Genomic DNA, 121,896 nt, shown 5'->3' on the forward strand with positions numbered 1-121,896 from the left:
ATGATATCAATTAAAAACATTGATGGATCTGTTTTCAAATAAATTAAATTTTAAAAATATAAATGTAAGATCACCATCTCTAAGATATAATATATCATACATAAAACTTCCTAGTGTTTTATTTGAAAGAGAACTAAGAGGAAAGGCAAATATATACTGTACTTTCAAATATTCATACAAGTTTTGAAATTTCTCAATGATGTCTGTAGTTATTGATGGTTGAAGAAAATTAGACGAACAAATAACTTTTTTTTTTAAATTGATAGGACAATTTCTTGAGAAATATTTATAAATAAATTTTAAAATTTTCTCTCCTTTCATTTAAAATAACCATAGATATATATGGGTTATTGGGATTTTTATAGTTCCACATTTCTGTTATACTTTTAAAATTATATGATAATATATATTTATAAAAATTAAGGGAAAATAGAAACGACAAATATAAGAAATCATAAAAAGAATATTTAAAATATTTAGAATTTAAAAGTTTAAAATACATCATAAAATTTTAACCCTTTCAACCGGGATAAAAATAATAATTCAAAGCTATCAATTTTTTAATAAAATAAACTCTAAAAATAAAAGACTCTAATTTTTTTTTTTTTTTTAAATTAGGGAAATATCGCTTTAAAAAAAAAAAAAAAAAACCCAACTAAAAGCAGAAAAACTTAACAACACTCATTTTTCAATCCCTTCCTCCAAAAAACAATAATAATATATATAAAAAAAAAAAAATTACGGGAGCGGAAAAAAAACCGAAAACAAAACGCTTTCTTTCCCCCCAAGGAGTGGAGGAGAGAGAGAAAAAGAATAATAAGTGGAGGGGGAAGAAGAAAAAAAAAACGTATCAAAAACAACAAAAAAAATCCTCAAGAAATTCATCACAAAAAAAAAAGGGCCTCCGACATATAAAAACAAATCAATAAAGACAAAAAAAAAACAAGAAAAGAAAAAACGCGGGAACCTTACCATCAGGACAGCAGCAGCCAGACGTTGGTGGTGGTGGTTCGACGGTCGTCTCCTTACCTCTCTCATCAGACATGATGGCTTTTTCGCATTGGCTGCCGCTGCGCTTCTTAATAAAATCGGGGAGGAGGCATCCTCTATTCAAAATTTCCACGATATCATCATCACCGACGGCATCAACGACGTCCGACAACTTCGTATCCATTTTCGGAAAATGTGTGTGTGTGTCAATCCATCCTCTATTCAAAAAAAATCAAATTTTTTTTCCAAATTTATTTTTACAATTGAATTTTTCCAGACACACACGCGCGAACACTCCTTAATTCACGTCGATGACTAATAATAATAATTTAAACAAAAATAAAAAGTTATAATAATTTTTATTTAACTTTTTTTTTTGTTGTTTTTATTTTTCAAAACGTGCCGAGCACTGGGGGTAACGATGGCCGCGCAGCAGTTTTCATCGTCATCGACGACATCTCTCTTCTCTTTGCTAAAGCAGAAAACGACGCGCGGCTTCGAACGAGAGAAAAGAGAGAGAGAGAGAGAGAGCGAGCGAGAGAGACGGAGGACGGAACCCGCACCGAACAGAGGCAGAGCCAGATGCGATGAAAAAAAAAACTCGCTCCAAAAGCCAGACGGGCAAAAAAACCGCCGTCTGTGCCTCTCCCTCCCTCTCTCTCTCTTCTTCCCCCCGTCCTCCAACTCTCCTCTCTCTCTCTTTGATTATGTAACCGGCGAACTCGATTGGTCGGCGGATGGTTCTACGTAAATATCAACACGTCTGTCGAGTGTCTGCCTGGCTGGGACCGTTGTTTTAGAAATTCGTTCGAAAAACCCTCACAGGTCGATTATCCGCTCGGTTTTTGTCGGGAACCCTATTAAATTCGAAAGGATGAAACTCCCCGGTGGAAATTTCGTAAAAAATTACCTTTATCCGATAATTTTATTAGTTCACCCCGGAAAAACAGAATTACGCATGCTACCATCTGGCGGCTTCCGAATAAACTATAATCTTGATATTGATGGATTTGAGAAAATGGAGATGAGAAAAGGGGACGGACGCACTTTCTCTTTTATAGAAAGGAAGTGGAAGTAAAAATTTGCGTCTGGATAATTCTCCACTCTCGAAACTTCGAGGTTCCGGATAACCGGAGGTGCTGGAATATTGGAAAATCCCTTTTTCGAAACCGCTCCGTTTTTCCCTCTAAGTGTGAGTTTTGTTTCATTTTGTCCCATTTTTCCCCACAAGTGAGTATTTTCAGTTGAAAGCAGTGCCGCAACTAGGAGGGAGCAGGCGGATCTGGTGCCCGGGCGCTGTACCAGAAGCGCTGAATTCACCCTTTAACTGCATCTTCTACATGGCAAAGGGGTGCCAAAATGCTGGTTTGCCCAAGGTGACAAAGTATCTAGTTGCAGCCCTGCCCATAATCATAAGCGGAGATAGACTTGAAAGTTTGGGGTGGGGGGGCACGGTCCTTTTTGCTAGGGAGCACGATGATGATGATGATGTCAGTTCACATATACAAATGTCAAATATACAATACATTAGATCAGTCGACTCCACTTTTGACGAGGGGTGAGCACTGATGTGGGGCCCACCAGAGGATCAAGACTAGGGGATCCGCTTCAGGAGGGGGGGGGGCCGTGAAGCCACCCTTAATGGGGTGTGCGACAGGTGAGGTCACACCTGGCCCCGTGGTCGGGGCATGGACGGACCGAAGTATTTTGCGGTCCGGTGCAAAAAAAGTGGTTTTGCGACCCTCTAAAACCGAATTTTCCCATTCTTCGATTGTCTGTGAGAGGGGCCGCAATTAGGAACGAAAAATTACTCTGTTGCCCGGGGCCAGTATATATTTTGTTGGTCCCCTCCCATTATTTTAAATGGAAAAAAAGCGAACTCAGTGCTCTTCCTGGTTCAGCTCCCGGAGCACCAGATTCTCCCTCCCCACTTTCCCTGGTAGCCTGTCATGGTGTCCCTCCAATTATCTAATTTATTTTCACCCGTGGTCTCCTTGGAGTATCTCAGGACCGCAAGGGGAGTCATATGGCCCTCCAGGTTAAGAAACACTGCAGTGTAGAGTCAATAACTACAATCTCGAACCTTCGAGATTCCGGGTAATCCAAAGTACAAAAACCTCTAGTTTTTCTCTAAGGCCGGGATTACACTATAAAAGTTTTGTAAAAGTGCTTTTATAAAACTTTAAAAAAAACCAATAAGCTGATCGGTTACATTCGAGCATATGCAACCGATCAGCTTACTAGCAGCATTTTTCAAATTTTATAAAAGAACTTTTATAGTGTAATCCCGGTTTTTAGGACAGCATAAAAGTTTAATAAAAGTTCGTTCATAGAACTTAAAAATTTAACCAATATGCGGATCAGCTAAGTTCGCTCGAATGCAAGATATGCTCTTATTGGTTAGATTTTTCAAGTTTTATAAAAGAATTTTTATCAAGCTTTTATAGTGTAACACCGGCCTACAGATCTACATCTACCGTAGAACCTCTCTTTTACAGGCCTGACCGAGACCGAACATAGTTTCGAGGAAAATCTAATAAAACGAGGAGGAATTGAAAAATAGATAATTTTACTAATTAAATAAAAACCGTATTGAAAAGTGGTATCAGAGACGTATATAGAAGGAACGGGCGAGGGCACCGAACGGGCTATAGCCCAGGGTGGGAAATTTATGGAATGAGTGGTCAACAAAATTAGAATAGAATGGGAAAAGGGTACAAACCATAAATCTGCCTCTACCTGGAGAGCGGGAGACAGGTTATTGAGCAACCATGAGAGTGACCCAAAGAGTGTGCAAACATGCGAGTAACCGCAACGGTGACCCACAGAATGTGCAAGCATGCGAGTGACCGCAACAGGGACTCAGAGAGTGCACTCTCTGCGTGGTCACTCGCAAGCATACGAGTGACCACGAGAGTGACATAAAGCATATGAGTGACCACGAGAGTGACATAAAGCATATGAGTGACCAAAACAGTGTGCAAGCATGTTGAGTGACCTACAGAGTGTGTAAGTGCTGGAGTAACCTAGATAGGGCAAAGAATTATGTCAGTGACTGACCCAGAGAGTGCGTGTAAGTGGGGCCCCAATCAAGAGGAAACCAGGTGGGTCTAGTGCCCCAGGCGCTGGACTAGAGAGGGCGCCGAATTCATATTTCAAGTGCTTCTCCCACATTACACGGAGTACCAAAATACGTGCTTGCTCCGGCTGAAGTATGTAGTTACGTCCATGTATGTATACATAGAATTGACCAAAGGAGCGGCATAGTGAGTGAGGGCCGAAAAGAGTGGCTTACAGAGTGTGAAAGCATGTGAGTGGCCTAAAGAGCCAGGTTCCAGGTCAAAGAATGATTGAAATAGTGACCTAGAGAGCGGGGGGGGGGGCAGGTCATCTTTGTGCAACCATTTGAGAAAACAGCTACTTTACGGTGAAATTTTATTTGGTTAAAATCCGAAATTTCATTAAAGCCCGCTGGCTACTGAGAGCTGTGCTGTGCTGTGTTCAGTGGCGTATTTGCAGGAGGGGGGTGGCGCTTAGCGGGCGGAATAGCGCAGGTCTTAAATTTTGAGGGATTAGTGGCCAAGAAATTTTGTAGAATTTGAGAAGGGCGGCAAAATTTGTTTCAATCTCATTAAATCCACCTCTGCCCAGACAGCAAGATTAGTGAGTGAGTGAGCAAAAGAGCGACATAGAGCGTGAACAAGCTTGTAAATGACCAAAAGAGGGATATACAGAGCAAGGGAGCAGGACCTAGAGAAGGGTGAAAGTATGTGAATGACCAAAAGAATGACCTAGAGCAATGATTCTCAACCTGGGGCCATATGGCCCCCTTGTGGTCCTGGGATATTCTACGGGGGCCACGTGTGAAAATTAGGTGGAAGAGGAGCCACGAAAGGTAGTTGGGGGCACAGAGAGCTGTGAAAGAAAAAAAATCGGCTGTGACGAAAAAAAGCACTCAAATGAGGTATGGTGGGGAAAAATGGTAACTCCGGTAAAACCTCTCTTTTGTGGACACCGACGGGACAAAAAAATTCTTCCGTAAAAGAGGGATGACCGTTGATCAGGGGGTTTGAAATGCATACTTGTATTATACTAGGGGAAATTATTATTTGGCCGTAAAAGAGAGGGTGACAGCATTTGAGGGATGCCCGTTAAGAGGGGGTTTTACTGTATATTAACTTGTACGCGTCCTGCTAAAGTATGGAGTCTCAGAACACCACTTTGCCCTGGGACTTCTGATGTTGAGACGGCCCTGTCTACCCCCCTTCCTCCAAGAAAGAAGCTTCTGAACTCTAGCCCAGGGTAGACACGAGAACAGGGTATGTCGGGAGAGGCGGTTTTTTGTGTAGGTTCGGTGGATCATTCCGTATCTTACGAAGAAGACCAATTTCACCATTTAAATTCTTGAGAAGGATGATCCACCCCCTTTCCCGAATCCGCTTCTGGCCAAGGGATCCCCAGATAAACCTTATCCATAAAATTTTTGTTCATTATTAAATTTTTTAGGTTTCACTAAATTGAATTCAATAAGTAAATGGAATTTCGCTCCTGGATGAAGGTAGGGAGCCCTGGACTCCTTACCCTAAAGGGGGGCACGAGAAGATATGGTCCAAATGGGAGGGGGGGGGGGGTCATGGGCTAAAAAATGTTGAGAAATACTGACCTAGAGCAGTGTTTCTCAACCGCCGTGCCGCGGCCCAATAGCGGGCCCTAACACTAGTCACACCGGGCCGTGAGTGTGTGATTTGCAGTTTCTTTTTTTCCATTCATTTCTCGTCAGTTGTATGTATGAACGGGCCTTTCACTTACGGTAAACCGATTTACCGGGCCGCGAGCGTCCAGAGCGTCCAAAGGTTGAGAACCACTGACCTAGGACATGTGTGTAAACATGCGAATGATCAAAATAGTGACCCATAAAGCAAGGAACCATTTCGGTGAGCGTCCAAAAGAGTGACCTATAAAGCAAAGGAACCATATCAGTGAGTGATAAAAAAAAGTAACTTAGAGGGTGCGTGTGAGCATGGGAGTTATCAACAGAGTGGATCATACAGGTGTACTTGCAGGAGTGGGGTAGGCCAAGCGGGTTATAGCACAGGTTGGCGAATTCGAGGAAAGAGTAGCCAAGCAAATTAGACTAGACTGGGAGAAGGGCGGCAAAACCATAAATGCACCTCTGGCTAAAAAAAAAATTAGATTAGAAAAATTAGTCCTCTCCCGTAAAATACGGAATGATCCAAAGAAACCACACAATAAATTGATTGCCCCCCCCCCCGTCCTCCCCTACACATTGCCTTGAATCTGCTTTTATTTGAGGGCTCGACTAAGATACCAGCCTTCCGGGGGGGGGGGCGACTGCTGCAGGATGTGGGCGCCATGCTTTCAATGCCTTGAGGAACCTTCAAGAGTCTCTCTCAACTCAAGGCATCCTATGTGGCCAGCGATGTAAATCCTGATTTAATTTTTAAAAAAATGAAGTGGCACATTCCCTTAAGTGACGCGCGAAGCAGTTCAACATCACTTGAGTGACCCGTGACGCATTTTTAGATTACTAATTTACATATCACTCAAGAGAGTCACGGTGAAGTTCCACACCACTTTAGTCCTCCGATACATTTCCTCATCACTCGAGAGACCCGTGGAATATTTCCAGAACATTTCAGTGATAGATCACTTGAGTGATCTAGAGTGGCGCAGTTCCAGAGCATTTGAACTGCCTGCGGTGCAGTTCGACATTACTTAGGTTACCCGTGGCACAGTTCTAGATCACTCAAGTAATCTGAAAATATGTCGGGGGTCACTTGAGTAATTTTTAAATGTGCCGTGGGCCACGCTTGAGCGATGTAGAACTGAGCCACGGGCCACTTAAGTGATCTGTAAATGTTCCGAGGATCACTAGAGTGATCTGGATATGTATCGGGGCCACTTAAATGCTATAGAACTTTGTCGTGATCATATTGCTACAGAACTTTGTCGTGATCACTCAAGTGATCTGAAAATATGTCGCTGGTCTCTTAGTGATGATATCCTGTGTCAAGGACCACACTCAAGTGCTCTGTATTTATAAGGGAGGAAAGCACTTGAGTGTGTGTGGTCTCCTCCTCCACACACACTCTGCATGTGCCACGGGTCGTTCAAGTGTGCCCTGGAACTGTGCGGCTGGTCACTTGAGTGATCTGTAAATGTTATGCTTAGTCTTTATTCTTACAAAATTAGATCTGAAGTCATGAGACACACCAGGTGCCTCCGAGGGACACATTTGGACCGCGGGCCATGAGTGGAGCATGTATGACCTACAGTATCAAGTAAGGAAAGTGATTTTTGTAGGGCAGGTTTAGGGACAGGTCCATTTGAAAAGAAGTGTTCTGTAGTAGTAGCATATAATACACAAATACATTCACACATAATACGGAACGAAAACTATGTAAAGTAATAAATAATCTTCTGTAAAAATGAAAATTAGCTCTTTTCTCTGTAAATCTCACCAAGTTGGCGGCAAACTTGGCTGGTTTGGCAACAATGCTGATGCTCTGCCAGCTCCAAAGAAATTTGTAGAAAGAGAAGGAAACAACGGGATCTCACGAGGAGTTAAGAGATGGTATTCTTTTTTAGCGCATTTGCCCGGTATGCAAGGGGATCCGGGTTCGATTCCCGAAGAAGACAAAACAATTTTCTTTCCAAATACTAGTTGCGGCATAACATCGAGAAAATTCAATTTCCCGAGAGTTCCCCCCCCCCCCTTCATAAAAGCAGCAGCAAAAGAGAAACGTTGTTGAAGAGAAGAGGAAGATTTTGTGTACGCTTGAGAAGTTGTCTTTCAGGGGCTCACTGTTTAGCGTGTTTAGTTAAGTCTCTGCTTGTGAATACGTGTAAATAGCTTTTTTAAATTAAGCTGTGACGTCCTGGATTTTGTTGCGTCCTTTACTCATTTCAAAGTCATGTGTGAGAGACATTATCCGGAACAATGCAAACAAGCACTTTTTAGCCTCAAGGGACTAGAAAGTTCTTCTTGCAGGCTTAAAGTAATTAGTTTATTGAATATTTTTAGCAACAGCGTTATTATATGTATTAGATATGTTTTCATGTTTTCGTTTGTACATTTTTGCATAAAAATTCAGAATTGAATTACTGATTTTGAAGCTCAGTATAATATATCATGTACATTTTCTCTTTTTTTTATTGTACTCTTTACTTGCACTCTGTTCAACATTGTATATTGTTCTTTGTTCAACATTGTTTTTATATACAGTATATTATCATATAGAAACAATGCGTTATGTTTTATGCATTTTATTAAATGTATTATTATCTCTTATAAGTACATTTACCAAAATGGTTTCGTAATCTATGCTTCTAACGAAGTCAAATATTATATGATTTATGTTTTTATTATCGGGCAAAATGTAGAAAAAGCTGTATAATATAATGTTTTATTAGGTTTTGTCACTTTATAAACTCGATTATATCTATTTGTAGTTGTATTTTGGTTTTTCGTTGAATATTTTTAAAAAGTTTCGATTGTGAAAATTTGATAACTCTGCACAAAAAGTTTTCTTAAGGATAAAGTATGGCACTGTATTTTGGAACTATTGAGATCTTATTCTGTTATACACGTTATCTAATTTCCGAATATTCTTGTAATATTCTCCCCCCCCCCCCCAGGCACTGATTGCATAATTAATAGTTGAATATTTACGTAAAATAAATCTTTTAAAAAATATTCATTGATCATGTTTTTCATTTTGCAAATAATTATTGCTTTTTTTCTAATATTTTTCATTGAAATATCACAGTGCGAGTTCCATTTGAGATCATATTGTATTGTGGTACCCAAATGATTGTACTCATGAACAATATCTATTTCTTGGCAAATAGCATTGACCATTCTCTTAACACTTACAACGATTATGTACGTTATTTTTAGATGTATGTTTGTGTTATAATCTATGTTTCTTATCTTCGTATAGATAAATTTTGTTTTTTGCGTGTTAAGTTTCAATTTATGTTTAATTAACCAGATACTAATATTTGTTAGATCATATTCTACTTTTTATACTAAACTTGCTGTATCAGTATCTTCTGCATAAAGCTCTGTGTCATCCGCAAAGGTTATCAGTTCTCCATTTAATCGCGTTACATAAATCATTTATATATATTTAAAATAAATAGGACCTAGAACAGAGCCCTGAGGTACACCTTTCTTCACTTCCTGAAAAGTACTAACTTCTTTCTGAATTACATTTTTATGTGTGTATTGCACTTTATAGAACGGAAATAGACTCTTAACTTCGATCTTGATTTCTGTCATAGGTACAAACAAAAACAATAATGATGAATAATGAAAAGAAACGGGTATAATTCAGAATAATGATTGATCTCCGATATACAAAAAAAATAAACCTATGTTCATCTTCTTCTAATTTTTATTATTCCTTTAATATTTCAGTGAACAACAAGACCCGATTATTCATTATTCCCGTTTCGATTTTAAAAAAAAATTAATTTCTGTCCATTATTTTTTGCTTGTTGTTTGCGGCAGAGCCCGTCTTTCCGATATTCTATCAGTTCTATCTCTACCTGGTCGTGGCTGGGACATGGTCACTACCAGTCGCTAGAGAGTGAATATCATATGCAACTGATCGTCAGGATGATTGATGTATTCATCAAATTGTCGCAATTGTACGGTCCGATGGATATTGAAACGGAAGGGGCAAAAAGAAAGTTAAAAAAACAAAAGCGCAGTCCGTACCCGGTAGCAGATCAATCTCTGATTTCCATTCGATACAGTAATGATCCCTCCCTCCCTTCCTTCAATCTTGTTCCCTAGTTCTTTTACAAGCCAACAATTACTATCCAATTAATAGTCTCCGCGTTTTCTTCGAAATCATATCATCAATAATATGACCTCCCGACTTGTTTTACGAGTTTGCGTGAGTGTGTGTCACATCATTGGAAGTCATGGAACGCCCTCGAATGAATTTTGTACGTATTCGTAACACTTTGAAAAACTTTTTCAAAATTTCTTACACATTTTCGGAGTATAACATTATTAATATGTATATATATTACGGTAAATGTGATAAATCGGTAGTTATGCATAATCGCCATGTTAATGTTGACTTTTACTACGCATAATCACCAATCGCCTCGGTAAGTGTGATAAATTTCATTGCATTTATCACTTTTGCCGGTGATTATGCATAATATCCAAATGAAGATGATACGTTTGATAAGTATGGAAGAAATCGCATGGAAATACCACTTTAACCCTTTAAGCGTCTTTTAAAATTTTCCTCATCTGCATTATAACTGTCGCAGTGGTAATCACTAAACCTGCTAGAAATTGCCACCTATTTTCTAGAAAAATTGATCCCCCCCCCGATTGCGCTAGCTGATAAATGCTCCCCCCCCCCCAATACCGAAAATAACAGTAATAATAAAAAAGGGGAAGGGAAAAAACTCTGTCGTTTTCTGTGATTTATGTTGTCCGCATAACCCTATATACAAGTTAGGTCCACAGAGAACAGGACACACATTATTCCCAGACATCTCTTCTTCTATGTTCCTAGACTTTCCGTCTCGAAGAGATATTATTTACCAACTCAGATATAATACTTATATTATTCAAGGAATTAGTTTTATCCAAGGAATTAGTTAGTCTTAGTAGACATCCATGCCTGAACTGGGATTCGAACCCAGAACTGCACAATCAGAAGCTAGCTTCCTAACCACCTAAGTTAGTGGTTAGGGAGAACCTCTCTCTCTAATATACATATAATACAGCGTTTCTCAACCTACAAGAGGTGGTCCACGATGATGGTGCAGGTGGTCCGCAGGCAGACTTCATAATACTAATTCTAACTAAATGAAAAATATTCTTAAAATGATTTTAGCAATATTCTATCAATAAATTTTATTGATTTTAGAAATATTCTTATGGGTAGAAATATTCTTATCGAATAGAAACTAGAGTAACCATATGTAATTGAGGAAAATACTGTTCATTGCAATACCAAATGTGTGGTAAATTGTAGCCAAAAAATGCAATTTATGACAAATTTCCCGACTATTGTTAAAATTACTGAAGAGTGGGGCAAATACAGGAGTGTAGCAAAAATCTCAGTTAAATAGAATGTATTCCATGAAAAAGCATTCATCATGGGGACCATTTCCATTGAGAAAAATACGGGAAACTGTGATCTGAAATACGGCAAAATTCAGGATATTGCCAATTGATTTTTTAAACATTGCCACAAATTAGCAAAATCGCCAATTGTTATTGAAATAGCTGAAAATTATGAATGAGTGGAAAATGAAGGACTACTGTAATTCATGGTAACTTGAAATGTTGCTTACAGAAAAAATGTTGATCATGACAGGTTTGCGAGATGAGTATTCATTTATAGTCATAATTATCATATAATATAATTTATAAGTTATTAAAGATATCTTTATTCAACATTTTAAGTAAAAATTACAAATTCGGATGAGCTTTATCGAAAAAACGGAACAATTGTATAAAGTCGGAATGGACAAAAATACGGAAATGTTCCGTAAAATACGGGACACATGGTCACGAAACTCATGTTGTAAGTTGGCGTTCCGTCGAATCATTTCAGACATTTTACTGGTCCTTCGATTCAGAAAGGTGGAGAAACGCTGATATAATATATTCGGTGTTCTGTTTCACTAATACAAAACGAACACGAATCATGGATAACAATTCTTTTATTATTGTTAAGTAATAATGAGTGGTAAAAATCATAATTGTAAACATTCAATTGTTCTTCTTAAAATTTTTGCCGCAAATTTATTTCGGAGTTAAAAGAACGCTTGTGAGAATATTTTCTTCTTAAGCTAATCACGTAAAACCATCTCATACGTACGCATGAGATTAAATATTAATCAACAAAATGTTCTGGAGCAACTGTGAAAATGAAGGAAGCGGGGATTGGGTGTATATATTAGTTAAATATTTACAGTTTTTCCAACTATAGAAATATTGCTCCACACCTTCCGAACGTTATTTTAAAATTTAGTTTCGACAATAGCATCGTAATAAGGATTAACGTTCGATTCCTGTATTTTCGCAATTTCTGATGCTCTAGAAAGATATTTTAGAAAAGCTTGGCCACACGCTATTTTATATTTAATAAGAAAAAATAATACGAGTTTTTACTTAACTTCTATCTTATTTCTTAAGGATTAATTCTGAGAGGTGCTGATCAATCTTTTACCGGGGTTTCACCTTTCTCGTCTACCAATAAAATCAACTCTTTAGTGACGGAAACTGATATGGACACAAATAACTTCATATGGATATTCATGTTTTGATATAATCTAGCAATTTTTACAGAAACTTTGAATTATTTTTATTTCCATGGTTTCTTTACGGCTTTAAATATCAGGTTTTTACTTTGCCTTCATTGTTTTTTGAGCTTTTTACTATAACCTTCTTAGTGGAAAATGAAGGTAAATAAGATTTAAATCTCACATGGGTAGAACAGATTCAGGTCAGAAAACTGAAATCACAGAAATAAAAGGGTGGAAAATTACCGTTTATAACAAAACAACGGTTACAGAGGGTGAGGTCTCACTACTTGGTGATGATGATGATGTGATTGTTGCACTCAATTCTTTTTTTAGCATAATCAGAGCATACAAGCCCCATTACGATAATTATTATACTATCATTCATGATTAAATTACTATATTCATCGTAAATGTGATTTTTTTTTATTCAAAAATTATATTAAATTTACCGTAATATCAAGGAAAATATTTTTTTTTAAACCATTATCCTAAGAAACCTGAAAACGTGATTGGATGGTGGTCAAATCGTTGATTTAAAAATGGCATGAGCACTGACGGAAGTTTATGGAATTAGAATGCACGACCATGAGAATATGTGCGTGACACAGACACAGAGCTAAGAAGTGTCGTTAATGAAGTTTCAAGATAAGGTGAGTGTCCTGTAGTAGAAAATTAATTAAAAAAATCTAAAGCAGGTTGGTCAGAAGAAAAAAAAATAAATATATATAATGAGAAATGGTAAATTTCCTTTGGCGTTCTATTGCTCATCAATTGCTGTCCATGGAGAAAAGGAGGACAGATTCGATTTTCTTCCGATCTTGGCTTCAAATACTGTATTACAGGGAAAAAAACAGTATATAGAAATGAAAAAAATTGATTTATAAATGTCCATTTTTGTGTCTCTTCTGGGGATTAAGACTTAAGTAGTATTCATTAAGTAATATCCGGATAAGCAGCTTCATTTCATATTCTGCAAAAATCATTTCTCAAGTCAGAGAGTGAATTGAACAACTTTTTTTTTCGTGATTATTTTATGGGCCAAATCCGAACGATTCGAGATCAATGCAGAGATTTTGTTGTAGAAATCACATATTTATATACTTGCTAGACTATTTTTATAATTAGTCTGAAAAACAGAGATGCAGCTTGCACTGTATAAGTAGATACTAAAAGGGAATGAGTGAGTGCACACACATCAATGACTCTCTGAGGGGGGACGGGGGGTGTGACAAGTGCGGCCACACCTTGATTTGGGACCTCAGCACTTACTGTAATAGAAGAGAAAAAATATTTATATATACAGAGAGTGTATCAAAGGTGTCTGAGCTTCAACTACGAAAACATTAAAATTAATAATCGGGAAACTTGTTCGTTTCAAAAGGGAAGGGACAATAAATGAGAGATGATGCCAAATGCGCCTTTTTTAACCCAAAATCAAGGATGGCGGGGGGGGATACAAAAAAATAGACGTTTGTCCCGCATGACTGAATGGTTTTTTTCTCTTCGTTTTTAATTGTGGGTCAAAAAGGATCGAGACCCTCGGTTCAAACAGAAAGAGGAGGTGAGTATTGAAGACGTTTACCAATTCTTATATTATTTTTTCATGAATTCTCAATTCCATTAATTCTGGAATTACGATACATCTTTCATTAATTACGACTTTGCATAAAGGTGCTGGAATCAAATCTTACAATTATTTCTCTTATTTTTAACTCATCAAGTTTAAATTTGGTTTTGAAATTATTTCTTCCGTGAATTTGAAATTTTCTTCAGCTCCGAATTATCATCACTTGGAAATGTTTCAATTATTTTTATGATAATTTACATTTTATTGCGTGTTTGTATTTTTCAGTACTCCTGTATATTCCGTAATAATGTGTGTGTGTGTGTTTTTTTTGGATGCCAATTTCCCTTCCTCCCCCCCCCCTCCTTTAAGATGTTCATGGCCCCGTGATTATTTTTACACCGGATCCCGTGTTTGGTAGGGCGACAATAATAATTGTAAAATAAAAGAAGTTACGTGCCACACACGATTTGTTAGAACGTAACGAGACGTTAGTCAGAAGTCTATTATGAATTTTGATAATTCCATAATTGATCTCTTTCATTCTATTAATAGTTTCCCAATGTGTGTGTGTGTGTGTGGATCACCTGTACATGGGCGTCCATAATTAAAAGACCCTATTTTAAAGTAGCCTGCAGGCGAAATCAGTCATCAGAAAATTGTGAAATTTTGCGGAGGACTTTATGAAGTGATGCGAATTAGTTTCGGGGAAAAAAATTAGTTGCACGTGTCGCCACCAGAGGGCGTTTTATTAAGTAATGACACATTTAGGCAAAGGTTTACAATTGTTACTGCATTAAAACATGTTCCACATTAAGGCCATCATTTTCAGGTACCATGTAAAATCGCAAGATGGCATGTTCCACAACTGGCCGAATTGTGTGCGAGAAAATGTTCATCACGTGGCGGGAAATGCTGCCTTTAAGGTCAGGTAAAGTTCTTGGATTGTCACAACTTAACCAGACGTTGCAAATGCCCTCAAGGAAAAAATTGCATGGATTAAGGTCCAGAGAGGACGTGCTTGCAGAGTCGGAACAATTTCATTCTGTAACAGCAATGCATATCGCGTCCCGGTGACATGTCACTGGACCTGTAGAACGTAACTCCTGGTAAAAGTAGGGACCGAGGATAAATGATTCAGTAAATCCACACCATACCGTCGCTTTTGGTGAATGCAATGGAACCTCCAAGATAGCGTACGGATTTTCTGGTTCCCTAATTCGGCAGTTGCAAGTATTGACTGGTCATCCAAGTGAAAATTCACTTCGTCTGTCCAGAGGATATTCCAAGGCCATTCTGAATCTACCTCAACGCGAGCTAGAAACTGCAGTGAGAACCGTAGTCGACCGTCATAATCATGTGGAAGCAACCGCTGCACAAGTGATAGTTTGTACGGATAATATCGGAGGATATTCCGCATCATCTTAGGGGCCGTTCAAGTATTACGTCATCATCGATGGGGGGGGGGGAGGGAGGGGGTTTCCGATTTGCTGACTTTTGATGAGAAGGGGGGAGGGGGGTTTGGATAATGCTTACGTCATCAACCACTCTTTATGAAAATATGAGTTTGGATTCAGACGGGCAGAGCTGATGACGAAATTTTGCTGACAAGGGGGGAGGGGGGGGGGGTCATCGTTTTGCTGACTTTTGCTGACAGGGTGGGGGGGAGGTCAAAAATGGCTAAAAATTTGCTTACGTAATACTTGAACGGCCCCTTATGGACAGTTGAACGTGGCCTATCCAACGCCTGTGCTACACGCCTGACCATGAGAATTAGAGGGTCTGTCCTCTTCCACCTGAAGCGAAACCTCCTGCACTTGCGACTATAGAAAAACGGGTTTGTTACTTCTTCCAGGACGAACAGCCAACGATCCTGCGGTTTCAAATTTCGTTATCATACTCCAAAGGTTTTTAACATTCCTTGAACCTTTTCGAATCCTCTTCCAAGTCCGATATTTCCGTAGAGCAGTTACAGCGGAATTGCTGTTTTGGTAAAGCAATTTAACCAAGCGATCGCGTAAAGTCATTGTGAGCAGCACAAACACATTGAGAAACAAGATCTGCCGAATGCGGGAAATTTTGCCGAGCTCTGCCCTCAGCGCTATTTCAACGGCTTACAAAAGGTCTGGCAGGCTGATGGAACGAGATCTGCGCGAATGTCTCGGTTTTATAACACCTGCTGCGTGATATCACATAAATTTACATGTTTACTACAGGTATTCATAGTCAAAAGTCTTCTGGTGGCAACATGTGCAACTAATTTTTTCACCCTGAAACACAAATTCCCATCATTTCATAAAATTTCACACTTTTCTGATGACTGGTTTCTCCTGTAGGCTACTTTAAAATAGGGTCTTTTAATTACGGACGCCCTGTATATTATTGAAAAGAAGAAAAAAAAGAAAAAACAGAAAAGTGTATGGAACGTTTTCGGAAATTTTTTGCTGGTAAGCTCATTAATACGCTAAAAAATTTTTCAAGGTTTTTCATACGTTTCACTTCATAAGATTGCTTCATGTTGATTGAAATGAAATAAATTTACACTTGAATTTTCTTAATATGAAGAAATAGAGACGATCAGCTGATATGATCAATATTTTTTGTAATTTTAAAATTTATTTAAAAACATCCATATTGACTGCTGTCGATTAAACAATTAAAAAAACGAAGTGCGTGCATTGATTTCTCTAAGGATTTTCGTGTACCAAAAATAAATGTGTATAAAATATTCTCATGTTATGTTTATAAAGACGCCGGTGAAATTCTCCTCTGCTATAAAATCGATACCTTGAACACGGCGACATTTAAAAATAGCAACAGACTTGATCATTCATTCGTCATTTTATACATGCGGGGAGTGATATTTAGACCGAGACGGTGCAGTTGAAAAAAAATACCTGTTTCAAACAGCTTCCCCCCCCCCCCAAAAAAAATGTCTCTCTTTGAAAGGTTGGTGTGCTAGCCGCTCTGAGTGACGAATCTTTTCGGAAGCCATAAGATTATGACAATCCTTGTAGGGATTTCCAACTCACGGAACATTTAAACGTCCTTTGGTCCATTATGTGGATGCAAATTGACAATTTTCATTGATTGATAGTAACTAATTCAATGAAAATCCCTGAAGAGAAGCAGATAAAATTTATATCAAGAACTATTCCCGATTTTGTGATTTATAACCGGTGATTTTTATAATTGTGATTATTTACCTCAATCACTATTTTTCGATCATAAATTTTACACTTGTTTACTGGCGATGTGCATAATGGCACCTGCTCGTGTAAGCATATCTGTTTCAAGCTCAATAAATGGTTAAGTTCCCCGGAGGTACCCGAGTCCCCAGGGACAACGTGCTTACATCACCGAGTGTGACAGAACCTGGGTGTCTCTCGGTTCCTATCACTGTTACCAATATATGGATAGCACATCGACCTGGGATGCTGCACACACAACAGCAACGCAATTCTCCTGCAGTATAATCTAAAGGCTAAAACACTCTACACTGGCGTGACGTGAATTCTCGTCATGCCAGAGACGTGGTAAATTCTGATTCGTGGAAATTCTGTGAAGTTGGAATTCCACGTCACTGAATTTCTACGAATAAGAGTTCACAAATTCGTCAACATGCCTTAATGCATCTCTTAAAAAATCAGATCAATGTGCACACCATATAATGTCTGATATGATCCCGTGCCATCTGACGGGGCGTAGTTACACGTCACGTCAGTGTAGTATGCTTCCACCTTAAGAATGTCATCATTTCTAGAAGTAGGTTTAACCTTACATAACAAATCTTGTTTTTTTTGGCATTTCTCAATACTAGCGTTAGTAATACAGAAGCAGGCGGGCGTCATAACTGACGGTTCCCCTTCGAGAATCTCCACCTTTCTCTGTTTGTGTGTCTCCGCTTTTTTTATATTATTTGCTCGTGCCCGAATCAGGCCAACCTCGCCAAACTGGGGTCTACTGAAAAAAAAACAAAAAAAAAAAACTGCGGACCACTTCAGAATAATTTTTACCAGTTCCTTACATTTTCTGGAATATTCATAAGCATTTAGCCATATAAGCATAAGCCATAGTTGAAGTGCGGCTATCTTGTTTTACCATTAAAAACATTAATACCAAACTTTGTTCGTTTCAAAGTGTGGGCATATACTACGTATTACTCCTCCTCCAAACCAGATCATGGTCCACCGCTCTGTCCCAACGTAAAGATATAAGCAGGTGGTACACTACGTACAGGGCCGGAACTACTGCCCCGGCGGCAAAATTTAGGGGGGGGGGCGATAGTTTTAGGTGGGAACAAAGAACACCGTTATAGAATTATTGAATTTTAAAGTTGTGGGGGTGGCAAAATAATGTTTGCCCCGGGTGGCTTGAGACCCGGTGCTTTGGATACGGAACTCCGGGTGGGGGCTAAGACTTTTTGAGCCTTCAAAAAAATTTGTGATGGGACTCAGCCCCCTCCAAATGCAGCGCACTCCCTCCCTTCTCCTGTGCACGTTCTTGAATATCGTTTTACAGGACGACTGGCCCGGTGTAGCCGCGCCTGTCAGACACCTATATGAACTGCTCAGGCTCGAATTTTCATAGAAGTGAAAGACTGCAAGACTGCATTGGTCATCGACTGAAGCGACTTTCAGTGAGATCGACTCTCCTCGATCTCCCCGTTAAAACGTCTTGCCGTAGAGAGCAACAGGCCTACAACAATACAATTATTCAATCATCACACTTCAGTCATAGTTTGAAAAATAAATGGCAGATGGCAGCGCTATACAAATAACAAGCATTACACGGGGGCAAACTTCACTTTAAGTTCACAACACGTACACGCACATTCCAACATGTACCAGTTCGTAAAAAATTCCGCAGAAGAATGTGAACGTGGTGCATGTGTGATTTAGTACAGTCGAATTGCGTTTTAACGAATACCGATATAGCGGAAATCTCGTTTTAACGAACACGTTTCTAATCCCCTAGGAAAGTTTACATAGGAACAATTCAGAAAAATGGAATTCCTTTATAACGAAATTTCGTTATAACGAAGTGATTTCTCCGGTCTCTTGGAGTTCGTTGTAACGGGATTCGACTGTAGTAGTAGTAGTAATGGGATCCACTGCATATTGTATTGGAATTTCTAGAAACTATTTGTATTGCTGCCAAAGTTAAAAAAAATGAAAATATGTAAAAAAACAAGATAATTAAATCATACTCTCACGTAGGCGTAAAGTGGACATTAACAAATGAACAAATTGGGAAGTTGGGAGACCCCCCTCAAACCCACTATTTCCATGGTTAATATGGAGATGGTAGCAAATAGTGGGAGGGGGGGGGGGGACTCAGGTTCATTGACCCAATACAAGTTTACATCCGTGGACACTCATTTGATCATTTTTGTCACACCACGGTGATTTTCTGCACACGAGGGTAATTAGGCCCCCCGGGACCTACAATTCATTGCCGATTCCTAGTTCGATCATTCGATATCATTCCCCCTTTTTTATACTCATCGAGGGGTTGGCGAGGTAACCCTTCGGTGTGAGACTCCCTGCTGTAGCAATCGCTCTCTGAGGTCATGTTGTCGTCGTATCTGCAGTACTTCAGCGGTAGGAAAGTTCCTGACAAGGACGAATCGGGTATCGAATTCGCGACACTTCTAAACATAATTTGGTAGTTTAGGCGAGTATATTCTATCGACCTGGGCTACCGCACCCTTGGACTCTCATGCTTTTCCGGTGGCAAAATATAGAAATTCGAAGAAACTAATAGACCTATGTAGAATAAAAAAACGTACATAATAAAGTGATTTAGATTCATGAAAAAGTATGTTTGAGATCATATCATTTGCATCAAAGATTGAACTTTTGTCGGACGGGGGGGGGGGGGGAACGTTTCTCCTTGAAAATTGCAAAAATCAGCATTTCAGCTCACGAAACCGATCTGTTTCTATCCAATATTAAAGACACGATCAGTTACCGTTGGCACGGATTTAATCTCTCCATCAAAAATTCGAGATAAATAATTGAAATTTGGTTTTCGGTATCCAAAATAAAGGAGCTGATCTGATCAGAGTTCGATTTTTTTACTTTCTAGAAAATCAAAAATATTATACATGAATATTTTATTACAGGTTGGCATGTAGATAGACTCCCCCAGACCTGAGGAGTGCCTGGATTTTAGGTAATTATTACAACTCCAATTAAAAAAAATTAGAAAATAACACAAAAAAAGTCATCGTTTTCTCTTCTTCCACAGAGGATCACCGGAAAAATAAACAACGGAAGTGAATGAAAAAAATAGTAGGGTGACCATACGTCCCGTATTTCCCGGGACAGTCCCGGTATTTTCTGTTTTTTTGGTCGTCCGGAGTCGTTCAGAATGAATTGAACTTATAAACTGAAGAGCCAAAAAACTGGTACAGGCATGCGTATGCAAATAAAGAGATATGGAACCAATCAGAGTATGGCGATGCGGTCGGCAACGCCTATATAACACAACAAGTGTCTGGCATAGTTGTTAGATCGGTTACTGCTGCTACAATGGCAGGTTATCGAGATTTAAGTGAGTTTGAACGTGGTGTTATAGTCGGCGCACGAGAGATGGGACATAGCATCTCCGAGGTAGCGATGAAATTTGGATTTTCACGTACGACTATTTCACGAGTGTACCGTGAATATCGGGAATCCGGTAAAAAATTAAATCTACGACATCGCTGCGGCCGGAAAAAGATCATGCAAGAACGGGACTGACGAGAATCATTAAACGTGACAGACGTGCAACCCTTCCGCAAATTGCTGCAGATTTCAATGCTGGGCCATCAACAAGTGTCAGCGTGCGAACCATTCAACGAAACATCATCGATATAGGCTTTCGGAGCCGAAGGCCCACTCGTGTACCCTTGATGACTGCACGACACAAAGCTTTACGCCTCACCTGGGCCCGGCAACACCGACATTGGACTGTTGAGGACTGGAAACACGTTGCCTGGTCTGACGAGTCTTGGTTCCAATTGCTTCGAGCTGATGGACGTGTACGGGTATTTAGACAACCTCATGAACCCATGGACCCTACATGTCAACAGGGGACTGTTCAAGGTGGTGAAGGCTCTGTGATGGTATGGGGTGGCAGTTGGCATGATATGGGACCCCTGATACGTCTAGATACGGCTCTGACAGGTGACAGGTACGTAAGCATCCTGTCTGATCACCTGCACCCATTCATGTCCATTGTGCATTCCGACGGACTTGGACAATTTCAGCAGGACAATGCGACACCACACACATCCAGAATTGCTACAAAGTGGCTCCAGGAACACTCTTGTGACTTTAGACACTTCCGCTGGCCACCTAAATCCCCAGACATGAACATTATTGAACATATCTGGGATGCCTTGCAACGTGCTGTTCAGAAGAGATCTCCACCCCCTCTTACTCCTACGGATTTATGGACAGCCCTGCAGGATTCATGGTGTCAGTTACCTCCAGCACTACTTCAGACATTAGTCGAGTCCATGCCACGTCGTGTTGCGGCACTTCTGCGGGCTCGCTGGGGTGGGCCCTACACGATATTAGGCAGGTGCACCAGTTTTTTTGGCTCTTCAGTGTATGTACCTGTGACGTTTGTTACGTGTTCAAAATTGCAATAACATATTTTTTTCAAAATATTTAAGATATTCAAAAAATTAGAATAATCAGAAGAGATGGTTCTCAAAATATCAGAATAATGGGGGGATTTCTGACTGGATAAGCGTCAGTGCCAAAATTTGCATAAATCACGCTATCGTGAAGCCGTTAGACACATAAAGGCTTGCTTCAAATCCGGTTTTATTCAGTTGTGTGTTGAAAATGGGTCGAAAGAAAGATTTATAACAGGTCTAAAAAATCTCTGGTAGTGAATCTCCGTAAAGAAGGATTTATACTCGGCAGATGATCGCCTAGAAAGCAAAGTTCTCTCAAGCAAGTGTGGTTAATCATCATTCAAATGATAGCAATTTTCAGAGAAAACGCGCAAATAGTGGCCATAAGCCAATTACTATTGCGAGGCAGGACAGACTCAAAAAACATCGTGAGATTTTACCGCTTTCGTAGCGTCAGGTTCATACTTAAAAAATGGAAAGGACGAGGGTGTCGATGCGTCGTCCTCCGCCACGCTGAGACGACTCGGTCATTATGGATGTAAATGCCGTGTGCCCAAGAGGAAGCCGCTCCTTACACGCAAACAAATGAATGCTTGACTACGATGGTGCAAACAAAGACAGGTATGGGGGTGAGTCCAGTTATGGGGCGACTGGAATATAGGGTTCTTTTCACTGATGAATCGTCATTTTGTGTGTCCCACGGTGATAAAGGTATCCGTGTTTGGCGTCTCAACCATTCACTAAGCAGTGCATGAAGCAGTCAGTGAAATTTTCTACTTCCGTTATGGTATGGGGTTGTATGAGCGCTCAGTGCGGCTTTGTATATCGAGAATTCCGATGTATATCGAGAATTTCTAGAATACTGCATGATACTATCTTCTGAAGATTTATTGGATGTTGATTTAGTCTTCCAACAAGACTACGCATCTTCTCACACTTCGAAATTGACCACTGCTTGGCTCGAAGAAAAGGCGAATTAAATTGCTCCCTTGGCCATCAAATTCACCAGATTTGAGTCCCATGGAGAATTTATAAGCTGTTGTGAAGAAACGTTCATAAGTTTGCTCCAAAAGACAAAAATGAACGTTTAATGAGTTTGAAGACCATGTGGGCAAGTATCAGTAAAAACGATTGCAAAAAACCACTAGATTTTTTGCAATCGTTTTTTTTTTTTTTTTTTTTTTTTGCAAAATCGTTTACGAAAGGTTATTAAAGCTACGAGAGGTACCACAAAATATCTAACATTTAATTGAATTAATTTAGTGATCTCTCATAAGTTTTGTAACATTATCGTAATTTTTTGAATCAAGTGAAAAATTCTTGTAATTTTGTGGTTCTTCTGAAATGCTGATTTTTTTCTAAATTTGTAAAAAGTTTGTTTTTATTTATGTTACATTTTTTTGCAAAATATGTAGAATCCATCGACGTAGTTTGCAAATTGTGGACATTTTCATTCCGGTGAACTAAAATCAATTTGTAAATCATGTAATGAATTTTTCACCTTATTCTACTTTTTTGAATTGGAGTTATATGCTGTATACAGTGTGTCCTGTAAGTATCTCATCAACCATCCGTCGTAGAGGTATGATTCTGATTTAGAAAATGCTCAAAAGGCGTTTAAAAATTACCCTGTACCCAGTTTTGAGAGTGAAAATACAGTGTGTAACAAAATCTGAATTTTTATATGGTCCTCTTGTCTTCTAAGTTCCAATTAGAAAGTTGTCCTGTATCTCCTTAGGCCAACAGAAAAAATTTCAAGTTTCTAAGTGCAATATTCGCAAAGATATTTGAATTGAAAAAGCTGAGAAAAGTTGGGAAATAACAGCAAAAAATTTACGGACAACGCTCCTTTCCCCCTCATTTATGCCGTCCTTCCCCAACTTTTTTCCGATTTTTGAATCCAAAAATTGCTCAGCGAATATTGCACTTAGAAACTTGGATTTTTTTTCCGCGGGAGAGATAGGGCAATAACTTTCAAATTGGAAATTAGAGGACAAGGGGACCATATAAAAATTTAGATTTTTCATTTTGTTACACACTGTATTTTCACTCTCAAAACTAATACAAATAAAACCCTTTTGAGCATTTTTAAAATTGAAAGTATACCTCTACGACGAACGGTTGATCAGATAAAGGCAACATTAGCACTTGCAGTACACCCTGTATATTGAACAGAAAATGACCACCTGAATAGTCCTTAAAAGAAAGAAAATGAAATGAAAACCAAATGAGATTTTGATGTTCACCAACTGAATAAAAGTCTGACACAATTTAAGTTCAACTAAATGAAATAGCTGTACAGAATTTCACGCGGTAAATTTGAAAATGCTCCCCGAAATCCATGCCGGAAAACTGATGAAACCGGATAATCGATGGCTGGATTTTTGAATACCAAAATCTGTAAACATAAAACTTTTGTGTACATGTTAGTGAATATGTGATGACTCGGTTATTATGCATAGTCACAAACTGTCTCGGTATGTTTGATAAATTTGTCACTTTGTTCCGGCGATTATGCATAATACCCAAGAATCATTAGCAAATTTGATAAACACTAAAAAATTTTACCAGTGATTATGTATAATACTATGCATTGAAGATTTCAACTGAGTAAAAAATTTATTGTAATTAATTAAATTGCTGTGCTGATGCATTGCTTCAATGAAAAATATGCTAACAGCACCAATTTACATCCGTTTTCGTAAAAAAAAAAATCAGTACGTATTTATGGAAGTAAATAATTGAGGGTTGAAATTTGAGCTCTACGCTCACACAAGGCTAGAGGGATAGGAGCGAAATGTAAGAATAACGGTTCTGTCCCGTAAAATATGAGAGATGATAAAGAGTATGACATCCTCCTACCTTCATCGCCAGGGCCGAACTTGAGCAGGTGCGATCGCACCAGGCCGCAAAATATTTGGGGCCCTGAAACTAGATTTTATTCCATTGACTACGTATAAAAAATGTGCATATTTTACGATAAGTGCTTCAAAAATCAAGATGAAAAATATGTCGATTTATTAACACACACACACGAGTGGTTCACAACCATAATAGACCAAGTCCATTTATCTTCATTATCAATAACAACGCTTTAAAGTTTTTGATAGATAATTAATTCAGGTCAAGTTATATAAAGAAATTAAATATGTCAAGTTAAGTTAAAACTATCATTTTTTAGTGTCCTGCTTTTAAAAATAATGAATCAGTATTTTTTTTTGTAAATTTATAGTTTTCTTTAATAACAAGGACTTGGTCCACTATGGTTGGGAATTGAAGTTGAAAAAATATGATGCTATGATGTATAAGTGAAGAACATTTGATTATGATTTATTTTATATTATGAAAAATTCTTGATTTTGAAATAGTTTCATTAGATATATTTAAACTTCAAATCAATTACAATTAATAAAAAATTTTACTATTTGTCGTAAATCAAACACTGTGCAAAATATTATCTTCATTAATTCTAGAGAAAGTAGCTTGGAGGATAGCATTTGCCTCCACTGGAAGATTCTGAAATATACATGATGTATAGGTGGAATGTATGGGAGAAGATCCATCATATCTTTCTTTTTGGCCAAAGTGGTCTTTCTATGGTCCGCGTACAATGCATTTTGACTAACATGTGGCAAAGAAAGCAACTTTCGTCCACGAACCTGCTTTTCTAAATTTATTTTTCGATAAGGTAGATCCTCTCATTGAGGGTTTTTTTTAACTCTATAACATGAATGGACAACCTCTCGCAGCCATCTGATATTCAACCAACTGAAACAAACTCCCTCAGTGTCCTCCTTTCTGTTAGTGACAGCTTCTTTTAATGCTGTGGTACAAACAAAATCTTGATTTTTAACTTCTGTAATAAAAATTTTTGAAATCTCCTCTTTGAAATATTTTCAAAGAGAAATTGAAAACGAATTTTCTTAATTATTCCCTTCCAATCACCAGGAACTTGAAATCAATTAATTGTGCTGCTCTATGGCTGTACTATTGACTAGTTTCAACATTCGATGTTCCGGTTTTGGCTACAACATGCATTGGAATATAGAATTAGATTCTTACCTGAGAGAGAGTAAGCTTCTAAATATGTCTCACAACAATGCTAGAAATGTCTTCAGAACCTCTTCCCCGCTTCTATTTCATCCCAACATTATCAATGAAGGAATGTACCTCAAAGTTATAAACATATAGATTGCGTTTGTAATAAGCTCCCGATGTTGAAAGCTTAGGAAAAGGAAAAGCTCTTTGGTAGAATATGTACAGCAGTAAGTATATCATTGGAGGGGCTTTATTTATCCCTATCCGTTTTCATTTTCCCTCTAGTCTGCTGTGCTTTCCGCAAGTGGAGCTCTCGTTTAGTTTCAAGACTTTTTCTACTGAATTTATCATTTTCTGTCATAAAAGCTTCATGGATATCTCATTGCATAATTTGCATGTATCTGTGCTAGTTGGTTTAAAATGTCAATTAAATTTTGTGTTGAAGATTTTGTAATATTTTTTCTCTTTCACGGAGAGATCTTATTCTTTGCCGCACATTCCTCTACGTAAATGTCACATCTTCCATAAGATCAGGGTGAAGGTGCTTTCTATTAGGATTATCTTTCCTGGAATAGTGACTTTTTGATAGGCTGGAAATGACTTTGTGATCAATAATGTCTGTAATGTTAATTTTGTTTCAAGCAGTATGTCTGCCTCCTAGAGTCTGAAGTGGCTGATGTGATGCAATCCTTATTCAAACATCTATAAACACGTCCCCAGCTAAGTTGAAATATTAGGTACTTACCGTGTCGACAATATTATCATCCGATGATTCATATGATGAATCAGAAACATATTCCTCTCCAGAAGACTCAAAATCACAACTCATTTTGACTTGAAAATGATTAATATAATGAAAAATAGCAACGAGGCAATCATGATTCTAATCAAGAATGGACTTGGTTCAGTATGGCTGTGAAAGTTTTATGTATTACTTCTTCAGCTGTGAAAACAAACGCCACCCATGAGAAAGTGGATGAACTATGAACTTAGCTCACTATGGCAGTGAACAGAACAGACCTTGCTGCACCTCCTGAGCTAACTATCACATTTTTTGTAAAAAATGAACTTGGTCTGTTATGGTTGAACCACTCATATGGCAGTGAATCCATCGCTCCCCACAACCTTGATTTTTTGAGTGGAACCCAGCTAACATTTATAGCTGGCTTCATATATTGATTTCAAGAAAATTTATATTTTGGAATATTTAAAATATATATATATACAGTCAAACCTCGTTAGTGCGTCACCCGGTTAACACGTCACTCCGCTTACCGGATCACTTTTTTGGAAGTCCCAATTGTCCTCAGACAGGAATTGGCAAGCTATGGCTTACTCCTTTTAACGAGTCACTCCGCTTACTAAGTCATATTTTTGCTCTCCCAAGAGTGACTCATTAACGAGGTTTGACTGTATATGTGGCCGATACACCTAAGGCCAACAGAGCCCTGTCAGCTTGTCCAAATAAAAAGAGGGGGGGCATGGTGTTAACAGCACCATGAGCCCCGTGGGGGAAAGATTCTCTTGGCCTGTCGCTCTATTAGACTTGAAGTTTCGGTTACTCCTATTAAAAATCTTATTTCATGTATTAGAACATTACATAAAAACATTACATTAGACATGTACTTTTTTTTTTCTTTTCAAACAGAGCACAACTCCGGTCTATCGACATGGGCAATTTACAACCGAGTGAGTTTAGCCGGAAGTGCGAGTGTGTGTGTATGTACCTAACAGTCTGGGTGCGTATATAGTGTTATCTGATTTTTCAGTGCTGTCATCTATATTTCAGAAGTGAAGTGTAATGATTTAATAATTGTACCGTTGTAGGCCTGTGGCTCACTATGGTGAGACTTTTTAACAGGAAGATCGGCCGCATTCGCACCTCGAAGTTCGGAACCACAAAAAACCAATTCCAGCCGACCACCGCTGTGGTGACGGTGGGATTCGAACCGGTGTCTTCGCGTTGCTATCTCTTGGCATCTGCTTGTTACATGCATAGTGCTTTTCTATATGTAATTTTTCTCTCGTTATATTTTGTATCACACTGCATTGGCATAGCATTTTTGTTCTGCATTTGTGTCTCTTTTGCAGTTATTGCATACAATATTGTACATATGGCTATAGTTTTTTGTGGGAACCCCTTCGAGGCCTTTTTCTTTCTTTCAACCCGAGCACAACTCAGATCTATCGTCATCTATGAGCAATTCACTACCTAGTGAGTTGTGCCGGAAGTGTAAGTGTGTGCGTACTTAACAGTCTGAGTGCGTATCTAGTGTTGTCTGATTTTTCAGTGCCGCCATCTATATTTCAGATGTGAAGTGAGTAAAGTGTAATGTTTTGAATTACAATTTGTAGGCCTGTTGCTCTCTGTAGGTCCGTTCACATGGGAAATAGAATAAGCAGGTTTGAAACCTTTAAAACCCACTTCAAGAATTTTCACCAATGACCGCGCCCCCTTTCTTTCCTTAGAGTGTGAACATAGTGCGCCCGTATTTCCGATTCTGGAAACCGGCGTCGTCTCCGAATTTCAAGCTAAAAAAAAAGTTAAAATTCGGGGTTTTAACCAATTGGGGTTAGAACCCCGTACAATTACGCCATGGGTTTCCAGAATCAGAAATACGGACGCACTTTGTTCACACATTTACGAAGGAAAAAGGTCGTCAAGTGGGTGCTAGAACTCCCAATGCTACCGTAATATTTGTACATGTGAACGGGGCTTCAGGCGCGACTTTTTTAAAGGGGAGATCGGCTCTCATTCGCGCATCGAAGTTGGGATCAATAGAAAACCAACTTCAGCCAACCACCACTGTGATGACGGTGGGGTTCGAACCCGCTTCGAGGCCTGTTGGCGACTTGCGTATCTTTGTAAGCCCCTCTCCAATTTAACCTCAATTTTGTATTTTTTTTCTTTTTTTTTTGTCCACTGGTGTTTCGAGCGCCGCATAGCTCTTCCACCATGACCCAAACCCTCTGGATAACCAGCTTATATCCTCCTATGGGGACAGAGCTGCGGTCATGGTCGGTTTCGGGTCTTCGCGATGCGAGCCCGTCACTGTGACCACTCAACCACCACAGCGGCAAATTATGCATGTATTGTTTTTACATTTGTTTTTTGTTTTTTTACATTTTGTTTTTCCATATGCCTCATTAAGTGAGGCCCTTATCGGTCTGAACGATTCAGCATGTTCATGCGTTAAGACCACCCTGCTTTCTGGAATCTCCTCGGAAAGGTGTTTTTGACTGATCCGAATTCCAAGACTTTTACCACCCCCCCCCCCCCCGCAAATGGAGCTAATCGCTAGGCCTTAGGCTGGGACCTGACTACGGCGCGGTTGCACGCGGTTGAGGTTGGGGGGGGGGGGAGGCATCATCTATAGTTTTATTCTGTCAACGCACAGATACAACTGCAACCGCTGAGCGCGGTTTTTTCAACCGAGAAAATCCACATTTTTTGGGACGGTTGGGATAACCGGAAAGCTGCCATCATGTATTGCAAAGGCTTGCGCTCCCTGATGACGGTTCGGCTGGACCTGCGGTTGCTCTCTTCCATTGTCTATTAAGTGGTTTGACAAGGAGGGTGATGCGATTTCGGATGCACTGGACAAAGGAATTGCTCTCCTTCTCAGGCTGCCATAAAAAAATGAGAGGAGAAGACAAATTCGAGGAACTGTATGGTGAAGTTCCATGCGACGGAAACTAATTCTTTGTTTGGCGCTTTTGCACTGATAACAATAAAAAAAACCAATGAAGAAAAAATTAAATTTTTCTAACGAGTGAAATTTTTTTGCTTTCCTACATGAGCATACATTGAAACTCGGTTATAATGACATTCATAAACTAACGTGATTACGCTAAAACCGAGATGTATATTTTAGAACACTTGAATGAAATGCATTGGATCCCGATTATAACGTTTTAGCAAAAAACCAATTAGTTACCTCATCCAAAAGAGTACAAATTACCACGGGGCCCAACCATTTATAATAATAATTATAATATATTTTGCTTTTACAAGGGGACACCAGTATCGATTGGTGAGGGACAATGCAAGGTTATGGTGTCGCAGGGAATTTTTCTCCAATAGGGTTGTTAATAAATGGAATGGCTCACCCCCGGAGGTAGTAAATTGTAACACAACTGACACGTTTAAAAAGAAATACGATAAACATGTTGGGGTAAATCGAGAAGCTATCCATTCTTAGAATAAGACAACCATAAGTATTCTTTATGGGCATTGTATAATATTTTATCATGTGTATATATTGTTTGTAATTTGTGTTAATTGCATTTTTAATTGGGTTGCTGTATTTTTGAAACATATGACAACCATATTTTTATGGGCATCTTTTTATCAGCCACCTCGTTGGGCATTTTGCCTGTTGTGGCGTTGTATTTGTATTTGTATAATAAATTCATAAAAAATTAGAAGTAAAAATAATCAGACATCTGAAGAAATATATTTTTATATTTGCAAATTCTCCATATCAAACTTTTGAAACATTTATTAAAAGCCTAAGTATGAACCGGGGATGAAGTATGTCCCTAAGAGCTGCATTGTGTGTGTGTGTTTTGCTTTCATTATTGTCTTTTTGTTATTTATTTTTGTATCGTATATGAATGTGGCTGTCTATCTGTTGTTTTTGCAATGAAAAAAAACCCATCTAGTCCAGCGGTTCTCAACCGGTGCTCCGTGTGAACTCCCAAGGGCTCCGCGGCCCTCGAGGAAAATAAAAAAAGAACCAGTAAATTTGAAAAAAATAATTATTAATATTTTTGAATAAAAATAAATCAGTAACTTTGATGAATAAATAAAAAATAGGCCTACGGGGCTCCGCCATAGAAATTACATACTGGAAAGGGCTCCGTGGGTCAAAAAAGATTGAGAACCGCTGATTTAGACAAAACGTTGTATGCGGGTAAGAGTGCACCAAGACAATTTTCACACCTACCGTTCTTTTCAAGCAGTTTTTAATTTACATACACACACAAAGCCACAACTAGGGAGAGCTGGTCCACTGTATCGAGTGCTGAACTAAAGGGGGCGCCGAATTGCCCCTTTAACACCACTCCTTCTAACCTTTCCTTACACGGGACGCCAAAAGCTTGCTAGCTCCAGTTAAAAAAGTATCCAGCTGCGGCCCTGTGTGTACCTTAAACCCTGCAACATACATACTGATGAACAGGGCCACAACGACATGCGTGGTCAGCCGGGGCAAGCACGCATTTTGGCGCCCCCTTTTAATATTGAAGGAGAGATGAAAGGTTAACATTTGCGCTCCTGTCTGGCTCGGAGTTCGGGGCATCAGTCAGTGACGTCTTAACGCATGGGCCCACCCGAGCACGGCCCGGGTGCCTCAAGAGAAGAGGGGCCTCCCAAAAATGAGATCCGATTGAAATTTTAAAGGATTTACCATGTAGGGACTCCTAAAAACCACTTGGTCCGGGGGGCCCCATAATACTCTTAAGACGACCCTTCATAATGTTGTATCATAATGTTTTTTAAAATTTGATTTTTTACAGTTTTTAAAACATTAAATTTTCAGAAATTTTATTTCGATTCCTATCTGAACTTTTTTTTCCTGACCATCAAAAGAAATATATATTTTTTTAAATAGGTGAAAATAATTTTTTCCTTGATTTTTTTTTTGGTCATATGGGGTTTCCCAAAATTACAATTATTGTGCTTAATTTCCATTAATTAGAAATTTAATTAATTGGAAATTCACTTTAATTACAAAGAAAAACGTGCTAAATTCATGGCCAATTTTTTTAAACTTCAAAAATATGTTATTTAAATAGTTTTTAATATACGTTATTTAGATTAATTATGATGATTCCAGTCATGATATATAAAAAAATTTGTGCGATTTGGTCACGAATCGTAAAAGCATCAAAAATGGGTCAACTTGTAGGTTGTCTTTCTTCAACTCTGAATTAATTTCAAATGGCAAATATTGTTACAGAAAATTAAATTCCATTACATGAATATTTTTATTAGTATATACAGTAAAACCCCTCCTTTTTGTGAACGCGGACAGGACAAAAAAATTAAATACATGTAAAATGGGTGACCGTTATGTTAAAAAGAGGTTTGAAATTCATACTTTTATATATTATACAACTAAATTATTATTTGTCCGTAAAAGAGGGAGTATCCGTTAAGAGGGGGAGCACGAATTTGCATGCTAGCTGGAGCCAACTTCAGTTTGGCGAAAATAATTTAGCCAATCCCGAGATGTCACGTGACATTAAAAAATAAAAAACCCCGGTTGCTAACAGCAGTGTGTGTTTCACGCGAAATTCCACGGTTGCTGATAAGATCAACCGCGCCAGCCGAACCGTAGTGTGCCGGCAGCCTTACCCTCATCACATTATCTTTCATAATATTGAAGTGATCCGAAAAACTGTTCTCGCATCGAGCTGCTAAGTGACTAACAAGGGAAGCGACAGAAGGTGTCATCCTTCGAAAAAATTACCACTAATTCTACTCATTTAAATATGCACAAAAATATACAAATATCCGGCGGAATTATTATGGGTCACTCAAAAAAAAATTGTAAATATTAATATTTTGAACGCCAATCCAGACCACACACAAGAATGAAATTTAAAAACCCGAAATCCCACATCCCTAGAGTCTTAGAGTGACGTCATTCAAACAACATGTGATTACGTACAGCACACATAGAGAAAGAAAGACAAAAGAAAAAAAAAAAATATATATATATATATATACAAGTGGAACCTCGTTTATACGTAACTCGGTATACGGTTATACGGCTTTCACGTTTATACGACGTTTGGCTTCCGTCGCAATATGTTCCTATACATTTTAATGTTAAAATAATTCATCTATTCGCAGCAAAACCTCAATTACTAGTCGTTTTCACTTCGGCTCGGCACCGAATCTTTTGAAAAAACGTCCGTCGAATGCGCACAATTTTTGTATCAATGAAAACGCGTTGCTGCAACAGTTCTTGCATATTGTCACCGCAATAGCCATAAATTTTGGGATGATTGCTGACATATACGAAAATAGCCAGTGAGCTAGCTGATGGCCATTTAGAGAGGACTCTTAAATGATTTGTTTATTGCTTGTTTCGGAGAATACGCAGACGCAGTGAGAGACGAAAAGAAACGGGTTTCAGTTGTTTTGACGGCCATATGTCCTTTCAGAATTTTTATTTTCCCAATGTTTTCAGCGTTGTCCTCAAATGGTAAGTCCACACATTGTAAGCATTTGGAGGGTACAGGTCTGCCGATAAGAGGCACATACGGTACACATACACAAAAAATTCTTTCGATTATTTCCTGTGGAATTTTCTTTCGTTGTGGTGCTTTGATTGCTGGCTGTGTCAAATCCGCCGTTCATAATGTCGACAAAACGAAATGTGCTTTCTTTAAAAAAAAACTGGAAATTTTGGAAGAATTCAACAAGAATTTTAAATTCAGGACGAAATTCTATCTTGCAAAACAGTTTAATATCCCTGTGGCAACTTTGAAAACGATTATAAAGCAGAGAAACAAAATCAAAGACAAAGCTCTGCTGTTTCCAAATCATCTACTGCCAAAAAAAAAAAAATGGGACTCGAAGATGGGAAATTTTCTCAAGTCGAGAAGATTTTTTGTTGCAATTATTTTACCCAATGTCGTACTTCGAAACGGCAATGTTCTACTAAATTTTATTTCTTTAAGGATTTGAAATGTACGATTTAATTATTTTCCATCAAGTTTCATTGAAATATTTTTTATAAGAGTTGGATGCAATTAAACACATTGAATTTTATAATATTTTGTAAGTGTGTGTTTAAAAGACTTACACATTCATAGGACGTTATGGCTCGGCCTCTTGAACGTCGCATAAACGAGGTTCCACTGTTACTAGAGAGAGAGTTTCTACGGGGGAAAAAGCTGGAAAAAGAGAGTTTTCTTCATAGATATCGCCAAGAAGCTCGAGAGGCGATAAGTACTGTTGTGATTTTTTTATAATTTTTTGCGGCTTTAATAATGGAATTCCGCCGCTAATTTTTTTGTTTTTATGTGTTTCTGGGTGAGATGAATGCACTTTAAATTGTTCATAATTTTATTAGGATGACACCGTCCAACACTTTCCTCGTAAGTCCGGTCCAGCACATCCACACCTACCTGTTGAGTTCTAACTTAAAATGCTTTTTGATTTTAAAAAAAATTACTTTTTTTGATCAATATCCAAATTATATCACATACTACAGGCTGATCAGAATGATGAAGATGCGGAAGTGCTTGTTGTTAAACGTCCTCGTCCAAAATGATAGATAGGCCGAGAGATAACGTAAATTGAGATGAATGAATAAAAACACGAAAAAAAGAAATCGGTACTGAACGTGATCATCATTTATCAACTTCTCTTCTTCAGTATCAATCATTTCAATCTGGGACTTTACTGATGACAAAATCTGGCCACTCCGCCTTTTTCCCTAACTTTCGATTTCTTTACATTAAAAAAAATTATGAGCATCGGTTGAATGACTCATCGAGCGGAATAATTTTTTGCGGATATCAGTCAACAAGTGCTTGCTTGAGTTCTGCTGATGTTCTACTCAGAATTTCCATCACGTGGAATGTGATACGATCGCATTGTTGGAAATACACAATTCAACTAACAGCAATCCCATGTATCTATTGAGATTTCTTAATTTCTTTTGAGTCATAGCTATTGTTACTACGAAGCCATAACGTATTTTTTCAACAAAAAAAAAATTATGATTATTTTCTTTTTACTTTTTTTTGACGTGAACACGTCTTTTAAATCGCTTGACGATACTGGGAGCATTCGCAAAAAGTTGCGTGACGAAATTCTTTAAACACCCATGTCTCAGGAAGTACCTAACCCAAGTCAAAAGCAATGATATCGTCAGATGCACATGGCAAAAGTGCTGCACCCAATGATATCACTCCGGTTTCGATATCTCTTCCCGTCTGGGAACTAAGCCCGCGGTCCTGATTCATAACAAATTGTTTTTCGCTATATCTCGAGCGGTTCACAGCCAAAATAGACAACATTGGTATCGTTTGTTAGCTATTCCAAAGACAAAGCTGATGATGACCTAACACGCTATTCAAGGGACAAAAACATATTCACGCCAGAACTTGTGACCGTGTCTATGACACAGTTTACCCCAATTTTTTCCCTTTTCAATTGAAATCGATGATCAACCTGAAATCGATGAATTTTAATAGGTTTGTTTTATATCGAATTTTGCAAGAGGGTGATGACCGAATTTCCAGAAATGTTTACCACTTCTGACTCTCTCTGATCGCACACATCCCTCAGTTTATTGTATCTAAAAAAAATAACCTCCAACCGCTCTCCGAAAAAAGACGAGACGAGTACCATGAATCTAATGGCTGCCCATGCCGTCTTAAGGCATGGGCCCACCCGGGCACGGAGGCCTTCGCATGGGGTTGCCAAGTTCATCTGTAACGTCGTTAAGACTACCTAGCAAGTTTGCCACATTTTGAACCACAGCATCCTGTTTCGTTTCTTCTTATTTTGGCGTAGAATCTTCCTGATTTACTCGCAAATACCGCATGGTGATTGGATGTGGGGCATAGAAATCGCCAATTCTATGAGCCCGATCATTTCTTTTCCGCACAACGATGATAACTACTTCACCAAACACCAACTTTGGCCATATCGCTATATTGCAATTTACTGCCATTAGTGAGATGGGCTGGAAGTGAAGGTGCTGTCTATCGGTGGTCGCCTCGAGTTCGTTTGGGAAAATATCTTATCTATATCCTCTCTTGGGTTCGAACCCGGGACCCTGACAACAACCTTCACGATGGTAGACGAGCATCTTACCACCATGCTACTCGGGCACCAACGATGATAACTGGCACTAAAAGGGAATTTTTCCCTGAATATTTTTAAGGGCAAATGGACTATTTGCTGACGTCACAAGCAGCATGCGGAGGCCTTCTATCTCTAGAGGCGCTGGCATGGGGACTCAAGAGAAGAAGGATCCTCACAAAAATGAGATCTGATAGAAGTTTTCAAGAATTTGCCTGGTAGGGCCTCCGAAAAATCACTTGGCTCGGTGGCCCATGATGCTCTTAAGACGGTCCTGTAACTACCACCAGCACCTCCTAGAGATAGAAGGCCTCCGCAGTCTGCTTGTGAAGTCAGTAAGTAGTCCATTTTCCCTCAGAATATTCAGGGGGAAAAAATTCCTTGCTCGTGCCAGTATCATCGTTGTGAGGAAAAGAATGATCGGGCTCAGAATTGGTGATTTCTATGTTCTACATCCAATCACTATGCGGTATTTGTGAGCCAAACAGAAAGATTCTACGCCAAAATAAGAAGAAACGAAATAGGATGCCATATGTTTCAAAATGTGGCAAACTTGCTAGGTAGTCTGAATGACGTTTATGGCAAACAATTGGAGAGGCCTTCTATCTCTAGGAAGTGCTGTTGCCAAACGATTCATGCACTAATCTTCAACAAGGGATTTTCTTAATTTTTTTTTTTTTTTTTTTGCGATCATGTCTCCCGAACATAAGGGTCCCCAAACATCCAGGAATCACACATACTCTTTCTACTAATTAACGCTAGAAAAACGGAATCTGTCATTTTGATCTCAAAAATACTATCACATGTGATTACAACCAAACTGTTCATCTCCGAATGTTGAAATTTCATGACTTTTCTCATTTTGTTACGCCATTTGAGTTCCTAAAATATAAATGTTCTGAGTTTCTTAGTTTAGGGGTAAAATGTTCTGTCTAGAACGACGGTAGCGATCATTTTGACCGCTGTAGACATGTTTAACTAATATTTCCTTGTGGGGCCGTGATCAATACTTACACTCACTCATCCCGTAAAAAAAGGAAGTATAAATGAGGTGACTTTTAATATTAAAAAAATTATTTCAAACTCGTTTCTGGTGATCCACAGCCAAACAAGTGAGAGGCCGAATTTTTCCCTTTGGTTTTATTTGTTCGTTCCAAAAAACTTATGGGGCACCAGAATGCACTCTTGTCCCGCCTTGTGATTATTGTTTCTGGTACTACTGTCCCAATCGCTGTGTTTCCCTCAATTTCTTCATCGTCAGGGCCGGTCCTAGACATTTTTGAACTGTAAGCGGATGATGTTTTGGTGATAAAAAAATCACTTCAGATGGTCCCCTAAAAAGTCGCCCCATTCAGTTGGCGCCTTGTACGGCCTTGTAGTTCGCAAGATTCAAGATCCGGCCCTGTTCATCGTCAAAGTATGGCTAAAAAGAGTTGTGCCATGTGTCAGTGAGTTTTTACTATTGTAAATTTTCAAAAATGTTGATATCTATCTAAAGCGTAAGCTGTCACCCCCCTTATAACCTGCCGTACGGGTGCAACGCAACCCTGGCACCCTCGCTTAAGCCACCCCTGGCGACCAGTTATAAACCATCAGGCGTCGCCACCCCACGGTGGCGTGGGCATCGTGCTTGACTCTCATCGTGAGGATCCAGGTTCGAACCCCGTTGACGCACAATGGTGGGTCGGCTGAAGTTGGTTTTAAACTTCGAGGCGTGAATTCGAGACGGTTTCCCATCTAAAAAGAAATCTCTCCACAGAGAACAGGCAGACCTACAACACGATTTTTCCATAACATAAGAATTCAAACATTTGCCATTTTTACTTCAACATATGAAATGCAGATGGCTGCACCAGCAGAACATGAAACACGCACAATTCTGACACCATAAATGCGTTAGGGCCATGCATACGCTCAGAACACACATTCCGGCATGTACCAGTTCGTTAGAGATTCCGTATAGAAATATGTACGAGGTGCATGTAGGGTTTAATAGTAATAAAAGGCATCGACTTTTTTTTTCGGGTAAGGAGACATAACACAAAATTTATTTGTTCATTCGCGTAATCATCCGATATGTGGTGGCACAGTAGAAGATATCGGTTATGAAAATCGCATTTTCATGTACTTTGTTTTTTCTGGCAATGTAATGGCCAAATTGAATCGCCTGTAGTTACGCTCTACGTGGTGTAGTTGTTTTTATGTTTCTCTTCCCTTTGAAAAAAAAACCCGATTTTTATCAATGCACAATTGCTTAATAACATCAAGAATGCCTATATCATTATACAAAATCTTTTCCGCTTTCCGAAGAGAAAAACCACCACCCGTACGCAGGTAGCATCAGAAACTATCAATTTTATTGATTTAGACGAATTTAAAATTGTTAATGAGCTTCTTTTTTTTGCATTCAACTCTTGTATTCATATCTTATCTTTATTTCATCATTTCTGGTTTCCATTACGTAGTCTATCTTTAGCAATGAGGAAGATATAAAATTAATCGAGGGGCGCCGAGCGAGTTTTTTAAAACGCGTTCGTTTTTATGAACTGCGTCAATGAACGCTAATTTTCTATTAGAACAGCTGAGCATCCAATTTTTCCCTAGAAGCTTATCATTTTCTGCTCTCGAAAGAACCAAAAGAAATTGAAATGAGAGCTGAAAATTCGAAGGAAATGAAGTAAGCTGCTGATGTAGAGGTACTGTAAAACTGAGGACACTGTCCACGGTTTTTGTCCTTCATCGCCTGTAACAGTGTTTCTCAATCGCCGGGCCGCGGTCCGGTACCGGGCCCTGATATCATTCATTCCGGGCCGCGAGTGATTAGCCTTCATTTTCCTTTGGTCGTGTGTTTGACCGGGCCTTCGACTCACAAAAATGAATAAAACCGGGCCGCGGGCTTGAAAAGGTTGAGAACCACTGGCCTGTAAGCAGGACAGCACTTTTAGGGAAGTATACGACAGGTGCGGTCGCACCGGGCCCCGCGTTTTTGGGGGGGGGGGCACACTTGCGTTAATAATTTATCCCATAAATTCTGAATATTATCGAAATTCTGCAAATACTTCTTTCATAAGACAACCATATGCCTTTTTATAAGACAAACATGTCTTTTTATGAGACAACCATAAGTATTCTTTATGGGCATTGTATAGTATTTTATCATGTGTATATACTGATTATAATTTTTGTTAATTGCATTTTTAATTGGGTTGCTGTATTTTCGAAATTCGTATATGACATCCATATTTTTATGGGCATCTTTTTCTCAGCCACCTCGTTGGGCATTTTGCCTGTTGTGGCGTTGTATTTGTATTTGTATAAATTCTGAATTTTCATCAATTCTGGAATTATTTCTTTCACAAATTCTGAATTTTCATCAATTCTGGAATTATTTCTTTCACAAATTCTGAATTTTCATCAATTCTGGAATTATTTCTTTCACAAATTCTGAATTTTCATCAATTCTGGAATTATTTCTTTCACAAATTCTGAATTTTCATCAATTCTGGAATTTTTTTTTTTTCGGCCTGAAATATACTGAGAAACTGAATTTTTTAGATGTTATACCGAAACTGATATTTGGCAAGAAAAGTAATTTGTCTCCTCCGGGAATCGAATCCGGTCCCCTTGCATACCGGGTTTGATTGACGGAGGAGACAAATCACTTTTCTTTCCAAATATATCAGTTTCGGCATTTAACATCCAGAAAATTCCATTTCTCAGTATATTTCACACCGAAAAAATACCATCTCTTCATAAAATATCTTCCATTAGGTTCTAATTTTAATTGGTTTTGGAATTATTTCTTTCATCATTTCAAATTCTCTTCATTTAGAAATTATTATTTTTTTGTTGTTGTTGATTTACATTTGTGTCCATATTTTTTTCTGTGGATATTTTTCAGCATTCTTGTATATCTTGTAATCATGAATGAATTTTTCAATGCCGATTCCCCTTCTCCCACAGTATGAAATCGGGGTTAAGACGCCTTGAAATTCGTCTATCTCAAGACACCTCTCGTTTCACTATTATTTTCGCATCGGGCCCCACGTCGGGTAAGGGTGGCCCTGACTATATGCATTTTTTGGAGTTGCATCCAGACTCCCGCTTAAGCACTTTGTTGACCAATGAGGAAAGCAATTTTTGCGGACATTTACAATATCCGTACTATACGAAGGTCGTTTGATAAGTTAGGTAGAAAATGGTATTTTAAATTTTTTTCTGCGCAAACTCTATTTAATTTTTCAGCATTGTTTCCTTCAAGCTTCAAACACTTTCTCCAATGGTTTTCAAATTTCTTTATCCCATCAGAAAACGTTACTTTTGCTTTATAACCCCTCAAATGTAGTCATTTACAACTACTGGGATGACCTATTCATTTGATGAAAAAATGTTTTCCACCAAGCCAAACTTTTACGTTACACGGGGCCAAATCTGGGAGGGGGGCAAATTTGTGTCCGGAAAATTCATCTCCGGCAATTCACCGACATCAGTTCGACATGAGTGAATAAACGAGTGAATAAATATGATCGTGTGAACAAGTGAACGAGTGAGTGAATGAAAAGAGTGAAATTGGCTTGTCACTAGAGCTTGCTCGCTCTCACTCACTCACTCAGTCAATCACTATAGGTAGCTCATTGCATCACTGAGTAAGTTTCTCATTATATCAGTGGCTCACTAGGTCATTCACTTACCAGGTCACTCACTCACAATGTCACTCACCATGTCACTTTCACAGTAGGCCGGTCACTCACTTGATCTCTAGGTCACTCATTTACTCCCTAGGTCATTCACTCACTAGGCCACTCATTTTATCATCAACTCAATAGATTGCTCACTCTGTTATGCACTCAATCATCTGGTCGCTCACTCTGTAACTAGTTCGCTCACTCTATCACACGCAATCTATCACCAGGTTACGCACTTACTCACTAGATTACTCATTCTGTTACTCGCTCACCACCAGATCTCTCAGTCTACCACTGGGTCGATCATCATGACACTCACTCACTAGGTCGCCCACTCACTCAATATGCCACTTACTCTATCTCTAGTTCACTCACTCATTAGTTTGCTCACTTATCAACATTAACTATTCTGTCACTCACTCAACAGCTATTGCATGATTTACTGATTCCCCTTACTCACTCTACTGTATCATTTACTGATTCACTCAGGGTCGTATTCACCGACATGGTTTAAACTGTAGTCACAATATTTGGATAAGAGATCAACATTGATTGGTTAAAAACCTGAATTTCACCAATCCGTGTGGATCTCATCAAAAAATTGTGACTAGTTTAAACCATGTCGGTGAATACCGCCCCCACTCGGTCATTCCTCGCACACTTACTGGCTCACTGACTCGTGTTGAACTGTTGTCGGTGAATATTCCGTCGATGAATTGTTCATCGGTTAATTTTCTGCTAAATAAAATATCGGGGTTTTTTCGTGCGCTAATCTTGGCCGTTTCACCTGCAGCTGTTCTTTCAAATTTTCCAGTATAATATAATAAGTATAGTATAATGTTCTCTTATTATACATTTCCAACTGCTACAACCCAAACTTGGAAAATGACGCCAAAAAATATACTATCTCATGCTCTTATCTATCTATTCGACTCTGAAATAATTTTTTTCATTGATTCTGAAATCATTTCTTTCATTGATTCTGAAATCATTTCTTTCATTGATTCTGAAATCATTTCTTTCATTGATTCTGAAATCACTTCTTTCATTGATTCTGAAAAATCATTTCTTTCATTGATTCTGAAATCATTTCTTTCATTGATTCTGAAATCATTTCTTTCATTGATTCTGAAATAATTTCTTTCATTGATTCCCATTAATTCGAAAATCATCTATTCTATTAAGTCTTGAATAACTTCTTTCATTAATTCTAAATTTGTATTAGTTCTGGAATCTTTTTTTTTTACCATCAGTTCTGAAATCTCTTTCTTTTCAGTATTAGTTTTGAATTTCTATTATTATTCTGAAATAATTTCCTTCACTAATTCTCAAATTATTTCTTTCATTCAATGTATTCGTACTTTTCCAACATTCTGTTATTTTGCATGACTCTTAGCATGCTCACTGCCCGGTCGCAATTTTTTATTTTATTTGAGCCCAGCGTATTTCGGAACTCGTTAAGACGCCTAGAGGTGCATTTATGGTTTTTTGCCGTCTGCAGGCTACACAAATTGTCCTTGCCCACTCTTTCCTCGAAATCGACACCCTGTGCAAGCATAATGCGCTTGGCATTTCTCTACTCCTGTAAGTACACCTGTGTTTCTAAATCACTCTTTTGATCACTCCCATGCTCACAATTTCTTTAAATCATTCACATGGCTTGCACACTGGTTTGGTCACATGCTTGCACACTTTTTTCGTCGCTCGCATGCTTGCACACTGTTTTGGTCACTCGCATGCTTGTACACTGACATGGTCACTGTCATGCTTGCACACTGACATCGTCACAGCCATGCTTGCACACTGACATGGTTCTTTGCTGGATCACTCTTTTGATCATTTACACGTTTACACATACTCTACGCAGGGCCGCAATTAGGCTGGTCCACTGGCCCGGGCGCTGAACCAGAAGGGGCGCAAATTTCAGGATTTTACCTCTCATTTAACATTACAAGGGGGGCACCAAAATGCATGCTTGCCCCTGCTGGCCAATCTTCTAGTTGCGACTCTGACTCTACGTCAGGGTTCTCAATCTTTTCGATTCGCGGAGCCCTTTCTGGTATATAATTTCTATAGCGGAGCTCCGTAGGCCTTTTTTTCAATTTGTTCATCAAAATTACTGATTTATTATTATTATTCAAAAATATTTTTAATAATTTTTTCGAATTTATTGTTTTTTTTTGTATTTTTCTCGAGTGGCCGCGGAGCCCCTGAGGTGGAGCCCCAAGTGCTCCGCAGAGCACCGGTTGAGAACCGTTGCTCTAGGTCATTCTTATGGTCTTTCACATACTTGAACACGCTATAGGCCACTCACTGACCTGGTCCCTCACTCTGCAGGTCATTCTTTTGGTCATTCACGTGGCTTGCACATTGTTTTGGTTACTCACATGCTTGCACACTGTTTTGGTCACCGTCATGCTTGCGCACTGTTTTGGTCACCGTCATGCTTGCGCACTGTTTTGGTCATCGTCGTGCTCGCACACTGTTTTGGTCATTGTCGTGCTCGCACACTGTTTTGGCCACCGTCACGCTTGCACACTTCACATTATTGCACATTGTTTTGGTCATTCACGTGCTTGCACAATCTCTAGGTCACTAATTTGGTCATTCACAAATTTGTACAAGCTCCAGATCACTCTTTTGGTCATTGATATGATTTCACACTCTCTAAGTCACTAATTTGGTCATTCACATGCTTGCACGCACTCTAGATAACTCTGTAACTTTTTTGCTCGCTCACGTGCTTGCAAACTCTCTAGGTCACATTTTGATCACTGACTGATCTAGGCTCTAGCTAACTAAGTAGGATTTATATTGAGGGATATATACAAATTGCCTCTCTTCTTCCATTCTACTAATTTTCTAGGCCAATCATTCCTGTAATTTGTCGCCCCTCTGAACATGCCACCTTGGGCTATAGCCTTCTACTGTAAATACGCCACTGGAGCTTTAACAATAGTCAATTCTATATTCTCAAAACCATTTCATCAACACGTTATTTAAGCACATTTTCATTTCCTACGTAAAAAAAACTTCGTTTCTCTCATCTGAACCATGAAAATAGAACCGTTCCTCTTGAAATAATACTGAGAAATTTTGATCGATAAACTTTGTGTTCACGCATCACCAACAACCTTTTGCCAACATGATGTTTGGAAAAAAAAATGAATGGAAATTTATACTTTGAGATGATATTAAGGATCCATTCATAATAGCGTATGCAGTGGGACTTCGGTTAACGACTATTATTCGTTCCGTGAACGTGCTCGCTATCCAAATCGCTCGTATATGGAATCAAACTTCCCCATAGGAAATAATTGAAACTCGGATAATTCGTTCCACAATTATTCATTCACATAAAAATGACCAATAAAAACGGCGTTTAATCAGCAATACAACACAATAATAATATAAACTGAAGAGCCAAAAAACTGGTACAGGCATGCATATGCAAATAAAGAGATATGGAACCAATCAGAGTACGGCGCTGCGGTCGGCAACGCCTATACAGTATAACACAACAAGGCATAGTTCTTAGATCGGTTACTGCTGCTACAATGGCAGGTTATCGAGATTTAAGTGAGTTTGAACGTGGTGTTATAGTCGGCGCACGAGAGATGGGACATAGCATCTCCGAGCTAGCGATGAAATTTGGATTTTCACGTACGACCATTTCACGAGTGTACCGTGAATATCGGGAGTCCGGTAAAAAATTAAATCTACGACATCGCTGCGGCCGGAAAAAGATCATACAAGAACGGGACTGACGAGAATCATTAAACGTGACAGACGTGCAACCCTTCCGCAAATTGCTGCAGATTTCAATGCGTTTTTTCTGTCTTCAAGCCCATGTCGCATTGCTGATGCTACATTTTTTGAAGGATCGGTGGAAACAGAATTCCACGCCTCATGTAGCCATTAGCACACTAGGCCAATATCAGGTTTCTTCAAGGCACCACTTTTTGTAGTTTCTTTATCATCGGAACTCATCCATTCGATCCACAAATTCCTCAAATAGTCTTTGAGAGGCATGTTGATGCTCACATCTAAAGGCTTTTTTTTTTTTTTTTCAAACCGAGCGCAACTACATCTAAAGGCTGTACAATCGACGTTAGCCCACCTGGTATCAAAGCCAATGACGTTTTCGATTTCTTTGCCTCGGCTTTGATATTATCGGTTCTGTGGCGTTTGAACATATCCCATACCAATATTGCCGGTTTCTCGAACTCTGCTACAAAAATGACTACTGATTTCGGGGGGTCAATACTTCTTCATCAAAAACTGACCCGAGTATAATTTTTCCACAAAAAAACTCGGCTCATACACGAGTATATACGGTAAGTTAAGAGATGAGGACTATCGTGTTTATAGGACGATTTATGGACTTCGTTGTTTGCAAACTTATTATTTTTGTGTGACGTTGAAAGAACCCATCCAATAACACTTGCTTTTGCCTCTTTTTTACAATTTCTCGGAAGTGGGAAATTGCATTCTCGTTGAACAGATTCATTTGCTTTATTTGACTTGTTCTTTTCCACAATATTTTGCACAAATTCCCACATTCTATAAATCTTTTCATTCCCCCCCCCCCCAAGGACACAATCTCTGTTACAAATGTTTACTCTTGTTCATGAGCTAGCCCCTCGAAGTCACGTTTCATAATGCAATCAGCCTACAGTTTTTTAAAAAACAGAATTAAAGTATATAACGCGTGATTGCAATGCTAGTTTCGTATCGCAAACAGCCACATATCTCAGTTGTGTTTATTTTTCGAGTGAGGCACGCTTACCGGAAACCGTAGGGAAGAACATTACCCACAATTCCACAGTACGTGAGTGGACGAAAGCGAAAAACCATTAACTTATGTCAGTTGTGATAACGTGAAAATAAATAAACAAAGGGCGGAAAATTTGTTCAAAATTTTTGCTCACTATGCGAATTGTTCGTTAACCGAAGTTCCACTGCATTTTGAGAGTCTTGAAGCGTCCCAAAATAATAATAAAACAGCCAGAGCTTCCGATACGGTTTCTAAACTTTCGAAATTCAACTGATATTATCACCTGATAGTTGAATACGGCCATTAATCAATTGGTATTTAAAGATTTGAATAAACCCCATCGGTGTTTTGATGGAGTGTTTGCTTTTATTAGATCAGGAACAATTGGAAAAGATCGCTCTCGTGTGGTGCCAAGCACGCATCGTCTGCGGACCACATAAACTTGGGCTGTCATTTTTAATGGTCGCACGGTGATGTTTGATCATGTATATCGAAGTGTGACTGAAAAGTTATATAATATCAAGTGATGCGGAGAAATGAATCTAAAAGAGAAAACAGAAATGACATAAAATGACAATATTTTTGTTATTAATTGACTTTTTCATCACCTATTACATCTCCTTTAAGGCTTGAAAAATGTATTTTTCTAATGGGAAATGATAGCGACATGGGTTAGAAGTCAAAAGTTTTGACTGATTCATGATCAGGTTGCTTTATTCCATGTGGGTGAAAAATCACTCATAGATGTCCGAAAATAAAAAACGAAGAACCCACTTTTTCTTTTTCTTTTTTTTTTGCAGCCAAGTCGACCATAGAAGATTGAAGAAACCATTTCGCAATTTCTACAAAGAAATAAATATTCTGGAAAATTGATGAGCATATTGTTAATATTTGTTGTTGAAAAGCATTTTTATGCTGATAAAGATGAATTTTTCTCCCTAGGTGACTTGTGAAGGGAAAAGAAGCGTGACCATAATGTTTAAAAAATATATTTATAGGTTTATTATTTTTTTCCAACATTTCACCATCCAATTTTTTATATGTTATGTAATGTTCTTCTTGAAAATATTTATATCTTAACCCCCCCTTAACGGTCATGGACGAGATATCTCGTTCAAACTGCAAATGGAAAAAATTCATTCCAACTCTCCCTGCTTTTTTTTTAAAATCTATTTCTCATCTTCGCGAAGCTTCATTTTAAGCCTATGAACGGAAGTTGTTGTTTTATTTCCTCCGATCTTCCTACAATATTGTTTATTGACTTCCCATCAGCGTTTCTCAACCATTTCTATCGACCACTACGAATAGTTTGAATTTATAACCCGTATTTTACGGGACATTCGTGAGTTTCTTGTTGGACCGACTTTTGCATATAATTGTTTCTTTTTTTCTACGAAGTTCATTTAATCTGTTATCTTCACTAAGTTTATGAATTTTTATAACTTTTTAAACTATATTATGATAATTATGACTATAAATATGAATACTCATCACGAATATTTGTCTTTTTTTCCAACTCATTTACTGGGAACTGCATTTCAACTGCAATTTCCAGTATCCCTTCAGTTACCTACCATTGGCGATTTTTCAGCAGTTTCAACAATAACTGGCAATTTTGCCGGCTTATAGAAGCGTATTTTGCAGTATTCGAGATCCTAATTTTTTGTATTTTTTTCTTAATGAAGTGTGATCACTGGATTTCAATTTCTTTGTATGAAATGCATTTTTTTCTTGCGATTTCCAACAATCCTTAATTTCAGTAACTTCAATAGTAATTGGCAATTTTATTAAGAATTGCATGTTTTGGTGATAATTAAAAATATTCCGTGTTTTCTATCCCAATTACCCGTATTTTACTTGATGACATGTCGTCACCCCAAATTATATGAAAATCCAGTTTTTTATTTCAACCCATGAAGATATTACTAGTATCAGTTTCACAATTGATATTTTTTCATTGAATAAGAATAAAATTGCCAAGTCTGCCTGCGGACCTCCTGTATCACCATCACGGACCACCTCTGGTCCGCGGACTACAAGTTGAGAAACGCTGATATATCTTTATATCACATGTCTGTGACTGAAAAGTTATATAATATCAAGTGATGATTAAGTCCGATAACTTTGAAAAAGTCCGATAACTTTGATAAAAGAACCGCACAGACACCGTAAGGGTTTAACAGGGTTCAAAAATATTAGGCTGGGAATCGATTAAAATTTTTAACTGGTTAATCAGAAAACTTTAATCGATTAATCGAATACTTTCACAAATGTGCTATTACTATCAAACTTTATAGGCAACTTTTTTTTCTATTTATTGATACTTATGTTGTTTGAAGTACTGTATGTTTAAAGTAGTACTGTATGTTTGAAGTAATACTGAACATTTTTATCACACAAAACACACACAGATCCTGAAATTTCTTCACTAGAATCTTGTCGTTTTTTTTTTCTCAGAAAATCAGTCATTTTAGGTTAGTTACCGATTTCAAAACTACTTTCGATCTTTAATCGGATTGATCGAGTCAGTTAACTCAACTAAAATTTACTGTGATTAACAAGTGATCGATTAGGGGTAGGTTAATCGATCACTTGTTAATCACAGTAAATTTTAGTATATTAAGTATATAGGGATTAATCGGGTATATATATATACGGACTATTTGCACACTAAATACGGATGTCTGGTCGCCCGAGTTACATATTGATTTTTTCCCCAGACCTCATAAGTTGATCTTGCGATCCAATTCTGTACTCTATAAGTGCTAATTTTGTGCATTTTTTTTATAAGCGTCAGAAATTTTTTTACCGCTGTCATCGTTGTTTATCTTTGCTTAAGTAAATTACGATGTATTTACATTCCAGTTGATGGCTTTTTTTTTTCATACGTGTTATTTTCTTACTCAAACCAACGTTCAAATTAAAAGGTATTTTGCGTCGTATAACCTTACTCTCTATCGATTAAATCTCTCTATCGATCTATAATCGATTAAAGTTTTCTGATTAACCAGTTAAAAATTTTAATCGATTCCCAGCCTAATATTTTTGAACCCTGTTAAACCCTTACGGTGTCTGTGCGGTTCTTTTATCAAAGTTATCGGACTTTTTCAAAGTTATCGGACTTAATCATCACTTGATATTATATAACTTTTCAGTCACAGACATGTGATATAAAGATATATCAGCGTTTCTCAACTTGTAGTCCGCGGACCAGAGGTGGTCCGTGATGGTGATACAGGAGGTCCGCAGGCAGACTTGGCAATTTTATTCTTATTCAATGAAAAAATATCAACTTGAAAGTTGAGTTTTCAAATTCTATTTCCCCATTTTCAAAGCGAAAATTTAAAAAAAAAGTTTTATTTTCATAAAATTTCTTCCCCCCAAGCATAGTCTTATTTTTTTTAATTGACTCGTACGATTCAATGTGATCAAATTCAATTTACATAATTAACCTCCCATTTTATGTGCCCCAAATTAACAAATGATTAATACGAAATTTCATCATTGCAATGGATTGGTTTTGTTTTTTTTCTTAAATAAGGAAATCGTCACACGTCATTCAATTAAATGAACTAGAAAATTCGATTGATTTGAATAGTATGATGTTCGATATAACTGAATAATCAATCGCATATGATTAACAATAATGAAAATAAGTGAAGAAAAATATTGCGTTTGTTTAAATGTTATGGTAGTTGTTTTTTTTCTTGTATTTACAAGTAAAAAAAGGGCCTTAAATTGGACGTTATTGTGACAGCGAATTATATACTCATAGCTAAATTTGGTTTTTTTTTTCCTGTTCATTAATGTAAATGTGATGGAAAAAGCCTTGGTTATTTCAAGTTCATTAAATAATTTCATTATAGAGTGGTCGCCACTTATGGAGAAAAGTCACGCATATGAGTAGTGAAATTTAAAATATAGACGATTTTTGATATTGCATACTTTAATTATGAATGGATATTATGAATGTGAATATGATATTTTTTCTTCATCACTCATTGGGATGATTTTACCGAAGGGAAAAATTACGGTCGAGGTCAAATATGTCAATAGATTAAAAACCGATTAAATATCGAAATTGTATTGTATAATGGTTTATGAGTCAATTTTCCAAATAATAAGTAGTGACGTCTCGTGTTTGGGAGTTTAATTTTTCATTTTATTTATTTATTATTATTTTATTTATTTATTATTATTTTATTTATTTATTATTATTTTATTTATTTATTATTATTTTATTTATTTATTATTATTTTATTTATTTATTATTATTTTATTTATTTATTATTATTTTATTTATTTATTATTATTTTATTTATTTATTATTATTTTATTTATTTATTATTTTATTTATTTGCATTAATTAAAGAATCTGTTGTTTAGAATAGAATATTATGGAATATTCTTTGAAGAATAAGTTTCGTACAGTTTTTCTTATTTTTAGTTTTTCACATTGTTTTCTATAAATGCCATTTAGTTGTCGAGTGAATTAGCTGGTATTCAATAGCCATGGCCCTCTCGCTAAATTATTATCTTATATTCTGAGGAAGGGCTTTTATCTAGTTCTTCTTATTAGGATAATTATAACTGCAAATTTATTCACACAGACACACATTTCTCGTTATCTTTTTTTTCTAATTTATATTATTCTTTTCTATAATTACTCCTCTTTACATCCCCATGCGTATTTCTTTCTATTTTGCTCGTATTCTTTGTTGTTTTGCATGCATTTTTTCTTCATTTTCTCAGTTCATCTTCAATTTTCTTATTTTACTTTTTATTTAATTTTTATTTTTATTTTATTTTTTTAGCATCGTTCTATGTGTGTGTGTTTATTCCTCCATTTAAATATTTTTCTTTTTCTGCTTTCATCTTTCTTTTCCTGGCGGCCAAGAGAATAGCTTTTCTCTAAACCAGGGATTCTTAACGTTTTCAGCCCCGACCCGTCCATGATTCGACTCTTTTTCGACCAGTCCAGGATTTATTAACAAAAGGGGCAACAGGGCCGGTGCCGAGAGCCTCAAATCAAAAAAAAGTCTCAAATTATTAAATTTTTCATCAATCTTAAAATTATTTCTTTTCCAATAAATTCTGAATTTTCGGAAATTATAGATTTTCATTGATTCTGGAATTATTTCTGTCCTTGATTTTGGACTTACTTCTTTCATTAATTTTCAATTTTTTAGAAATTTCCAATTATTTTTCATTAACTTTCAACCATTTTTAATAGTTTTTCATCAATTTTCAATAATTTTTCATCAACTTTCGACCATTTTTAATAGTTTTTCATCAATTTTCAATAATTTTTCATTAACTTTCAATAATTTATAATAAATTTTCAACAATTTTTAATAAATTTTTAATCATTTTTCATAAATCTTCAATCATTTTTCATAAATCTTCAATCATTTTTCATTAATCTTTGAATTATATATTTATTTCATTAATTCTTGAATTATGCATTTCGTTAATCAATTTCGAATTATAAATCAATTTTAAAAATTTCCATGAATTTTTAGTGCATGTTCATATTTTTTATATTAAGCGAAACCTCGCGACAACGATACTGAATGTAACGATAAATACCTCTATAACGATATTTTTAGTCTTGCTTGGAAATGTCTGTACTATAGTGGTAAACTGCTGCCTCTCGATATAAAATAATCCCTCTACAACGATATTTTTTCTTGTCCAGCAGCGTATCGTTATATCGAAGTTTTACTTTATATTTCAGCATTTCTGTTCATTCTGAAATATTATTACGCCATTTGTGATGCCAATTTCTCGCTGAAAAATATTGTATATCATGGCTCGCAAAAGAGGTCCAAAAACGTCTGTGTCCCACCGTGAGTGAGAGAGAAAGAAAGGGATGTGTGAAAATCGAAAGAGATTACGGAAGAAAAAATTCCAAAATGTTATATATTATTGGTGAAATTGACAAAAATGCAGAATTAACGAAAGAAATAACTCCAGACGTGCGCGTGTGTGTGTGTTGGTCACCCCCCATTCCTGATGACTTGATGCATTAATCTCTGGTTTGTAATGTTCGGATTCAGATCCAGCAGTTATGAAAAACAGTTCGGAACTAAGTTTAAGACAGGGCCGTTCCCGTCTTAAGAGCATCAGAGGCCCTTTCACCAAAGTAATTTTTCCTAGGCCTCCTAACTGGCTAGAAACACCTGCCACTAAGTTCATAATCACCGGAACCTGGAAGTTGAGGCTGTTTGAGCCACCCCCCAATAGTTAATGAACATACAATGCAACCTGGTCTCTTACTGATTTAAGGGCCTCCTCACACGGGCATATTCAAATCTAACTGGAGTAGCTTCAACTTGAGAGTTGACATTAAGAGTTGAGAGGTGACATTTTGCATGCTAGTCGAACGCAACAAAAGTAACGCGGCTCTTGAAATATTCTTTCATATCTTCGTCGGGCGAGATTGTACGATGGGTGGCCGACGCTGAATCTTGTAACAAGATAAACGCTTATATTACATGTACTTTTATTTTCTACGGAAATATTTTCTGATGCAACCCTAAACTCAAATCCTTTAGAGTTTGTTTCAGGTCATTCTATAAGAAATTTTAACTGGTGGGCCACACAAAGGGCAGGGGGAAGGAAGGGGTACAAACTTCTTATCCCCTCCTCAAGCCGACAATTTTAATTTTTTTTAATATCTTTGTAAAAAAAATTAAAATATCGAAAGAAAATGCCTTTTTGTATATTATTTCAATCAGTTTCTGTGGATATGATGGGGCCAAGTGATATAATATACATTTGACGTTCGATTTTGAGAACATGCCATTTACGGACTGCCTGTTTTTACGAACAAATCTTCTGGTCCCGAAAAAAATATACTATTCCTTTAAACGTCTTTTCCATTTACGAACTTTCGAGTTCACGAAATATTTCTTCAAAAATGCTTTTTTTAAGGTTGGTAACAAGAAATTTTTTTTTTCTCTTGATAAAGTTCCTTGTACCCCTCCCCCAAAGGCGGTACCTGCATACACGCCCCTTGCGGGCTGATCTTCCCGTTAAGCCTCGCCACAGAGAGCAACAGGCCTACAACGGTACAATTATTCAATCATTACACTTCACTCATAGTTATTAAAACTGATGGCGGCACCATCGGTTTTAATAACTGATTGACAATAATTGACACACACACACACACACACACCGCGTGGTTTTCTATGGTTCCCAACTTCGAGGTACAAATGCGAGCCGATCTCCCCTTCAAAAAGTCTCGCCACATAGGGCAATAGTCCTACTAACAGTACAAGTATTCAGACATTACACTTTACTTCTGAAATATAGATGGCAGCACTGAAAAATCATACACAACACTAGATACACAATCAGACTGTTAGGTACACACACTTACATTTCCGGCACAACTCACTATAGGTAGTAAATGCCCATGGCGATAGACCCGAGTTGTGCTCGGTTTGAGGAAAAAAAATATATCAGTCCGGCTGGCAACTACAGCACGATTCAAGGAATCACATGCTCTCGCAACAGATCGATTGTCCCTCATTCTGTATTCTGATTTTCATCATTGTAGGTGATGGTGGAGGAAAGGCTTTTGAAATTTCTCAGACAAAATATCATTTGAGTAACTAGTAATCATACATGAAAATCATGTGCAATTTGGTTGAAAACCGAGAGCGATTAAAAACATATGCTGATGCGCATAGATAGAAAAAAAAGATTTTACTAGCGTCATCTGCTGTTGATTTATAACACTGATTTATGAATTGATGCACATTTTAGCAATACGTTTAGCTCGTTTTTTAGAAAAATTTGCATTGCAAGTTATTGTTTTGATGAAATTTATTATACAATTGAGTAGGTCCAGAGTGAAATTTGATAGAGTTTGAAACGTGTTTGTTTTTCAGCATCATCTATATCTTTGACGTGAAATGACTTTTTTTTCAATATCACACGTATGAATTTTGGCGATATCTTTTCATTTTCTATCGTTTCTTTTCTCCGAAAAATAATTTCTCAAAAGTTTACAGAATGCTATTTTGATAAGTTACGCCCACTTATAAAATAATCGAATACAATGAAATATCGGTTAAAACGATGTTTCCATGATTAATTTCGGATGAATCTAGTTCAGATCACTGCCTTTTACGATACTGTCGCATAATAAACTGTAATAGGAAAAGAGAATGAAAACGATTTCACTTGCCGTCGGAGTAATGATAATCTGGCTAAAATAATTTAGATATAGGGTTTACCTGCCATGTTAAGAAATTAGGGTGGGGTGAAGGCAAACGATCTGTTTTTTTATTAAATCGGAGTGAGGGCAATCGCATGCGCCATGACTAATTTTTATCTTAAATGATTCATTGTGAGGGCAATTGACCTACACCCGTCCACCTCCTTTATTTTGGGGGGATTTAACGTACTCACAAATAAAACCTCACTTTGGGAAACACAATGGAACTTACCAAGGGAGTCGTGGAAGATACGAATACAACAAAGCAGGGTTTCTCAACCTAGGGTCAAATAGCCCCTTGCAGTCCTGGGGACCAAGAGTGAAAACCAAATGGAAGGGGAGCCATGATGAACTTTGCCCGAAAATAGGATGTTTTGCTCCCCATGCCCCTTTTCTGACGAACCATTCACTTTGTTTCCTCAAACGAGGTCTAAAAAAATAGGACAAAAACACTTTTTGCTTTAAGCTTCATCTTAACTTTCCGTCACTTTATTTGGGTCAGAAACCGAAGCCTATTGAGAAAAACTATAGAAAAAAAAAAAGCAGCGGCAAAAGCCTGTGGCCATTTTCTCTCTTCTCTAGTGGGCCGAATAGGGTGGTCATGGGTGAAGATATGCCCCCCCCCCCAGAGTCAAAGGAAAACCGACTGACATATGAATTGATATCATCATCATCATGCCCCCAAACTTTCAGGTTTATTTCCACCTATGAGGGTGGTGGGCCAATAAAGGCTGTTGGGTGGTGGGGCGGAATCCCCACCAGTTAACATATAATAGAAAGGCTTAGTTTGTTCTTTCTTTACGTTCTCATCTTGTTGAATCTTGAATGTAAATTAAAGAATCAAAGCAAGCAAATGCCATAGCGTAACTTCAGAATACTATATGAATAACCAAGAACATTATGTATGAGACGGGGGGGGGGGGCAAAAATTCATCTCTGCCGAGGGCACGAACTTATGAGGAACGAGACCTGGATATGACAAAACAATCAAATGCCATTATTTATTTTTTCTTCCCTCAAATAATTTTTCATTGCATTTTCTACACATATTTTAACTTTAATTTCTCGTGATAAACGTGAAGTTTTTTTTTATCTGACTTTCCCTGTATTTTATATAGGCCTGTATATTTTTCCACTATTCTTTTCTTTCTACCAAAAAAAAAAAAAAAACCGCTTTCGAACATTCTTGTGACGTCACGGATGTCAAGTTATCATCTGCTTTGAGCGACATTTTCATTATGTAAAGACCACGATATCTGCAGTGGTCCAAAACAAACATTATAACTTAAATGTCAATATTTGTTTTGATCCGAGTGTCACCAGAGCGTAAATCAGCGTCTTGGAGCTAAGATAAAAAGAAAAGTAATTTGTTGCTCTCTAATTGTGTTTATATACTCGTGCTTAGCGAAGCAGCTGCAGCATCGGATTCCCTCGTAAGATTTTATTTCTAGATAATCCATATGTTGCACTATTTTCATATTGCGAGTAAATTTATAATTATACGTATATTTCCGTGTTGTCTCGGACGCTCTTGCTGTATAAAGGAAAGAATAAGATCTCGTTTCCAGTTTGAAATAGTTCGATTGAAATGTGGGAGGGAACAGGGTCAAGGCCCGGCTGTCACTCTTAAGAGGCCCTGCGCAAAGAAGGTATTATTGCTCCCCCCCCCCCCGATTAGGGTCAAGGTAGATATAATAGCACACATATGTTGTTTAAATTTGAGCCCTTCAAAAAATAATCTTGTCACATGTGCACTCTACCTGGTGATGTCAGGGGTGGGTTTATAGTTTTCCCACTGGTAGGCTGCACAAGTTTTGCTGCTCTTATCCCATTCTAATCCAATTTTCCTTACCACTCATTCCTTCAATTCGCTGCTCTGTGCTATAACCCGCTTGACTCTCTACCCCTATAAATATGCCTGTGTCTCTAAGTCACTCCCATGTCCAGGCTATCTGTATGCCACTCTTTTGGTCACTCATATTCTTGCACAAACTCTAGTTTACTCTTTTTTTGTTGCTCACTGACCTGGTTTCTTTACTTTGTAGGTCATTCTTTTGGTCATTTACATACTTACACACATCACCATATGGCAGTAATTCTCAAAGTATGCATTGCCAACCTTTTTGTTGAGGGAAGCGGCAAGGACTTATTGGAGCATATTGATCTGCACTCATTCATTGCTTTGAAGTGGTTCTTTTCTAGCCTATGTTGGGAACCTACGGATAAACGATGGCAAGAGCGAAGGAGTGGCAAAAGTTTGAGAATTACCATATGGCAATATCGGGACTCATTATCCTTGCAGAGTAAAAATATGTACAAACATAACAGCTAATTATTATAAGCATAACACATATAAAATAATAATCTCATTAATTGTGATGCTGGGAATTAGGATGTCAATCAGAAGAATGTGTTTTCTGAAACAAATATTCATTATAATTTCAAATGTAGATTACAGCACTAAAAATTCACTCATGGCACTAGATGTGCTTTCCAACTGTTAGGTACACACGTACATGGCACAACTCACTCAGTAGTTGATTGCCCATGGCAATGTGATTTGAAGGAAGAGGCACTCATATTTGTGAAAAGGCATTCGTATTTGATATAGCATAAGAGAAAGATGTCCTCTATGTTGTTGATACAACATATACCGAAAACTGGCTGTATGAAGAAATATTGATGTTTCAGGAAAGTAAAATTAATCTCTGCCCTCACAGAAACTTCAACTCTGGTGTCTCATATGCTGATTGAGTTCTCTGCCACTAAACTATGAAAACAGATAGAATATTTCCCTCCTTAGAGCATATATATCGGCATACATTTGAGAGACCAAGGTTCGAGTCCCCATGAGGGTAGAGATGAATTTTCCTTTCCTAAAATATCGATATGTCTTCGTATAGCCAGTTTTCCCATATACATTGTATGACAGTGCACTTTGCAATTGGCTGGATTCCTAGCCACGACCAGTATCATAAACACTTGCTGCCCCCGAAGCCGAATATGCCAAAATCTGCAACGTACGTCGCAGAACAATTAACGCTATTGCAGAACAATCTGGAAGTATTTTAAGAAAAAGTGCAAGAAAACACTATTGTGCGGATTTTCACCACAGAACATTTCCAGTCAGCCGAGGGTTTGTTGCAGAACAATGCAAAACATTCTGGTGTAGCAAGGATGAAAGGCCACAAGGTAAAGGATTGTGATCAAAGATTGTTTTGCTAAAGTATGCAATAAAACCTTTCTGCCTAGATACAATCTTCAATCAATATCTTCACTTTCCAAATGTACAATATATTATGATGCTTTTGATACATTGGCATTTTTTATTTATGCATTGCTATTTTGTTTCAGGTTTGAAGATAATGGAAAGAAAAATTCTATGTTTGACTCTTATTTCGTTATGTTTTGGATTGTCACGCTCAAGGTATTTTTCATTTATTTGTTTTCTTGCTTTACACTTTTCAGATTTTAAACTAGTATAGCAGGAGCCTGGGTGCCAGATCACCTTAAAAATTAGTATTGGTGCCTAAAATTTTCTTAATGTGGTTACTAAATTGCAGGCTGAGAGCAGGATTTCTGTCAACGTGAAAGAGAATATAATTAACTATAAACATCCCAATAAAATATACAGCCGTAGCCAGAAATATAACAGGGGATAAATAATAGGATGATGAGGGCTGATTACTCCTTCTATAGCAGTCATTTACATCTTACATTTTGGTGAAAGAGGATCGATCCTTTTCTCGGTCTTGTTTGAGGCTGTATTCAAAATTTCTACTCTCAGTATAAATCTCAACATGCAGACTTTTTTCTATGCAAACTATGACTGCAAGGTATCAGTAGCCTTTAAAATAAAAATATTATTCTTGAAATAAAAATACTCCAATTTAAAACATTGTGGATTGAAAGTGGTAGAATATTGATTTTCAACTTTATTCATCTTGTGAGACATGTTGATTGATGAAATTTAATGTTGATTCACAGGTAAATTTTTAAGGCATTCAGGATTTCAATGTGTAATCTGTGTTTGAATTTTCAATCTCTTGTAGGGATCATAGGGTTTTAGATGAGCTGTTGCCAAGAATTTCATCAGGTGCACATACTGAAAATCAGATTTTACCAACGGAACTGAAAGATCCAGTACATGGAGTCAAAATGGGTGTATCTTCCAATGCTTGTGACAACGCTGTTGTAAGTACATTTAACCATTATGTTGTTTTAACAACTTTTATCGATCCTGTGTTAACTTTCTCATACGTGTGATGTATTTTATCATTTTGTTATAATGTTTGAAAACTTATTGAGACTGCTGTAAAAAATATTCATTTAAAAATAAATAATTTTTTCATTCTGTCTTTTATAGGATAATTTAGATGTAGATTGGGATGGATCGCTAGTGAATCACTCATGTTTTCATCCAAAGAATCCCTTTCCTATCATGAAGGTATTACATTTTCTGAATTATTAAAAAAAAGCTTACAAAAAAGTAATATTAAATATGAATCAATAAAATTTATGGTATGTGTGACTTCAGTGAAGGTTTTTTCACCTGATTTATTTGTAATCCTGATTAATTAGAATGTTTATAGTGACTCCACTAGTCTTCAACTATGATTTAGTCATGTCTTAATACATGGGCCCCACCCGGGACCTCAAGTGCAGAAGGGACCTTGTGAAAATGATATCTGGTTAAAATTTTCCACAGTAAATGCATGCAAATTAGTAAACAAGCATTTCTAGCAGGGGGGGGGGGGAGGGTCCTGAGAAAAATCACTTTTCTTGGGACCTGTGATACTCATTAGACAGCCCTGCTATGATTATGATTGAAACTATAGTATGTTTTGAAAAAACACAAGGTTTTTTTCTAATAAAAATTAAGACAGTTTTTTCTGGCAATAGTTTTTTAGTCATAATTTTTACTGCATTCAATGGTCCATTTTTCACCATTCCTTGTGATGACTTTTATGTGTCTTCATCTTTGAATGGCATCTTGGGTAGTCAAAGCATCCCAGTGAAAACATTTGATACCCTCAGGCAACACAGTGGTGGTTATCTGAAGTTGATCTTTTGTGGTTTGCCATTAAAGGAGTGAATAAATGCTAGCTGGCACACCCTTTGGAAGGCTCTCCAAAGAGAGAAACAGATTCGGGAACTCAAATATTACACATATTTAATTGGAAACAAAAATTTTATCATTGTGTAGTACTCAATGCATATAACATCCATTTTAGTTGGAGACAAAATGAGAGTTATGTCCACTTTTGTTGCTGGTTTTCCACTCAAGAGCGACATTTTCATACTTTTATTTATTAAATTGAATGGCCAAAAAGATACCTACACAGTGAAATGCCTCTTTTGCAGACACTGACAGAACAAAAAAAATCTGTCTGTAAAAGGGGGATCATTAAACAGGGGTTAGAAATACATACTTTAAATAGATCCAGGAAATTGTTATTTGGCAGTAAAAGAGGGATGACTGCATCTACAAGGTGATCGTTAAGAGGGTTTTTACTGTATTAACATGCCTGATTCCTGTTACATTAGTTGTAAGACAATTCTGATTTTACAAAAATAAATTTGATTTTAAAAAAAATGAAATTCTCATTATGTATTAAAAAATCCTTGTATGTTAAGAAAGAAATGGTATTAATAAAAATTTATACCATTTGATATTTGTTAAAATTCTTTTTTAGAGTGTAAAGGCTGTTAAAGAATGTGACATTCCAGAGAGTTATTTTGTAAGTATATATTTACTCATTAAACTTGCACAACACAAGATATGGGATAATAAAAAAATTTCAGTTGTAACTTCATGAAAAATTCTCATTATCATTAAAATATTATCATAGATTTGCATGTGCATTAATTTCTCTGCTTTATTCAGTAATTTAATACAATAAATATTCAACTGTATTAAGAAAATTAGAAATGTTCATGTCAAAATTAATTAGGCACCAAACAAATTTTAATTAGCATCTGACATAAGACAGTACTTTCATCATTTAATGCTAGTGATATTAACTTAATGCATTGTTAAAAAGAGATATTTTTATATTGCTAAATAAAAATTCATAAATTTATTCAATTATCATATTTTAACGTGTATAAGCAACCCCCTGATTTTTTGGGCTTAAAATTTTGGAAAAGTTTTCAAAGATTTTTTTTAATTTTAAGGAAGTGCTAAAAGAAGAAAATTTTTATTCATTATAGAAATCAGTAAATTACTCTTCACTCTCATCTTATACAACACAATCAGCTAGGTGATTATCATCATCAGAGTTGCTCTCATCATAAATTGCCAGGAATTGAATTAATATCTATAACACTATTCATGTATAAGAAACCCCCCTATTTTTGGGACAAAATTTTTTATGCAAAAAGGGGTTCCATATACACGTTAAAATATGGCGCAGTTTGAATCATTAAATAATGGCTTGGGCATATTTTTCATGTTAATAATTTTTGTGTATAAAACTGCTATTTTCACATTTGGTAGCTATGCTTCATTGCACACACGCACAATCTGAATTGATTTTTTTTTCTTTTATAGCCAAAACATATCTGTATGAAAGATAAAATTCATTATGATGCTCTTATTCCAACTTAGTAAGTGACAGTTTATAGGCAGAAATCAACAAAAATAATTCCTTCCGTTTTGTGAAGAATTTAAACTGTCAATTACCAAATGTTGATGAAAACTACATGCATATGTCTTCTTTTTTTACAGTGGTAATCATAGACCACTTTGGCCGATTTATGGCGAGTATCAGTTCGTTCCAGTTCAACGTTGGCTCCATAACTTGGAGGTAATTTTATTAGGTTTTTTTTTCTCCTCATTAGGTCAGGGTATAGAATTGTGATGAAAAAATAAAGATCAGGCAAAATAAAATGTGTTACTTTGTTTTCATTCCCATTCTTGAAATATATTTTTTTAAAGGAAATTAGTATTACAATTTATATACAATACAACACGAGTATTATTATACAATGCCCTAACAAAAATTGTTACATAAAATTCATGAGTAAGGATATGTAGAGAATGTTGCTTTTTTTATTTGCAAAAATTTCTTATAGATGTAATTTCAGTTTTTTTTTTTTTTTACATAACTCCAACGAATTGGAGAAATGATTGAATGTGTAAAAATCTTATCGTATTTAGGTATATTTAAATTTCTTACTATTGTTTTATATATTCCATAAATTTTTAGTAAAATAACCAAAATACATGATGTTCTATCATCCAAAGATTTTCACACAACACAAAATATAAATTCAATTTATGCCCAACGATTGATGAATTCTAACTCTAAATACCATTCAGCTGAAATTTAATTAATTTAATTGCTTTTAATTTAATTATTTGTAACGTAAATTCTTTTTTATAAACAGCATGGTGCTATTGTTATGCTGTATCATCCATGCGCCGAGCCTCTAGAAGTTAAAAGACTGAAGATCTTAGTGAAGAGCTGCATCAGGAAACATATAATTACGCCATATAAATCACTCCCTGTTGATCGAGTAAGATTTTGGCTTGATAAAGTTAACTGACATTGATGAATGTAAATTTTTTATTGGGATTATAATGTAATTTATTAGTTTATAAAATGTAACCAAATATTCCAGTAAGTGTGGTGGAATCATTGGTTGTGGAATCTACTGTCACTGAAAATATTTATTTCTTTGGTTGGACAAAATGCTTTAGCTTTTTTTTTTCTCCCTCATAACACACAATACAAAATGCCAAATTGTGTTTAGTCTGAGACCTTTATTATTGTAATGTTTGTAGATCTCTGTACCCTCACAAATAATTGAAGTTCTTTTTGCACATTTTTTTGTGATTCAATTGACTTAATTGAGTAAAGTTATAGGAGATTGGGCGGAGTTATGAGAGGATCTTTTTTAAAATTATCTGGACGTGCGTGCCTGAAGTTATTATTACCGCAAAATCTATCAAGTCATTGGCTTTTTTTTGTCTGTAAAGTATCATCAGGGCTTGACAAATCTCAGGCACCAGATCATCACTGTGACTATAAAATCTGTATTGGCGCCTAGGATTTTCTAAGTATGACTGCTAAATTTGAAGGGCTAAGAGTAACACAAAATTTTCAACCCATTGCAATGAGACTTGACATGGAGAAAGAGTTATAAAGTCCTAGAAAAAATTTAAAAAAAAATCACTTAGAATAGTTTTTTCTTAAGCAAGAAAGCATGCTTGGCTCTTAAGAAAATTGGCTGGTGCCTAAATATTTTTTAATTGTCAAATCCTGTTAATTATGATAAAATGTGTATTACTTTGTTCTGCAAATAATAAATGAATGAGATTTTTGGTACCGTTGGTTTTTTAAATTGAAACTTAGTTAATTATTTCAGCCTTTATCACTGGTGTCTTGGGGTTGCAAACTTTTGATGAATCATGTTGATAGAGACTCAGTTACAAAGTTTATAAAGGTTTGTATTTCTAATTGATTAGTAATATAATTTCTAGAAGAAATCTAACATTAGGCATTATTGTAAGTATCTCACTCGCGAAAAATTCTCTAAATAATATCTGAAATCTGTCAGATGGCTTGCCGATTCACAGATAAGCATACAATTGGAAATTAAAGATATCCAATCGGTTAGTTTGATGACAAATGTCTCTTTTCTATCATAGAAAAATATTTTATTTCACCTTGTAGTTTTGTGGATAGTAGGGAAAGAATCATACACTAGCATCAAAGTATTGTTTTTGTTGCTTAAAATTTTTGAAAAATAAATTTAGAAAAGAACGTGCATTAAAAAAAATGTCCCTTATTGGCAGAAGCACAGCATACCTTAATATAAAATTCTTAAACACTTAAATATATGTATGGTGTGGCACTTTAAAAAATATGATTATTAAAGTTATTCAATTAAAAAAATGTATAGGAATTGAAGTGAAGAGAAATATTGGTTCACTTTTTCATTTGCTATTTTTATAACTCATTGTAAGCCATGAAAAGAGATGAGCTTCACATGAAGGTACACCAAAATAATGACAAGATGACAGTAGAATGCATTGCTACTACAGGAATTCCCTCTCACCAAGGGGTTAGCTCACGAAACCTCTCAACAGATATTCTACTCCTTCAAGAAGGTCTCCTTGTAAATTAACTGTATTTTGAACAGTTTGATGGCGTTTGAATAAAAAAGCATTGCACTTCTATGTGAAACGGTAAGACTGAAGGAGATAAGATGGATATATGTTGTTTCTGAACCTAACTTTTTTTGCTCTCATGCTCAAACAAAGAAAGCCAATTACAGTAGACTCTGTAACTCAACACTCCAAAAGTATCAACAAACATGTCACCTTAAGCGGATATCTCGTTAGCAGGATTTCACTCTAAATTTTTGTGCGGTCGTTTTTATGTACGTAATTATATACATTCTAACAATTGTATTAAATAAAATGCTACTTCTCATTAATTTTAATTCGGGGTTGTTTCAAAATAGAATCAAAACGTATAAAAAAAATTTACCTCATGAAAAATAATCAAGTAAACTTGCTTGTTTTTCTTTCCGAAGAGAAAACAAAATTTTTCTACACTATTCAATTTATACCGCGATTGTTCTGCTTTTTCCTGACTGCGTAGGAAGTGACATATCACACATCTAGAGTTTTTAGTGCATCATGGAGAGATGGTGCAGATACTTCTTTATCTGAACTTTCTGATTCTATTTCTTTGAAACATGAAGCACTTGCTTTAGGTGATTGATTCTAGAATATCATCGTCTGCTAAAAGTCCTAAGTTACAAGATCAGAGTCAATACAGTCACCCATAGTGCTATTTATGCTTTCTCCATACTTAAATCTACGAGGAATTTTCGGGGAAATAATCGTTTTCCAAAGATTCAGAACAAAAACTAACATGATGGAAGCAGTTCGGAATCGTGGCACTGTGCCTGAGTTCCATGCAGAATCAATCATTTCAACTGCATCTAAAACAGAAATTTTTGTGTCCATTCTAACATCCACAAATTCACAAATTTTTTGTCTGTAATTTTCTGTAAAAAGTTTTCATACTTAGGATAATTCCTAATTTCCTTGATTGAGACTTTTTGCGAAATCTTTTGCTTTCTCTTGAATTATATTGATCCTGATAATTGGATTGAGTGAGATTGAGGGATTTGAACCACAAAAGAGTTGCTTCCTCTACATCACTGAATTCTGATTTCTGATGCGTTTTTTGCTTGGTTCATAAGATTCAAATGCTGAAAAAAATTTCCCTCATTTTTAGCAAATGTTGAAATGGGTTCTGTGCAACTCCATATTCTTCTGCGAGTTCACTCTGAGGTTTTCCCGATTCTAGTTTTTCGAAAATTTCAACATTTGATTTTAAAGTTGAAGTTCGCGTGGAGTCATTGCCTTCATGGCCGTCGATACAATGATAACCAAATGACATATTCAGTATCTAACCAGGATTTAGCTCTTTTTCTTTTATTCCTTTTCCAAGAAATCGTAAAACCGAGTTCCTCCAAAAACATTCTCAGCAACAGACAATATCAAAACTCACAATAGATAAGATTTTTATTCCTATTGGATGTTGACAATTTCAACATCAATAGGGATCACACCTAACTTCTTTTGGCCATGAAAAGAATGAAAGACCTGTCCTGGAAACGCCACTAAAATGATGGGCTGGCCTAGAGGCTTCAAACATTCATTCTTCACATGCATGATCCCCCCCCCCACCCATAGCGCAAAAAAGGGACCCATCATATAGAACAAAGAATTATCAAAGTACCCATGGACAACATAAAAAAATTCTTAGAATGGTAACATACAGGCAATTGTAAAAACCAGTCCGTAGTAAAGGGACAAAAATCGTAGTCGACTTAGCCAAACACATGTCGACTTAGAGAGTTTCCCCCGTCATTGAAATTAGTATTGGGCCAACCAAGGGAATAATGCATGTTGAGTTACCGAGCGTCTACTGTATTGGCACTTGAGCATCAAGGGGTTAACAAGCAATTTATAATTACAAGGATGCTTTTCTTTTATCCGGTATGAAATTATTTTGTCATGGTAGACTTAAACCTAATTTCTCAGTTCAGAACCAATTAGCAGTGTTATTTTTTAATCACATATATCAAGCAAAATTGTGTTGCTTATTTTTTTTATTCCTGGTATTTTAGGATCATGCTTTGCGCGCTCCAGAAGGGAATCTTCCAAAACAAGGCCAATATCGTTACAAGCTGATTCATAAAGCTTTCACTGTACCTGGTTCTGATTATAAAGATTCCAAGCTTTGCCCAAATGAATAATGAGCATGTTATCAAGCCAGTCAAAAGAAAAAAAAGCATATCGCTGAAGTTAATGTTTCGTGAACATTTTTTCTTATGATACAATGTTTCTATTTTATGTTATTGTTTTAACTCTTATTTTTTTTATGATTTATTGTTTTTCAAATTTTATTTTCATTGCATTGAATACAGTTAATTCAAATTTTGTCATAGAATCAAAAAAGCAGCTGTTCTGTTCTTCCAAATCATATGCACAAATAGAAATATCAACTTCCTTTTTTCCCCTCTAGACACAACCCATCTATTAACATTGGAAAATTATACATGTATTATCCACTGCAGAGGCAAGTCTGAATAATATTTTTCATATTATGAATGGTTCTTGTGATCTTTATAAGCTGCGAGTGAAATCGGATGGTAATCTCACAATACTGGTGGCTATTCAGATTTTTATTTCCTAATCATAGATTGTGTGATTTTTAGTGTCGCTGAACTTTTAAAAGGAATGATGGTTACATTCATTAGATCTTTCTACAAGATTTTTTTTGTGTGTGTGTGTGTGTGTGTGTATATATATATATATATATAAGTTGGAAGTATCAATACATTTTTAACTCTTATGTAGTTCCTATTACCTTTTTTACATATTTTATTTTGTTCTTGCTATTAATATAGAATAATTACACTCGTATGACCTTGTATATTATATAAGCAAAAATTGGTCTTTGGTCACAGTTCTTATTAAAACTTATGAACTAATTTTTTAGAGCTTAAAAAAATTTATTCATTCCCAGCATGCATAAGTTTTAAATACTTTTTATTGTTTTTGAACATTAATTGTTGGCATTTAATTTTTTACCTTTTTTATATTGTATGGTTTTTCTAAAACATGATTAGTAGTTTGTATATCAAAAAATGCTGACCATTCCAAAACATCTTTCATTAAAAATGTTTTATTTGCATATTATAAAGTGTACAACTACATTATTCATTTACAGTATATGTAGAAGATCATGCAACAGATGGCAGTATGAACACGAAACAAGCGCTACTCAACAACATAAATACGTTAGGGCCCCACACACTCAGAAAACACATCCCGGCATGTGCCGATTCGTTAGAAATTCTGTAGAGGAATGTATGCGAGGTGCATGTACGGTTAAGTAGTAGTAGTTCATACAACAAATTATCATGCTTCTATGCATTTATAAGATACATATTTTTCAAAACAGATTTAAAAATTCAAATAATAAAGATATTTAAGTATTTTACTCCTGATTATTTCTCAAAGAATGAAAAAATTAAATCATTATCATTAATTTATTTATGTTATTATATTCATTTTTTGTGCCATAATATAAAGTACCCAGAAGACCAGTGTAAATGTTCCTTATGGCATTAAGAATATGTGTCATATAATTTTGAAATTGATTTTTTTAAGTGATGATATGGAAGCAGTAATCTTAAAGATTGTCATTTGTGATTGTTAAAAAACTATCTGTGGTGTCTAGTCATAAAAATGAAATGTTTCTTTTTTTAAGCATTTATGCTTATTTTTGTATCAAGTAGGAACTTTTTTTTTTGTATCACATTTATTATTTGATGAAAATGATTTACATTAAAAATTTTCTTTCAATATTATGATGTTTATTGGATCCTTTGTTTTTAAACCTTAAGATATGCTTGTGTCTTGTTTTATCACTTGATAATCGGTATGGATTATATGCCGAAAATCTAAATTAAAGAAAGTTAAGTTAAACTCAAAATTATTTTACTTGCAAAAGTACTCATCGTGAGCCCTTACCTTGGTAGGTAATCGAATCACTGATCTGAATTACCCCAAAAGCACAGACAAAATCACTCCTTCAAAAGGTGACACATTTTTTTCCAAGAAGGCTTTCTTCCAATTCTGAGCACAAGTGAAGGACTTCTTCCCCCCCCCCCCCAAGAGTATAAAAAAGGATAAAGGGAAAGAAAATATTTTTTCAATCACTGTCTTTTCACCTCATGATGTTTATTACCTGTGAATAAGAGGATTACCACATTCATTATTTATTGTGAATATTGTGGCGTGACATTTTCCGATGCATGTGGTTTTTCCATGTAATTAACATATGTGCGCATAAAGAATAAATATAAGTTATGCCACACAAGTAAATATAACATATTTACAGAAAGACATGAAATTACGCTTTTACACTGAAATTCACTTTGTTCATGAAGAGAAATGTTATGTCTTCACAGTCGGCTAAATACGATTCAATCTGTGAGAAACAAAATAAAAACACAAAATGGTTATTTTGATTGCATAAATATATATATACACTGAAGAGCCAAAAAAACTGGTGCACCTGCCTAATATCGTGTAGGGCCCCCGCGAGCACGCAGAAGTGCCGCAACACGACGTGGCATGGACTCGACTAATGTCTGAAGTAGTGCTGGAGGTAATTGACACCATGAATCCTGCAGGGCTGTCCATAAATCCGTAGGAGTAAGAGGGGGTGGAGATCTCTTCTGAACAGCACGTTGCAAGGCATCCCAGATATGTTCAATAATGTTGATGTCTGGGGATTTAAGTGGTCAGTGGAAGTGTCTAAAGTCAGAAGGGTGTTCCTGGAGCCATTTGTAGCAATTCTGGACGTGTGGGGTGTCGCATTGTCCTGCTGAAATTGTCCAAGTCCGTCGGAATGGACATGAATGGGTGCAGGTGATCAGACAGGATGCTTACGTACCTGTCACCTGTCAGAGCCATATCTAGACGTATCAGGGGTCCCATATCATCCCAACTGCACACGCCCCATACCATCACAGAGCCTCCACCAGCTTGAACAGTCCCCTGTTGACATGTAGGGTCCATGGATTCATGAGGTTGTCTCCATACCCGTACACGTCCATCAGCTCAAAGCAATTGGAACCCAGACTCGTCAGACCAGGCAACGTGTTTCCAGTCCTCAACAGTCCAATGTCGTGTTGCTGGGCCCAGGCGAGGCGTAAAGCTTTGTGTCGTGCAGTCATCAAGGGTACATGAATGGGCCTTCGGCTCCGAAAGCCCATATAGATGATGTTTCGTTGAATGGTTCGCACGCTGACACTTGTTGATGGCCCAGCATTGAAATCTGCAGCCTATTTGCGGAAGGGTTGCACGTCTGTCACATTTAATGATTCTCGTCAGTAGTCGTTGGTCCCATTCTTGCATGATCTTTTTCCGGCTGCAGCAATGTCGTAGATTTAATTTTTTACCGGATTCCCGATATTCACGGTACACTCGTGAAATGGTCGTACATGAAAATCCAAATTTCATCGCTAGCTCGGAGATGCTATGTCCCATCTCTCGTGCGCCGACTATAACACCACGTTCAAACTCACTTAAATCTCGATAACCTGCCATTGTAGCAGCAGTAACCGATCTAAGAACTACGCCAGACACTTGTTGTGTTATATAGGCGTTGCCGACCGCACCGCCATACTCTGATTGGTTCCATATCTCTTTATTTGCATACGCATGCCTGTACCAGTTTTTTTTGGCCCTTCAGTTTATATATATATATTCACAGTTATATACTAATTGAACATATAAACAATTCCATGATTCTCGGCCTAAAATTGGTTAAAAATAATTTTGATTCATCTCACTTCTAAATCATCATTAAATTTTTAACTCTAAATTCAATAATTAAACAAAAAACACAATGTTGTATGGGTGCAGTGACTATCCATCTGCTTCGGCGCATAATACACAGCAGGGTTGCTATACTGATACTTTGGCTAAGTCGGGTAATTCTTAGTTCATTTGGACAGAAAACTGTGCAACTGTAGCAGATTGGTTCACCCTCACATGCCTTTACAGATATCATTCATCTCTCTTATCAATGGCTCTTGACACTCTGCTGTCTTTACCTCAGTTGCTATCAGAAGTGCTATCATGTCTACAGTATTCTTAAATGACACTAGCACACAAATATTTCACAAGCCACCCAGCTTCAGACATTCTGTGGTGCTTAGCTGGAAAAAAAATACTTTTTTTTAAACTTTTTTTAGACCATTTTTAACCTATGGTGGTAACTATGATGTATTTTCAGAATGTTTACATTTCACCTTATATTTGCAGCAAGCAAGCAAGCTTGATTTTCTTTCCTTATTTCACACTCAATTGGTGTCAAAAATAAAGTAATGAAAATAGTGTGAATTGAATGTGTATGAAATATTTAGAGTTTGAATTTGTTCAGTAACATGAGTTATAGAATCTTATACATTCATTTACATGATTTGATTAGATCAAAAAAGGTGAACTTACTGGGATTAAATCTTTTGAAACAGGACCTGCAATATGTTTCCATTTGAAGAGTTCAGCCATGTTGGTATTCTGAATGATGTGAAACAAAAAGTAAGAGATTCAAAATAACAGCAAGAACTAAAACCTCCAAACAAATTTAACTAAATTTGCAAACGTATCTAACTTCCATGCTTGAGAAAACAAACGTGTTTCTTGAGTACTTTATTCATTAGCCTATACCATATTTCTTGGCCTCTCTGCTGCAGCACTTACACTCATGTAGTGTCTACATTAATTTTTGTTTTGAAAAGCCCAATCTTCGAGAAATTTACCATGATAATTATGATATATCTGTCAACTATTTAACAGCATTTCAACTGTAAAGATTGATTTCAAACATTAGCTAACATCTTCTAACAAACATTTATTAATAGAATATGAGGAAACAGTGATTATGCAGATGTGGAGTTTATGTTGAGAAATTTTTTGAATTGATGTTTTTATTCGGACTGTGCCACCTACTTTCATGTGGCAAATAAGCAAAGAAATACTGTAGTTTTGATAGGATTAATTCATTATGATACTTGCATAAGGAGATTTGAGTGACGAGAAGTTCAAAATGATGGACAATTATTTTGGCTTCTGAGTGTAAAGTAAACTTGTTTGATTTGCCCAGTGGTGGAATTTCGGAATGGTCGACATGCATAGATATATGTCTGTGTGTGTATATATCAGGGTTGGTAAAAAAACCAAAAAACTGGGTTTTTTTGGTTTAAACCAGGTTTTTTTGGTTTAAACTGGTTTTTTTGTTTTAAATAGTATCAACATTAAAAACAATGAAATTTCTGAAAAATCACTCCCACTTCCAATAATTAACTAAAATAAAATGTTTATTAATGTAATTAACACCATTCCCATGCTAATTAAATCAATAAATATTTATTACATTTTAACAAAAACCAACTTTTGCAATTTAATTATTTTTTGCTTAACTCAATGGATTACTGTGTGTTTGAAACTTCTTTTAATGTTATTATTAACCATATAGTATATAAAGGTTTTTCTCCAGTTACTTTCAGGAAACTTAATTAGGAAGCTATTTTGCAAAAAGTAATAAAAATTAGGTGAATATAATGTATTTAATGAAGCATAAATAATGCAGATTAATTAACAATGATTTACGATATACAGGGTGATTATAACTAAGGTTCTGATTTCAAAACACTGTAAAAAAGAACGATTGTCAGAATGACTTGCAAATTGACATGAATATTCCTGAAAAAATTCAATTTTATTTGATAAAGGGGAAAAAATACTTAAAAATTTAAAATTAATGACATCATCCAACACGTGGGAAATTTGCTCGCAGAATGGAAACGATAGCCAGTCATGGCAAAATGATACCTTAATTATAGCATTCACGATTTCATAATTCATGGAAACATCACAAAAAATGAAGTAATTGAACAAATAACTACAACTTACTTAAAAAATGTTAAATATGTTGTCCACCGCGTGTTCTGGCTATGAGGTTGAAAGCACAAAAATTCTTGTTCGACAACAGAATCGGAGTATGCCATGGTCATAATGTGGATGTGCTTGCAATTCGGCCAAGCGCGCGCCCTTTCCCATCCCATTAATATTCCTGAGGAACTTCTAACATATAGGGAATGTGCTGGAGATTGCAATTCACCAAAGTTTGCAATCTGACCACTGTTTATAGCATTTTGAGGTACCCCCACAGCCAGAAGTTGCAAGGGTTAAGGTGCATCCTGTCAAAATGGGTCTTCAGCAGCTGCTTTGCTGGTATTGCAATGTGCATCTTGATAGAAGTTCTATCCACCCACTGATGCTGTGGAAGTGCTGAAATGATGTGGTTGCACAAAATAGATTATACTGCGGGCCAAGTACAGCATCATCTACTTGCACATTTTGTACTTTTTTCTTTTGCGAAAGAAACTTCCATTGCTTCAGGAGTATCCATGCAAATTTTCAAATCATTCTGATCAGTACTTATTGTATAGTTTTGGAATCAAAACTTAAATCATAATCACCTTGTATATAGCTGATTATTTTTCATAAATCTGTTATTACTATACAGTAGAACCTTGATTAACTGGGCTTAACAGTGTGTGTGTGAAAGTATAAAAAAAACCGATTGAATATATATATATTCAATATTCTGCCCACTTTTATGAGACTTTTTGAAAAAAACCACTTATAAAATCTTATGCATTTAAAGATATACCATCAGAATGTACCCCAAGGATATAAAATGTGGTAAAAATGAAACCTTTTGCTAATAATGAACCATTATGATATTTTTCAAGGGAAAAAAATGATATTTAGGCAGCTTTTATTTGATTTTTTGAAAAAAACCAAAGTGGTTTTTTTAAAAACACCACTTGGTTAAAACCAAGGTTTAAACCATGGTTTAAACCAAACAACCCTGGTATATATATATATATATATATATATATAACAGATATATATATATCTGTTATAAGATATCCATTAGTCTGTATATTTAAAGCTATGTATGAATTACCGAAGCACCATTTCAAACAGGTAATGGGTCAACTCTTATCCTTTGAATTTTTGAACCCTTGGGACCTAATTGCTTGAAACTTTTATTCTTCCTCCTCTTTACATTTTACACTTTGTTCATTTTGATAGCTTAACAATGCAAAAAATTATAATAGCTGAAAATTTTGTTCGTTACTTCCAATATTGTGTGTACACCTGAAGTGGAGAAGGACAAATTCTTCATCAAAAGGCTTTGCATGAAACCTTCATTGGCTAATGATTATGTGGTTTGACTCTTTCTCTTGTGGTTAGCACATTTGAGAAATACAAGCCTCCTATAGTTTTTATCCTGTACTTATTGAGAACTTAAAAAATGGCCAATAACTTACCTTAAGGTGATGAGGTGTCGAGCTTATATTGTGTTCATCTTGTTCTGTTAAAAGTCCTTGTTCTAGACAGTTGCACTGGATGGAGTTGTGGGTTAGACACATTTCAACTTTCTTAAATGTAAACAGGTCCTGAAATTTAAAGCAAATTTAAAAAAATCCAATGAGAGTCAGGATGGACAGAGGAAATGAGTGAAGATGGCAGGGTGACCTCTCCTACTACTACAAACTAAACCAAACACACACCTCATCCACATTCCTCTGCAGAATCTCTAACAAATTGGTACATGTTGGAGTGTACGTGTTGTGAACCTAACATGAAGTTCGTTACTCTGTAAGGCTTGTTATGTGTAGTGCTGCCATAAATTTTTTTTTATGATGAATGAAGTGCAATGATTGAATAATTGTACTGGTATAGGCCTATTGCTCTCTGTAGCGAGACTTTTTAAAGGGGAGATCAGCTCCCATTCACGCCTCAAAGTTGGAAACAACAGGAGGGGTGAACTCTCCTGCAAAGCTCCACAGAGACTATAATGTACAAGAAAAAAACATTAAAAGAAAAGGGAAGATAGGTGAGGTAAAAAGTTGGAAAATATAGTTAAAAACAAACATTAGAACATCAATGAATAAGTTCTAAAGTTACAAAATCTACATCATTTACGTATACACTGATAATTTTTTCTAACTACATCACTGTTCTTACAAAAAATCTTGCTGCTAAAATACAGCATAAAGCCTGTGAATTGAAATTTTCAAATGCCTTCCCCATCAACGCAATTGGGATGGCATTGTTCCATTCAAGAGAAAAGGAGGCATTGATACTCTTTTTTATTGATATTTAAGCAAAAAATTAAACTTTAAATTTTTATACTGATAATTATTAAAAGAGTTTCATTTGCAATTTAAAAAAATTTAGCACAATTAGAATAATTATCACTTTACACTGTTACCAATCTTTTGTGAACCCAAGGATCAGTGAACTGTCTAATAAAGTGACAGACCATTAAAGCCAGGTATTCCTAGGAGTAGAATTTCAGTGCCTGGAGCAGCGTGAAAACGCTGGTTGGTAAAAAACCTGAAATTCAGGTATTTTGACCAATTAGCATTTTCAAGCTGCATGCACTGCAGAAAACTTGCTCCTAGGATAACCCAGCTTAACTCGCACCATTGTGGGTCTAACCTATTTATCTGAACCTATATGAATATTACTTGAACATATAATTATGATACATCTTGCTTGTGACATATAATTATGATACATCTTACTTGTGACATATAATTATGATACATCTTACTTGTGACATATAATTATGATACATCTTACTTGTGACATATAATTATGATACATCTTACTTGTGACATATAATTGAATATAATTTTTATTCAATTGCAATTAAATTTTTAAGTCTACATGCGATTACCTGTACAATTTTCACAGGCCGTGGTTTGAAAAATGCTACTCTAGACTAATAAAACTGTTAAATAAAATGAAAACTACCTTCAGTTCATCAACTGAAAACTGTAACTTTGAAGCACTATTTGTTGTATCAATGATGGCACCAGACAGACCCTGCTTTGTGATTTGCCGTTGAAAGATTTTCTCTTCAATACTTCCCTATACAAAATATAAAAATACTGTATTACCAAAAATTGTAATTGACTTTAAAAAAATTTTTATGCAAATTTTTTTGAGGAATTTTAACATTGTCACTGATTCATGAGCTTGAAACTTGTTAATACTGTATAGCAGGGGTTCTCAAACTGTGTACCATCAACCTTTGTCAGGGGCACCACAAAGCAAGAGCCCAGACAAAATGGTTTTCTAAAGAGATTCATAGTTAAATTGCTCTGGGAGCCATCAATAAATGCTGATTAGGGAAAAAGGGGGGGGGGGTGCCACGGGTGGAAAAAGTAGTTTGAGAACTGCTGCTGTATAGATTATACTATGCATTGATATCAGAAAATACTGTCTCATTTATAACCAAAAATTCTATATTAATCACATATCAATACAATGATACATAGAATTTGTCTATCTTCAAATATTTTTCACCATTTCAAAAATATTTTGTGGCAAATTTCATGTGCTGTTCTTTCCCAAAACAGATTGCTTTGCGTTGTTCTGCAATGAGCTCTCAGCAGACTGAAAGTTTGTGTGTTCTGTAGCAAAAATTTTGTACATAATTCCTACACCATAATATTGTTCATATATATTTCCTGCATTATTTTTATATCTTCTTCATAGCCTTTACAATTTCCATATCAGTCCACAAAACGCAGAAAAGAATTATTTTTCCTTTTTCTAAAATTCTTCCTTAGATAGTTTTGCAGTGACACCAATTCACCAATTGCTCAGTGATTTGTCACAGTTTTTGATATATTCTGCTTTGGTGTGACACTCCTGGTTTAATTTTCTGCCATTTATATAAATTAAACAAGACATTTCTTGTTAAAGCAGCATATTAATGTTTTATTAACTATAAAAAAGTGATCACCGCACATTTTGAGTTCCAAGTGAATAAATTGTGAGACGTACTCTATCTAAAGCAGTCTTCTTTTTAGGTAGCAATTACATGACAACTTTACAACCAGTCTCATAAATAGTGTATTCCCTGCATCAGCTGCCATGCTGGAAAATATCGAGGAAGACCAGTATGGCCAGGAGATTTGAATCACAGATTCTAGAAAATTCTTAACCATCTTTATCTTAAAAATCCATTAATTGGCTGTATATTGTGATCTTTATTAAACCTTGCTTTTCCCGACAAAGCCTGAACATTAAAAAATCTGATTTCCTTGAGTTTCACAGCTTGTGGTCAGCTGAAGTTGGTTTTCTGCGGTTCCCAACTTTGAGGCGCGAATGTGAACCAATCTCCATGTTAAAAAGTCTCACCATAGAGAGCAACAGGCCTACAACAATACAATTATTCAATCATTACACTTCGCTCATAGTTAGAAAAATTGATGACAGCACTACAAATAAAAAGCATTATGCAGAAATAAATTTCACATAGGTTCACAACACATACATTCCAACATCTACTGATTCAGTAGAAGTTCCGCAGAGGAGAGTAAGGACGAGGTGCATGGTTTAGTAGTAGTGGCATGCTAACTGATGTGGGGGAATATGGTATGTAAATTGATTGCGTAATTCTGAGTGGAATCACCTGCTGATGGTGTGGCAATAATACTTCACATTTGTGAGTTTAAAATATAACTATAATTTACCTATAATTGCATTAATTATTCAACTGTATGAATCCTGAACTGAATGTTATTGAGCATTTAGTGTATAATTTTGGAAACTAAAACTCACAGTTGTAATGAGCCTATAAATGTAGACTTGTTTTTTTTGGCCATCTCTCCAGATGCGAGACATGGCTTGAAGATCATTGGCAGGATTCCAGTCTATGTCATATAGGACTATGCGCGAAGCACCAATCAGATTGAGTCCAACACCTCCAGCCTTACAGCTCAGCAGAAATATAACTGAAAAGTGAAAATCAATATTTACACTAAGAGGCAGGGTATGAAAAAATTATATTTTTTTTAATTAAAAAAATTGATTTTTTTACTTAAATAGATTTTTGTGATTTAAATTAACTGACTGCTTATTAATTAAAATGAATCTCACTAATAATTAAGAATGCATATTTTTTCACCTAATCTCCCAAGTTTCAGCATTAAATGAATAAATTAACAAATGAATAAACAAACTAATAAGCAATAAATATGAACACCAAAAATCTCTGTTTATATAACATGAAAAGTTATTGAGTCCAAATTAACTTCATGGATTCACATTTTTCTTGCAGAGAAAGATTTCTTTGCAATTTTTTCCATGCATAAAAACTAGAAATAGAATAGCTATCTTTCTGCACTGCATCTAGGTATTAGGTTCAAGTCTATATTTATCAGATCTTCAATATTTCTTTTAATCAACAACTTTACCACATTTCAATAAAATGCATACCACACAAGGTTACTTTTATTGCAATATAAGTTAAATAAATGAAAAATGAAATTTAAATTTTGTAATTTAAATAAATGATTTTTTTAAATAAAGTGATTTAAATCAAGCTGATTAAATCAGCATACCTTGCTGTGAGGTATCGAAAAAATATTCTTGAACATTAAGCATAGAGGGATAGAGAAACAAAATTTCAATCACATGAATTCACTTAATTTTGAACAATCATGTATCTTTACTTATTCATTTATGAATCAAAAGCATGTTGACTATTTCATATGATGAAATTTTACAGATATAATCTGGGACTTGATTGGATCAAGAAATGAAAATAAATTTATATTTATAACCAAAAGTTATGGATAGCATAGATCAGTGCTTTCTGAATGGAGATCCAAAAGAAATAGCAATGAGTACAATAACAAGTAATTCTGTCAATCTTCTCAAACATGGATATTACTTCAAAATCAAAAAAGATTCTGACTTGGTGTTCTGAAGGATTTACTATTTGTATTAAAAAAAATTGCCTTACTATTAAAAAAATATATAATAATATACAATCTTATCTCTTTTTTTCATTACTTATACCTAGATTATAATTGATATATATATACCTAGATGTGTAATTTATCAAACACTTGATAGAAAATTCTAATACACTTGATTGGTTTTAGCTAGCTGAAATTATTCCAATTTCTTCTAACAGATTATTTATTGTATTGATTTTAATTTGGTTTAGACCATTTTCCTTTGATTATATAAGTCAAAATCTGATTGATTGTTTGTTTTTGTATGGACTGATGAAAGATTTAGATGAGAAATATTTTTCTACTATGAATAAATAGCATTGAAAGCAAAAAAAAACTTGTTGATGGCACGAAATTTTTACGAATAAAACTTGAGAAATGTTAAAAACCTCCATAGGTTCACATACTATGATCACATTTTTTAAAGGGATGGAGATTCAACGTTTTTTTCATAATATCTATAGTAAAAATGTTACTTAAACACGTAAAAATATACTTAATAAATTTAATATTTAACTTAATAATACTTAATAAAGAAATACTTAACTATGTAATAGTAAGTTCTCATAATATTGGAAAGTACATACATTCACTCGAAAAAGGTGAATTAAATTGATCAACTATTTTCTGACGTAAGGAAGAATTTGTAGACCCATCAAGTCTGAGGAAACTGTAGTTGGAATTTCGGCACAGTTCTTCCAAAATATTCAATGTCTAAAAATTATAACACACATACTATAATCATGCTCATGTAAACAAAGAATCATGATGAAAATAAAAAATGTATTGAACAGAATAAAAAGTGCTTTTAATAATTAATGATGATTAATTTTTACCACCTTATCAAAAGCGCTTTGACACACTTGTTTTTTAAAAAATTTGAAAAGCAATAAAAATATTTACTACAGAGCAATGAAGAAAAATATTGCTCTGGAACACTTGAATAAGCAAGACAGCAGGAAAATATTTTAACCAAGAGAGTTTTCTTTAATTCAAATCATGAAATTTTCTCTTGAAAGGTTTCACATTACAAAATGTATATAAATTCAAATTGGCCTAAAATACAATACATATATCAAGTGGTACTACTTGAAATTCTCACAAGATCATGTTTTTTTTCTTTTCAAGTGATCAATTTGTTGATAAAGTTGATCAAAAGTTGATAATTTAAGTTATTGGAAGTTTTTTAATACAACTTTTAGCTTAAAATAATTAATTTAAAACTGTGATTATAAGATAAAATAATTAATTTAAAACTGTGTTTATAAGATAAAATAATTAATTTAAAACTGTGTTTATAAGATAAAATAATTAATTTAAAACTGTGTTTATAAGATAAAATAATTAATTTAAAACTGTGTTTATAAGATAAAATAATTAATTTAAAACTGTGTTTATAAGATAAAATAAAACCTACTTGCGTGAAATTGGAGACAATAACAATTTTCTCGTTTTTATTGGAATCAAACATAACATGTAGCATCATGGACAAAACTTTCAGTTTGCCAGAATAACAAGAGTGGTGTGCATAGTCTTTTGGAAAATCATTCTGCATATATTCTAACAGAGAATCCTGAAAGAAGTTTAATGAAGAGATAAACACTATCACACAATCGTGGAAAGGATTTCTATTTCTTCAAAGAATAAATTAATGAAAATATATATGTCATTGTAAAATCTGAGGTCATTGCTAAGATATTTTGGCATAGGTTTTAAGGCAAATGCAGTTTCGTCATCCCCATTTAGTGTAAAAGTTGATAATTTTATAACAATGATTTTGCTTCCCCTAAAATTTGCTGCCTGCAGCAGTGTTTCTCAACCTATGGTCAGCAGACCAGAGGTGGTCTGTGAAGATGGAATAGATGGTCCACACACACAAGCAGACTTGGAAGTTTAATTTTAATTAAGAAAAGTTTCAAAAATTGTATGCTACAGAATATTCACAGTTCCAAATAAAAGAATACATATGGTAAGTTAGTGGTTCATCAAATTTTTTTCAAGCATTTTCCTGTCTTTAGGCTTTTACATGGTGCCTGAGTGGCACAGTGGTAAAATGCTCATCTTCCACTATGAAGGTTACCATCAAGGTCCATGGGTTCGAATACGGGCATAGAACATCAGAAGCAAGTTCTTTACCTACCAGGCCTGGGGTGACCACTAATGGATGAAGCCTTCATTTCCCACCTTACTCCACTGGTTGGAAATTGCTGTATGGAAATATATATGACTGGAGTTGGTGTGTGATAAAATAGTATCTACTCTCAAATATCTTTAGGCTCCGAAAGGTTGAGAAATGCTAGCTTGGAACAATTCCCCCACCCCTATATTCTTGCCATGGTAAAACCTTAATACATTTCTTGAAGAGGTTTGTTCTAGAGAGAACTATGAATTATTCTCTTTGTTATTAGAATTTAAAATGGCATGAAATATCACAGATGAAATTTTTAATTTCCAGCTATTTTTTCTTCAAATTTGATCCATATACAAGTATGAATATCAGAATTAAACATTAAAATGTAAAGCATTTAATTGAAATATTGCTACATTTTTTTTCACACTCACATCGCCCATTTCTTGATCTTCATCACAATTTTGTGGAGGATCATACAAAAGAGAAGGATGATTACAGATTTTACGTAGTATGTTTATGCATTGCAATGGTGACACATCACCACTTATACCATACGAATTGAGGACAGAATACACAGCTCTTGACTGCATCAAATGGTCATACAGACTACACTGCAGTTCTGTTGGACGACAGAATACCACAAATTCATCTACAGAGAAATAAAATAAATGCACAATTAAAAAACATAGATGTGGGAAATTCTATAAAGAATTTAAAAGTTAATAAGTAAAAAAATAAGCAAAGTTTATTTCATGCCTTTCAAAATTTTCAGCCTTAAAAGGAAAGCCTTGAAGGATCCATGAAAACAGGTACATTATTATTTTACACACAAATTGATAACAAGAAAGCTATGTCTAAAATCGACTCCAGTAAAAATATTAAATATATTTCATTAGCAACTAACTAACTTTATATATTTCCTACAACTTAATTATTTGCAACTATGAAGATCATTAAGTTTGGATTTAAAAAAATTGATACGATGAAAAAGTCCAGTGAATTTCAACAAACGCTAACAAATTCCCTGGACGGATCATGCTGATCCCTTGGGAATACGTGAGGATGACATTATATTATATTATATTTAGGAAAAAAAGGTCAGCAAAGTATTAGGTGAAGATGAAGCTATAATTCTACCTATTTATATTTCTTTTTTTGTTTGAATCATACTTCTGACTGGGATATGTGAATATAAATATATTGAAAGTATAATACAAAAGCCTCCCTTCCTGTTATGAAACACATTAAATGCATTCAGATATTTTGTGTCTTTTATTGGAACCATTGCTAAAAGTGTAAGTAGCATTTAGAAACTCAAGTCATCAGTTATATCCAAGTTTTCTTTTCTATTTTGACACACAAGATAAAATGAGGGGTTACTGTATAATAATATACAGTGTTTTCCCCTGTTGACCATTGCTAAAAGTGTCAGTAACATTAAGTAGTATTTTCCCCTGTTGATAAATCATGCTCTCCTTCAACTACTTCCTTCTTTAATTTTTTTTTCCCCTTTTCTTAAAGGTTTTCCCAAGAGTTCCACATTATCTATCCAGGGAAATTGTGTGAGTTAATTGCAAACACATCCATACTCAAAGTAGGATTTGATACCAGACCTACATAATGAAAGACTAGCATAATGACCACTCAGCCAGAATGGTAGATTATTTAAGAGACTTTAAAACTGTGAATAATAAAAACTAAACTTAAGATATTTTTTCAATACACAACATCATTACAGCACAAACATATCATGCTTCAAAAAAAACTAAAACAACTACTTTCTTAAACAGCATTAACAAATTTCACTTACATTTAGGAGGTAGATACTTATTTATCACTTCTTGAGTTCGTCTCAGAAAGAACATGCTAACAAGTTCAGCAAGTTGAACAGCCCGTGCATCGCCCAAGTCTTTATCATCTTCATTACAGTCTGGATTTTGAGATAACTTTATGGGCTCAGCATAAATCCTGCGAAATGCTGATATAGGACCTGGAAAAAAACTTATGAATGAAAAAACGATAAAAATTCATTGGAATGTTATTATGCTGGATTATAGCCAAACCCCAACTTTAACTTCAAAAGACTGAACATTTTGGAGGTTTGCTATATTCCATCTAATAAGAAAATATGAATCATATCACAGAAAAAATCAAAGAATATAAATGTAGTCACACCAAATCACAAAATATTCCAATGTTATTTATGACAATTTTATCAACTGATTGGATAATAGTGAAGTCATAACTAAGCGATACACCATGATTTCAGATATCTGTGGCATAACCAGGTTTTACTAAGTAAACAATATTTAGTTAATGAGTTGAAACTCTCTGGTATTTAAAATTTCGCAATCAGCATTTCTACTATTTAGTGTTCAAACACACTCTATATAACACACATATCATCAATCACATTTAGTTTGTTACGTAAAATTTGGAGTATAACAAACTTTTGAAAATATAGAAATATTGAGCATCAACCATACCCAATATTCCAGGATTTACGAATTCTACTATTGCATAAAATTCTTCCAAGTCATTTTGAATAGGTGTACCAGTTAACAAAATTCGTCTTTTTGTTGGCAAATTACTGATGACCTAAGAATAAGTTAGGAAAAAAAATTTTAACAGAGAATGCATGGATTAAGGTTTGGTTTTTTTTATTTAAAAAAAAAGAAAATTAAAGTGAAACATGCAGTAGTTAAGAATAGTTAACAGGGTTAAACTTAAAAATGAAAAATAAAAAGAATCATCAAATATTCTATAAATGCATTCTACAAGTGTTGGTACCGTAATTCCTGGTAAATAAGCCACTGACAAAAAAGAAAAAAAGATGCAATTTTCATATGAGAGCCCCCTCCTGAAACCAACTGCTCATTGAGGCCTTGGGAGTACTGAAAAATATAGCCATTATGGACCAGTTTTCTTTGTGATTAAAAAAAAAAGAAAAGACTTCTTCTGTCTAGACCAGTGTTTCCCAAAGTGGGCAATATGGCCCGCTGGTGGAGATGGAATAGTCCAGGGGGTGCAGCAGAAGCTTTGGGTTTAGTATAGGATCCTATGGGTTGGCTCTCTTGAAATGGGGGGGGGGGGCAATGAAATGGAACGAAAAGTTTGGGAAACTATGATCACATCTGAAGACTACCCAACATTTATTGTGATACCACTTTCATAAAAAAAAAAACCTTTTTAGTGCCCTATTTCTTATGTTAAGCTGTTATATTATACCTATAGTCACTTCCATTGGTCCATTTTAGCGCTCTCTTTGAGAAGATATTGACCAGTTTGGGAAACACTGCTTCAGGCAAATAATAGAATAGTAGTTTTTTTTAATCCCTGACTAAGAAGTTATTAATACTCACACACACACGCAGAAATCTACTTCACAAAATGAATTTTTTTCCCTTCAAAAATATAAAAAAAAAATTGGGAAAAGCAGTGAAAAAAATAAGTTTTCAAGTTATATAAATGTTTGATAACAAATGAACTAAGTAAATGCTAAAAAAGAATGTATTTACATTACATTAAATTAACATTTTTAAGAAACTGATCTTATTTAAATGTGAAAAAAAAAGTTATACATACTCCAGAAGTTTTGATGTTGAGATTTTTTAATCGATGACCTTCATCACAGATAACTAGGTCAAATTTTACGGAAGACAATGCCTCTGCACTTCGAACATACATCTCATATGATATAATCAGAACACTGTAATTTGAATTCACAAAGTCCTGTAAAGTATTCAAAATAATAAAAATTTTATTCAGAATGGGCAAGTTGTCAATTCAAGTTGCTTTGCAGCCATATTTTCTGAATATTCATGGACTGATATCCCAATTTTAATGTCACTGCATTAATTTTTAAGAAGCCAAATAACATTCCTTTCATTCTAATGAAAACTAAAGTCTCAGATTAACAATAAACTGGGGAGGAAAATCAAATTTACTAAAAATTACTGTAACAAAAAGTCTATTTTTTTGTAGAAGTTAATTTCACAAAAGTTTGGAACTAATATTAGAAATGTATGGAACATATATGAAGCACCATAATTATATCTAAATGGTGCTCTCCGATAAAAGATGAATGTTTTTTTTTCCAAACATGCAATTTTCAAATGGGAGATTTTTTTTATACAAAATTTTAAAAAAAATGTGCACATTCATTTTTCTTAAACTGAATATAATGTTTCAATGAAGAAATTGTTCTTTCACATACTTTAACTTTCCTATCTTGACCAACTGCAAATACAGCAATCCTATCTCTTCCAAGCCATTTATAAAACTCATATTGCCAATTCTAAAGTGAAAAAAAAAACTTAAATAATCATATTTTGTTGAAAACAGTCTGTCTGTACTACATGTTTAAATAATGTATGATTTCTACCTCTATTGAAAATAAATTATATATACGGGGTGATTATTAAAAAAACTATCCCGACATATGGGCCCCTAACTATCATACCATTCACAGAAACTGAATAAAATTTTGGCATAAGGTATTTTGAGGTATGCGCTCAAGAATGATATGAAAAACAACAGTGTCACTCTAACAGTTACGGTTGCAGTGAGAAAATTTCGAAAATATCAAATGGCAACACCAAGTTTTTTGTATTGGAATGCGATCTCCATACTGAAAAACACTAAATAGCGTTGAAATGGCACCTGTAGCGCGAAAATCCCCGGAGCTAGGCAAGGAAAAAGTAAAAAGGACTTTGCCGTGCACCAGAGCATTAATGTTTGTTTCATTCGTCACACCGTTTCTTCGGCTGAGATCCCAGCCTGATTAGTCCTCCACACGGTCATGTGGAAAATTTGTGAAACACAATAAAATGCTTTATTTTATGCTGCTTCTCTGTCCTTATCGGTTGTCCTCACTTTTAGCCTATCTACCGCCGGTGATTTTCATGCTACAGTTGCCGTTCGAACGCTATTTAGGGTTTTTCACAATGGAGATCACATTCCAATACAAAAAACTTGGTGTTGCCATTTGATATTTTCGAAATTTTCTCACTGTAACCGTAACTGTTAGAGTGACACTGTTTTTTTCCATATCATTCTTGAGCGCATACATCAAAATACCTTATGCCAAAATTTCATTCAGTTTCTGTGAATGGTATGATAGTTAGGGGCCCATATGTCGGGATAGTTCTTTTATAATCACCCTGTATATATAATTCAATGAACATGCAATCTATATGATTGTGTTAAACTATTTCAATATAAAGTTTTTTCTTGCTTTGTGCTTACCATTTCAGATGTGTTATAATTCTCTTTGCAATGTTGTTTTCATTCATTATTTTTTTTTTAATTTCATTTCAACTGTAATTCCATTATCATAAAAAATTAATGGCATTAGCTTTGAAGCTTACAGCATTTGTGAACTGTGCAAGGATTTCTAAATTACAATAATGTCAAAACCATCATGCATGCAGTTCATAATGAATTGAAAAAATGACAGTTTATTTTTATTCAAGCTCTTTCACAACATACCCCTCCCCTTCTTTCCTGAATAACCTAAAGAAGATTTTGAAATCAGTAAGACCCTGATGTTAAGCTTAAAAAGTTATTCACATCAATCATACTGAACATCACAACATTACATAAATGCTAAAACTCTACCACCGGACTTCTCCTATTGGTGAGATCTGTCTGACTTTGTGGCAGAGTCTGGATCATATTGTGTGAGTATCAGTATTCCTCATAAAACGATTTAAAAAGAAAAAGCTGTTCAATGAAATGAGAAAACAATGTGAAGACTCCAAAATATATCATTCAACTACTATATCATGAACAACTTATTTTATTCAAGAAGGATTGATTTTATTAAAAACACAGTAGGCTATATCAATGACAATTACAGGTATATGTGCACTACTCAAAGTATAATTAAATATCAAAAAAAAATTTAATTTTTTTTAATTTCATGATTTTTTATAAATTGACATAATTAAGCAATAGAAAAATATTTTTTCTATATTGTCTATCATACATCACCTCATCATGAACTTACTTTTACAAGACTACTTGGAGTAATAATGAGAATTTTCTTCAAAACTGGCCTGCCGGCATATGGGCCTTGCTTGTATAACGTCCTTGAATTCATGGTATAGTAATATAGAGATTGATCAATACCACATATCAATAAATGAATTAATGCAAAAATACAAAATGTTAAGTACCAACACTGATGAAAAATTTTCATCATTAAAAAGTGTGATAAGCATGCAAATAAGATGAAATAAAATGTGTGGCAATGAAATTTTATAACTTGAACAAAAAATGCTCACCATATCAGAGTGATGCATTGTAAGGTCTTTCCCAATCCCATTTGATCCCTGCAGATAAAAATAAGAGAGTTTATTCGATGGAGAGAAAAAAAAATTATCTGTGAATTTAAGTACATCATGTATATACTTGTGTCCAAGCAAATTTCTTTTTGTTCAAAAATTTGTTCCCATATTGGGGGGAGGGGGGTGAGTCAGATAATACAAAGTAATTAAAAGGATACCCAAATAATTTAAAATATGAAATAGGAAAAACTTATACTAATATTAATAAATTTTCCAATGTTTTCAACATCAAATTAATTTTAAAGCCAACATTTGATAAACTGGGTACATTTTGCACAATTAGGTTCATTCTTACTGATTGTGCATCAACTACTAATGAATTTTAACTCTTTAAGTGGTTTTTAAAATTTTCCTGATCTAAATTATAATTGCCCTATTGGAAATAAAAATGTGTTAAGAACCCTAGATATTTTGGGGTGACTGAAATAAAGCAAATCAAGTTTGATGAGATATCTCAGGATTGCCACTGTAAGGGTTGACAATAACAATCAACATTAGTATTGTTTTAAATTTGTTCAAAAGAAAAAGTACATTCAGTAATGATGAATATTCAGTAATTACGATCAAAAGACTGACACAACGCTTGCATAATCCAATATGTGTATTCCAAAAGGGAAAGAAGGTATATACTCCACCTCATAAGGTTAATTTTTTTTATACATTTTACTTGTATAATCTGAAAATAATTAATTAATCTCTAGCCTAATATGTTCATAGAATAGCACAATGATAATCAAACATGAAACTGAAGCTTACCCAAGTATTACACCTTTTCCATCAGAATTTCTGAATCCCATAATGCACTCATACATGAAGATTACTCCCTGTTTTTGATGCTCTCTCAAATGCTTTGAAAGCTGCGAATCAACCTTCACTTCAACAACTGATGTTTGTTGCCTTGACGTCTAAAATTATAAAATATATTTATTAACTACATATATATACACTGCTGGCCACCCAAATTGCAACACCAAGAAAGACAAGAGATATCGCAACAATATTTATTTTGTAGATAACATGTTGACCAAGCATCAAATGATTAAATTTATAGACTTCTGTGAAGTGTGGTTCCTGCCAAAATCAGTAGCCAGAGTAGCCGCCATTGTTGGAGATCACCGCTGCCACACGCCTCGGCATTGATTCAAAGAGACTTTGGATGTGTTCTTGGGGTACAGCAGACCAAGCAGCTTCCACGCGTTGCCAAAGTTGATCTGGTGTGGCAGCTGGGGATGTAATCTGGGTCAATCGTTGAGCAACCATGGACCACATGTTTTCTATCGGTGAAAGATCTGGAGAGCGAGCTGGCCAGGGAAGCAATTCAATCTGGCGATTGACGAAGAACCTTTGGACAATGCATGCCACGTGTGGTCGCGCATTATCCTGTTGAAATATGGCTGTGGGCAAGTCCTGAAGGTAAGGAAGGACAACTGGCTCCAACACTTCGGAGATGTAGCGCTGGCTTTTTAAAGTACCGGCAATGCGTACTAGAAGAGTGCGAGAGTGATATCCAATACTGCCCCATACCATAATACCCGGTGCAGGACCAGTGTGGCGGTGCATAACGCAGCTGTTCAGCATCCTCTCTCCACGGTGTCTCCGGACTCGAATCCGACCATCGTGGTGTTGCAGACAGAAGCGTGACTCGTCAGTAAAGACAATTTCATTCCATTGTGCCGTCCACATCCTTCTTTCATCGCACCATTGACGGCGGAGACGTCTGTGGTTCTGCGTCAAGGGTAGACGAAGCAATGGACATCTTGCGGACAGACCACTCTGCTGTAAACGGCGTCGAATGGTACGCGCAGACACTGGGTGATGCGGTACAGACTGAATGTGCTGTGCTATGGTTCGTGATGTGGCTGAGCGATCCGTCACTGCCATACGCACAATACGCCTGTCATCACGTGAAGTGGTGCACTGAGGTGGATGCGATCGAACACGTCGGTCCGTCCTATCCTCCTGCATCCATTGATCACATATCCGCATCACAGTTGTTTGGTTTCGTCCAACACGACTACCGATTTCCCTGAAAGATAATCCACAATCTCGGTAGGCCACTATCCTTCCTCTGTCGAACTCGGATACTTGATCAAAAGATGATCGCTGTTTTCTACGAGGCATAATTGATCGTTTTTTTGAAAAAACCACAAGAAAAACACAATTGCCGTACTTGAAATCGTTGAAATCTCCAAGCCTTAAATAGCGCTTTGAAGTGGCGCCACAGGCGCACGTGATGTGCGTCTGCGCTGAAATTCTAATCATTTGCATATCTCACCTCCGCTAATGCATGTTGTAAATTTCATATTATTTGCATGCTTCCTTCAGGGTGTTGCATTTACGGTGGCCAGCAGTGTATATGTTATGATCCAAGTCTGAAGACTAGCATCTCTGTGAAGTAGCCAACTACTTTGTACACTGCTCAGACTTCATACAGAGATGCCACAGAACTTTGGACATGGACAGTAACACACACATATATATCCATCATTTTATACTAACAAAGAGTGAAGATCTTTTACAAAATAGTGTTACAAACAAAGAATTAGGCTGATTTCTTCCTTTCCCTTCATTGCATTCATTCACAATAGTTTTCAATAACAAAAAAATCAAATATTGATTTGGAAAAATTATTCAAATGTTATAGAAATATTGCATCAAAATAATTAACAGAGAAATTAATATAAAACATTATTGAATTGGCCTATCAACAGTTTGGAGGAAATTAATTAAACCTAGTATTGAAATTACAGCTACAATTTTTCCCAAATAACTTTTTATTTCGAATTTCACCGTGGCGGTATGTGAAAAACATCAACAAAAGATTTATTTAGAAGTTATCTGACTTTTTACATTTTTAGAATTTTTATCAAACCAAGCTCAATTCACTTTTCCCCATTAACCATTTTTTAAAAATCTCAAATTGTAAGGGAAAAAAATGCATCTGAGAGGAATCTTGAAAATGTTTATGCAACTTTCACAGACTTGTATTATATGGTTTATAAGTATTATTCATTTTTCCTCACCACAGCTTCAATCTAAGATTAATCAAGTCCTGGATGATAATGATGATAATAGTTTCCTGACTCCTCTATTTAACCAGTCGCCTGGCTATGATGGCATGCCGTCATAACGATTTTTCAGTGTAATTATTTCAATTTTTGAAAACTAATTAATAATTATTTCAATTATTTTAATTTCTTTATTTGATGATTTCAAAACACAGTTAAGAACATGATGTGCAAACTCATTTTCAATGTATTCATAAACATTTTTAATCAGGGAAATATATTTTATTAGCTTCAAATTTTTGAAAAAGGGAAAAAAAGAGAAATTAATTGACAGGTTAAGAAAGTTTTTCCAGAGTTCACTTTCATTCAATAAGATTCAAAGAATTTATTTTTCTTTTAATGTATGTTCAACCTTTTTGTTTGTGGGTGAAAAAAATATCTTGCTTTCATTTATTTATAATTCGGATAGATCGACTTTTCATAAAATTTGAAATATCTCACAGCAGTAAAATTCAAAGTTACCAAGTTTTGCAGACTAGGTCTTGGAAGGTAAAAAGCATGTGGATCATGAACCTTGCTTCCAGCTGAAATTTGATGTTTGTTGAATTTTTCACTGATGGCATTGGTCAGAGGACTTTGGAATTTTTTACTCACAGCAAGGACTAATAATGAAAAAATAAATAAATTGGTACAGTACTCACCTGAAAAAAATTTAAAAAGTATTCACAAAATACTAATGGACGTAAATACAATTTGTAAATTCCCTATATAGTGAAAAAGCACCAAAATATTCATAAATGAAACTCAGAGTAAAGGTTAGGTTGTAAGGAATGTAGCTATGTATCTAAGCCAAGTAGAAAATAGATCCCATTACCAGTACAAGAATTAGACAGGCAATGCACAACCAAGTTGTCTTATAACTCATGTTTTCATGTTATACCATGACAACTAAGCAATACTGACATTATACAAAATGAAAGCATGGACCCCTAAATTCTTACCCCACCAAACTTACATTAGATTCCTAAATATTACTCACATAAAGGGCTATCTTCCGAATCCACAGCAGGAGCAGGTCCTTGAAAACATTTACCATCTAAGTAATCTTGGTCTGATATTATTCCTTGAATCTGTAAAACAATCATAATAAAATAACTTACACTTTGACCCATTAAGAATAAAAATTTTCTACCCGTATAGAGTTTTTTTTTTTTGTTGTAGCAATGGTGTAAATAATTATTTTGCATGCTGCAATCATTTTCACAGTGCATTAGAGCAGCTTAGAGGCAACACTACATATGAATAGTAAATTTGGAAGACAAATTTAAGATTTAACCATTACCAACGTCTATATCTTTCACATTGTTTTTCATCTTTAACATAAAAAAACATGCATACTAATGAATTTTAACACACCTCGCATTCTTTTCCACCAATGAAAAATTTACTGCCTTCTTCTAGGGACGTAACTTCTTTTACTTTATATCCAGTACCTCTAGCAATACTAAAAAATTTGAAAAATAATTACTATAAATTAGGTGAACTAAATCTTGACAAAAATTACATATTTTTTCAATACAAAAAATCACCTCGACAGGAACTTAACTTTTAAACAATTCAAAATATTCTGTTATTAAAATGAAATCAAATAATGCTAGAGCTTTAATTTTACTCAAAATTCTAAATCTTTTTTTTCTTTTGAACTTTTCACGTTTAACGTTATCAGTTTATCAAACGTGAAATCACGTTTAATGTTTAATTAAAAATATAAAAAAAATTCCTATGTTTTTCTTAAGAATCTATAAGTATATGGATAATTATTTATCATTCCATAAGAATCTAAAAGCACTCATACAAGACATGATGGTATAATGAAAAACACTTACAGATACACTGACATAGTACTGTGGCACGAGATCCTGAGAAATCAATCTGGTGTAAAAAGATTAAATCTGAGCAAAAAAAATAATAATAATAAGTATCTCACACTTTTGCATCCAGATCTCTCAAAGTAGCAGTTCGACTTTTCACAGTGAGAACACCTGCCAGATCAAATGAATCATAAAAGTGATTGCAATACTTTTATGTTCAACAGAAATTCTTGAATTTTATGCAATAAAATAATTGATTAGTACTTGCAAAACATATATAATATGAACTTATTGATATCAATATTATCAACTCTGCTAAATCTTGATATCAAAGGCTATATCAAATATCCATCAACTATTTTTTTCTCTCATTTCTGGATTATCAGTTATGGGAAACTATAATTGGTTTTAATACTGGTTTATATTTATGTACAATGAGCTATATCAGATCTACATAAAAAACAAATGATTATGATAACAGTTATTGTAATCGTCAGAAAAGTTTACCTACTCTTCCACACACACACATAATTGTAATCAATAATGAAAAATTCTAAAAAAGTTATTTTGAACATTCATTACAGGTTATGTTTCTGTGAATGATATCTTAAAATCTAGAATATAAAAATACTGAGTTTATAATTTCTTCTAGCAAAAGTGAATGGTAACTTATACTCACCATCTCCTTCCCACTTTTTGTGCTGAAAGAAAGATAAAATATTATCAATGAATATTTTAGATCGACAGTTGTTTCCTACATAATACATAGTTCATGAATAACTTCCAAAAATTAAATCACAAAATTTTTTAAATACCCATGCATAGATCATAAATTGAATACTCAAGAAAAATTTCTCCACTAATTTCATTTTTAAGTCATTTTCATTTGGAATATCTGCAATCATAAACCTACAAAAAAACTTACTTTTTTACCTGATCTCTTGCACCACATCACACTAAAATACAAAGCATATTCGGGTGGCTGAGCATCTTTTCCACAGTTATTCATTTTGCAGATTTCACTAGATGTAAGCGATTTGTTTGCTTCAGTAGTTTTTAATTCCTCAAGTTCATCAAACTCCTCCTTCCTAACCATGTCACAATCAGATTGGAAGCTCACTGAGGGAGTACATGATAGTGAAGAACTTTCAGACTTTGTGATCACATTAATACTCGTAGATTTTGGATTCTCCTTCCCTTCACACAAATCTTGAGAAAATTCTTCATCATCTGACTCATTTCCCAGCAATTTTAGAACATCATTCAGGCTACGTTTTGTATGGCTATCATCATCTATATGGTCCTGCTCCTATAAAACAAAATGTTCTGTGTTTATAGCCTTAACTACCAATTAGAAAATTGTGAAACTTCAAGAATGTCTTAATGAAGGAATGAGAAGAATTCTGTAAGATCCTTTATAAGTTCTTGTAAATACAACATCAAATTGTCTTCAATGAAGAAATGAGTGCAAAAATGGTTCTCTGCTGGAAATTTTTAGATAACTTGCCTTGAAGCTCGAGCAGAGATTGCTTCCTTTTTCCCATAAAATTTGCAAGTGCATAATGATTTGTATTTGGGTAAAAAGCACCCTCTAGTATTGAACGTCAGAACTGATTTCTCACTTTCAATTTCTTTTCTATTCCTTCAGTATAGCATTTTGAAAGTTTCATAGTTTCTTGTTAGATTGTTAAAGCTTTAGACAGCCCAGAACTTCCAAAATTTAATTATAGACATCCTGTACCATTTCCCAATTTAATTATAGACATCCTGTACCATTTCCCAGCAATTTTAGAACATCATTCAGGCTGCGTTTTGTATGGCTATCATCATCTATATGGTCCCGCTCCTATAAAACAAATGTTCTGTGTTTATAGCCTTAACTACCAATTAGAAAATTGTGAAACTTCAAGAATGTCTTAATGAAGGAATGAGAAGAATGAAGAAGAATGTTTATCACATTAAGATATAAATCATTCATAAAAATTTCATACCTTTTTGAGAAAAAAGGTCTCTTTATCAATAGAAGACAAATGTACATCTTCAGTAGGTGGTTTTGTAGATGTTACATTGCTCGCGAAAGGCACGATGAATCGAGTCTTTTTTGCTGATCTTCTCATTTTGGTTAATTAGCTGCATAGAAACAAATTTTTTTTAAAATTTAAAACTTGGCAAAATTTTTACTTAGTATCAAAACCCTATCCACAATTATTTCATTGATCAATAGATAAATAATATTTATGTAGGTCATAAATATTTTTCATCTCTTTGAAAAAATCAATAATTTATAAATAACAGACTTATACAGTGTCAAATCTCATTAAGACGAACTTACTTAATACAAATTAAATATTCATCATATTGGACAAGACCAAATCAATGTGCGATACTTGATACAAAATTTGGTTCGTGTTGGTAGAAAACATTTTTTATGTTTCTTTGACAGTCTAGAGAAGTCTATATGGCTACACATGTAACTGCAAGATTTTTTTGTACAATAATGCTTGAGCGTCTCTATGAGAGTTTTGTATAAACATTATGATTGTGCAAGCACAAGCAGTTTGAAGGTTGAAGATTGTATGAATTTTGATTACGCATGCTTGTACAGCTGTGCAAGTGACAGTATATACCAAGTGGGTGCCTGTATCAGTCTCCATGTTTCAGTGAGCACTGCTTAGAGTTAGTATTGATATACTTTGTTGTCATTTTTCTTTTGTGCACAAGAAAAAAGGTAGCCAGGACTTTGCCACTAGACTTATCCCGTTGCCGAGAACTCTTCCAGTCCAAAAAATAAAGGTAGCTAAAGCGAGCACATCATCACCCACCATATTCCAAATATGAACCGATTCTTATACAAGCATACTTGTATTGTGTAGTGACGAAAGGGAAAATTGTACATGCTTATACAAAGACTGAACATACAAGCTAAATGCATGATAATAAGACTGAACATGAATGTTTTTCAAGCTTTCATTCTTTTAAACTAGACACAACTCCGGTCTATGCCATGGGCTATTTACTACAAATGAGTTGCACTGGAAGTGTGAGTACCTAACAGTTTATTCACTCCGTAACATTTTCATGACAATTAATCGAGATGGTAACAGTTAAAAATTTTCTGAGTGCATATTCAGTTTCATGTCTGATGTTTGAGTGCAGCCATACGTATTTCAAATTGTGAGTGAAGTGTAATTGTTGAAAATTTGTATTGTTGTAGTCCTGTTGCTCTCCGTGGCAAGACTTTTAATGGGAATATAAGCTTGCATTCACACCTCAAAGTTGGAAATTAAAGAAAACCAACTTCAGCTACCACCACTGTAGTGCTGATGGGAGCTTTTCAAGTTTATGTTCTTCAAGCTTTTGCATGTGTAGCAACCTCAAGAGATGAGTCAATTTCCAATCATTTTTGAATTGGCATGAGTGAAGACCATCAAGCTGGTATTCATCTTACTTACAGAATCATACTCTTGAAATATCATAGAGGGAAAAGTCACCAAGACTGATTATATTACAGTGAAACCTCAATATTCTGGGGGACCAAGAAATAAATACTTGTATCAGTATAGAGAGATTATCTTTATATCGAGAAGCAACATTATCATCACATGCCATCAAGTTCATGCTAAAGTCGGCATCTTTTCTAAATTGGCATTGTTAGTATCACAGAAAAATGTGCTTATGAGTATTTATTAGCAGTAAAAAATTCTCGATAAACAAAATTCAATTACATATGTGTGTGTGTGTAGTGCTCCTGTAAAGAAAAGTTTTACAGAAAACTTCATTAACACTTTCTATAATCAGGTGGTAACAAATACAAATATTTGCTTTGCAAATTTGGTGTGCTATATTTCACTCCTGTCTTTTTTTAATTATTTTCTCTCCCCCCCCCCCCCCCCGCCCAGTTCTGACTGCAGGCTTGTCTATACAAAATCACAGAGACCCAATGAAATCTCTTCCCTTGAATCCATCAGTGGAGCCTCTCAAGTTTATTGTTCATCTAGTGTATGTTGCTTGGCTCACAATGAAATATTTGGTGACAGCCATACACATGAATAGGAAAGGAAATCTCAACAAACCAGCCAAGAACAACACATAGCACACATGTAAGCATACCTTAAGGTACCCTTGGAAGAACTGCAATATGTGATGAGTTTAAAACATAGGCCTATTGAAGGATATTTCGAGTGAAATATTAAAAAATATCATTATAGCAGTTTCAAAATCCCCACAACAAATACTGATACATAGAGTTTATTTTTTTAAAGATATTATTGTATCGAGAGGAGGTTAGCCCACTAGTCATGGGCAATGTGAATAACGCATTTCCTTTATTTCGTAAAATTTTGCAGGTATCCTATTATTGTGTTCTAGCAGATAAAAATGCCAGGTGATATTCCATACAGAAAAACTTAAATATCGTATTTTCCTGTGTATAATTCGTGGTAGTATATAATTCATATGTGAAATTGAAAGAAAGAAAAAAACAACGTATAATCTGCAGCGACGTATTATCTGCAGGATTTAAAAAAATAAAATAAATAAAAATTTATCTTGTGTTTCAATAGTCAATCCATTGGTACGCAAATTAATGAAATTTATTTACAAAACAATAGCCTTATTTACACACAAAACAAAATTTACAGTTTAACCAAAAATATCACCAAAATTTAGTCCAATCAAAAAATCGAATCCAGACTCATCTGAGTCAGAATTAAATAAGCGCAACAGTTCGTCATCTAATTCAAAAGAGTCAGAGTCATCAAGAAGATTTTCAGTTTCAGAGTCAGAATCACTGTGGGGTCCAAAGTTTTATGTCCACATTTTGCGAATGAATTCTTTATATAGTTTTTACAATCATCTCTTTCCAGGCATCGCTAACCCACTTGCATACTTTAGCATAGAAAGCTTGGCGTAAATTTCTTTTCCTTTTGCATAGGAATGAATTCCTTCAGTCATTCAAAACTTTTCCCAATAGGCTCGAACTTTGCTTTCAAATGACCTGTTTATTCTTGAACCTGACATAGTCTCGCCCGCTGACCAGCGATATCAAAAGTCTTTCTACTTGGGTGGGATCTAAAGCAGCTGCAGAAAAATAAGCTTTATAACTTGACTGGCTATGCTATTAGTGGCCGATTACATAATTTTCTGGAGATTGTCCGAAGAAATTAAATCCTCATTTTTTCAATATTTAACCACATTTTTAACAGATGATACGCAAATTATACAGAGGGAAATACGGTACCACCTGCGGCTAGAGCATTAACATTAGACTGTAGGTGATTCCAAACAAGATTTGAAAAAATATCAATGTAGAGGGATTTATCATTATATGGAGTATCGTTGTAGCCAGGGCCGTTTGACGATCATGGCCCACCCTTCTCCCAAGGCCAATTGATTTTCCTGAGGCCCTACCAAGCAAGTTTACTTGCTTTTTTCTCAAAAATTTCAACCAGATCTCATTTTTGTGCGGCCCTTACTCGAGGTGCCCAGGTGGACCCATTCATTAAGACAGCACTAGTTGTAGCAAGGTTTCATTGTATATTCTAGCTGAAAAGGATTACATTATATCGATTTCGTAACATACACTGATAATGCAACATGTCATTTAATTTTAAAGCTTAACATAGAACGATTTTTCAACATATACCGATAGTGAAACATGTCATTTCATTTTAAAGCTAAAAGGTAATTAATGAATCAAAACAAACAAACCTATAGGCTACTAATGCAACTTCCAAAGAAACAAATTTCTTTCCTCACATCTATGGTAGCAAATGGATGAACAATCCTGAAAAGAAAATTTAAAAAAAATGACTTCCTTTTATGCAAAATGGATTCCAAATTAAACTCGATTTCTTTTTAGAAAAATTAATGCCAAAAGAAATTCAATTTGTAAGTTGAAAATTTCAATTTCGCGCTTAAAATTTAGTATCAGTTGATCAAATCCAGACGACTTTGACCGTAATTATAGAAATAATAACCTTATTACATGGGTAGGGTGGAAACACTTTTGACTGAATGTTCTGAACGTTTTAGTGGAGTTATTCAATTTTTCTTTTTTTTTTTTGCAGCAGCAAAAATATTATTTTATAACAAAAGTGTGAAAATATTTTTATGAAGGAAAAAAAATAATTGAAATTTTTGGAAAAATGATTTTGATTGGCTCCCAGATGGCAATGGACCAAGATGTCATATTGTTTCATCCAATGAGATAAATGTTGATATCTCCTGCAAACTGGTGGACACATGATTTCAAAAATAAATTTTAATTTTATTTAACAATCATTACTAAGAAAATAATCACTTTTTTTTAATGGAAAAAGTATGATCTGATTCTTGAAGTATATCAATCCTTTTAATATTCAAGCTTCCTACACTTTCTTTAATGACAATGAAATTTTTAACTATAATTTACAATGTTGGTCATAAAATTTCAACAGTTTGAAACGAAAACACTTACCTAAATCTTTCACCGACGAAAAAAAAAATTAATTAATATTAACGTTAGTGTTGTTGTCGGTCGATCAATCACTACCATCAACAACATTTCAGCACCCGTTTTGGTGGACGGACGGGATCTGTTTACGAGATTCATCGCCCCTTGTGACGATGATCGACGTTGACGCCATTCTAGGCTTAACAACCTGACGTTTCTTTTTAATGTAGGTCGCAAATATAACTCTTTGGCCTGATTAGGCCTTGGGGGAAGATTTATAGGTTTTTTTTTACTTAGAAACTGCGTTTAAATTATTTTTTACGGATCCTTAGGTTTTAATTTCATGGTTTTTTAAATGAGAAAACAAGTGGTTGAAATTCCCAGCTGTGATAAGTAGTTAGCTAGTACAGTGGCCTTCACCCTAATGTCATCTATTATAATAGGCCTAAAATAGTTACGAGGCTGGTTATTTTAGACGTTTTTTTTTACATTTTTTTTAATTGTTAAGCTTATTCTCTCATCAGTTGTGTACACGCTATAGTTCTTGGAAGTTTCGTGAGTATCTTGTTATCTAATTTTTTCTTTCCCTCCCTTGTGTTTGTGTTACGTGTTTATCAGCGACATTTTCCATAAATAGTATTTGTTATTTAACAATTACTCCCCCCCCCCCCTCCATTGGGTGCATATCACGTGTTTGTTGTTTATGATTTTTCTTTGCTGGAGTATTTTCAATATTGTTTTCAATTATTTCGCATTGCGTTGTATGTGAAACCTATGGACCATGACCATGGTTCTCGCTGTTGTTATTCGATTAATATTTTAACGATGTATGTGTGATGAACAATTATCTTTTCAATATTTTTATACTCAAATAAATTTGAATACTTTGGCTCTGTTTAAAAGAAGCATGTATTGCAACAAGCATGGTTGCATTTATTAAAGGCCATTGAAAGGGTAGTGACATTTCAATAGGACACTAACCTTTGACCAATGTTTGCTTACTGAGCTGTGTGAATATAAATTTGGGGTGTTGTATGAATAATATTGCTATCAATAATGGACTAATACATGATTTGACAAGTTAAATTTGTTTTATTTCAGGCTTGCACATGATACTGAGATTAGATATGTACACACAGTAATGCTTGCGCTGATGATAGAAGCTAATAATCATTTGCTGTTAAGTGCAAATGAGAGGTCAGTTTTTTTTTTTTTAACTCATTTTAAATAGTGTTTAAAACGCTCAAAAGTAATTTTGTGTAAACAATTTGTAAAATTTTGATATTGAACTGGTCATAATATATAACACAGAGCTTGACAAATTGAAAATAAATTGGTGTCAGCTGAATTTCCCTGCAGCCAAGATTTATTTCTTGTTCAAGTAAAAGCGGTCTAAATTCTTTTTCCTGGGTTGCCCCTTTCATTAAATGAAAAAAAACTTAGTGTCATCTGTAGACACTAGTTTAGCTATTATAGCAGTGCTTGAAAAATCAAATATTTAGTTGTCAACCAAATTTTTTAAGTTTCTTCCCCCTTTAAAAAACACTTTGAAATATTTTTTAACTTTCCTTTCTTAGCTATGGTAGAAGACACATTATTATAGCTTCAGAAAATATTGTCATCCGTACACCCCAATTATAAATCTCATATAGAAAATTTTATACGGGCCAATACCAGGGCAGGACGAAACCCAGGTGGTCATTGTGGCTAAATGGTGTTGGGGGGCCTAAAATTTTCTCTGTTTAGTTATTAAATTTCAGGTTGAGAGCAGCACAAAATGTTTGAAATTTGTAGCAGCCTATTTATCAACATGAAAGCAGGTCACTATGCTCTGAAAAAGCCGAAAGAAGCAATATTTTAGACCTTTTTTTCGGCTCAGATTTTTTTGCTATTTGTCCAGTCCTGGCCAATACTGATGTTTTAGCCCCCATGGTGACCTGGTGATTGAGATTTGTCAAGCCTTGATGGTACACTAATATTTTTGACAAAAATTCCTCTGAATCATTTTAAGTTTGTCTTGTAAATAGTAAAACATATGTTAAGATACCTTTTTAGCAGAACAGAATTGAAAAGTTTTAAAAGTGTAGAGCAGGAATTCACAAATCCCTGGAGTTAAGTCGCAGTGATGATTAAAAAAATTAGTATTGGTGCCTAAATTTTTTTATTATTAAATTGGAGTCCAAAGGAAAAAGTTATCAAGTCTTAGGAAAGTTGAGAAAAAAAGGTTTTCAACAGTTTTTTTGAAAATATGTTTACACTAAGAATTTTTCTCGTGAACTAAATTTTTTAAGAGTTAAGCCCTGCTGTAGGGAAGGTTTCTTCGAACAACTGTTATATTTCCTTTTAATTTTTTCTAGAGTAAACATTTTACTACCTTCATCTAGTGACTGCATTCACTAGCAATCTTTCTCAGCCATATTTTGTTATGACTAAAAATAATTATGAAAGTATTTTTTATAATACAATGTTATAATAAGACACCTATAGTATTATAATACTATAAAACATAAAATTGACAATTTTGATTTATACATATTTTTAAATGTTCATCAGATACACAAGCACCCAAACACCACCTGGAATTACACGGGGAAGGGGCATGATCCAGAGTTGAGTGGCGAATCAGGTAGCTCATTGAAATTTAATGGTTCATAAAATTTGGTTAAAATTGAGAGGTTTCATGAAGCTCACGGGCCACCAATATAAGTTATGGAGCAGTATTACTATATCAATCAGTAAATTTCCAAAATGGTTTGCTGACCACAGGTGGTCCTGTTGAAGACCCCTGGCTTAAGCTGTTCAACACCTAGTTCTTCATTCCATTAAGTTTATGATGAAACAGTACATAAATACTGGGTGAGATACAGATTCCAGGTCACCGTGGCAGCTGAAAAATGTGTATTGCTTCTTGAAGTTTTTCAGGTGCCATTACTGAATTTAAATCAGTGGACATGGCTAAAAGTTTTTGAAAATTTAGTTAGCTAGTCAACCAACATGGAAATAGGGTCATTAAGTCCCGGAAAACATTTTGATTTATTTTCCCTCTGAAAAAATATACTTGGCTCCTAAGAAATTTGGCTGACATTTAATTTTCCACGTGATTTGTCAAGTCCTGCATAATTATTATGTTAATGATGTTTTCGCATGATGTGAAACAATTGTTATACTGGTACGAAACATTTTTACCAATGTTTTTGTTTTCATTGGATCAAGTTAATATCAAGTCTTTACGCATTTAAATTGACTGTCATAATCATTCATATCTTCTATCTTAAACATTTGTTTTTCAGATGTCATGTTTGAAAAAATGTCCATGAACAGCAATAAGATAAACAGCATACCGAATACGTTCAAGTGAGTAGAAAAGAATTATTTTTATGCCTCTGATATTGTTAGTAAGCTCTAAAAATAGAATATTTTCTGAAAAGAGTTTTGAGCAAAACTTTTAAAAAGAATGAATGTTTACTGTTTGAAACATTTTGGTTTTATTTTTAAACGCCAATTAGCATGATTTGATTGTTCTCCCTTGTGGGTTCATATTAGGCTTACTGTCATACTGAGTGTTATGGAAGAATTACATTGAAATCTCAATTATCTTACATAAACGTAGCATGCCTATATTGCCTAATTGGAATTTTCGGATAATTAAAAGTGCTTAAATTTAAAGGTTTAGTATCTGTTGCCTACTAACTGTAATTATAATTGAATACACATTCAATAGACAAATCTTCATTTTGTCCGGCCTTGCAAAAAGCAGTTCATTAATCGTTTGCTTTAGATTTCTGCTGCTTAAATTTTTTTTAGTGGCAATTAAACTAAGGACTGCCTGGAAGGACGTCATGTCCCTCATGGCCCAATAGGGTTGTATATATGTTTATATTTTCTGTATGTTTTTGTTCTGTTGTGTATTTTTGTTTGATTTATACAAATAAAAAAAGGAATTTTTTTTTTTAATTTCAGCAAATTTAATCAAAGCAAAGGAATCATAGATAGGAACATGGCTGTGAGTATAGTTTTTGATGCAGATATAAAGTTCTTGATTTTTTAAAAGTTTTTGTATCATCAATACTTAGCTATTTATATCCTGATGTTATATTTTAATAAATTTTTTCAATCATAAAAATTATATATGATTTAATTATATCTTTATTCTTGAGCTGGGAATAAATGAAACTATGTCAGTGATTAAAACTGTATTATAGCTGTATTTTTGAAAAAAAAATTATTTATGAGCAAAAAATGTCCAGATTTTTTTTTTTTCTTACATATAAAAAATAAGGTTAATCCTCTATGAAGATTTTTATTTTAACAACACAGTATTTTTAGAGAGCTTTTTCTCAGCTGAAATATATCAAGGGAACATATTTTCTTTATATTATGCCAAGAAATATTATATCACCTCAGCATAATATCTAAATGGCTCAAGTATCACATCTAACTTCATTGAAAGTTGTTTTGTTTGATTATATTGGCAGAGTTGTCAGGTTTATGTTCATTATATCATTTAAAAATCAAAGTATTGAATTTTTATATGTAATTTAAAAATGTATTACGCTTATTTATGCATTAGCCACGAAAAACAGTCATTCATTTCTCGAGAAGAAAAGGTGATAAATCCCATTGCAGAATATGCTGAAAACTGGCGTACATCACAGAAACAATCTCTGAAAAAAATTTAAGAAAAGTGTAGTAAACATTATTTGGAAAAATTTCTGTTGTAAAAATTTCCATGTCAGCTAGGGCTCTTTGCAGAACAAGCATTCTGCTTTAGGGATGATAAATGTGGTCTATACAGCAGGAGTTCTCAAACTTTTTTCATCTGTGGTGTCTCTTTCCCTAATCAACACTTACCAGCAGCTCTCTCACAGCAGTCTAACAAAAGATCATTTGGAAGCAATTCTGTCAGTGCCAAGATTGGTGGCGCACAATTTGAGAATTCTGGTCTACAGCATATTTTACCTTCATGTAATCTAATTGCATGCAATGGGTATATTAAAATGGTTTACATTAATTGATTAAAATATATTAGAGTTGTGATGTATTCAGATGCATAAGTTTCACTCAATGTTTAAGTCCTACCATATACAATGATACCTCGGCTTACAAATTTTTTGGCTCAAAGATTTTTTTGCCTCAGTTAATGAACATTTTTGTTGGTATGTATGAACCTAATATATAAAATAGCTGTCATGTGATCTAAATTTTCACGCTAGTTATCAGAATTACTATCACTTGTGTCCTATTAACTCATGTCCATCTCAGAATCTTTTCCAGATGTACCTGCACTTCTCTTTCTGAAAGTTTTTGAACCATTTCATATAAAATAAAAGATTTAGTAAATAAGATACATTGATAAAAAAAGGAGTATATTTTTTAAGAGCACTCTTTCTTTTAGTGCATGACTTTATGCATCAAACTTAAGTCTGTACATTCTAGGAAATGCTGCTCATTTTAGCCTCCAGTCAATTTTTGTCTTTTTTTATGGCATTCCCCAGTGTTTAAAAAAACCCTTTAAATTTTGAGCCGAACCTGAAATGAATCAAACGATTTTCCATAGAAAGCTATGAAAAATCATGTTTCAGCTTATAAAGGTTTTGGCTAACGAACATGATTCCGAAACGAATGGTCTTCATAAGCCAAGGTGTCGCTGTACTGAAAATGTGTGGGAATAGAGAAATTATATTTCCTTCAAGCATGTCATCCACAGTGTATTATATTATTATTAAGAAAGTATGTTCATCTAAGAAATTCCCCTGGTATGTAGATACTCTGAGCAGGCATGTCCAAAGCTATTAATATTTTGTGTTGGAAATTTCTTTCTGGACTATCTCTGTACTCATTGACTGGTTGAGGTCAATATAATCATAAACAAATAGTATAACAAAAATTTCAGAACACGCACACTCATCTCTGCCAATTTGTTAAAAAAACATTTTTCTTCATCCTCGTTAATTTGAAAGGTAAATCAAAGTTTATTAATGAGTACAAATTAAGTATTTCATGTGCATTATGGTCCAAGTTTGAGGTCTAGCATTTTCTTAAAATAGTGGCTAAAGTTCAGGCAAAGTGCCTTTCCACTTAGCGAAAACATTAGACTTGGACTGTAATATATAGGGAAACGCTTATGCAACAGTACTCGAGGGACTGGAAAAACATATAATTTTAAAGGAGTTGTATTGAGAAAATTTGATCAATGTTCAATTGAAAAATTTTTGGGAACAGAATTAAATTTGGAAATTCAGGAAACACTGTGAAATAATTCAATTTTCAATAAAACAGGAGTTATTGTATGAGATTTTCACACTATATAAATATTGGCATTTTTTATGGTTTCTTTAAATTCTCGATTGTTTATAACTTTGTCATGGGGTTTTTCTTTTAATCATTACAAATTTTTATTCTCAATAAATAAAAACTCCTAATTTAAGTGGGATAATAAATTGAATAAAAGTATTTTATTCTTTGATTTTTTAATATATTGTTTTAAAGCAATGTTTCTCCACCTGGGGTTTGTGAAGATTGAGCAGGTGGTTGCCTGAAGAGTTGAAAACCAAATTTTAATTTAATGAAAATCATTTGATTGCATACCATGAATATTAGTGGTATTCATATATGTTAAAAATATACATATTTCACTCCCATGAAATGTAAGCTAGTGGTCTGTCAGATTGTCATTTATGGTCCTTTGGTTCAGAAAGGTTTAGAAACGTTGTTTATGAACTCTAAGGGTTTTTTGTGTTAAATGGGATATTGAGTCATGTTTTGAATCTTATTTTCATGTGATTCATTTCTTTTGTTTAGTCTGATGGAATATATGCTAATTCAAGAGTCATGCATACAATGACCTCACTTGTGGTAAGCTTTATTGAATTGAATGGATTTATTTAGGAGCATGTTTAAACTAGTTTATAGTTTTCAATGTATGTGTTTGGACACCAACTTGTTTCTTCACAGGTCAATGGAATGATTTTCTTACCAATGTGTGTGTGCATTTGTTTTCTTAAGGCTTTGCAAATGAAATATTAAATTCATCTTTGCTGAATTACTTTAAAAGTGTCTACTTGGATGATTTAATAAAATTTCTCATTGGAACAAAAACTTTTTTGTCCCAATGATGTCAATTTTTTTTTTTTTTTATTGCATTTCCTATGCAATGTAAGCCTAATCCATCCCAGAACCACACACAGTGACAATTCAAAATATTTTATGATGGCAGTAATACAGATTTGTATAATTCATCCAACAAATACAAACATTTTGGTTTGATACTTAAAATTCTCATTTGCATTTTGAATATAAAGAAATTGAAAATTATGTCACTGTTGTCAAAAACTTAATAGCCAATGTAAGCCTACCTGTGAAGTTTTGTGCAAAAAAATGGAAAATTCTTTTAAATTTCTAATTACATACATACATACATACATATATATATATATTGTAGCATAGGGCCTATTAATGTTTAGAGTATAAAAAAAGTGAAAAATAAGATTTACTAGTTTCTTAGTCATTACAACATATTGTCAACTTAACAAAATATGAAGAATATTCAGAACTTCTTTGCAGTTCAAAAAGGAGTAATTTTATATCCTTTGTGTATTTGAAAACAATTATAACGATATGTTCTATTGTAAATTCATCAATTAATATGTGTGGTGTTTGAAAATATAAGAAATAATGTCATGTTCATATATGTATGTTATAGGGATGTACAGTACAAATACAAGTTAGAAATGGGACACAGTATGAGGGAATTTTCACTACATTCTCTAGTGAGGTTTGTATTCTTTCATTATCAATTTATGTCATTCCTGATTTTCTATAACATTAATACACATATACCAGTGCATATTGTGTAAAATCTCACCTAATAGGCTTTAAAAGTATCAAAATGGAAATGCATATATCAAGATTTTTTTTTTCTTTTATAATGTTATTGTTTATGTTTAAAACTCTGACGTGAGGGTATTATTTTGGTTATCTTTTCCACAAAACACTTCATCTATTTTTAAAATCGATTTCTTGTTTCAACATGGGTGGTGAAACAATATTAAAGCATTTGGACAATGTAAAATTTTTTAATTTGAATCACAGTAATCAATCTCTAAATTAGTTGTACTGTAATGATCTAATGAGTGTGCAAGTAAAATTTAATGAGCATTATGTAGATATAAAAGTATTAATAATTTAAAGTTTTTATTCTGCAGATGGATTTAGTATTGAAATTACCTCATAAAATTGATTCAAAAAGATCCCCTTCAGAAAACTCTGGTTCATCAGCAATTGGCAGCTTGATATCGTCTTATCGGTTAGAAGATGGAGTGCCGGACATGCTGATATTTAGGTTAAAAGATGTAGTTATGTTAAAGGCGACTAATGTAGATCTGGATTATGCCACACGAGGTAAGACAAGAATTCTTTTATCTCTACTTTTTTTTCCCCCATTTTATGAAGCGTATTTACTATATGAAACAGTATTCTACTTTAAATTTTCAGATAATTTTACCGATACTGCAATTAGTAAATACAATGGCCAGGTTACTGAAAGAGAACTTGAACCATGGGAAGGACCATCAGGGGATTGTGACAGCTTGGAAAGTCTTGCTGGTGAAGAGGAAGATGGCGCTGTGAGATACCTTTAAAATATGTTTCATTTAATTAATTTTATGTATGTATAATTTATAATTTTACAAAATGATTGTAATAAGAAAGGGGGCCAATATACAGTCGAACCTTTGCTCAGTTATGTGACTTTCATGTTTATACGACGTTTGTCTTTAATCGCAATTGGTTTCTGTAAGGGTTGCACATGGCAATTTTTGATGGTTTAAATAGTCATGTTAAAAACCTCAAATATTGCTTTTCAATATAAAAATTCCCATTGAAAATACACACATTGATTCCATGTGATGTTTAAAATGGCTATGTTATACAAACAACAAATATTTAGTATGATTGTAAAATAATTTTCTTTGTACAGCAGGGTTCCCCTGACTTTTTATGAATTGTAGCAATTTAGATAATCATGTGGAAAAAGGTGTAGCCAAATGAGAGAGAACCTTAGCCAAATTGTCGAATCATAAAATGTGAATTCTAGAACTATTGGCGCAATTCAACCATTAAGATGCGATTTGGCAATTTTGATCTTTATTTAATTCTGTTGCAATGGCGATCGCCAGTGCTAATCCTGCTCTACAGAATTATTTTAGATAATGTATATTTTTTCTTGTAAAATATAGTTTGAATAGAGCATAACATATAAAAGCTGAAGGAAAAAATATGAAATGATTTGATATTCTTTCGATTACGGATTCTTGACTTCCAAAATTTCAACTGCCTATACATGTGTGTAAATATAAGTATCTGTTATATTATGTTTATAACCGACCAGTGTTTAAAAATTTCTTTAGCACCATATCGGTAATGCTGATTTCTGTTATTAAATTATCTAGATCAGTGGTTCTCAACTGGTACTCCACGAAGCCCTTGGAGCTCTGCAGAAGCTGGAGTAAAATAAAGAAAAAACAATAAATTTGAAAAAAAAAATTATAAATATTTTTTAATAAATATAAATCAGTGACTTAGATGGATAAATAAAAAATAACCCCTACCAGGCTCCGCCATAGAAATTATATACCAAACAGGACTCTGCGAGTCCAAAAACTTCAATTCGTTCAACGTTTTCACTTTGATTCAATTTATGAATCGTGAAAAAACATTTATATCCTTTGAATGTGCACAATTTCTGTATGCAGTGAAAATACATTGCTGCAACAGTTCTTTCATATTATCACCGCAAAAGCCACAAAGTGATTTGTTTATTGCTTGTTTCTGAAAATACACAGATGCTGTGAGCCTCAAAGAAACAGGTTTCAATTGTTTTGACAGACATGTACTTTCAGAATTTATTTTCTAACCATTTTTGCGGTTATCCCTAGAGGGTAAAAAGTCCATTGTAAGCATTTGGAGGGTACAGGTCTGCTGATAAAATACACATACGGTACAAATGTATAATTTTTTGATCATTTCCTGTAGAATTTTCTTTATGGTGTTTTGCTTGCTGGTTGTGTCAAATCCATTTGTAATGTCGAAAAAAACAAAAATCTTTCTCTAAAAAAAACTAATATTTTCTAAGAATTCAACAACAATTTTAAATTAATGACGAAATTTGATCTTGCAAAACAGTTAAATATCCCTTAGTTAACTTTGAAAGCGATTATAAAGCAGAGAAACAAAATAAAAGACCTACTGCTAAAAAATGAGTCCAAGATGGGAAATTTTTTCGCAAGTGGTTTTTTTTTGTAATTTTTTACCCAATATAGTGTTCCAAAGATAATGTTCTGCACACTTTGTATTTCTTTAAGTGATTTTAAATGGGATTTAATTTTTTTCTCCTTCAAGTATGATTGAAATATTTTTTATACCAGAATTTGAGTCACGAAATATTAGAGAGAAATGAAGAGGGCTGACTTTTCCTTTTTGTACAAGTTGTGTTACGGACATAAACATCGGGCATGGAAAGACTGCCATCATCAGTCGTGAAAAAAAACATCAAGCAAGTGTCACAAAAAGTCAGTGTTCTTCAAAAATTGACGGTGTTTTCCTTCATCTTCCAATGATTTTGGGGTCATTCGCGGAGAATGTTTGTTCACAACGTTTCTGATTGAACACAATATTTATTTTTACATCATTGAAGTTTTGGCCTCCAATTTCACTTGTTTTTTGCGTAGGAATTTTATTCCCAAGGGTTTAACTTCCATGTGTGTAAAATCCCTATTTTAATTTGACTTCAGTTTTTGAGTAGGGATTTTATTCCCTATGCTTTAACTTTTATGTTTGTAAAATCCCTATTTTATTTATTAGGGAGTGGTTTTAGCATAAAATACGGGTGTGCGCGAAAATCTCCCGAATTTTCATTTTCAAAAGTTGGCAGCTATGAAGTGGCCTAAATATAATTTTTTTTTTCCCTTGAAAAATATCGGCTAATAATGAACCATTCTTACCACATTTTATATTCTTGGGGGCATTCTGATGGTATATCTTTAAATGGTATAAGGGTTTTTTTCCTAAAAGTCTCATAAAAGTGGCCTGAATGTACATATTTTTTTTCATATAAAGTATCTTGGTTATTTAAAGTGATATACAGAAGCCAAAATTTCTCATTCTTACCACATTTTCTAACTTTTGGCTACATTCTGATGCTCTATCTTTAGCAAATTCATGAATAAGGATTGCATTACATATCTAAATGTAGTGGTGCATTATCTCATAGGGGTGAGCATTTTTGTGCTTTCACCTCATAGCCAGAACACGGACAACATATTTAAAATTTCTTAAGTTATAGTTTTATTTGTTCAATTACTTCATTTTTGTAAATGTTTCCATGAATTATGAAATCGTACAATGCTAATTAAATTATCATTTTGCCCTGACTGTCTGTCATTTCCATTATGCAAGCAAATTTCCCACGTGTTGGATGAGTTCCGTGTGTGTTGTTAATTTTACATTTTTTAATATTTTTAACCCTCTGCCATTTAAAATTTCATTGCTTCAGGAATATTCATGTGAATTTTGAACTCATTCTGACGATGGTTCTTTTTTTAAAGTGTTTTGAAATCAGAACTTTAATTATAATTCCCCTGTATATCGTAAATCATTGCTAATTAATCTGCATTATTTATGCTTCATTAAATGCATTATACTCACATAATTTTTATAGCAGTTTTTGTGCAAAATAGCTTTCTAATTTAGCATACTGAAAGTAACTGGAGGAAAAACCTTTATATATACATATTATATGGTTAATAATAAGTATTTTCAAACAAATTAATTCATTCAGTTAAGAAAAAAAAAATTGCAAAAGTGGATTTTTGTTAAAATGTAAGAAATATTTGTAGATTAATTAATATGGGAATAGTGTTAATTACATTAATAAACATTTTATCTTAATTATTAGAAGTTTGGATGATTTTTCAGAAATTTTATTGTTTTCATTGTTAATGCTATTTAAACCAAAAAAAAAATTTTTTTTTTTACCAACCCTGCCTTGACGTACAAGTCTTGAAGGATAGGTCAAATTTTTTGTTGAAATTAAATTTATGAGGAAATAACTAACAAGCATGAAATAACAAACATTAAACTCATTCAAGATGTCAATGTTTTGAATTACTACAATCCAACAGTATTATTGTATCAGACTGTATTGTACTGTACAGAACAATCTAATACACAATCAAGCTAATTGGTTTTTGTATATCAATTTATTTTGTGAGATGTAGATTATTGTATTAATTTGTATTATTTTGTAAATTCTATTCCTCGATTTGAATTTTTTTCAAACTCATCTGTGTGTGAAACATCAATTTGGCATTTTAAACCTAGTCAGCTGTCCTATTAATTTCTCCCTTTTCCCTATTTTTTCCTTTTCTAAAGTTAAAACCTAATAAAATATATTTTCCTGATTAAAATGTTTTAATGCATTGAGACTCACTTCACATGTTCTTAACTGTGTTTTAAATCATCAACAAAAAATTTATGATAATTAAAATAGTTACTAGTTTTTAAAAATTGAAATAATTAGATTAAAAATTGGTGCGATGGTATATGCCATCGTAACCAGCTGACTGGTTAAGCTTGTTTCTATTGAATTCTCTGCACTATTTGTGTATGTTATTTTTTAAGAATACTAAGATCTCTAATATAAAGGTTCATGTGAAGTTACATGAAACATATACCAACTTGTATATTGAAATATAAAATTTTAATTTCGTGTTAATATTGTCTTTTTTTTTCTGTTACAGAATGGATGGGATGCAAACGACATGTTTCGCACAAACGCAGAGAAATATGGTGTTAAATCAAGTTATGACAATGCTCTTCTGGAATATACGTAAGTTTGTTTACTTTTGTATCAGTTTTAGTACATATAGGAAATTTTTTTTTTGACTATTGTCTGAGTCATGAAATCAACTTTTTCATTTTTTAAAGTAACTATATCCAATTTTGTGTAAATTGATTGTCCTTTTTCTTTCCTTCTTTTCCCTTATTGTGTTCATCACATGAGCAAAAATTCTCAATTACTGAAAGAGTTGAGGTAATGTGCATAATTTGCATCAATCTGTTTCTTTTCTATCAGATGCTCTTATTGAATAATTCTGGTAAGATACTCTTTCAATCCACCACTTCTCACTGCTATGATTTGCCTGTAGAAAACTTTGATGTGTTTCTACTGTTAATTTCTAGAAGAAATTCATATGTAAATTTTTTTTAGTTTAGAAATAACAATTATCTTTTAGGGTTCAGCTCACAAGGAGGAACACAGAGGAATATCGTAAGCAAGAGGCTAAAGCAACAAAAATAGCACAGGAAATAGAATCTAACACATCTTACCAGTCTCATATTCAGTTAGAAAATGGAGATGAAGAAGACAGGTTCAGTGCTGTTGTCAGACCAGAGGGCAATAATCGGAATCAACGAAGAAGGCCAGTACCTGTTGCAGCTCATAAGCGGTTAGCTTCGCTTCCTCCCGCCCAGGGAATGCAAGCGCCTTACTCTCTACAGTCATCTCCTCCTGCGGTTTCTTCTGGTGCAGCTGTGATTTCTAATATTGGAGTAATGTCACCAAATCAGGTTTTCAAGACGCCATCTGGTGGTGTACCAGCTCTGAAGCAATCGGCAAGCCCACCTATGCAAGCAACTATTCCAAGCCCTGTGCCAGCTACTCAAGTATCGCTTTCTCTCCCCTCTATGACAAAGACTGCAAGTGAACAACAAATATTCAATGGAGGTGGGTCTGTTAGACTATAATTTTTACTGCACTAGGGTTTCTATTATCTTAGTTAAACAGACCTATTTTGGATAGCTGAAAATTTAGACAATGCCATCCTTTTTTTAATTTTAGGGTTATACTGAATTCAGACATGCATTATTGACAATCATGTTTGCGCAATGATAATTTTAAATTAACTGTTAATTATTTTGTTAATTGGAAGTCCCCCCCTGCATTTTTTCCCCTTTTTATATTCATTTGGCTTTCAAAAAGTATTTCTATTAAATTTCCAATTAATTTCTTAGCATGGATAATTATGAAAGAAATGCAATGTTTAAATTTTTATTTTGTTCATAATTAAAACCAGATTTTTCATATCAACTGTGCTAAATAAATCAACTATACCATTGCACATTAATTTATTTTTTCCCCCAGAAGAAAATGACAAAGACACTACTATAATGGCACCAACACCAGAGCAAATATTATCTGCATCGAATAATAAAATTACTGTCTTGTCACCCGTTATCCCTCAACCTCTTCCACCAAGGCCTGAAAGGAGAAGAGAAATAGAAAGGAAAGGACCCAAAAAAGGTAAATTTTCTCTTTCAAACATAAATACATTTTACATATTGAGAAGAAAAAATTTACCCACTTTTCTCAGTGATATACATTTATTCATTCAGTGATTTTATTTATTTGCTAACTTAGGTCGAGATGATGAAATCGAAGAATTTAAAAAATTTAGCTCAAATTTCAAAGTGAGTAGTAAGAATAGTTTATATACCTTCATCATTATACAGGTCGATTCAAAACTCAACGTACAAACTTCTGGGGGAGGTAGAAAACACAACAAAACACTATCACATAGGAATGTATGACCAGCAGCCCTAACTTCATCAGCTGGAGGATAAACGAGGATGCAGAAATGAAAAGCAAATAATGGGTAAAAAAATGCTTTATGTAGCGATACTTTACATGAGGACAGTATGTGTACACTAACTGCACCTTTCCATACGTAAGGTGCATATTTGTCATTCCAGTGTCCATAAATTGTTTCATGCTCTCCATTCACAATCAGAACTTTAAATGACTAGCACTGCATTCCAACTCTAGAACTGGCAAACACCAACTCCAGTTGATAACAATGCCCTTAAGCATGCATAACTGTGGGTGGTAAGAACTTTGAGCACTTGTGAAACTTGTTGTCCTCATGTAAAGTATAGTTAAATGGTTTTTTTCCCACTCATTGGCTTGTCATTTCTGCATCTTTATTTATCCTCCAGTTGATCAGGTTGGGGTTTCCGGTCATACATTCCTGTGTGATTCTGTTTTGTTTTTGTATTTTCCAGTTCCGCTAAAAAATTTATACGTGGAGTTTTGAATCACCCTGTACAAACATCTCATTTGTTTAATATTTATGATGATTCTCATGAAATTAGCCTAAATTGTGTCTGTAGCCATTTACATGAAATATATTAAGAATGGAATTTTTTTTTCACTTTCCACTTATATTTGCATTTCCGATGTGCATCATTTCTAATCTTTTTTATCAATAGAGTTTTAAAATTTACTGGGGAAAAAACTTGTTAACAAAATGCCTTGTGTATCCTTAGACCATTTTTCAAGTTACTATATAACTTACCATCTTAGAACAGGAGACTAGTTTTATATTTTTCATTATTCATTCTCCTATGTTCATGAATGAAATTGTATCTGGCTTGTAGTGGAATTGAATTTTTAATTCTTATCTTTTTATATTTTTTGACCTAATTGCAAATATAAACTTAGAATTCTACCTACAAGGGTAATAAATGGGGGTGCATTTGCTTGTCTTTTTTGTGTTTTGGTTCATGGAATGTTATTGAATACTGCATAGTTCCTGGTTTACATCTAGTTGACAGACCCTCTGCTGCATTTGAGTTTAGGACAGTAATTTGAACATTTACTTGTAGATTAGCATAGCTAAACTATGCATTGAAACCTTCACCCATATTGATTTTATTCGCCGATGGGTCCTGTTCCCAAGATATACAGTAGCTAATCTGGCACCCCTATCAGACCAGGGTATTTAGGATTACTGGAAGCTAATTGAAAAAAACCATTGAAATGATATAAACTTCTGCACACGGACATGCAGTGACATTTTTCCTCTGAAATTATTGCAAGAAAATGTGCCTAGACAGGCCGGATGATTGAGAGTCAACTGTACTAGCTTTTTTCAGTCAGCCACACAAGATTAGTTCTCTTTACAATTCTGTTCATGACAGACAATTTGAAAAGTTTCTCATTAACTTCATCAATGCTTGTTTTCATATTGCTTAAAATTTTTGTACAGTTATCTGAAGAGAGTAAAGATGCAAGGATGGAAAAAGATGAAACTCAGTGCTCACCTGAAAGAGCAAAAGAAGAGTCTGCTATTGTTAGTAAAGTCATTGAGTCAAAAGTGGCAGAAAAAAGTCCTGAACAAGAGGATATTAAGCCAGACATTACCAAAATTTCCAAACTCAATCCAAATGCTAAAGAATTTGTTTTGAATCCAAATGCTAAAAGCTTTACTCCGGTAAGTGTCAATCACGCAAAAGTGTGTTGGTTTTTTTAGTCGTTTTATTCAGCGATAATCTTGTTAATATAAATTGTAATTCTTGAATGAAAATAATTTCTAACTTTAAACCAATTTTAGTTAACTGTATCATAATCATAAAACTTCAAATATGAATGAATATATCACAGGTGTGTGTGTGTATACCAAAGCCTTCCAGCTTTTTAGTCAAATCGAAATCTTTTCCGGTCAGAAACCGGATTCTTCTGAACTTTTGTATCTGTATGGAAAACCCCTAAATATCCTTAAATTGTGCTTTGCAAAAATTAAAAATTCCCAAGAAAATGTCTTTTGAGTCCTTGCAATATCAAGGTGGCCATGTTTTCTCAAGAAAATATTACCAACTGTTGCCAAATATGATACCAAAACTGAGCAAAGTTTCCATTTATTGCTAAAATCTTAAGGGCTATTGCTGTACATCAGAATGGATCAGAATAAATTTCACAAAAAAACTACACACCAAAAAAAATCCAGATTACAGATTTTTCAAATCTGGAAATTGGCACCTATGAAACTTTTATATTTGTCACATTAAACATTTTTTCTGTGAAGGACAATTTTTTTTAACTTAGTGTACTTCATAATTTACTTTTCATTTCAGAACTTATAATATTCAATATAATAACACATTCAAAATATTTTTTAAGCCATTAATTTTTTACTCAGCGTTCCATGTCTGTGACCAGTCCACATGCCCCTGTTCATATTCAACAGCAACCACAACAACAGCCTCAGCGAATACATGCTCAAAGTCCTGTTATGGCTGTGCCGCATGCTTCAATGATGCCTGGTATGGGTCAACCAGTTTTTGCTACTATGGGTCCTCAATATATTATGCAAGCAGCTCCAGTCACCATGGCCTTGACATCACCTTTTACTGCTTCTATATCACAGGCACCAAGACTTAGGAAAGGTATCAGTAAGTTACTTTCTTTCTATCTTATTCAAATAGAAACTTGTGACAATTTTATTGTGTTCATATAGTCACTTATTGTTGAATAATTCAGTTTATTCATTTGGATTCTTAACATGGCTGCAAATGTACATGCATAAATCGAAATACACATTCTGATAACTAATTGTTGCCATTTCTTTTAGTTCCAGTCATGCAGCCCAGGCATGATATGTCACCTTCTATGCATGTTGCAGCTGCAACAGGGCAACCAATATTGGCCTCCAATCCGATTCCCAATCCCTCACAACTAACTATGCAATATACTCCTCCTCCTGGGATGATCCACACTCCTGGTGGACCACAGCAAACAGTTGCCTATCCGCAGGTCAACTTTTTCTCCATTGTTTTATAAGACTTTTTTTTTTTTTGTTTCTGATTTTCCAACTTTCATTTTTGCAAATGTATGGTTTTCACTTTTTATTTAGCTAATGAGATTTACCGTTCTTACAAAGCTTTGTTGATGTAAATAGCTAGAGGCATTGACCCATCAGAAATTCTCAGGATTCAGACAATATTGTGTGCAAAGATAAATGCAGTGGACATTTTTAAAAAAATAGTCTTGACCACGAAATATAAACATGAGTGTGTGTCACTAAATAATTGTTCAGAAACAACTAATCTATGCAAGATATAAGGGAACCTCTATTAATTCAGGCACATGGTCTGACCAAGGTCAGCAGATCGTGTATCTCTTTTTACTGTTGGAACTCTGAGTTCCACATCAGTTCTAATAGGTAAATTCCAGTAGCAAATAGAAAGCTTTAGTAGCACTGTGGCAAGATGCTTATCTTAACCATGAAGGTTTCCGTCAAGGTCTGTGGTAGAGCATAGTTCTTTTCGGCAACAAACCTAAGACAGCCATTGATAGATTGTGCCTTCATTTCCAACCCAACTTCACCAGTAGTAAATTTCCATAAGGCAATATGACCAGAGTTGGTGTGTGGTGAAGTAGTGTCAAATGGAAGTTGTATGGTGTCAATGGAGCAAAAAATAGCAACTAAAATACTCAAAAGTGGTGAATAAATCAAGAGAATTAATGGGAACTCAAGATGTAAAAATTATAGAAATATTGTATCGCCTGCTAATTGTATTATTTTTATTTAGTTTTATGTATGTGCCATCTCCATGATTCTAAAAAATGTTAGACATCAGTGTCAGCATTATCTTTATGGATGATTCTGTAACAGCATGGTGCTCCTTACGAGTAGGATGGCATCTAGTGGGAAAACCTTGTTCCTTTTATGGTTCCTTGAATTAAAGAAAGAACTAAGTCTGAACTGATATAGGAAGAATATTCAAATAATTGCCACTTCTCTACTATTGAATTTGGAGTTGGTCCTGCACAAGAGGGGCAGTGTGGCAATAGTCATTAACACGTAGAAAAACAGGCCATCAGACCACAGGCTTCTCGAAGATGTGCCTGATATTCCTTTAGAATTACTACCATTCATCACTCTAATTGTAATCCACTGCACACTGGGTTTTTTTTCTCGCACCACATAATCACAGGTTGTGCCCATCTGTCCACATAAATGCAGCTCTATGTACAATGAGCATTTTATGAGTTATAATTTCCCTTTAAACATGCTGGGAGCCCCAGTGCCTTTTTTGTATTCTTCAACGTCAAGGCATCTGTGTTATCAATGCTTTTTTCCAGCCTCCCATATTTGCAAAGGAGAAAAATTGTGGAGTATGCAAACTTTGTGATCATTTGCTATTTCTCTAGTTCAGCTAGAAACTCCTGTGTATGAATAATTTTCACTAATTTTTACTGCAGATGTCTTATGTTGTTGGACCAAGAGGATTGTCACCTCAGCCAGTAGGAATGGTACCCACTTCACATGCGGTATCGTATGACACTTCACATCTTAATGCACATGTTTTCAGTAAGTTATGTTTGCTTCTCTGTTTTTATCATTTTAAATATGCTGATATTCTTAGATATAATGAGTAAGCCCATGATGTCACTAAAAATAAATTTATCACAAAAATCTTTGAACAAATTTGTTCCAACACCATGATTTTTAGTACTGTTTGTTAAGCCTGTTCACACAGACCAAAAAATTTTTATTTCATTTGTGCCATATTTCTTAGAAGAAATATATGGTGCATATGTATTTTTAAGGACTGAAAACTGTTAAGTATAATTTTTCTGACACTGCTCAACCCCTTTATGATAGCAATTGCTAAATGTCTGAGGATATTAAAAGAAAAGGCTTAAGAATTAAAATAAATATTGTCACCATTTGGAAATATCAATACATTCAACTTCATTTCGATTGTAAAGAATGAATATTAGCCATTTGGCTAAGGTTTTACCAGAAATACATTAGGCAATAAAAACCTCTATTAAATAAATTAAGGCTATGAATTTTTTATATAGAAACCGTTTTAAAAAGAACATATTGTGTTAACTCTCGAGTGAGTGCACATGTATTTCTCTCATTCACCAACAGGTGGCAGGAGCAATTTTCTTCAGGTTCTTGCTAATTTCCTATTTAAGCTCTATCTACTGTGCCAACTTTGGGCACAGCTATTGTTTTCTAGAACTGTTGAAATATTTGTGATTTTGTGAGATACAACTGGTGCAGTCAAGCAACTTTTTTTTTAATGTTAATTGAAATGGTTATTTTGAAATGCAATGTGTGAATGTTTAGATTTTCATATTATTAGGTCTCTTTCACATGCATTTAAAAAAATTCATTTTATTGTTTTTATCATTGAGTTTCTGCTTTAGTATAATGTAGGAATAATTTAGAACTGTTAATTTGAAATTTACTATAAAGTAGTACAGCAATGGTTAATTACATTCATTTTATGTTCGTACTAGCTATAATACCCGGCACTGCTAGTGTTTTCAATTACTGGGAGGATTGGAAAAGTGACAAACCTTTCCAAAGGCATATACATGTCAAACATTTGTTAGGGAACTGTGGTAACCAAAGTAAGCATTCTGAAAGGGATTGTTGAAGCTGAGAAACCATTGTTACCCGACAGTTTTTCGGGCATTTGCCCAGCTCTGCCAAACTTTTAAAGTAGCCTATATCATGTTTTAAGTCAGGTCCAGTTTTGTATATGTGTAAAATTTGGCAACGATCGGTCTAAAATTGTAGATTTGTATAGAGAACACACACACACACACAGACAGAAAATCAAATTTCTATAGATTGTAGCTAAAATGATGTAATAATGTGTCAGAAAGAAAGTACATAAATATTTTATGTAATATATAATTCTGTATGGTTCTGTGAGACACTGGAGGGTTAAAGTCAACAGTGTAAATTAAATGTAAACCAGTGTTTTAGCTCTAAGTTGTTTGCAACGAGAAAAATAGCCAATACAATAAAATTCTGAGTGTGACCAAAAAAACTTAGCCTTATACTATGATGACAGAAATGTAATTTACTGGCTATTTTTCAGTGTCGGCTCATCATCCAAGTGCTGCAGCCTTATCAGCAGTCACAGCAGCACATTCCATGCAACAAGGAGCAGCGGCAGTAGTAGGACAACATTCCAGCCAGCATCCTCCGCAGTCTCATACTCCTGTCTCATACCCATCGCCTTCTCCTGTTCACCAGCCTCCTCCTTCTCACGTTAATCCATCACAGCAGCAGACTCAGACAACAGTCATGTATCCTGGACCAATGAGTCAACATCCGTTGCAAAGTGGACATCACAATCCTAATCAGCCCATGAATGCTCACGTCTCGCACCATGCGAATTTCCCCGCAGGTGCTCAACCAGTTGTGCTGATGCAGCAACAACCTCTTCCTGGATCGCATCCTCACCATTCGGGTCCGCATCCTGTACATCTGCATTCTTTACAAAATGCTGGTAGCCATGTAGGTGGTCCAGCACAAATAATGCAGCAAATGAATGTTATCCCGACAAGTGCCACTATGGTATCAGCTCCAAACTCTATGGCGACATCTCCATTCATGCCACACCCTCAAGGTACCTATGTCATTTGATATTTTTGGTTTTCTTTTTACCCATGTTTCTTATTAGTTTCATTATTCACATAAATTCTTCTCTTTTGAAAAATGTGTAGAAAAGATTACATGTGCAGAATGCACATCGTCGCTATGAAAACCTTGTACATAAAAAATTCCCAACTTCACAGGGAGAGCAAAGAAGGGATGGGGATTCATCCCATTGAATAACACACAAAAGGGGTAAATTTTTTGTCTATAGAGAGCAGATCGCTGCAGTTTTGTTTTTTCAAAAGCTGTAATAGAGAGATGTTCTCAATCTGAAGCTGCAAAAAGTCATTAAAAAATTATATATATGAGGTTTTCATTATAAGGTGACGATATCTTTCTATTTGCTTCATTGAAAACAGTGATCGCTATAGGCCTACTTCCTGTACAGTATTTTGCTGCAGATCAAAGGGTGCCTTGTAGCCCCAAAGCATACGTTTTGCATTGTTCTGCAATGAGCCCTCAGCTGACTAGAAATGTTCTGCTGTAAAAATTCCCAAAATAATCTAAGAAAATATAAAGTATTATTTTTCTTTATTTTCTTAATATCCTTCCTGAGATTGTTCTGCTACGTACAGTCGAACCCTGTTTTAGCATTCCCTGATGTTGGCCAACCCCTGCGTAGCGCCAGAAATTTTCATTAAGCAAATCTTACATTTCTAGGTATTATACGGTTTAAACTGTTGAATTGATATAACACTAAACTCATTATTTCTGCCGAAATTCTGAGAAATGAATGGTAGCTTTGAACCAGGGTTCCACTGTACATTGCAATTTTTGGCACATTCTGCTTCCAGGCCTTGAAGCTATAGTCCTTTCATGGTTAACTTTGCAGGGAAGGGTAGAGAATGTATTGTCACGTCACAGAAAATAGTTTCCGCATATTGGAGGTTGTTTAGAAGTGGAGTTTTTAGTGTTAATTATGATTTTGGAAAATATACAGAAAAATACTTTGTTTAAAACGAACAGATTGAATTTAAAACCAATAAATAATAAAAACATTGGTTGCCATCATAAATAATCCATAGCAACTGCATCCATATTTGACTCTATTTTTGAAAGTTACATCGCCAAAATCATGTGATCACCATGGCATGTTGATCTGCATTTTGCCATAATTTTATTGAATTTTGTTTGTTAACAACTATAGTAAGAAGTCTTGTGTGTATACACGTGACTTGTTTTCAGTCCTTATCATTTCCAGTGGACGACCAGCCTTAAGTCTAAAATTATGTGTTCCATAACATGTTATAAAATTGCACGTGGGAGATATTTTCTGTCAAACTAAATATATAAGAATGCTAGGTTAACTTAAAAATATCAGTGTGTTTGTCACCAATGTTTTTTCACAAATGAAATATTATTTTGGTTAAAAGCATGAATCAAAAATTTGAAACATTTTTAGTGTTTTATCGTTTGTAATAAAAGACATTTCAAAGTTTGTACTTGCATATTATGGCTGCTTATGTTAAAATTATCCATACATTGAACTTTGGTGGAATGATAGGTCCCCTTTCGGTCAGTGGTGTGCGAGAGCCTACTGCATTCTATGGCACAGATTACAGCACCCCCATGATTGATATAATTGATTAATTCTACTATAATCAGGGCCCGGATGTTAATGACATTTTAATAATTCAATACTTTTTCACTTTCAAGGTATTTTTTTAGGTTTTAGGATATTTTTTGGCATTTTAAAGGATATTTTTTCACTTTATAATTTTTGTGCAAAATAAAAAGTAGGTTAAAATTGTTTTTAAAAAAAAAACCACATTGCTTTCATCACTTGACTTGTATCTTCCCTTGTAGGGGAAAAGTATAGAATCAATTCCAAGTAAATTTAGTATTTAGCAAAAATTCCAAGAGCTGGCTACTCTGAACAATACTTCTACAATGAATTCAAAAAAAAAATTCAAATTCTGATCCCATTGCTGCATGCAGTCAGATTTTCAGGGTTTTTCCCTGGGGGGAAATATTGAAGAATTAATGATAAGATCAATATTCAACATTCTATCTTCCGCTTTTCTGTCCTTCTAGAAAAGTTTGGAGCTTATTGATACTATTGATAAAATCTGTTTGCGAAAAGTGGGGAATGAAATTTCAAAAATGATAGGGGTGGGGGAAGTGGATTTATTGCCTGTAGAAAATTTTTTGATGTCTTTATGGGAACATCTAAAGGTTTTGAAACTCTGAACAGAAATTAACACTGTGAGTAGATCCAATTCCCCTCCCCCAAATATCCCCAATAACATCCGTTGATGTTGAGAGAAGTTTATCTTGTCCTTTCAGAAATTTATATTTTATGAATTGTTTATTTGAAAAATGCCACTGCCAATTTTTGATGAAATCTAATGTATAGAATGAATGTGATTTTCAGTAGATACTAGAAGAATTTATTTTTTTGACCTCCAGTCAGTATAATGACTGGTGCAGTTTCTGAAGAAATTTGTTATTACAACAATTTGTTATCAGTTTTTTGGGAATATTTCTTTTAGTTTTTAAGGCTTTTTTTCAAATTTTTGGGATATTTTTCAAGATTTTTCAAGTCAACAATGTCATCCGGGCCTTGATTATAATCGTATCATATTCTCCTAAACACAAAACTCAAGCCAAGCGCCAAGGGGTCTAGAACAATCCAGATGCAGAATGTGGAGTTCAACTGACTGTTTCGAAGGATATTGCTGTTCAAATAGCCAATACATGTCAATAGTCATTATGTGCAAGGGGGACGAATTTCAGGGTTAGAAGATTTTACAAGAGAGAGGGGGGATGAGAGTGTGGTCTTGCACTCTGTGTGGTTGTTTATTAGATGATTTTTTTCTCTTTATCACTGAAGGTATCTCTAAAACTGTAAAATATAAACAAAAATATAGTAAAATGGAGCACACTGAACACTGAGTGAATGTACGAGAGTCCACATCAGGGTTTTTTAGTTTGTTATAATTCACCCTTATAATGGTAGCTTGCAGTACACTATGAAATAAAACTGTCTATTCCAAACATTGACAAGAAATTCTTCAGTTTAGTGTTCTTAGAGAATTACTATAATTAAGTCCAAACAGTTTTAGGCTTTGACCGAATGGCCTTTAGAACCAATAGAGCAGATGTGGATTGTATTTACCATTTGGGACAACTGCGTACGATTCAGCCAAGGGAAGGGAGATGATGTCGAAAAATATTCTACGCTTTTAGTGCTACTTACTGCACATCAATTTGAAGTCGATGAAAAGTAAGTCCCTGTTATAAATATAAGATAATCATTTTTTTTTTTTTTTTTCTATTTTTCATCGCTTTTCAATGTATTTTAATTTCTGGTTAGTGTATTTCTTGGGGGCAAAAATCAGGGGGTTTTTTTCCATCCTCATACTTATTACTAAAATTATTATACAGTTTTTTACACTCATTACATTTCATGCAAAGAATAATTTTTTGCCATGAGCTTGGCAAGAATCAGCCATACCTTATTGAGGATGCGCATCGATACATTGGTTAAAAAAGCTTTTGTTGCCATAGAAAAGAGTGATGCAGCTTCCTCGTAGCTTCCACTTCACTGCAAAGTTAACCACGAATGGACTATAGTGTAAATAGATGTAAGGGTTGCTTGAAAATATTATTTAACAGGTCCAAAATCAAAAACCTCTCCAAGTGGATACCATTGTTTGAACTGTAATTAAATACTAATCGCTCAAATGAGTTCATCTGCTTATCTGGTTATGAAAAGATTGTCCAATTACTTCATTTTTTGTTATTTTGCATATTTACACGTATTGCTTTTTACATGCAAATTTTTATTACAAACACTTTCCACGCGTTTTGTGCGAACAGGTGAACAAGAAAACCAATAGAAAACTCAATAATCAATTATCCTTTCAAATAGTTTACTCTGTTATTCGGTATCCACTTAGAGATCTAATTGTGAATGTGTAACAAAATATGTGTCCGCTACAAATTACTGATTTTTTTTTTTTTCATTCAAATTTTTCACAGGTGTGTAATGTCTAGTGTTCGAAGAACATGTACATGAAACAAAGAGAAGATATAGAACCTTATATTTATTTCAGTACTACCACTACTGATTTGGCCATAAATTATTGAAGAGCTATTGTGTAAAAAAAACCTGCAGATACACAAATACAACTGTTCAGTGCGCTGACTAAAGGAACTTTATCCTGTAGCAAACTTTAAAATAAAACTATTAAATATAGATACATGTCTTGGGTTTCTTTTTTAATGAACTGATTTGTGCTTTAAAAAGTACTTATTGGTTAAGGAATATTTAAAATTTTGTTTTAGATATTGGTATTTTATTCAAGTTATAAAAAGGGTAGGGGATTCTCTCTGGAAATAATGATAAAAGATTGAAATAAAGAAATGCTAATGAGAGAGTCATGAGAAAACCTTTCATTCTGTGGCGCATTTAAATATTTTGTGTATTTTATTAAAACTGCTGTTAAAAATTTAACTTGCATTAGAACCTAGATAAAGTTGTCTGTTACATCCCCTTATTATACTGTGTATATTGGGAGAAAAAAACAATGTAATAACACAATCCAGATAAAGTTGTCTGTTACATCACATTTTATCTTTGATTCCCAATATACATGGTACAATAAGGGGTTATTTATGAAAATATTTTTATTATGGGGTTACATATATATCTAGAGCAAATTATTACTTCAACATATATGCCATCCTTTATTTTAACTCTCAAAGCAGCATTGACAATATATCTTGTTTCCCCCCCCCCCCCCAATGCCTCTTATTGACAAACCCAAATATTTTTTAAGTTTATTTC

The 121,896-nt window shown here is 34.8% G+C and overlaps 4 protein-coding genes across 9 annotated transcripts in view; 2 read left to right on the forward strand and 2 right to left on the reverse strand.

Moving 5' to 3' along the window:
- The window catches only part of LOC149078797 (uncharacterized), a 15,947-nt gene extending 14,371 nt beyond the window's left edge, over positions 1–1,576 (reverse strand). Inside the window, exon 1 of the mRNA XM_089240917.1 lies at positions 973–1,576. The gene's annotated coding sequence lies outside the window, so the exon portion shown is untranslated. The remainder of the gene's footprint in view (positions 1–972) is intronic.
- A 52,763-nt stretch (positions 1,577–54,339) lies between these two features.
- On the forward strand, positions 54,340–65,546 carry LOC149078798 (uncharacterized). The gene is made up of 10 exons (XM_089240920.1): positions 54,340–54,492; positions 56,414–56,486; positions 57,112–57,253; positions 57,426–57,506; positions 58,756–58,800; positions 59,613–59,668; positions 59,790–59,868; positions 60,452–60,580; positions 61,433–61,510; positions 64,217–65,546. The coding sequence occupies exons 2-10, from the start codon at positions 56,425–56,427 to the stop codon at positions 64,343–64,345; spliced, it is 801 nt and encodes a 266-aa protein (XP_089097046.1). The 5' UTR covers positions 54,340–54,492; positions 56,414–56,424; the 3' UTR covers positions 64,346–65,546.
- A 932-nt stretch (positions 65,547–66,478) lies between these two features.
- Positions 66,479–95,320, reverse strand: LOC149078799 (DNA repair and recombination protein RAD54B-like). 2 transcript variants are annotated; one of them, XM_089240919.1, is made up of 23 exons: positions 95,076–95,320; positions 91,358–91,496; positions 90,292–90,675; positions 90,046–90,067; positions 89,483–89,537; positions 88,912–88,999; positions 88,535–88,625; positions 88,018–88,157; positions 85,244–85,392; positions 84,425–84,472; positions 84,148–84,229; positions 82,354–82,434; positions 81,723–81,869; positions 80,624–80,735; positions 79,948–80,127; positions 78,569–78,786; positions 77,424–77,579; positions 76,594–76,720; positions 74,826–74,998; positions 73,008–73,124; positions 71,513–71,641; positions 68,619–68,687; positions 66,479–66,588 (listed from the first exon to the last, which is right to left on the reverse strand). In XM_089240919.1, exons 2-23 carry the CDS (start codon positions 91,481–91,483, stop codon positions 66,511–66,513), a joined length of 2,772 nt encoding a protein of 923 aa, XP_089097045.1. In that variant the 5' UTR covers positions 91,484–91,496; positions 95,076–95,320; the 3' UTR covers positions 66,479–66,510. The 2 variants fall into 2 exon arrangements, with proteins under 2 accessions (XP_089097045.1, XP_089097044.1); XM_089240918.1 differs by having other exon boundaries at positions 95,124–95,310.
- A 629-nt stretch (positions 95,321–95,949) lies between these two features.
- LOC149078800 (uncharacterized) lies at positions 95,950–121,305 on the forward strand. 5 transcript variants are annotated; one of them, XR_016193856.1, is made up of 19 exons: positions 95,950–96,354; positions 96,901–96,996; positions 99,090–99,153; positions 99,760–99,802; positions 102,601–102,654; positions 103,502–103,573; positions 104,004–104,199; positions 104,293–104,423; positions 108,597–108,685; positions 109,092–109,582; positions 110,000–110,158; positions 110,276–110,325; positions 111,903–112,127; positions 112,833–113,085; positions 113,265–113,446; positions 114,899–115,007; positions 116,542–117,075; positions 120,164–120,330; positions 121,089–121,305. XR_016193856.1 is itself a non-coding variant. In XM_089240922.1 (18 exons), the coding sequence occupies exons 2-18, from the start codon at positions 96,990–96,992 to the stop codon at positions 121,094–121,096; spliced, it is 2,667 nt and encodes an 888-aa protein (XP_089097048.1). In that variant the 5' UTR covers positions 95,950–96,354; positions 96,901–96,989; the 3' UTR covers positions 121,097–121,305. The 5 variants fall into 5 exon arrangements, 2 of the variants coding, with proteins under 2 accessions (XP_089097048.1, XP_089097049.1); XR_016193858.1 differs by having other exon boundaries at positions 112,833–113,079; XR_016193857.1 differs by having other exon boundaries at positions 95,951–96,354; positions 110,003–110,158.
- The last annotated feature ends 591 nt before the right edge of the window (positions 121,306–121,896 follow it).

Source organism: Pholcus phalangioides, unplaced genomic scaffold (genome assembly GCF_987345545.1).
Source record: "Pholcus phalangioides strain wild (caught in Gottingen) unplaced genomic scaffold, Ppha-v1.0 ptg000013l_1, whole genome shotgun sequence".
Classification (NCBI taxonomy): Eukaryota; Metazoa; Arthropoda; class Arachnida; order Araneae; family Pholcidae; genus Pholcus; species Pholcus phalangioides.

What these genes read in the sequence shown, in the direction of transcription:
- LOC149078798 (XM_089240920.1), top strand. Translation starts at nt 56,425, where the DNA reads ATGGAAAGAAAAATTCTATGTTTGACTCTTATTTCGTTATGTTTTGGA. An exon ending in TTTGGATTGTCACGCTCAAG is followed by an intron (nt 56,487 to 57,111) that starts GTATTTTTCATT and finishes AATCTCTTGTAG; the next exon opens with GGATCATAGGGTTTTAGATG. An exon ending in GATGCTCTTATTCCAACTTA is followed by an intron (nt 59,669 to 59,789) that starts GTAAGTGACAGT and finishes CTTTTTTTACAG; the next exon opens with TGGTAATCATAGACCACTTT.
- LOC149078800 (XM_089240922.1), top strand. An exon ending in TCACTACATTCTCTAGTGAG is followed by an intron (nt 103,574 to 104,003) that starts GTTTGTATTCTT and finishes TTTATTCTGCAG; the next exon opens with ATGGATTTAGTATTGAAATT. An exon ending in AATTTAGCTCAAATTTCAAA is followed by an intron (nt 110,326 to 111,902) that starts GTGAGTAGTAAG and finishes ATTTTTGTACAG; the next exon opens with TTATCTGAAGAGAGTAAAGA.
- LOC149078799 (XM_089240919.1), bottom strand. Translation starts at nt 91,483, where the DNA reads ATGAGAAGATCAGCAAAAAAGACTCGATTCATCGTGCCTTTCGCGAGC. An exon ending in GGAAAAGGTGTAATACTTGG is followed by an intron (nt 84,473 to 85,243) that starts GTAAGCTTCAGT and finishes TTTTATCTGCAG; the next exon opens with GGATCAAATGGGATTGGGAA. An exon ending in CGACACCTCATCACCTTAAG is followed by an intron (nt 68,688 to 71,512) that starts GTAAGTTATTGG and finishes CACATCATTCAG; the next exon opens with AATACCAACATGGCTGAACT.